This window comes from Capra hircus, chromosome 2 (assembly GCF_001704415.2).
Source record: "Capra hircus breed San Clemente chromosome 2, ASM170441v1, whole genome shotgun sequence".
Lineage (NCBI taxonomy): Eukaryota > Metazoa > Chordata > Mammalia > Artiodactyla > Bovidae > Capra > Capra hircus.
Window position 1 is genome coordinate 109,599,775 of NC_030809.1, and position 134,833 is coordinate 109,734,607.

At 38.4% G+C, this 134,833-nt stretch overlaps 4 protein-coding genes and 1 pseudogene across 25 annotated transcripts; 4 read left to right on the forward strand and 1 right to left on the reverse strand.

Moving 5' to 3' along the window:
• PPIG (peptidylprolyl isomerase G) lies at nt 6,064-49,438 on the forward strand. 12 transcript variants are annotated; one of them, XM_005675997.3, is made up of 15 exons: nt 6,064-6,203; nt 22,440-22,489; nt 23,718-23,765; nt 24,018-24,153; nt 24,255-24,329; nt 24,901-25,008; nt 26,048-26,092; nt 26,782-26,869; nt 31,247-31,276; nt 31,370-31,509; nt 39,426-39,636; nt 40,362-40,529; nt 41,908-41,995; nt 43,466-43,602; nt 43,767-49,438. In XM_005675997.3, the coding sequence occupies exons 4-15, from the start codon at nt 24,093-24,095 to the stop codon at nt 44,872-44,874; spliced, it is 2,259 nt and encodes a 752-aa protein (XP_005676054.2). In that variant the 5' UTR covers nt 6,064-6,203; nt 22,440-22,489; nt 23,718-23,765; nt 24,018-24,092; the 3' UTR covers nt 44,875-49,438. The 12 variants fall into 12 exon arrangements, with proteins under 12 accessions (XP_005676054.2, XP_005676055.2, XP_005676057.2 ...); XM_018064234.1 differs by lacking the exon at nt 6,064-6,203 and adding an exon at nt 6,229-6,614; XM_018064271.1 differs by lacking the exon at nt 6,064-6,203 and adding an exon at nt 6,229-6,614 and having other exon boundaries at nt 24,076-24,153.
• On the forward strand, nt 36,001-36,666 carry LOC102171282 (annotated as a pseudogene). Its single transcript, XR_309781.3, has one exon. The product of XR_309781.3 is annotated as a 60S ribosomal protein L12 pseudogene (transcript).
• CCDC173 (coiled-coil domain containing 173) lies at nt 49,876-76,505 on the reverse strand. Of its 2 annotated transcripts, XM_013969034.2 has the most exons (10): nt 76,307-76,326; nt 74,126-74,352; nt 73,144-73,223; nt 70,839-71,012; nt 70,550-70,743; nt 64,177-64,333; nt 58,976-59,115; nt 56,400-56,592; nt 55,583-55,747; nt 49,876-50,333 (listed from the first exon to the last, which is right to left on the reverse strand). In XM_013969034.2, the coding sequence occupies exons 4-10, from the start codon at nt 71,007-71,009 to the stop codon at nt 49,989-49,991; spliced, it is 1,365 nt and encodes a 454-aa protein (XP_013824488.2). In that variant the 5' UTR covers nt 71,010-71,012; nt 73,144-73,223; nt 74,126-74,352; nt 76,307-76,326; the 3' UTR covers nt 49,876-49,988. The 2 variants fall into 2 exon arrangements, with proteins under 2 accessions (XP_013824488.2, XP_005676051.2); XM_005675994.3 differs by lacking the exon at nt 73,144-73,223 and having other exon boundaries at nt 76,307-76,505.
• PHOSPHO2 (phosphatase, orphan 2) lies at nt 76,509-82,864 on the forward strand. 7 transcript variants are annotated; one of them, XM_018064329.1, is made up of 4 exons: nt 76,509-76,791; nt 77,302-77,332; nt 78,422-78,593; nt 78,981-79,337. In XM_018064329.1, exons 1-3 carry the CDS (start codon nt 76,519-76,521, stop codon nt 78,484-78,486), a joined length of 369 nt encoding a protein of 122 aa, XP_017919818.1. In that variant the 5' UTR covers nt 76,509-76,518; the 3' UTR covers nt 78,487-78,593; nt 78,981-79,337. The 7 variants fall into 7 exon arrangements, 6 of the variants coding, with proteins under 6 accessions (XP_017919818.1, XP_005676048.2, XP_017919801.1 ...); XR_001296470.2 differs by having other exon boundaries at nt 76,513-76,671; XM_005675991.3 differs by lacking the exon at nt 78,981-79,337 and adding an exon at nt 81,311-82,573 and having other exon boundaries at nt 76,522-76,791.
• KLHL23 (kelch like family member 23) lies at nt 103,699-125,461 on the forward strand. Of its 3 annotated transcripts, none has more exons than XM_018064349.1 (4): nt 103,699-103,735; nt 106,583-107,797; nt 111,430-111,582; nt 122,619-125,461. In XM_018064349.1, exons 2-4 carry the CDS (start codon nt 106,585-106,587, stop codon nt 122,927-122,929), a joined length of 1,677 nt encoding a protein of 558 aa, XP_017919838.1. In that variant the 5' UTR covers nt 103,699-103,735; nt 106,583-106,584; the 3' UTR covers nt 122,930-125,461. The 3 variants fall into 3 exon arrangements, with proteins under 3 accessions (XP_017919838.1, XP_017919833.1, XP_013824456.1); XM_018064344.1 differs by lacking the exon at nt 103,699-103,735 and adding an exon at nt 105,252-105,664; XM_013969002.2 differs by lacking the exon at nt 103,699-103,735 and adding an exon at nt 105,960-106,253.

Here is a 134,833-nt window from a genome sequence, read left to right on the forward strand (position 1 = left end):
TGCATGGACTATAATCCACCAGGCTCCTATGGCCATGGGATGGATTTCCCAGGCGAAAATACTGGACTGGGATGCCATTTCCTCAGGGGCTTCTTCTGACCGAGGGATGGAACCCGAGTGTCCTGCATTGGCTGGTGGATTCTTTACCGCTGAGCCACCAGGGAAGCCTTTAGGGTAATTGTTTCTCAACTATAATAGGTTTTCTCCCAGTCCATGAAACACTGATATTTTTATAACATACAACATAAATGAATATTTAGAAAAGTGAAATCTGAAAGCTTAAATGTGGAAAACACATGTGCAGATTTTTATTTCTTATTATATTCAACATGTATGGAATAGCTTCTCCGATGGAATAGCTATGGAATGACTATAAAAGCATCAAAACCTCTCCATTTCTGCACTGTGTCATGGCAGACAGGTCCCAGTTCTAGACCACAATTTTTTTAACAGCTTTATTGAGAAATTATTTACACACCATACAATTCACCCATTCAGAGGGTAAAATTCAGTGACTTTTTGTAATTCAGAGTTGTGGAACATCACCACAATCAATTTTTGCCTTTGTGTTATCTTGTGGAAGTTTAATAGGGATGCTCTAGATTGGCATTTACTGGGCATCTTAATAAATTTTATCTAGAAGGCAGAAAGAATGAAGCTAAGTTAAAGCTGGGATTGGTAAAGAAGCAGCTGTCACTCCTACTAGCCACAATAGGTGGATGTTTGGTCATTTTTCGTGGTTTGGACAATACTGTTTTTTGTCTAAGTTCACGTATGATTATGGTATGGTCTTGTTTTGGTCCTGATGCATCAGTCAGAAAGTGGCCTTGTTTCATGTTGGTATTCTGTGCAATTTTTATGTTCAGCAGAAATACCAAGGCTAAGCTATGAGTGCCAGACCAGCTCCCGGAAACAACAGGCCTGAAGGATAGTGACAGTCTTCTTTATGGTCCAACTCTCACATCCATACATGACTACTGGAAAAACCATAGCTTTGATTATATGAACCTTTGTTGATAAAGTGATGTCTCTGCTTTTTAATACACTGTTTAGGTTTGTCATAGCTTATCTTCCAAGCAGCAAGCATCTTTTAATTTTGTGGCTGTGGTCACCATCTGCAGTGATTTTGGAGTCCAAGGAAATAAAATCTGTCACTGTTTCCACTTCTCAATTTGTCATGAAATGATGGTACTAGATGCCAGGATCTTGGTTTTTGTAATGTTTTCCTGATGGATGAAACTCAAGGCAATACACTCTAATCTAATTGTGCAATGTCAAGGCCCTGGAGTATGTTGGAATTACATATAGGGAACGTAAGGTCCTGACTGACTATATGGAGGAGAGTTGCCCTTTGATCTGGTCCACTCACCAGACCTATTATTTAAGAGAGAAATAAGTCCTTTGTTTCTTAAGCCACCATATTGTTGGAGGTAATACTTCCTTTTACTTGCAAGATGTTCCTTCTTAGAACAACAAATCATGTCAAATTTATTTAGGAAAGTTTTCGATTTCAAAGACCATTGAACTTTCAACAAGTTTGGGACCCAGCAAAGCACACCAGTTTTTCATTCATTCAAATAAGGACATCTGGATAAAGAAAGCAACTACCACAGTCTAAGAAAAGATGCGGCTTATGGGATTTTAGTTCCCTGACCAGGGATTGAACCCAGGGTCCCAGTAGTGACAGCGCTAGAGTCCTAACCACTGGATCACCAGGGAATTTCCCCCCAAAACAACTCTTCTTAAGAAAAGAATAGTGAAAACTTTGTCATAGTTCACCACCAGCCACCAGTCTTTGAATTGACATTTGTAAAGCTGCTTCAAGACTTCTTTCAGGAATCCTCTAAAATGTGACCATTTATAATGGATACTATATCTAAGTACTTATTAATACTTTACTATTAAATAATTCTTCAGTCACTTCATATAAAAGTCTATCTCTCTAAGAAAAAAGTATATCCTGGAACAAACTAGTAATACTACCTTTGTACACCTCAAAATGTTAACTATGGTCTAATCTGTACCATATCCTCAAAGATTGTGTCTAACTAAATGGATGAGAAAGAGGGAAACTATACCAATGTCACAGCAGTGTTACACATTACCTCTACAAGTAGAAATCTAAGAAATGAATCTGTATATCACAGTTAAATAAAAGTATATTCTAAGGAATCTGAATTAGCAAAAATCAAATCAATGCTTACAAAAATCTATCTCAATATGGTGCTCACTATAAATTAGAATTTTAAAGGTACTAAAGAATTGCCCTCCTCACTGATGTGTGAACTCACATAACCTCTAAATCGTTTGAAGATGAGTATGACACTGCTGCTGCTGCTGTTGCTAAGTTGCTTCAGTCGTGTCCGACTCTGTGCGACCCCATAGATGGGGGCCCACCAGGCTCCCCCATCCCTGGGATTCTCCAGGCAAGAACACTGAAGTGGGTTGCCATTTCCTTCTCCAATGCATGAAAGTGAAAAGTGAAAGTGAAGTCTCTCAATCGTGTCCAACTCCTAGCGGCCCCATGGACTGCAGCCCACCAGGTTCCTCCGTCCATGGGATTTTCCAGGCAAGAGTACTGGAGTGGGATGCCATTGCCTTCTCCGGAGTATGACACTACTTTCCTGCAATGAAAGCAATGGCTTAAAGTGGCCAGGATTGTCCTCTCAGTTTTATAGCTAATAAAACCGGTGAAGACCCTTAAGTGTACCTACCACAGGCTCAGCTGTTGTTGATAATTACTAATTTACCAAAGATAAAGGGGTGAAAATTTTAAATAATTGTAACTTTCTTTTCATACAATAATAAAATCTAAGTCCTCTGTTTCCTTTTGTTTGTTTTTACAGAAAAACAGATTTATTGTAAGGAATTGGCTTACAATTGTGGGGGCTGGAAAGTCTGAAATCTGTAGGGTGGGTGAGCAGGCTCTAAGTGCATGTAAGAGTTGATATGGCAGTCTTGAGTTTGAAATCAACACAGCAGGCCAAGCATGTTGGAAACCCAGGCAAAGTTTCTATAATGCCATCTTAAGGCATAACACTTTCTTCCTTAGGAAATCTCAGCCTCTGCTCTCAAGGCCTTAAGCTGATTGGATGAGCCCCACCCAGCTTTACTTTAAGTCTTGGAATTGTAAATGTTTACCACATCTAAAATATACCTTGGGAAACACATCTAGACTATCTGACCAAATAACTGGGCACCATATCCTAGCCAAGTTGATACATAACACTAACCATCACAAGGAGGCTGTTTTCTTTAAAACACATGGCATATCTTCACAATGACTGCCCTCAACTCCCCTGAATATCAGGGGGGATTATTATAATTCTAACAATCTTATTACCAAATTCAGACTCAAATTGAAGAAAATAGGGAAAACCTAGACCATGCAGGTATGACCTAAATCAAATCCCTTATGATTATACACTGGAAGTGAGAAGTAGATTTAAGGGCCTAGATCTGATAGATAGAGTGCCTGATGAACTACGGAATGAGGTTTGTGACATTGTACAGGAGACAGAGATCAAGACCATCCCCATGGAAAAGAAATGCAAAAAAGCAAAATGGCTGTCTGGGGAGGCCTTACAAATAGCTGTGAAAAGAAGACAGGCAAAAAGCAAAGGAGAAAAGGAAAGATATAAGCATCTGAATGCAGAGTTCCAAAGAATAGCAAGAAGAGATAAGAAAGCCTTCTTCAGCGATCAATGCAAAGAAATAGAGGAAAACAACAGAATGGGAAAGACTAGAGATCTCTTCAAGAAAATTAGAGATACCAAGGGAACATTTCATGCAAAGATGGGCTCGATAAAGGAAGGAAATTGTATGGACCTAACAGAAGCAGAAGATATTAAGAAGACTTGGCAAGAATACACAGAAGAACTGTATAAAAAAGATCTTCACGACCCAGATAATCATGATGATGTGATCACTAGTCTAGAGCCAGACATCCTGGAATGTGAAGTCAAGTGGGCCTTAGAAAGCATCACTACGAACAAAGCTAGTGGAGGTGATGGAATTCCTATTGAGCTGATTCAAATCCTGAAAGATGATGCTGTGAAAGTGCTGTACTCAATATGCCAGCAAAGTTGGAAAACTCAGCAGTGGCCACAGGACTGGAAAAGGTCAGTTTTCATTCCAATTCCAAAGAAAGGCAATGCAAAAGAATGCTCAAACTACCACACAATTGCACTCATCTCACATGCTAGTAAAGTAATGCTCAAAATTCTCCAAGCCAGGCTTCAGCAATACGTGAACCATGAACTCCCTGATGTTCAAGCTGGTTTTAGAAAAGGCAGAGGAACCAGAGATCAAATTGCCAACATCCGCTGGATCATCGAAAAAGTAAGAGAGTTCCAGAAAAACATCTATTTCTGCTTTCTTGACTATGCCAAAGCCTTTGACTGTGTGGATCACAAGAAACTGTGGAAAATTCTTTAAGAGATGGGAATACCAGACCACCTGACCTGCCTCTTGAGAAATCTGTATGCAGGTCAGGAAGCAACAGTTAGAACTGGACATGGAACAAGAGACTGGTTCCAAATAGGAAAAGGAATATGTCAAGGCTGTATATTGTCACCTTGCTTATTTTACTTCTATGCAGAGTACATCATGAGAAACGCTGGACTGGAAGAAGCACAAGCTGGAATCAAGATTGCCGGGAGAAATATCAATAACCTCAGATATGCAGATGGCACCACCCTTATGGCAGAAAGTGGAGAGGAACTAAAAAGCCTCTTGATGAAAGTGAAAGGGGAGAGTGAATAAGTTGGCTTAAAGCTCAACATTCAGAAAATGAAGATCATGGCATCTGGTCCCATCACTTCATGGGAAATAGATGGGGAAACAGTGGAAACAGTGTCAGACTTTATTTTTTTGGGCTCCAAAATCACTGCAGATGGTGACTGCAGCCATGAAATTAAAAGACGCTTACTGCTTGGAAGAAAAGTTATGACCAACCTAGATAGTATATTCAAAAGTAGAGACATTACTTTGCCCACTAAGGTCCGTCTAGTCAAGGCTATGGTTTTTCCTGTGGTCATGTATGGATGTAAGAGTTGGACTATGAAGAAAGCTGAGTGCCAAAGAATTGAGGCTTCTGAACTGTGGTGTTGGAGAAGACTCTTGAGAGTCCCTTGGACTGCAAGGAGATCCAACCAGGCCATTCTGAAGGAGATCAGCCCTGGGATTTCTTTGGAAGGAATGATGCTAAAGCTGAAACTCCAGTACTTTGGCCACCTCATGCGAAGAGTTGACTCATTGGAAAAGACTCTGATGCTGGGAGGGATTGGGGGCAGGAGGAGAAGGGGACGACAGAGGATGAGATGGCTGGATGGCATCTCTGACTCGATGGACATGAGTCTGAGTGAACTCAGGGAGATGGTGATGGACAGGGAGGCCTGGCATGCTGCGATTCATGGGGTCGCAAAGATTCGGAGACAACTGAGCGACTGAACTGAACTGAACTGAACAATCTAGGAACACTTAACCTCTTGAAACAATTAAATAGCAACATATGTCCTAAAAAGTTTTCTCCCCAGAAAGCACTGGATTTGGAGTCAAAGCCTTACTTTAGTATTTAGGAACAATGTATTTGGGAACGCACTTATCTTCCTTGAGCCTCAATCTTTATCTTTGAAACAAGGATAATAACATATCATGGGGTTGCTGAGAATATTTTTAAAAGACAACAAAGGGCGTCAATGTCCTCTATAACTTCGTTCTTTCCTCAAATAGCACTTGTTCATTTCTTTTTTTTTTTTTTAATGTGTGTCACAGCATTAACTAGAAGCTGACCTGGGAAGCTCTTTGAAAGTAGGGTCTCCTTCCCAATACCCTGGCAGAAGCTCAATCAATGTTTATTAAGTGAAGCACTTCCATTTCACGAAAGACTTGGCATTCTAACGGTTACATACGCTGTCAATCAACTTACACAGAAACCACTAAGCTACCTATGGGCCAGGCATTTAACTCGCTCCAAAATCCTAAATCTCCAGGGACGGCGAGGTATCGCAAGCAAAGGATCACCAGAAGACGCGGGCCACCGAGCAGTGACGTATTTCCGGCGCGACGTTTCCCCTCCACGCCGGGACTGGGTTGTGGGGGGAGGGAGTCGGTTAGTGGTCTTTAGCGCCTTTTCTGGCGGCGGTAGATTTGAAGCGCTTTAAAGGACCGGACCCCGGGAAGAGGAGACTGGACTGGTGCAAGTAGGTGGCGCAGAGCCTGTGTTGTTTCGGTACCGTCCTTTGCAGCAGTGCCGGGGTGCGAGAGCGGGAAGGGCCCTAGAAGAGGGGCGGAGCCGGCGCGATAGGCCCAGACCGACTTAACCGTCTTCCTCTCAAGATATTGGGGCTGCCCGATCCCAGAGCGGCCCCCGAGGATCGTGGCGCTAGCTTTGCAGCAGGTGCTGCTGGAGAGGGCTTCCAGCCGTGCCTTCCGGACCTGGAAAATGGCCCTCCCCCTCCCAGCCCCCGCCCTCCCTTCTCGGGCGCACACCTCCCTCCCTGACGCATTTTGCCGCACAAGCTGTAATATGGCGGCAGCGACGGTGGCCTGAACTCCAGGGAGCTGGGGTGATTTTGATGCTTCAAAATCGTAAGACCGAGCACGAGTGCGGGGTAGGTGGGAGGATAGGTGGGGAAACGGGACGCGTTACCTGCCATCCTGTCACATTAGGGGTGGAGAGTGGCAGGCAAGGAGCCTGGATCTCAGGGGTTAAGATTAGAACGAAGACAGGCTTTCCCCCTGCTCAGACCTTTTCCTCTCATAGCGACTGTCTTGCGTAGTGTAGTGGCACAGGCCACTTAGTTCTCCCCAAACTCCAATCCAGGCTCTTCCCTTCTTATCCCAGAACTGACTCCAAGTTCTCCCACGTTTCCGAAGAACTGTGAGTAGCGCAGGCCTTTTAGGAGGGATTACTCTTGGAGGAAGGTGATGGCTTCGGAATTCCAAATGCTTTGCGGGAAGTGTGCGAATTTGGCTAGTCTTTAGTCTTTTAAGGCGCTGAATCGAGGTCTGCAGGAATGGGAAACTCTTAGTCGTTTTAAAAATGTTATAAAAGCACCATTTTGTGCATTGATTTTCATTTCTTCCCACAGTAGTACTTTATGCAGGACCAAGTGTTTGCAATAGTGGTCAGAAATGCGTCCAAGGAACAATTAAATGTTGTGGAAATTAGGGGGTACGGCTAATTTTCAGTAGTCAAAACCAGATTTAAAAAAAAGTGAGTCTGTGTTTTACCGTTTGGCAAAGAATGGCCGGTTTGTACAGATGATGGAGAGGGGGTGTGTAAACAGTTTTGAAATCGCGGTATAAAATCCAGAAAAGGCACCGACATCTAGAATGGCTATTTCTCTAATTCATGTTTTTTATGTATGCGAAAATTTACCCGTTTTATCACTCCTCCTTTTTTTTAGTTTAATCATTTAAGGTGGGATCTTTTCTGTAAGGAATTACATACATCTGTTTTAAACGGAGGTCCCTTTACCTTAACATTTTCTTTATGATTCAAGAGTATTGGTGTCCTGAGATCCTAGTGGCGTCTTGTCTTGTAGTAGGATTCTGTGCGTTTTTAAAAATTTTGTTTACTTTTTAAGGTTTTTGCTTTTGCGAACTTTTGTCAGGGTTGCCTTCCCCTGTTGTCAGGAGTGTACAAGTAAGCAAACTTACAAGGTTCGAAATTTTGAGTTCTTTTCTGATCCAACCATCTTTCTGAACCTTTTTTTCATCTATAAAATTATATTCTAATTTCAGGTTATTATCAAGCTGTGGGCTTCAAAAGTAAATATTCAGGTTTGTTAAAATTCTGTGTAAAATTAGCTTTGAGTAAGAGCTCAGTGGTTCCCCTATGAGTGAAAAGCATACGTTACATTTATTGTGACATACTAAAGGCCTTTCATTTTTGGTGCTTGATACTGTGGTCTTGCAATATTGGTGTTCTTTAGGTAAAGTCTTTATTCTTTTGATATTTTGCATATTTTAAATTAGGTTTTTACGTTTTCCTGTCAGGCAGCATCCATTCTCCCATACACCGGGAAATTGGTAATAGTTAGAGTGGGATGAACTAGTTCTACTAGTTGTCAGGACATCATCTACAGTTCTTCAAGTGTTGCTCTTTTGAGAAATATATGTTGATGTTTTCCCTTATTGTTTTATGTATAGGATATTTCAACAGGATTAGAATGTATTATTTATTCTCTATTCTCATGTACTAATGTGTCTTGTTATATGTAGTTGGAATCCATAGATAATTCAAGTTATTTGAAGAGTTTATTGCCAATCTCTCTGCTACACAGTTTTTTTTCTTCTTTTTTGTTTTTAATATTAGTACCAGTTTTTAGTTTTCATTAAATGTCAGTGGTTTTGACTTGGTTTAATGAATATATGGTCTCCATAAGAACTCCATATATTTTTATTTCTGTAAGGCAGTTCTTGCATCTTGAATATACTACAGGCAGTTTTATAAATTCTCTGTATGCTGTAACTGGGACTTTGTATTTTTAGTACCAGACAGGAAATGTTTTATACTTCGTTTTAGTTTGAGTAGTGGCTTAAGATGATTACCAACTTGTTCTTGAAATTTAATTATGTCATACTTATGGGTATCAATTTTTGATATTAAAAGTTATTTTTTAAGCATGAATGATTCCTTAATCTGCTTATTTTAAAACTGCATGAAGCCTGATTGTATGTATTAATAAGCTACTGTTAATTGTGCATAAACTTTAGCTTAAGGTTTATTCATAATTAAATCTTTGCATCTTGGTCACTTGATAAAAAGTAGAATTATGTAGCCATTATCTGGAATACTTATGAATAAGCTACTTTCTTTCTTTAATTGGAGGATAATTACTTTACAATATTGTGATGGTTTTTGCCTTACATCAGTATGAATCAGGCACAGGTTATAAGCTACTTTTAACAGTGAAGCTATAATCTTAACCAGAAAACTCTTGCTTTTTTTTTTCCACTTGTGACTTTGAGCCAGTCACTTCAACTCTCTAGTCTTCTTGTTCCCAAGTCTATACAATTAGAAGATTGGACCAGATTACCTATTTCCTTCAAACTTCAAAAGTCTGTAATTTTTTATTTAGGAGTTACTGGATTAAATAACACCGTGCTAAGATGGTTTGGTTCTCTCTGTTGAGACAGTGGGATAAGTTTATCGTTATAAGAGCTTAGATAATTGCAGGTACAATATTAAGAATATTAGCAGCGACTCCCCAGTTGGTATATGCTTTTTAGTTTGCACTAGCATAGTTGTTGGAGAAGGAAATGGCAACCCACTCCAATGTTCTTGCCAGGAGAATCCCAGGGACGGGGGAGCCTGGTGGGCTGCCGTTGTGGGGTTGCACAGAGTCAGACCTGACTGAAGCAACTTAGCAGCAGCAGCATTGTTGTACTAGATTTTTATGTCTCAGATTGTACGTTCAGTAAGTTATTTAACACCAAACTTGGCGTCACACCAGCTTTTCTCTTTTTAACTTTTCTGAAGGATTTAGGAATTTAGTAAGTGCCTGAAAGTGAAGTGAGTTAGTTGCTCAGTCGAGCCTGGCTGTTTGCGACCCAGGGAGTGCAGCCCATCAGTCTTCTCTGTCCTTGGAATTCTCCAGGCAAGAATACTGGAGTGGATGGCCATTCTCTTCTCCAGGGGATCTTCTTGACTCAGGGCAAACCCAGGTCTACTGCATTGCAGGAAGATTCTTTACCATCTGAGCCACCAGGGAAGCCCTACTAACTGCCTATACGCTTTTAACCATGTTTTTACCAGTGCAGAGGTTTGTGACTATCAGAGACACTAAGGGAAAAGGAACTATATGGAAGATCATAGTTGCCTTTTCTGACACCCCAGAATGTCAACTTATTTGTACTTAGTTCACTAACAACCTGGCATTCATAAATGTATTTAGATATTTTAACCAATCTGTTTTTCTTTCTCATTCGATTTCTGTGAACTACATTAAGGTAGTTCAGTTCAGTCGCTCAGTCATGTCCGACTCTTTGTGACCGCATGAATCGCAGCACTCCAGGCCTCCCTGTCCATCACCAACTCCCGGAGTTCACTCAGACTCACGTCCATCGAGTCAGTGATGCCATCCAGCCATCTCATCCTTGGTCGACCCCTTCTCCTCCTGCCCCCAATCCCTCCCAGCATCAGACTCTTTTCCAATGAGGCAACTCTTCGCATGAGGTGGCCAAAGTACTAGAGTTTCAGCTTCAGCATCTTTCCCTCCAAAGAAATCCCAGGGCTGATCTCCTTCAGAATGGACTGGTTGGATCTCCTTGCAATCCAAGGGACTCTCAAGAGTCTTTTCCAACACCACAGTTCAGAAGCCTCAATTCTTTGGCACTCAGCTTTCTTCACAGTCCAACTCTCACATCCATACATGACCACAGGAAAAACCATAGCCTTGACTAGACGGACCTTTGTTGGCAAAGTAATGTCTGCTTTTCAATATGCTATCTAGGTTGGTCATAACTTTTCTTCCAAGCAGTAAGCATCTTTTAATTTCATGGCTGCAGTCACCATCTGCAGTGATTTTGGAGCCCCCAAAAATAAAGTCTGACACTGTTTCCACTGTTTCCGCATAAGGTAGAGAATAATGTAAAATGTGATGTTAGATTGCTATCTTTGAAAGTCTTCAATATCTGCTATACTTTTAATTAATTTAACTTAATATGATTGCACTTAGAGGTGCAAGCCTTCTATGAAAATTGCTACCTGTTTTATTAAACTTAAACAGATGAGAGCTTCTCATCTTTATTTCTTGCTCTTGAACTGAAAATGCTCTCTTATAGTGGATTCTGTTTAAAGAAAAGAAAATAGACACTTTGTTAACAGAATGCAACCCCAGTAGGCATATCTAAAGAATAAGCTCCTTTCAGTTGTAGAATAGGCTGAGAGGGTTTACTCACTACAGATACATATTAGCAATACTCCCTGTGGGAAGCATGTGGGAGAAGAGGCACTGGGTAAGTCTTCTGCTTAAGCCTTAACTAGCATTCTGTTTGGCAGTGTAGTGCTGGACCAGGCATTGTGCTTGGTGTTGAAGATAGAAAGGTTCTGAGTTCAAGGAGTTTGTTATTGTTTAGTTGTTAAGTTTTGTCTGACTCTTTTGCGACCCTATGGACTTTAACCCGCCAGCATCTCTGTCTATGGGATTCTCCAGGCAAGAATACTGGAGCAGGTTGCCGTTTCCTTCTCCAGACAAATTTATGATAGTGAAAATAAAATTCAACAAACAATCAGTTTAACTTCAGAGAGTCAGGGTGAAGTTCCTAGACTGTACTTTGGCTGTGTTCAATCTTTAAGGACAATTAGGAATTAACCAAGGGAATCAGAAAGGGCAAAGACCTGCTTGTCATCGCAATAGTTAAGAGTATTTACTATCTCCATTTTCAAGACTTAGTACTCTGCAGACTCCCTCACATTGTGTGGAACTTCCAAGTGATTCTTGGGATTATGAATGTAATTCCATGTGTTAAAGAATGTAATAAAGTCACTGCGTTATTTATTGCCTAATTACAAATTTACTCGGGGCTTCCCTGGTGGCTCAGCTGGTAGAGGAAGGCATGGCAACCCACTCCAGTATTCTTGCCTGAAGAATCCCTATGGACAGAGGAGCCTGGTGGGCTACAGTTCACGGGGTTGCAAAGAGTTGGACGTGACTCAGCAACAAAGCACAATTACAAATACCATGTTTTTTTACTGTATGTTTTAATAATTAGTTGCCTATGTCCTTCTGCCCCCCACCTCCAACCTTCATGTTACTTTAGGTGAATATGAAAATTATTTCATGTCTGAAGCTACAAGATAAACTTTTTACTTATAAATTTGTTTCATGTCTGATATTTTTATGAAATATATTTGTTGCAGAAGTTTCAGGTGGAGCAGTGGTAAAGAATCCACCTGCCAGTACAGGACACATAAGAGACACAGATTCGATCCCTCGGTCATGAAAATCCCTTAGGGTAGAAAATGCTAACCCACTCCAGTGTTCTTGCCTGCAAAATTCCAGGGACAGAGGAGCCTGACAGGCTGCAGTCCATGGGGTCACAAAGAGTTGGACACAACTGAGCACAAGAGCACATGGCATATCATACATCCTAGCATTTAATATTTTGAAATTTTATTGCATTATATATTATTGACATTAATGTGACTATGATACTGTTGATAAAATATTTGTAATTCTATCTGCTTAAAAGAAACTTAAAGAATGTACATTAAAATGTTAAAAGTTATGGCTTAATTTTACTCAACTTTTTTCATGAGCTTGTTAGCTTTACTGATTATCTTTAAAAGTATTTTCTTTGTAAATAAAGTAGATGGAAGTAAGTATCAAATACTCAGATTTTGGAGGGAGTCAGGCAGGTAAGGTGAATTCAAGAGCTCAAGTAAATGATAAATGGTAACAGCTAACATGCAGTAGTGGAAACTAGGTCAGACGGGAACATATGTACCTCATCTAATGGGGTATACTATGCTGATTGCTGCACAGGAATGGGGCATGTTGCGCGATACGATGATTTTTTTCTTAAGAAAAAATATAGCTACATTTTACAGGAATAGCTGCAACTCGTTTAGATTAAACAGCTATGCAGTGAACAGTTCACCTGCAGATTATTGCTCTGAAAGCTTTCTTTGTGAACTGTTTTTAGGAAATTCGTGACTTATTTTATTGAAAATTGCATAGGCTTGAAAATTGTGTAGACTTGATTTTTGTCCTGAATTGTGTTTTTGGTATCTATCAGTATTGTTTTCTCTTTGCGTACATGCTGAGTTGCTTCAGGTATGTTTGACTCTGTGCAACCCTAGGGACTGTAGCCCACCAGGCTCCTCTTTCCAGGGGGTTCTCCAGGCAAGAATACTGGAGTGGATTGCCATGCCCTCCTCCAGGGTTCCTCCCAACTCAGGGATCGAACCGCATCTCTTACATATCCTGCATTGGCAGGCAAGTTCTTTACCACTAGCGCCACCTCTGTACTCCTTAAAAAGAAAAAAAATGGACTAGATGTTTGTGTTGCATTTTTTAGATAGTGTAATAACAGGAAATCATAGTTAAAGAGGGAATACTGTATCCTCTTTCTGATTAGATAAAATCTGATATCAGTAATGTTAGAGACATGGCATTGAGCCATCTTTTGTGTCATCATTGTTCTTCATTAGCTATTAATGTTAGAACATTTACATATTAAGGTATTTATATAGTGCTTTTAATAATAATTTCCTATCTTTCATGTTTTTAAATTTAAAGCATATTTGATTTGTTATTTCAAGATACCATTTAAATCTGTTTCTAAGAAAAGTATCTCTGTGTGGTGTTACCTAAATGCGTATTATAACCACACAGAGACATGTACATTATAATCTTGGATTGTATGTACATTTTTTATTATATTATGACTTTTTATTTATAATAGCAGTTATTTTTATTAAAGAAGTAGAAAGTACAGTGAGGCAAAAACACTCTTCAGGTTTTTTTTTTTAATTGGAATATAGTTGGCTTACAATGTTGTGTTAGTTTCTGTGATTCACATATAGTGAATCAGCTATACATATACATACATATATCCCCACCCTCCAGTCTTGAAACCAAATACTGCAGTAATTATTTCCTTTCAGTCTTTTTTTCTCTTTTGTAAATCTCTGAATTTGAAGTAGTTTATGTGATTGTAATACTACTACATTATTGTTTTATATCGAGTATTTTTAACAAATTATGAGCATTTTCAAGTTACTGATCACTGTAAGCATTGCTTCCACTACTGTGATATTTTGTTCAACTATCATTTTTCATAATACTGAAAAGGTTACTTCGAATAGTATAAAAGGAGCACTGACATGGCCAACTTTATACATGAAGGCTTTCTAAGATAGTTCCTTACAGTAGATTCCTAGCACTTGGATTTTTAAGGTATAAACCAGTTTGAGATATAAATAGTTTTTACATACTTTTCCAGTGGATTTGCTTACTGTATTGGGAATTATTCTTTTAAAAGATCTTTTCTATTTTAATAAGCAGAAAATTATCTCATTTTGTTAGTATTTCTTCAAAATATTTTCTTGATTATAAAATTATACCTGTTGAAGAAAATTTGGAAAACAGAAATACATAACAGTTACCCTTGAATTCATGACCCAGATATTATCAGAGTTAATATTTTGTTGTATATCCTTTTGTTTTAAGTGTAATTGACACATAACTTTAAATTTGTTCCAGATGTACGACATGATCACTGTGTCTATGATTATGTGTGCATAGTTCACTGTGTATATGATTGATGGCGGTGATGGTTTAGTCGCTTAGTCATGTCCAACTCTTGCGACCCCGTGGACTGTAGCCTGCCACGCTCCTCTGTCCATGGGATTCTCCAGGCAAGAATACTGGAGTGGGTAGCCATTCCCTCTTCAGGGGGTCTTCCTGACCCAGGAATCAAACCCTGGTCTTCTGCATTGCAGGCAGATCTTTACCTGCTGAGCTATGAGCGAAGCCCACGTGTGTGTGACTATGTGTATCTATTGCAAAATGATCACCATAGTAAGTCTAGTTGCCGTTCACCTCACATACAAATTTTTTTTCATTGTGACAAGATCATCTGTTTAACAGCTTTCAAGTACAGAGCACAGTATAACTCGCCATGCTGTACCCTGTATTCTTGGGGCTTCCCAGGTGGCGCTAGCCATGCAGTGCAGGAGATGTAAGAGACATGGGTTTGATCCCTGGGTTGGGAAGATCCCCTGGAGGAGGGCATGGCAACCCCCTCCAGTATCTTGCCTGGAGAATCCCGTGGACAGAGGAGCCTAGTGGGCTATAGTCCATGGGGTCGCAAAGAGTGAGACCAACTGAAGAGGCTTAGCATGCATGCATGCGCACTGTTTTCTTGGGACTTTATAAGTTCAGATTTGGGGGTTTTTCTTGTTTTATTTTATGATTCCATGTATGAGATTGTACAGTATTTGTTTTTCTCTGCCTGACTGTTTTCACTTAACACAATGTCCCTGAGGCTCATCCATGTTGTCACAAGTGGAAGGATTTTCTTCCTTTTCTGTGACTAAATAATATTCCTCCGTGTGTGTGTGACACATTTTCTTTATCCACTTATCAAGGGACATTTAAGTTGTTTCCATGTCTGTAAGTAATGCTGCATAGTTCACGATTGATATTTTGATGTAAATCCTGTTTTTCCTTTTAGTTTTATTGAGGTATAGCACTGTGCAGGTGTCAAGTGCATAGCATAATGAGTTGACTTACACGTTGAAGAATGATTGCCACAGTAAGTTCAGTTTAACATCCACCATCTCATACAGATACAACGGGGAAAATGATGCTTTTTCCTTGTGGTGAGAACTTTTAGAACTTTATTCTCTTAGCAGCTTTCAAATATACCATACAGCAGTGCTAACTGTGTTAACAATGTTGTATATTGTATCCCTAGGAGTTACTTATCTTATAACTGAAAGTTTGTACCTTGTAACCATTTCATCCAGTTCCCTCAAGCCTAGCCCCTGCCTCTGGTAACCGTAAATCTGGTATCTTTCTCTCTTAGTTCGGTATGTTTGTGCATGTGTGAATATATTTTTTAATTTACTTTCAGATTCCACATACAAGTAAGATCATACAGTATTTCTCTGTCTGACTTAATTTCACTTAGCTTGTCTTTAAGGTCCAACCATGTTGTTGCAAATGGCAGAATTTCCATTTTTTATTGAATGATATCTTTTTTATGTGCATTTGATATGTGTAAAATAGGAATCTTACAGATAATACTGCTTGCTAACTTGCTTTCTTTCACCTAATATATTATGAATATCTCTCATCTGTGAGTGGTCTTTGATAATTTTTCTTTTTCAGTTTTATTTTTAAAGAACTTTTAACAGTAGTATTAGTGTGCTTTAGTATTAGTAGTGGCATAAAATTGAAAAGTTGTACGGTAAAAAAAATCTTACCCATCTTCCCCAGCTACCCATTTTCTCTCCCACCAGATGCATCTGTATTAGACAAAACACATTTTCTTTAGAAGTTCTTTTGAAAAAATACAAAGAAAATATACCATATACGTTTCCGTAGTTTGTTGTTGTTGTTGTTTGTTTTTTGTTTTTTATTTAAAAGGCCTGGGAGATAGCAGATAACCAGCTTCCTCATTCCTTTTTATAGCCAGTAACTTTTATGGAGGTCGTATGATTTATGTAACCTCTTCCTCCTTTATGTACAGTTAGGTTTATGGCCTTTTAACTATTACAAATGATGGTGCCTTGTATGACCTTGTGCATACCTTATTTCGTGAATGATATATAAATTCCTTGGAATAGGGTTGTTGAGTCAAAGGGCCGTTAATGCGTTTGTAATGTGTGTTTCACGTTGGCAAAGGATTATCAGATTTACCCCTTTGCTATCGTCAGTAATACATGAGGTCAGCATTTTTTATTTCCTTCAATCCAGTTGGTGAAAAATGTTACCTCTGTTATTTTAACATGTAAGAATATGATTTCCAATGGCTAGATGAATACCATCCATTTCATGATGAAAGCGTTTATTTAACCAATTTCTATCACTATACAACTTTTTTTACTATTATAAAAAGCACTACAGTGACAGTATATGAATTTTTTTACCATTAAAATCCTTTACACTACATAATTTTGCTGTTTTTTTCACTTAAACATTTTTTCCATGTTATATTAAAAATTATATTTTCATAAGCAGCGTAGCAGTCCATCAAATGAATAGTTCTTAATTTACTTGTCATGTTAGACATTTAGGTTGGTTTTTTGTTTCATTTATTTTTTATAGAAGTAAGGTTAATTTACAGTGTTGTGTTAGTTGCAAGTGCACAGCAGAGTGATTCAGTTGTGTGTGTGTGTGTGTGTGTATTCTTTTTCAGATTCTTTTCCGTTATAGATTATTACAAGATACTGAGTATAGTTCCCTATACTATACAGTAGGTCCTTGTTGATATAAAGTAGGTCCTATTTGATATAAAGACACATTGCCTGGAAAATCCCATGGACAGAGGAACCTGGAAGGCTGCAGTCCATGGGGTCACTGAGAGTTGGACACGACTGAGTGACGTCACTTTCACTTTTCACTTTCACGCATCGGAGATGGAAATGGCACCCCACTCCGGTGTTCTTGCCTGGAGAATCCCAGGGATGGGGGAGCCTGGTGGGCTGCCGTCTATGGGGTCGCACAGAGTCGGACACGACTGAAGTGACTTAGCAGCAGCAGCAGCAGCAGCAGCAGTGTGTCTTTGTGTATATAATTCCCAACTTCTAACTCCCTCCCGCCGCATCCCCTTTAGTAACCATAAGTTTATTTTCTATGAGTTTATTTCTGTTTTGTAAATAAGCTCATTTGTATCATTTTTTAAGATTCCACATATAAGTGATGCCATGATATTTGTCTTTCTCTCACTTACTTCAGTTAATATGATAATCTCTAAGACCATCTATGTGGCAGCACTTGGGATTTCATTCTTTTTATGACCAATAGTCCATCTTGTATGTATACCACATCTTCTTTATCCATTCATCTATCGACCAACATTTAGGTTGCTTCCATGTCTTGACTGTTGTAAACACTGCTGAAATGAGCCTGTATCTTTTTGAACGGTGTTTTTCTCTGATTTTATGCCTGGGAGTGGGATTGCTGGATCATATGGTAATTCAGTTTTTAGTTTTCATAAGGAACCTGTATACTGTTTTCCATAGTAGCTACACCAGTTTACATTCTCATCAGCAGTGTAGGAGGGTTATCTTTTCTCCGCAGCCTCTCCATCATTGGTTGTTTGTAAATGTTTTCAAAATAATTTTATTTATTTTTGGCCATGCTGGGTCTGTGATGCACTGGCTTCTCATTGCAGTGGCTTCTCTTGTTGGAGCTCCTGGGCTCTAGAGCATACTCTCAGTAGCTTAATTGCTACTGGGGCATTTGGGCTTAACTGCTCCAAGGGAGGTGGGATTTTCCCAGATCAGGGATCCAATGCGTGTCTCCTGCATTGGCAGGCAGATTCTTCACCACTGAGCCACCAGGGAAGCCCTGATTTTTTGATTATGGCCATTCTGCCTGGTGTGAAGTGATACCTCGTTGTAGTTTGGATTTGCAGTTCTTTTAATAATTGGTGATATTCAGCGCCTTTTCATGTGTATTTTGGAACATCTGTGTGTCTTCTTTGGAGAAATGTCTATTTAGGTCTTACGTCTGCCTGTTTTTTTTTTAAGCTGTATGAACTGTTAGATTGTTCCTAATTACTATTCCCTGGTGGCTCAGACGGTAAAGCATCTGCCTGCAATGCGGGAGTCCAGGGTTCAATTCCTGGGTTGGGAAGATCCCCAGAAGAAGGAAATGGCAACCCACTCCAGCACTCTTGCCTAGAAATTTCTATGGACGGAGGAGCCTGGTAGGCAACAGTCCATGGGGTCGCAAAGAGTCAGACACAACTGAGCGACTTCACTTTCACTTTCTTTAAAGAAGATTTTATTTTAAATGGCTGCCTTTAGAGACGTTCAACGGAGAAGGCGATGGCACCCCATTCCAGTACTCTTGCCTGGAAAATCCCATGGACGAAGGAGCCCGGTGGGCTGCAGTCCATGGGGTCGCTAAGACTCAGACACGACTGAGCGACTTCACTTTCCCTTTTCACTTTCATGCATTGGAGAAGGAAATGGCAAGCCACTCCAGTGTTCTTTCCTGGAGAATCCCAGGGATGGGGGAGCCTGGTGGGCTGCCGTCTCTGGGGTTGCACAGAGTCGGACATGACTGATGTGACTTAGCAGCAACAGAGACATTCAAAGAGTTTGAGTTACTAAAGTGTTAAAGGTTAGAATGATTATGAATATATTCTTGGTCTACAGTGCCAAGTTGCTTAGCCAAAGTTTTCATACTGTTTATATTTTTTATTTCATTTTTTTATGAATTGTTTGTTTATAGTCCCCTGGGTAGCCTTTGTGCTTTTAATTGTTGCCTGCATGGACCGTACAGTCCTCAAGGAGGGGAAGAGGGACAGTGAGAGGGCTGCTTTTGGTTGTCACATGGACTGATATTTACATATCGGGACCAAAGGTGCTTCATGTTCTTCGGTGAGTAGGATGGGCCTTGCCAGTGTTCTGCAGTAAGGAAACCAGCACATCATGTTTGGAAATATTTCCCCCAATTTTTTACTTTCTAATTTCCCTTTGAAAAATAGAAATAATACATTTTTTCATGAGATCAAATCTGTTTGTCTCCATTATTTATTTATTTATTATTTGTTGTTCGATCACTAAGTCGTGCAATCCCAAGGACTGCAGCATACCAGGCTGCCCTATCGTCCACTATCTCCTGGAGTTTGCTCAAGTTCATGTCCACTGAGTTGGTAATGCTATCTAATTGTCTCATCTTCTGCCCACCTCCTTCTCCTTTTGCCTTCAGTTTTTCCCAGCATCAGATCTTTTCCAGTGAGTCAGCTCTTCACATCAATTGGCCAAAATATTGGAGCTTCAGCTTGAGCAACAGTCCTGCCAATGAATATTCAGGGTTGATTTCTTTTAGGATCGACTGGTTGGATCTCCTTGCAGTCCAAAGGATTCTCAAGTTTGTCTCCATTATTTATTTCATTGTTAGTGAACCTGAAAAGTTACTTAACATCCAAAGTTTATTTAGGTAAATACTCAAGTATTTTTGCTTACTTCCTTTGGAGCAAATGTACCCTTCCTTTGGAGGGGTACACAGTTTTGTGAAAAGAAAAATAATTTCCTGAAATCCTCTAGATTTAAATATGAAACAACAGTAGTAAGCCTGATAGTGAAACATTATAAAAATATGTGAAGTCTTGAATGCTCTTTTGAAGAGTTACTTTTACAGGTCTGTATTTGTCATAGAAAACTTGGAAAATGAGAAAACTAAAACAAAAATCGTCAATGACTCTTTCACTTAGAAATATGCTCTAAATATTTTCACATATTTTCTGCTATTTTATTTTACTTTGGAGATATGTCTTTCTTTAAATTGGAAACTAATACGTGAACATATTCTTGTTGCAAATTCAAACGTTATAGTTAAAGACCCTTATTGACTTCCCATCCTTACTCCTGTACCCCTATAGGGTATTTACTGTTTGAAGTTTTGGTATTTATCTCAAGACCTTTCTCTCTGTGGAAGCAGACTATTATTTCAGGGTATTAAAAAAATACTTGAATGCAACTTTGTTTTTTCTTTTCACCTAAACAGGTGTTTTGGATAGTGTGCGTAAAGACTTTTTAAACTGTTTTGTAGTATTAAATAGCATGTATATACCACAATTTACTCAGATATTATCTCATTTGGGGACATTTTGGGTGTTTCCTTTTAATTATTGTTATTGCAGTGTTGCAGAAAAGCGTTCTCACACATGCCTAGTCTTCCTTGTATGTTTATTGATTTATTAAATATTGGTTTCCTGCCATAATCAAGTACTGTTTGAGGCACTTAGGAATTAAGAGGGGAGCAAAACTGAAGAGGTCTCTCACATCATGAAGCTTATATTCTAGTAAGAGGAAAATATACAAAAACTTAAAATATCAAGTAGCAATAAATGCTAGGAAGAAAAGTAGAGCAGAATAAGGGAATACAAAGTGCTGGAGGATAGGGCCTGCTTCTGTGACTATACTAGCAAAGAATGATTTCCACGAGGAGGTGATCCTTGAGCACTGACTCAAGTGGAGACGTGAACCGTGTGAAGAGCCGGGGTAAGAGCATTCCTCAGAGGGCACAGTAAACGCGAAAGACTTGACGAAGGCTAGGCCTTGGCTGTTGGGTCTTCCCAGGTGGCACAGTGGTAAAGATTCGACCTGCCGATTCAGGAGATGTGGATTTGATCCCTAGGTTGGGAAGATCCCCTGGAGAAGGGAATGGCTACTGGAGTGGCCAGTGTTCTTGCTTGGGAAATCCCCTGGACGGAGGAGCCTGGTGGGCTGCTGTCCATGGGATTGCAAAGAGCATGACTGAACACAGACTTTTGAAGAACAGCAGGATCTCCAGTGTGGCTGAAGCCAACTTGGGAATTTTTCCATAAAGTTGTAGAGATCAACATGAGCTGAAGTATTTAAAACCATGCTGTCCAGTACAGTAGCCACCAGCCACATGAGGTTATAGAACATTTGAAATGTGGCATAAACACTGATTTCTGAAAATTCCCTGGCGGTCCAGTGGTTAGAACCTGACCTCTGCTGCAGTGGCCCAGGTATGATTCCTGGTCAGGGAACAAAGATCCCACAAGCCTCGCAGTAAGGCCAAAAAAAAAAAAAAAAAAAAACCCGCTCAGTTTCCAAGACTTGTAAGACTTGGTAACATGGCAGATAATTCCCTTATTTTTGCCTGGAGAATCCCACAGGCAGAGGAGCCTGGCAGGCTACATACAGTCCATAGCGGGTCTCACAGTCAGATATGACTGAAGCAACTTAGCACAGGATAGTAACAGAAAGAGAATGTGAATCATCATTAATAGCATGTTGTGTTGATTATATGTTGAAATAATATTTTGGACATACTGAGTTCAATAAAATTGATGTTTTCTTCAGTGGTAGCAGCCGGGTTGGATAATAGTGTTTACTGTTTTGAGAGAATCAGGGGTAGAGAAATAAGAATTTCATTTTTAAATAATATTTATTTATTTATTTTTGGCTGGGCTGGGTCTTCCCTGCTGCTCGGGCTTTTCTCTGGTTGTGGCAAATGCGGGGCGACTCTTAGTTGTGGAGCACGGGGTTCTTCTTGCAGTGGCTCCTCTTACTGTGGAGCGCTGGCTCCAGAGCACAGGCTCAGTAGTTGTGGTGTCTGGGCTTAGTGCTCTGCAGCATGGATGAGGGATCGAACCCGTGACTCCTGCTTTGGAGGAGACACCAGGAACCCCAAGAATTTTGTTTTAGATAAAGTTTTAACAAAGTAAATTTAGTGTAACATAACATACCAGAAACTGCACAAATTCTAAGTGGAGTTTAATGTTTTCCCAAAGTAAACTTACCCATATAAGCAGCACTTAAACAACAGCCAAAAAAAAAAAAAAAAAACAGAGCAAACAGCTATCCTAGTAGCTTCTGCTTATAGTCCTAACTCCATAAATTAGTGATACCATTTATTGTGATTGCAAAGTCTCAGAATTATAAGATTGTTTACAGTATGCCTTAGAATTGAGAAACTTGGAAAATCATCAAAAATTTTATCTAGAAGATTAAAGGTATTAGGAAGTACTTTCTAAGCTTTCATAATATTTACCTGTTTTTCAAATAAGGAGTTTTTAAGAATACGGTAAATAGGAGAGCAACTGTAATTGTAAACAGTTTGGTATGTTCTAGGCAGTGCTATCTATACTCTTTTTCTGAGAATGGAAATCTTTGGGATATTGTGGCTAAACAGCTAACTTTAGAAGTTTTTTATGGAGGAAAATAGCTAAGTCTCTAAATTTCCTCTTTTTTCTGCCTCCAAATGTAGAGAATTTAAGAAGGCCTGCACAAGTTATTTAGAAGATAAAAGATAATCAGGTACTAAGTATCAATAATAATTTAATATTTTTCTTTGAGATAAGATAGTTTCCTCAGATTTATGGATCCAGTGTATTCTCAACTTCAGATGTGCATACACTGAAATTTTATACAAATAAAAATGCTCAAACTTAGCAAGCTATTAAAATTAATAAGTTCTGTTTTGTTTTATTGTTTTCAGGAAGTCTATGTCTATAATCTTCCTGGAGGATTGAAAGGCCTCTTTTTGTTTCATATGAAACAAATTTTAGTTTGTTTAGTTAGTATATATATTGTATCTTCTAGAAATAAAAAATGGAGGAGGTTGCAGAAAAAGTAGTTTGTAACCCCCCTTTTCCATACAATAATGAATAAATACATAGGATTTGTATTTTTCAAATTGTTGGTGATTTGGGCAGTCTTCCATGCTTTTATTGTTGACTCTTCTTACCTGTGGTTGTGGTGTGTGTAAAATTGATAAGGAATGGTGGTAGATAATATGTACCTATATATTTAATAAAATTTTTTAGAACTAAATAAATGCACACAAATGAGCACTGCTAGAACTGGGGAAATGTAGATTGTGTCAGCATTGTTTTGCTTTTTACCCTACAGCTGTGCTGTTATGCTATAGTTTTGTAAAATGTTACCGTGGGGGAAACATGCATCTCTGTGTATTATTTCCTATAACTCTGTGAATCTATAAAAATTTCACTCGATTTAAAATATCATTCATTGCTTACTGAGCTTATTGAGCTACTAGCTTTAAGACATAATTTTCACAAAAGCATAAACATTTCATTTAGTCTCTATTTTGAACAGATAGACAGATTTTTATAGTTCATTGTTTTGAATGCTGTTTATACTAAGTACCTTTGTTTCTTCTGCTTTTCACTTTACCCTGTCATTCTCCACCAGGTATTAGAATTTGGAGGAAGTCCTTACATGCTTATGAAAACAATGGCTTAACTAGTAGCTATCTACTCTGTAGATAAAACTTACATAGAGTATCTCACTTATTGATGTTTTTGTCTACATTAGATAGATCAGTATAGGCTGTTGTTCATGATCAAAAAATAACTTCATATGTAAAATGTAATGTATTTTTACTCATAATGTAATCTACCATATATATAACTATTGTTAAAGTAGTCCACTTTCTTTTTTCCTTGGGGAATTATTTTTAGGAATTTGAATGTCTTTCTTTTTAAAACTCCACTATTTTAATCAAAATTTATTTGTTTTCTAGGAGCAAAAAGATTGGATCAGTTTGTCCTTGATTTTTCCCTGTTTAAAGGTAACCTGTCTCTAGTTCACTAACCATACAGACTTGATACAATTTTCTGTTTGAGTTGGCAGTCTATATTTGGTTTTTAAAATAGAAATTGTATTATATAATGGCTAAACCTTTTATGTCTTTTCTACAAGATGCGGTATAATCTTTCACAGAAAATAATCATGTAATTTATGTCATGAAAGTAAATATTAAAATAAATTCAGACTACATTTCTTGTTTATGCTCCACAGTTTTGTTTTGTTTTCTCTTCAGAAATTTATGAAAAAATCTTTGCTGTTTTAATGTGTTTGCCTGAAACCATTTTACTCAGATTGGAGTATTGACGCCATGGGAATAAAGGTTCAGCGTCCTAGATGTTTTTTTGACATCGCCATTAATAATCAACCTGGTAAGGAAATTAATGTCCCTATTTGACATTTATATATGAATATTTAATATTTTAAATTATCTTTACATGAAGAAATATAAACCAGCTACCTTCTTTTTCAGCTGGAAGAGTTGTCTTTGAATTATTTTCTGATGTGTGCCCCAAAACATGCGAGAACTTTCGATGTCTTTGTACAGGTTTGTTGACATTTTCACTCACCCTAATAGTTTCAATTTAACACATTTTAGATTTTTTCATGCTTTGTATTTTTCTTTCTCAGGATGCTGATTTGCAACATTGACTAGACATGAAAGTAATTCTTAGACAAATTAATTGCAATAGGATTATATCAGAGATTGATTTTTCCACTCACTAGAAAAGCATGGGTGCTTTTTAAATTAATTTCTAAAAGAATTCCTGAGATTGAGTGAAAATTCTGTAGCTTAGGAAGTCTTTATAGATCAAGAGAAATAATTTTTTATTTATTCATTTTATTTAAATTTTTCTTTCAGTTTTATTGAGATGTGATTGACATATAGCACTGTATGAGTTCAGGTGTGGAGCATAGTGATTTGATTTACATACATCATAAAGTGGTTATCACAATAAATTTAGTTAACATTCATCATCTCATCATTCATCATACTTCCAAAATTAAAGAAGTATGGAAAAAAATTTTTTCCTGTGATTTCATCATTAATATTGCTCTAATACTATATCCTTAATTTCTTTTCTACTTAATAGCCTACTAATTTTTCTTCTCTTTAGGTGAAAAGGGGACAGGGAAATCAACTCAGAAGCCATTACATTATAAAAGTTGTCTCTTTCATCGAGTTGTCAAAGATTTTATGGTTCAAGGTGGTGACTTCAGTGAAGGTAAGACTTTAATTCTTACTAAACAAAATCAAATATTCTTTTTTTATAAATTTATATTCTTTTATTCTTATGTACATTGATCTGAAAGTTAGACAAGTATCTGGAAGTACTGGTCCAATTTTCTTTTCAGCCCACTTAATCATTTGGTCAAACAAAAAGTACTGGAAATTCCTTGGTGGTCAGTAGTTGGGATACAAAGCTTTCACTGCTGAGGGCCCAGGTTCAGTTCCTGGTTGGGGAACTGAGATTCTGTAAGCTGCCTGACATGGCCAAAAATAAAAATTGGAACAACTCATAGAAATAGACATAAAGGAGGAAAAACATAGGAAAAAAAATTCATCTTTGATGCATGAATTAATTTCAGAAATTTGCTTTTGGATAAAACACAAGACATTGGCTTCCCTGATGGCTCAGTGGTAAAAAATCACCTGCCAAAGAGGGGGATGCAGGTTTGATTCCTAGGTCAGGAAGATCCCCTAGAGAAGGAAGTGGCACCCCACTTCAGTATTCTTGCCTGAAGAATCCCATGGCCAGAGGAGCCTGGCAGACTACAGTCTATGGGGTCACACAAGAGTCAGACACGACTTAGCAACTAAACAACAACAACAAAAAAAACCACTATATATCTCTTAGTAGCCTTTCTGTGTTCATGTTTGATTTTGTCACATCCAATTATCTTTTACTACAGTATAGTTTTTACGGTCTTTCATTTTGTAAAAATACTGAAACTGTGTTTTTAAAGACACTTTGAAAGCTACTAGTAATTTCTGTTAAAAGACCTACACAATCATTAGAATCTGAACAGTCTTTTTTCTACAGATATTAATAGGCTTTGTCACACTCATATTGTTGTATCAGAGAATAGAAAAAGTAATTTGGGAACTTTTCAGTATTATCTTTTATGATTTGCTGTGAACCTTTGAGTATTGTTGGTATAAAGTCATTCAGGTACCTACTTTGTAAGAAGCATTCTGTTTAGGAATACTTCAAGGAAATTACTGACCTAACAGTTCTAAGAGTTCACGCTTTTCATTCTTAGGAAATGGACGAGGAGGGGAATCCATTTATGGAGGATTTTTTGAAGGTAAAAATATTTATGTTTAAATTAAACATTTAATGTTTGCTTGTAAATTAAAAGCTTCATCTTAATCTTTATTAAAAGAGAGATTCAGCTGTATTTCTTAGTGATAATACCAAAATTTTTATGTGTCCATTTTTCTATGAAGATTTTTTTTTAAATCTTTGATATTCTAAATTTGGCTGTAATGTTTTTCCCAAATTTAAGTTTTCTCTGTGGAATTTCTATTAATGTGAAGATCATTTGAAAGAGTAAACATGTGGTTGTGGAATTAATTTCATATTACCCATCTTTAACTTTCGGGAGTCAGTGAAATTTCACATTCTACCTGCTTTTTTCTTGTTCTAATACAATATTGGAAGACAATCCGCTTTCTTTGCAGTAAGCTATTTTCTTTATCAGTAGCAGAAATTAAGTGAATGAGTGCCTCTGTGTGTTAAAAATAATATTGAAGAAAGATTGGTATAGTATTTGGATTTTATAGCAAATGATTGAAAATTAAAAATATTTTAATATGAAAAGATAGGGGAGGGAATTGGTTAATATTAGATTTCTCTTACCTTGACTTTTTAATCTAAATTTTGCTTGGCGCTAAAGATGACATGATAGGAACCCAAGATATATAGAGGAGTGAAAATGAATTTTGAGGGGAAAATTATGCCTGTAATGTAACTGAAAACTTTGCTTCTTTATAGATGAGAGTTTTGCTGTTAAACACAATAAAGAATTTCTCTTGTCAATGGCCAACAGAGGGAAGGATACAAATGGCTCACAGTTCTTCATGTAAGAATTTATGATCTGATTTAAAATATCCCTTTTTTGGTGTGTCATTTTTCTGTATTCCTGCTACTGACCACTAATAAGAGAGGTACCTATAAGGGGGAGAATTTTTAAAGGTGGAAGAACAAAGAATTTAGCAATACATCTGGCCTCCCCTTTTGCTGAAAGGGGAGGTCAGCTGTACTGCTAAAGTTTTCAAATGATGAAAACTTTTGTGAAAAGGACACAGGAGCCAGTTTGAAGGGGTAGAGTTTCCACTGGCCAAATGAGAACAAGTTGAGCATTGATTATTTTGAAAATAAGTAGTGATGATATCATATTATCAAATAAAATAGAAATCTAGGCGTCCATTTGGAAATAAATAGTAAATGAATAAGAAGGGAGAAAGAAAAACTTAGTAGAATGCAACTAATACATGTAAAAGAAATTGTAGAGTTAGAGATGTCCCTATTTTGCAATCATCTCAGTAGTAATTGATCCAGGAAAAAATTATCTATGGAGGATAAATTAAGGAACAGAATATTTGCAGTGAATATCTCTTTATAAATTACTAACTTAAAAGAGAGTAAAAAATGTTCCTCATTTTTCAAAGATTCTGTATTTGTGAATTTGCCAACTCACTAAGTTTATTTGTAATCCAAAGTCAATACTACTACTGTTTTCTAATTCTGACCATTAAAAAATTGTTACTGGGGCTCATGTCAGCAATTCATGTTTTTTATCATGTTCCATGGGTAAAAATTTGCTCTGCTCTTCAGTAACATAAACTCTTTTGGTCTCAGAAGAATTTAATCTGTAAGCACCATATGGATTATTTCTGTGTTTTCTGTTTCATATTTGTAACTCCCTTCTTCAACCATGAGAAATCTCTCTTCCATTATGTTAAAAAAATTCTACTCATTTGTTGACTCCTAGATTTAAAAATTGCCACCCTATAACACTGGGAAAAGTAACGTACTAACTAGAGTTCACTGTTTATAGCAATTTTTGTTTTTAAAGTGAGGATATGTAGTTATCACATTTAAAAGTGACTTTTGTTAGTACTTTCTAGTATAAATTTTGTATGGTTTTATGACTCAAAATATGTTATATCCATTTGTTTCTGATTATATTTCATTTGTTTTTCCTGCCAGATTGATTTGTTTTTTGTCCTCTTTTTTAAGCTTTTAAAACATTAATATGATTCTAAGAGTCAAAGCAGAGAGAATACCATGGAATTATCACTCCCACCTAACTCTTCACTCCATTTCCATTCCCTCATTTTTTCACCCCTTTTTACACCACCTGTCCATATTAGTAACCAACCTCATTAGTTTCTGGCTTATTTTTCTGTATTTCTTTTTACAAACATAAGCACAGATACACAGTTTTTTCTTATTTTTCATTTTTTCTTATACAATAGATAGCATACTGTACATAATGTTTTTTCTCTGTTTACTTGATATATCCTAGAAATCATTTCATATCAGTTCATAGAAATCTTTTTCATTTTTTTCATAAATGCATAGTACTCTATTGTATTTTTATATACTATAATTTATTTAGCCAATTACCTATGTATGGATGTTCCTGATTTTTTAAACAGAAACAGCTTATATCACGTTTGTTGTTTAGAAGACACAGATAAAAAGAAGAAAAACAATCCTCTCCCCAAATGCATCTTTTCATGGAATAAAAATACAGAGTTGCATATACTCTGTAATCAACTTTCGGATGTAATATAAATTTCTTTGTATGTTACTAAATATGAATTAGTAACATTTTAATAGTACATGTTAATCCATTGTTTGAATGTACTATGGTTTTATTTATTTAATCTCAGTTTTGAACATTTAATTGCTTCTTGTTTTCAAACTGCTCCAGTGAACACTGTTGTACCTATTGTTTGATGCATTTTTAAATTCTTCTATGTAAGTGACTGGAGGTTTACTTAGTCAAATATTTATACATGTTTAAGGCTTTACATATATATTGCTGCATTGACTTCCAAAGTGAAAGTGAAGTTGCTCAGTCGTGCCCAACTCTTTGGGACCCCATGGACAGTAGCCTGCACCAAGCTCCTCTGTCCATGGCATTTTCAAGGCAAGAGTACTGGAGTGGGTTGCCATTTCCTTCTCCAAAAGGAAGTGCTAATTTTACCAGATCCTCAGCAACACTGTTACCATTTATTTTCACTTTTTAAAATAAAATCATTCCTGTGCTAACCAAAACCCCTGTGTTAAATTCACATGTATATTCTCAGAATCTCCCTAGTGTTGGTTTCTCCTGTCCTCTTTCCAATTCTGGTTAACTCATCTTTACTTCTTTGTTTTTTTTTTTTTTTTTTTTAACAGAAACAACTTCAGTTTTTTAATCTTTAAAAAAAATATTGTGGTAACATATAAAATTTGCTGTTTTAACCATTTGTAACTAAGTCAGTGATATTATTTATATTCACAGAATTGTGCAGCTACCACCACTATTTCCAAAACTATTTCATCATTCCATAGAGTAGCCATTTCCCCTTCCACGCAGCCACTTGGTAACCTTTATTCTACTTTCTGTCTCTGAGCATTTGCCTATTCTGTATATAGAAGAGGAATCATACAATATTTGTCCTTTTGTGTCTAACGTATTTCACTTAGCATGTTTTGAAGGTTTATCCATGTTTTATAGCATGTATCAGAACTTCCTTCTTTTTTGTGGTTGAGTATCTTTCCAGTATATATGCATACCACATTTTGTTTATCCATATTTATTTGTTAGTGGACATTTGGGTTGTTTCTACTTTTTGTCTGTTGTGAATAATGCCGCAGTGAACATTGGCACATGGACGTATTTGTTTGAGTCCCTGTTTTCAGTTCTTTTGGATATATACCTAGGAGTAGAATTGCTGGATTATATGGTGATTGTATGGTTAGCTACTTAAAGAACCATCAAGCTTTTCCACAACGGCTACGTCATTTCACATTCCTACAAGCATCGTACAAATAATGCTAGTTTTTAGCATTATTTGTTCTAGTTTTGCCATTCTCATCACTTTTTCACCAGTCTGAGAATGACTGTGAAGCACTGCAAGTGTTGATTTAGGGGTTACAAATAAATTATAGTGAGCAAGCCCGTGGGCAAATATGCAGTCTGTGAAGTGAGGATTTACTATATCTTGATGCAAATTGTATATACTGAATGTAACATAAATACATATATAGTGTACACCTAGGTTTTTACATTTCTAGGTGCTTTTATCACGTTGAGGTGATTACAGCTGTTACAGTGAGAAAACAATAACAGGTTATCACTTTTTAAAATAAGGTGAGCTTATTTTAAAGTTCTAACTTGTACATGAAATACATGTATACGTTAGAATTTTTTTAGTAGTATTGTTTGTGTTTTAACCAAAGGTTAGCTTAAATTGTGTTCCTTCTTTCAAATTTCTAATGCTTTTTAAAAGATTTTTTAAAATAATGAATCTTATACAGTACCCATCTTTAGTCCGTTGTATCAGTATTCTTCATAGCTACTCAGATAGCAGCTTTCTTAACTACAAAGTTTTAAGATTGATGTGGAGAAAAAAGGATTTTTTAAAATGACTTTGCTTATTTTAGATTTTGTCTAAATTTTAATGCAGATCTCTTTCTTCAACATGAGATTTACTTTATGTTAGGGATAACAAACTCTAAGACCTATAGGTCTTAGGCAGGTAACATAAGGGAATACAGACTGCTGGGATGAGAAACTTAATTATTAATCTTTATATTAGAAAAGACAGGAATACTCAGCTTGACCAATTATTGCCACATGCCAAGTGCCACATCTTCCAAGTTTTAAAAAAGGTCTGGAATATGGATTTTTATATAGAAGTATCCAAATTTGTAAATCATGGCAGCTAGTTTCAAAAATTTATAATATACAGGATGGACCACTTCTGTTCAGGCCCCATGGAACACATGTGAATGCATCAGAATGTGACCTGGGCTCTAACTGTTTAAAATGCTAAGGCTGAAAAGCACTGTTGTTAAACTGGTCCAATGTTTTGGTAAGTTATGGTATACCCAGATAGTAGATATTGTACAGTTACGGATATTCAGTAAGAACCCAGTTACATGCAAGAAACATGGATGGATAGATGTAACAACAAAGCATCAACTTTAAGTTCATGTATGTTTTCAATAATGTATAGGTGTTTCAGAACAAAATTTTGAAAATGCATTATGTCAAAAGCATCTTGCATTCGATTCTACTTAAGGTTAAGGTAAATAAGATCCTATTATGTTAATGTATGTATGAATTCGTGTTTTCTACATTGTTTCCAATGCAGTTATTTTCTTTTCCTTTTTAGAGATGCTAACTTTGTTTTTCTCTGACTTTGTTTTTATTCTTCTATTTGATGACTTCCAAAAGAACAACAAAACCAACTCCTCATTTAGATGGGTAAAGATAATTTTCATGTATTTTACAACCTATTTTAAATTAACATATTAAAATAAGAAACTTTTATTTAATCATCTTTACTTGACTTTTTAGGCATCATGTGGTTTTTGGGCAAGTGATTTCTGGTCAAGAAGTTGTGAGAGAAATAGAAAACCAGAAAACAGATGCAGCTAGCAAACCATTTGCTGAGGTGCGGATACTCAGTTGTGGAGAACTAGTTCCAAAATCTAAAGGTAAATGCAAGTATATATTTCTGCTAACTTTTATGTGCACAAAACAGTCTTAAATTAGCTGGCATGAACTTTATACTAGAGTGAACATCAGTAGGACATTTTTGTGTATTGTTAATGTATTTTTGTATTTTTTTTAATGTGTTTTACCTTACTCCATATTTTGTTCATTTACTGTGAAACTGATTAACTTTCCTTGTCGTTAATTTATAGTAATTCATCCTTCTGCTTCCACGTTATTTTTTAGATTTTTTGAAAAGTGTAGTTGTCTAAATAGTATGGTAAGTACTCTTCTAGGAAAAGAGTGTGGGGAGGATGACAATTGAAGAGATTAACAGGCTAACAAACTTTATGGGGATAAATAATTTCCCCTTCATGCACTGCTTAGATTCATAAGCATCTGGCACATTTGAGACACTTTTTTTACTTAAACAAGAACACTTCAAGTTAACACGACTGGTAGTTTGCTGTGATACTATCTGAAATGGTAAGAACTTGGTTTTAAGTATTTAAAATCTTTATATTAAATATGTAGTTTCTATTGTTTATTACACATATTCAATCTGACAGTCTCAAAGTAATGAGGTAAGTTTACCTTCAAATCTGTATGGAAAGCAATAAAATATTGAATTGACCTATTCTTAACCGTCTAAGGAATAATAAATAATATCAGTACTTAGTTTTTCATGTTTAACAAATGTGAGCATCATCTATAACCTTTCTTCTCTCAGCTTCATGAGAACTGTATAATACTATTTCTCTCATTTTACAGATACAGTCAAGGAAATTGTTCTTTACCACATCAGGGAACTGGACCCAAGTTTGCTGGCTCCAGATCTAAAGCTTTGTTTCTTAGGTGTTGCTAACTCATTAAAATCTTCAATATTCCTTTCAGAATTCCCCTAAGTAGAACATTCTGTTCTCAAGTTTTAAGCATACTGATGTGCTCTGTAATATGTACATTTCATTTTGCTTTAATATAAAAAGACCCACAATGTTTCTGGAGGAGAATCCACAGACACACAGACAGGGTTTGTGAGATCTTAGTTCCCCAACCAGAGATCAAAGCTAGGTCCATGGCAGTGAAAGTATCAAGTCCTAACCACTGGAGTGCCAGAGAAATCCCTGGAGAAGACTTATTTTTAATAAAAACTAAAAAGCAATCTATATTTAACTTCGAAAATTTTAGACCCTGAATCTTGCCATTTTATTCTTCAAAGTGTTGTTGGTACAATTAGAATATTTTGGTTTACATTTCTTCCCACATCATGTAGAAAAGTCTTCATATTTTATTTTGTACTCAACAGTTGTTTTTTGGCTTTTTTCTTGTGTTTTATAATTTTTAAGGATCTTATGTTAGGATCTATTCTTTGCTTATAACGGTTAAGAATGCTGTGTGGTTACATATTTAGAAAGAGATTGAGGTAATTAAAAAGCTTACATCTTAAAAGTTATCATAGACTCTCTAATACATTTGGTGTAAAAATTCTTTTTGGTATTAACTGGTCAGTGTTTGAATATTTGCTGAATGGATGAGAAGGTGAATGAATGTCACTGTTTATATATTATTATGTTTTTATCATATATTTTCACCTGAAGTGATAAATACTAATTTTGCCCGTGCCATTGTGGCCAGAAAGTTGTGCTGAAAGCTGATGTAGTGTTCTAGTGTGTGTTCCTCAGACTCATGCTAAGGAAGCATATCTTGCCCTTATCAGTTTCATCAGTTGAGGAAAATTTGTCCCTTTGTTAGTGTCTTCGCAGGAGTTATTGAAAAGTTCAGGTTTGTTTCAAGCATACTGTTCATGCCTGCTCTGTTCTGGATCATACTATGGAAGGATCACAGTTTGGCGCTTGTTACCCTGCAGTCCTTCAGTTATCATTCAGAACACTGGTCATAATGAATTTTGTCATGCATATGTATGATCTTTTTTTTTTTTAGGCGTAGCTATGTCTTACATCCAGTTTATGTTTGATGGCCTTCTTACAGTCTTAAACTGGAAATAGTCAAAAAGCTTTGGGTAGCACAGTGGTGTTCATTGTCATCATATTCAAAACCTTGTTTGAGGGATACACATCCCAATTAAAAAAATATATATATAGAATTTTTTTTTCTTTTGTTTTTCTAACTTCCTTAAAGAAAACAAAAAGACTTCTGAAGAAATCTGACTGTCTGGGCCCACCTATATGTGGTCTTGGTGAGTCTGGACAATCATCTTCTGCCTTTGTCCCTTTGCTGTTGTGAGATTGGAAATTCTACTTTTTCTGGCTATTTGAATGTGCCTGAGAAGGTTCAGAGTCAAGGGGAACGTCCTTCCAACAGGTGCAGAGGGGGAACACTTCCAACAGGTGGTAGGGGGAGACTAGCCAAAACTGCATCCATGTAGAGGCTATCAAGGGGCGGGCAGAATGGAGGATAGAACACAGACCACTGCTTTGATAAGAACACTTCCTGGTTTTTTAGAAGTTACCATGATCTCAGATCATGCTGGTCTCTTCAGAGTTCACTGCAGTTAAAGAGATATCTGTACACCTTTACCATGCAGCATGAGATGGGACCAGTGATATATTAACAGAGTACATAGAAACACGAGAGCTGAGTTATGGCAAATGGCAGTAAACAGTTAAATGAGCAGAAATCTTGCATATATGTAATAGAAAACAGATTACCTGGCAATACAAAAAGAAGAGCACAACAGAGGAAGCAGCTGGTAAACCTTGTTCTTAGGGAACAGTGGACAAGATCAGAGACTCATTTGTATGGTGACAGGATCCCATTTCAGTGTCCTTATTCTGGGATTAAGAGCCATGGTGATGGCACTTTTCGTGGAAAATAGTGGGATATTAAACTTAGAAACTGTTTAGAGGGGAGACCCAGTAATTTTTAAATGAAAAGAGGGTTATTTTAGGTATAATTCCATTTTTCAAACCTTATTTTGATGATGGCCTGGAAGTTTTCTTCAATATAAGAGTTTCATGTGAAATTAATTGGTATAAAATTTATAGCTCTCAAAAAACTAGTAAAGCAGCATTTTCTTACCTTACATTTTTATAAGTAAAATGTTCTGGAAACTTGTCTTTTCACCTTAACATCGTACTAGTAAAGTCAGTATCTGGTAATATTACCACACCTACCAAGAGTTTAAAAGTGTTGCTCTTTGTAATTCCTTTTTATCCATTAAATCCATTTATCCAGTTAATGATTCTTAACTTGCATTGTGTTTTGCTTTCAGTACTATTTCATTTTATTTTAAGGATAGTTATATGCTTATAAATGATGCTTTGAAATAGATTTTTTTTTTAAGTGGTTAGACACTAGGTTTGGGGGTTTTTTGGAGAATGTGGTGACAACTGTTACCAGATTTGAGAGTATTAAATTTTCTTCAATTTTAAAAGTTAATACATTTTGTTCAAAATTTAGAAAGCATAAAACAGTAGTCACTGAAAAGCCTTTCCTCATCTCTGTCCATATCTCAGGCAGATTATATTGCCCTAAAAATAGTTATGAATCTCCTTCTGATCTTCTGTACTGTTGTGATATTTTGCTTCTCTCAAATGCTTACATGAAAAGTGATGTGAAAACTAAATAATGGTTTCTTAAATGTATTTACATTTAGAGGGCTTTTTGGTAGCTCAGACAGTGAAGAATCTGCCTGCAATGCAGGAGATCAGGGTTTGATCCGTGGGTCGGGAAGATCCCCTAGAGAAGGGGATGGCAACCCACTCCAATATTCTTGCCTGGAGAACTCTATGGACAGAGGAGACTGGCAGGCTGTAGTCCATGGGGTCGCGAAGAGGTGGATGCGAGTGAGGAACTAACACTTGCATCCTCAATACGTGTAATAGGGAGACTGGGCTTGCTTTTTAAGAAACCAACTGGAAAGAATCACAATGTAAAATAAGTATGAATTGGAGCTGGTGAATAAAGCTTTGTTAATCATGGGGTAAAGCATGACTATGTTTTGTCAGGTAATTTTAACAGCTGTGTTCTGTGCTTCTTGTTGTTGTTGTTTAGTCACTAAGTTGTGTTCAGCTCTTTGAGACCCCATGGACTTTAGCCTGCCAGGCTTCTTTGTCCATTGAGATTTCCCAGGCAAGAATACTATAGTGGGTTGCCATTTCCTTCTCCTGGGGATCCTCCTGAGCCAGAGATTGAACCCATGTCTCCTGCATTGGCAGGCAAGTTCCTTACCACTGAGCACCAGGGAAGCCCCTTCTCTGCTTAGGTGAAATATTTTTATTTTGCCTGCATATTATATAGTCCCAGATATTTTTATTTAGAGTTTCTCATATTCATTATGAATTTATTTCCTTCCTTGGGTTTCTTTAACTTTTATTCTCCCTCCTAATCCCCATACCTCAGGTTTTTAGTGTATACAAGTAGGTTTTCCAGTTCACATACCCACTCTGCCTCACCAGCAACAGTGGTCTTGGGATGAGATGAGCAGTTGGATTCATGAGACGAGATAGGCTTCCCTCAGCACTAAGCGTATTGATCATTATGAAAGGATGCAGGACAAGAAGCAGCACAGCTTTCGGCTTTCGGCTCGGAGGAGGCAAAGGTGCAACTTTCTTCGGTCGTCCCGAATCCGGGTTCATCCGACACCAGCCGCCTCCACCATGCCGCCTAAGTTCGACCCCAACGAGATCAAAGTCGTGTACTTGAGGTGTACCGGTGGGGAAGTCGGTGCCACGTCTGCCCTGGCCCCCAGATCGGCCCTCTGGGTCTGTCTCCAAAAAAGGTCGGTGATGACATTGCCAAGGCAACTGGTGATTGGAAGGGTCTGCAGATTACAGTGAAACTGACCATTCAGAACAGACAAGCCCAGATTGAGGTGGTACCTTCTGCTTCTGCCCTGATCATCAAAGCCCTCAAGGAACCACCAAGGGACAGAAAGAAGCAGAAAAACATTAAGCACAGTGGAAACATCACTTTTGATGAGATCATCAACATTGCCCGGCAGATGCGGCATGGGTCTCTAGCTAGAGAGCTTTCTGGAACCATTAAAGAGATCCTGGGGACCGCCCAGTCTGTGGGCTGCAATGTTGATGGCCGCCACCCTCATGACATCATAGATGATATCAACAGTGGCGCAGTGGAGTGCCCCGCTAGTTAAGAACTCCAAAGGAAAAAGAAAAATAAAGGATCATTTGACAACCCCCCCCCCCCAAAAAAAGAAGCAGCAGCACAGCTTGAACAGCAGTGTCATAGTGGAGATCTCTGGTTCTAGGCAGGGCTTGCATATGTCCCGGGCATCTCATGCTTAGTATTAATAGGTTCATGGTCCTGAGAAGCATGATAAGGTGAGAAAAGACTACCTTAGTTTAGTGAAGCTTTTACCTCTGGTATCCCTTCAGCATTTATATCTAGTTGCCATTCTCCAGTGCAGCAGCATCTCATCATTACTAAATCTTGATAGTGAATCACAAACCCTTGGTCAAGTGTACAGTAACTTAGCCAGATCCTCATTTACCTCTACAAATCAGTGCACTCCTATAAATTCTGAGGTAAGAGTTTCAGGAATCCCCAGCAAGATCAGCAGAGCCCTGGAACTTCCCTGGTGGTGCGGTGGTTAAGACTCCATGCTCCCAGCGCAGGGAGTGCGGCTCTGATCCTGCAGGGAACTAAGATCCCACATGCCACACAAAATGTCAAAAACAACAACAATAAATCAGTAGGTCTCAGGCCTGTTCAGCAAAGCTACTCAGCTGACCTTTAGATTTGTGAGAAATAGTAAATAGTTGTTGTTTTAAGCCACTAAATTCATTTAAAAAAAAAGTTTCAAGAATCATTTGGTCCAGTGCCAAATCCTGAGGTGTTCCTGAGAGGGGAACACAGAAAGGTTACAAACCAACTGTGAACCCTTTCAGTTAAGGTCAGTAAACAGGGAGCCAATAGTCAGTCCCAAAGATAGATTTTTTTGTCCTCTTTGATTTTTTAAATTATGGAAAATATTAACATTTACTAGAGTGGTTGAAATAGTATAACAAATCACCATGTTCATTACCCAGCTTTACCAATTAATTTATGACCAATCTCATGTTTCCTATCCTGGGCCACTTCCATTTCCTGTTTGGAGCAAGTTCTAAGCATAATGTTTTTATTGATAAGTTTTTCACTATTTATCTCTAAAAGGTGACTCTTCTAAAAAAAAGTAAGCATACCGTAAGCATATGCAGGCATATACACATATATTCCTAAATGTAAAAAATCTTCACAGTGTTCACATTTCTAAGTTTATAAATGTTAATTTTTTTGATTTTTGAGTTTGAATCGAAATCAGGTTCAAGCATTTGGATTGGTCTTGTAATTTTTTGGTTTGTTTTTCATAGATTTCCCACCATTTCTTTTTATGTTTTCTTGAGATTTATTTGTTGAGCAAGCTAGGTCATTTTACCTGTAGGGTTTCTTTCCTGTTATTGCACACACTGAATCTTACTACTTGCATTGTTGTATTATGTAATGTGTTCCTTCTGTGCTTCTGGTTCATATAACTTTGTAGTTAGACCTAGAAAATTGATCAGATGCTGTTTTGTTTTCTTTTGGCTGTGTGAGTGTTCATTGCTGCGCAAGGACTTTCTCTCGTTGTGGGTGGGCCTACTCTGTTGTGGTGCGCAGGGTTATCGTCGTTGAAGCTTCTCTTGTTGGGGAGCACAAGCTCTCGGCATGTGGAGATCAGTACTTGCAGCACGCATGCTCAGTAGTTGCGACTCATGGGCCCTGAAGTGCTGGCTCAGCAGTTGTGGCCCACGGGCTTAGTTGCCGCGTCGAATGTAGGATCTTCCCAGAGTAGGGATCAAACCCATGTCCCTGCTTTGGCAGAAGTATTCTCAACCACTGGATCATCAGAGAAACCACCCCCCCCAGCCCCCGCCCCTGTTTTAATTGGATAGTTGAATTCACTTCTTTAAGTCCACCATGGTTTGAATTAGAATAATTTTAGGTGGGCCAGGCTCTATCCAGTCTGTCACGTCTTTCCCCAGTTCCTGATTAACTTCACTTATTTGTGTTAGTTTCCTAGTCCTTAAATCATTTGAGTTTGGTGACCCCCTTTTAAAAATTAAAACTTTCTTTGACCCAAAATAAAATTTCAATTTGAAACTAACTTGTGGGGGGGCTTCCCTGCGTCTTCATTGGGCTTTCTCTATATAATACAGCATGTGGGGCTTCTCTTGTTGGTGAGCACAGGTTCTAATCATTAGAGGGATGCTTAGGCATTGAATAAGCCCATTCCAATGGAATCGTGTTTCTTACCTTTCCACATACATGCAAAGTATTTTTTCTATTACTTCTCCTACAGTTCTGCTTCCAATATTGATAATAAGAGAAAAAGTTGAAAACTAAAAAAATATTAGAATCTGAGATTCTTGAGTGTTACTTCTGTGCTTTAAAAAAATGTTATTCAACTAATTCCTGAAATTGACTTAGTTTAGTGTTTTTATCTGTTAACTTCCCCAGAATTCTTTAGATAGAGATATAACTCAGACCCCTGAATCTGGTGGATGTGTGCGTGTGCACATGTACGTTTTCAGTGATGCCCGACTCTGTGTGACCCCATGGACTGTAGCTCACCAGGCTCCTCTGTCCATGGGATTTTCCTGGCAAGAATACTGGAGTGGGTTGCCATTTCCTTCTCTAGGGGATCTTCCTGACCCAGGGAATGAACCCATGTCTCTGATGTCTCCTGCATTGACAGGTGGGTTCTTTATCACTGAGCCATCTGGGAATCCCATGAATCTGAAGGTCTGGATTCTAATCTTGAGTCTTAACTGCTTTCCTGTACTGTTCAGTTCAAATAGCTGGATGAACTAAGTGTTAAATACTGGACTTGGAGAATCTGCCAAAAAAAAAATCTAAATTTCCTCTTACAAAGTTTGTCTAAAAAGTGTTGACCGAACCATTTTGCTTTTTATTAAAGCTAAGAAAGAAGAAAAGAAAAGGCATAAATCATCTTCTTCCTCCTCATCATCCAGTGACTCAGATAGCTCAAGCGATTCTCAGTCCTCTTCTGATTCTTCTGATTCTGAAAGTGCTTCTGAAGAGAAATCAAAAAAAAGAAAGAAGAAACATAGGAAAAATTCTCGTAAACACAAGAAAGAGAAGAAGAAGAGAAAGAAAAGCAAGAAAAGGTCTTAATTTACTTTTACAGTACTGGCTTTGTATTCTAATTACCTGTTTATATATAAAGCTATTGGGATATTGAATCAATTAAAAAATAGAAATACTTCGTAGCATGACATATAAGACCATTCTGATATTCTGCAGTCTATAGATTAAATTTGGGTACATTTCAATTTTCAACAAAATCATTCAGTTCATTTTGTCTGAACTCAATGACTTTTTTGATTAGATACGTTTGTATTTTATGGAAGGAATTTAAAATTAGTAAGAATTGTAGGAAACCAATGAGTATTTTCCTTTTTTTTCCCTCCTATGATAGCATAAAGCAGATTATGTCAGCATATTTACTTTCTTTTCTGTTGTGTCTGAAAAAAATCTGTCTTTGTACTAAAGCTCACCTTCATAAGCCCGTTGCCTCTAAAGCAGTATCTTTTCCTGTATTTTAAAGTATTTTAAATTTATCAGTGCAGTGCATATGGAATATTTTGGTTCCATTTTAAAGGAAAGTATGTTTTGAAAATGTGATAATAGGTAGATTTGGTTTTGGTTTTGGTTTTAGGTTGGTTTGTCAGAGGAACGAGTATTTTCCCCATGTAACTGCATCTTTGGTCAGCAGTAGGGGGCCAGGTGATAGATGGATAGAATATTTACAAAGGAAAGAAAGACCAACAATTGGAAAATTGAGGTGGGTACATAATAACCAAATGGAACTTGTTTGTGTATTTCTTTTAAGTGCATCTAGTGAAAGTGAGGCTGAAAATCTTGAAGCACAACCCCAGTCTACTGTCCGTCCAGAAGAAATCCCTCCAATACCTGAAAACAGATTCCTAATGAGAAAAAGTCCTCCTAAAGCTGATGAAAAGGAAAGAAAGAACAGGGAGAGAGAGAGAGAGAGAGAATGGTACGTCAATATGTTCATTTTACGAAGAGCCCTTCATTCTCTACCACAGAACCTTTCTTTAAAAAAAAAAAAAAAAGGCAACAGTTTTTAAAATTTTAGAGAAGGTTTAATTGGTGACCTTGTCCTAAGATTGAAATTTTTTAATTGGATAGTGTTAGCAAAGCTCCTTTTTGCCAGTCACACAGCTGAAAAGATAAATTGACTTAATTTAGACAGATTTTTAAAATAAAAGTAACTTTCTAAAAAACCACTACAAATGGCAAAAAGGTATGTTAAGTGGCATTCCAGACAAATTCCATGTAAACAAATGTTTTACTCTGTTACTTATATACCTTAAATTTTTAAGCAAGTGAGAACCTTTATGTTTCAGTTTGTCTGGTGGGAGAAAATGCTTTTTTCCTTGCCTGGTTTACAATATTGTGGTATTGAAAATTGGTAGTATATTCAAGTACTTTGAAAATGTTTCTACATAATTCACATTATTAGAATTAGTAGTTGTGTTGGTTCTTTATGTATCATTTTAATATTATGTCCAAAAATAGGGAAAAAAGATAGATATCTTTCTCATTTTTGATCAGAAATAACATAAAAGTGATAACCTGCTCATTCACCCTGTACTTTCACAATACAGTAAAAATATAAAAATAAATCTTGTTTACTTGAATTGTGTTAATTTTGATGGATTGAATTTTGTTTACTCAACTGTTAGGAAAGGATGTTTCTAAGGACATAAACATTAAGGAGAAAATATTTGAACTACTTTAAAATACATTTTCAAATATAGTGTACATAAATGTTGTTAGTGCTAATATTCATATTATTATTTGAAAATAAGTAGTTTCCCTTTTTTATATAAAGCATGATATTAAATATTTTTCTAATTCAGACCAAGTTATCTCTTTAATTCACATCAGTTGCACTTATCCATAGTTTTATCACCAGTGAATAACTGCTGGTAGGATAATGAGGTACTTAAGAATCAGATAGCTTTAAAATTGTTCTCTTAACAGCATACAGCCTACTCCAAGTTTTCTCATGTTCCTTAGCACTATCAAGTTGACTTTATCTTCGCAAAGATTATGTAACAGTATGTCTCAACAAAACACAGTTGGCATTTGGGAACAGAATAGTTGCTCATCCTCATGCATTACAAGATTCTAGCATTCCTGACTTGTGGTCACTCAGTACCAGTAGCACCCTCTCCTCACTGACAGTTGTTAAAATGCTCCCCTACTTTTCCAAATACCTATTAAAACTGATAATATTCCTCGTTGAGAACCACCATTTTAAGTTTATTAGTTTAGATTAATAGAGCGATGTTCTCCAGATTTATTTTTATTATATAATGTGTTTTAATTTTCCCTTTGCTTCCTTCTAGTAATCTACCTAACTCCCAGCCTCCTTCATACCAGAGACGACTTTTAGTTACTAGGTCTGGCAGGAAAATTAAAGGAAGAGGACCAAGGGTAGGTGATTATTTTCCCAGAAATCCTGATAATATTGCATTTATCTTAAATCTTGGAGTGTTTGATTTTTTTTTTTTTACATAAGTAGTTAAAATTTAGAGTAGATGTGGATATTGAATTGTATGTTCTCTTTTTATAGTACTTCTTTGTGTTGGTTCTTCTATGCTGAAAGTCCATGAGATGTTAATGGATTTTACATGTACATGGTATAAAATGAGATTGAGGTTTTTCTTGTGCCTCTTTGTTACTTCCTGACCACTGTGTGTCTACTCTTATTAAAAATTAATCCTATTCTTACGTTTCATACCCTTTTTCTTCACTGGATTCTCCTCTTCAGAATTTAAATATCTTGTGTTTGCAACCTTTTAACAAACGAGGCTATACTTAGTATATTATTTCTTCACTTCCTACTTGTTCCTTAGTTATTTCAGGTTGTCTTCTGCTGTTCTCCTGAAAACAGCACTTGCTTTATGGTCAGTTCCATGTCACAAAATCCACTGGATCCTTCAGCCTTTGTCTTTGTTTATCTCCCTCCTTGTTACTCTTTCTCCTTTACTTCCATTGTCTTTTCTCGCTGTCTCTGGCTAGGCTGTCTTAAATTTCCAATGCCAGTTCATACTCCTCTGCCTGCTCTTTAAATATTGTAGTACCTTAGAGTGCTAACTCTTCTCACTCTGTATTTGCTTCTTGGGCAATCTCATCAGTCTCATAATTTCACTGGGTACCTGTGCACTGAAAACTCAGTTTTTCATCTGCTTTTATGGCACCAGAGCCTTATTTGATGACTGGTTAGGTGCCTAGTGGACACTTCAAACTCAGCATTTACAGGGTTGAGCATAAGCACTCTTCTTCTTCAGGCCTGACCCTCCTTTAGGTTCCTGGTCTCAGTGATCAACACCTCCACTTGTGCAGTTACTTAAACCTGAAGCCCAAGAATCATTTTATTTCTCATCTTTCTTTTCTACCATTTATAACTTCTCTGTCACCAAATCCTGTTAGTCCAGCCTCTCAGATATGCTGAAATCCATCTACTTCTCTCAAGTTACACTCCTACCATCTGAGTTCAATTCACCATTATATATTCTCTGAACTATAAATGGCTTCCTAACTGGTCTCATGGCAGTTCTTAAACTTTTTTGTTAGGACCTCTTTAGACTCTTAAAAACGATGAAAGATTTAAAAGAGCTTCTGTTGATGTGGGTTATAGCTGTCAATATTTACTCTGTTAGAACTTAAACTCAAGAATTATTTAAAACAAGAATATATAAGGACACATTTCATTAGCAGTGGAAACATATCAAACCATGTCATGCCTCATTGATTTCCTACCTGAAAATTGGGAGAGTTTAGTTATTTTAGAGGGCATGGAAATATCAGACATTTTTTGAAACCTAAAAGTACATACACTTTAGCAACTTGTAAAACTTTCATGTTTTTATATGTTAATTTTTTTTCCCTCTTTTTTTAAAGCGTTATCGAACTCCTTCTAGATCCAGATCAAGGGATCGTTTCAGACGTAGTGAGACTCCTCCACATTGGAGGCAGGAGATGCAGAGAGCTCAAAGAATGAGAGTATCGAGTGGTGAAAGATGGATTAAAGGGGATAAGTAAGATTTAACTCTTATTACAAATGTGGTAATAAGTATTTTTTTAACTATTTTAAATTATTTGATTTAGAGTCATTTCAGTTGTTTCTGAAAATCTTAAGGAAAATAGAATATTATTTCAGCTAATAAAGTCTCCCCAAAACTTTTTTTTCTTCATTTTTTAGGAGTGAGTTAAATGAAATAAAAGAAAATCAAAGAAGTCCAGTTAGAGTAAAAGAGAAAAAAATAACTGATCATAGGCATGTGTCTGAGAGTCCAAACAGGAAAAGTGAAAAGGAAAAGAAAGTTAAAGACCATAAATCTAACAGCAAAGAAAGAGAAATCAGAAGAAATTCAGAAAAAGATGATAAATATAAGAACAAGGTAAAGAAAAGGGCCAAATCAAAAAGTAGGAGTAAGAGCAAAGAGAAATCCAAAAGTAAGGAAAGAGACACAAAGCATAATAGACATGAAGAAAAGAGGATGAAGTCAAGGAGTAAAGAAAGGGATCATGAGAATGTTAAAGAAAAAGAAAAACCCGACTCTAAAGGAAAAGATCAGGAAAGGAGTAGAAGTAAAGAGAAGTCTAAACAGTTAGAATCCAAAAACAATGAGCATGATCATAATAAAAGTAAGGACAAAGACAGACGTGCACAGTCTAGGAGTAGAGAACGTGATGTCACTAAAAGCAAACACAGTCACAACAGTAGAACAAAGGAACGAAGCAGAAGTAGGGACAGGAGCAGAAGAGTGCGCTCCAGAAGCCATGACCGAGACCGCAGCAGAAGCAAGGAGCACCATAGGCACAGGGAGCAGGAGTACAGGAGGAGAGGCAGGTCACGGAGCCGAGAGAGAAGGGCGACGCCAGGAAGGTCAAGAAGTAAAGAGAGGAGGAGGAGGAGGAGAGATTCACGGAGCTCGGAGAGAGAAGAAAGTCAAAGCAGAAGCAAGGAAAAATACAGAAACCAAGAAAGTAGAAGTTCACACAGAAAAGAGAATTCTGAGGGTGAGAAGAGAATGTACTCTAAAAATCGTGATCATAGTAGTTCAAATAGTAATAGGGAAAAAAAGGCAGATAGAGATCAAAGTCCATTCTCAAAAGTGAAACAAAGTAGTCAGGACAATGAATTAAAGTTCTCCACCTTGAAAAATAAGGAGGATGAGAAGACCAGATCCTCAGTGGAAAAAGAAAACCAAAAATCAAAGGGTCAAGAAAACGACCACGCACATGATAAAAATAAAAAATTTGATCATGAATCAAGCCCTGGAACAGATGAAGACAAAAGTGGATGAGTGAGTTATATAAACTTCTTATTTCCATTCTGTCTCAGATTTTAAGTTTTAGAGACTTGCTGATGATCTTCTTTATGTTGTTTTTTTCTTTTCATTGTTTTGGGATTGTCTTTTTTTTTTTTTCAATGTGGACTTTATTGAGTTGATCTTTTGATAATCTGCAGCCTGGATAATTTGTACTGCTAAAGTTTTAATAAACTTGAAATGAGAAAAACACTTTGGTGTAATACTGTGTGCTGTGTTTAACTATTTCATGTATGCATTTTTGTGTTGCAACAATCAGCCAGTAGCAAACATACTCTTCTATTCCCTAATTTGTGTGATCAGCCAATTGGAAAGAAGGATAACTGATTGTTGGAATACATTATTTTAGAAGCTTGTGTTTCTCATGATTAAAGTAACCTTAGAAGCCACTTGGTAGAAGAAATCTTACATAGATTTTTTTATTGCATTTATAATAGAGGCTTGCAACAGCAGCTTTCAATTATACAGAAGTGGGCCCCTAATAACTTGAGATATTAAGTCATCACTTTTGATTTTATAGTAATTTGTGCTTTAAAATATTTATATTGCACTTCATATGTTATTCTTTATAGTGCTACCAGTAGCTTGTTTCTTATTTTTCCTGTTTTATCAACCGTCTATAGATATAGTTGAGTATTTTTTTCAGCTGATGTACTGATTGGGCTTGAGTTGCTGTTATACAGCATCTAACAAGAGCTAAACCTTGAGGATCAGGTTGTAATTCTCAATTCTGTGTTGCTTTTGGTCTGAAGAGATGAAACTTATTTTGGCGAATGTTCTGTAATTGTTGATATTGTCATTGCCCTTCTCTAAAATGAAAAAAAATACTTTGCTCACTAAAACATACCACTCGTGCAGGTCTTTGTTAGACAAATTCTAAAAATTGTTGGTACTGACCCATTAACTTAACGAGAGTTCTCTTTTTGGCCACTAACCTAGAGTTCAGTGTTAACGTTGCATGGTGGTTGGTTTGTTTTTTTTTTTTTTTAACTTTAACTGACCCCTCTAAGTCTCATAACTGAGTTTCAACTGGCAAGAAAACGCATCTCTTTTATATATGTACCACCGGCTGTAGCATGTTTATGACTCTGATTTCCTTCTCTTCAGGTGGCTTTATATTATTACTATTAATCATTATTTTAACTTGGCATGTATAACATTGCCACATAGAGTAGAAAGTGGCAAAATTTGATAGCTTAGAGTTAAACACTAAAGATATCCAAAGTCCATTTAGAAGTTTGTGTGTTGTATATTGCTATTTTAGTGATGTGTGGCCTTTTATTCTGTAATTTCTCTTCTAAATAGAATACTGAACATCCAGTAAACACAAAACCTGCCTCATTTGAAAAGAAATTTCAGAATTCCAATTAGTAGTTGCCTTTAGAGTGTTTCGTACTTTAATATTTGTCAACATAGTATCAAATAGCTACTTACTTATCCCTTATTTGATACTTATAGCTACTTATTACCAGGTAGCTTCTTGGTAAATCCAGTAGCTACTCACGCTATTTGTACTGAGCAAAGCAATGCTTATTAATATAATACTTCCCATTATTGATTAATACAGTAATGATACTTACGTAATAAATAGGGTGATGATTATAAGATTGTTTGGATTTCCTGAAACAAATATCCATATCAGGGTCTTACTGAATCTTTTTCCTAATGATAAAAGTAATAAATGTTTATGATAATCCAGGGTGATTGATTCCTTAGAGATTTTTATCACAAACCTTAGAGATAATTGAGTCCTGAGTCCCCAAGCTGTATAATGTGTTATATATTTTAGTTTTTGCTTGTCTTAAATTCAGTGAACTGCATTTAAAAAGTCTTTGTTATAAACTATTTGAGCTTCAAGAAGGGTGCTGTTTAAGAAAGGATTTCTAATAACAACAACAAAAAAAGAAAATCCATGCTAATTAAAAAATACTTGTATGTTGTCTGATCCCAGAACTTTTATCTACTAAGAATTTACAGATAGGTAACCACAGGGGGGAAAACTAGTAATTGCTTTAAGTAATATTCTATTTTGGTTATCAAAGAAGCAATTCCATGCTAAGCATTATTTCTAGACTTAGAAAAACTGTTAGCTGTTTTTACAGTTAGGTATGGTGAAGGAGTTGAAGTGAAGGATGACAATCAGCTAGATTTTATTTTCAGAATGTAAATAACATTTAGAAAATGATCAAACAGCATTAACCATTACATCTGCCTTTGCATCTGAATACTGCACTGATCAAGTAATTCTTTCATTACCTTTTTAATAGTTGTGCAGCCCTTTTTACTTTGAACAACTCTTTTCCTGAAAGTCAACTATTTGTTTCCTGCCAAGCTGGTATAATTACTTTGAAATAAACTGTAAACTCAAACATGTTTAAGCGGATTTAAATCCATTTAAAGATTTTTAGTTTGCTTTTATTGCCTGGTTGGCAATAACTGAGAAATGAAAATTGTTTATGATTATTTCCTGTGAATTCTTTTTCTTTGTAAATCATCTGCCACAGAATTGACGCTTCAGAGAGATTAATGTTAAAGAGCTTGTAGGGAAGATACCAGGTTGCTTTAAAACATTTAAAAACTATAATAAGAGAGTTCATAGAGCATGATAGTTTCTAAGTTGTCTTAATCAGATCCCTCAGAGAGATTTCAAAGAATTTGTCTTATAGAAATCTTTGCACAAATGTAATATTAACTCATCTGAGCTTTGCCTAATGGCCTTTGATCCTTGTGCCCAGTAGAAAATGAAACTGAAAAGTAAAATTTTCTTTAATATTGGGGATAGCTACGTGTTGGTGTTCTGGTATTTGGAGTAGTAATATTAATTGGCAGTTCTAATTTGTTTTCAAGTTAGTAGAACAAATCAGTATATTTTTTAGTAGTTGATTTTGCTTTACTCTAGGTGGCAGTTTATGTTTTTTTGGTAATCACACTTTGAACTTTTATAGTAGATGTCTATAGAAACTTGTTTGCTTTACCTTCAATAGAAGGTACTTTAAATATACACCATATCATTGTTAAAAAGAAACATGAAATGGGCTGTTTTTCTGTCTCCTTTTGGTTGTATTTACTGTAATCATTCAGTTTGGTATTGCAGCATTTACTGTTGAATAGACTCCCCAAGGGTAGTAGGTTTTAACCTGTTTTATTGTGAAAAGATCTGTTTTGCTACAAATTCTTGTTTGAAAAATAAACTCCAGGAGTGGAACATTGGTTAATAGTGAGTTCCCAACTGCCTTTAAAGGATTGAGGCAAATGCAAATTCTGGCCTGTGTTGTGACGCAAGTAAACATGAAAGAAAAAGAAAAATCACAAATTTTTAAAAATTCCATCAGGAAGGTTGAAGAAGAGAGTTGTCAGGGGATTTGTTTGTTTTTATGTACAGGGAGGTATGGTGGGATTGATTGGTGTGTTTCCCCACCACCACCTTTTTGCAAGCAAATACCTATGTTTACCAAAAGCACATGCTGTATATTTTGTTTCCCCTTTGTGTGTTTATAGTATTTTGAAGGATAAGATAATTGGGTATTTGTATGTGAGGATGTTAAAAGTTGCGGCTGCTCTCTTTGTGGAAGGGAAAAACAAATGAGGTTAAAATGTACTTCTTTTCCTAGCTCAAAAGTCACTGTGATGTATATTTTTTTAATGAAATTTAGGAATAAAACTTGTTGCAGTTGTATAATTAGTTTCAAAATGCTGCTTCTCTTATCATTAGTCTAGTAACTGTTAAACTGTTTTATGCAAACTGCATTTTACAGACTTTAAACTCTGAAACTGTATCAACTTTTATAGTTAAACATTGTATTAAATAAACTATACTATCAAATGGTTTGTTTTGTATTTTTTAAATTATTGATTGTATTAGTTTATTTGGACTTTATTTTTATTAAAAGCTAATAATGAAATAAATCATTTAATACTTTTTATTTTACCCACAAGGATACAGAAATTGTACTGGGAAAAAACTGAGCAGAATTTTAACGGTAGTGAACTTCTTTTAAGAATTTAGCCAGCAGTGACAATTTCCAAGTTTAGGCATAAGTTTTAGTGTAATTGTTTAATCATAATGCTTCATGTTGCAAGGTGTCTTTTGCCTCAGCAAACTTTTAAGGTTATACATGGAATTACTATCTACTGGAATGCTACCATTTGCTTTTTAATTCCTCCAAATTTCTCAGCAGTGGGAACATTGTATTATATTCTGTGCCTGCTAGTTTTAATATAACACTTACCATTATAAAGCCATATAAACGTTAACTAAGTTTTATAAAACATACTGTCTAGTTTTTGTTTTTTTTTTTAATTTAAATGAGACATCTTTAGGGAAAATGAACCTAGTTAACTTGAGAGTCACTGAACATATATATGCTTAAATAAAAACATTTTGACCATTCAGTGATTTATATGTGTTAGTAGGTGAATATTACTAAATTTTCAAATTCTGGAGTGTTTTTAAATGTTTTATTAAGCCAGGAGAATATGTAAAATGTGAGTGTGTCATATGGACTGTACAGATTTATGTATTAAAATACTTTTAGTTTCACTTTGTGTTTTCTATTTTCATTGCTTTCTAGGTTTCTTTCCTAAACATATTTCCTAATGTAATACTGTATTTCTTTTTAAGTAGTGCTGATTCATAATTTTTACACCTCCCCCACCCCAAGACCTCTCAATAACCCGAAATGTTTTAGTTCCAGTTTACATCTTTGCCACAAGTTTTAGCTATGCTTTATCGAATTAGTGGATTAGAACAGTTGTGTGCTAACAGGTATAGATAACAGGGTTTCCGTTTGGAACAATGAAAAACTTCTGGAACTAGATAAATGGTAATGGTTGTACAATATTATGAATATACTTAATGCCACTGAATATTCTTAAATAGCTAAAATTATACATTTTGTTGTATATATCATTTATCAGAATAAAAAAGAATCTGACTTAATCTTGAATGGGGAAGAATCAATTAGGTCAGACATAATTGTACTTAGATGAAAAGCAGCTTTATTAACAAATTACAAGCATATAATTCACTTGAATGTGTAGCTCAGATTAGCTACAAATTAGTCTTCTTAATCTTAAAAATAAACTTTTTTCTACCATGTAAAACCTAGCCTTCCCTTAGACTTTTGAAAATTATTATATTTCGATCCCCGAGAGTTATAAAAAGGGAGCTGGACTCCAGTGGTATCATTCGCCTGATAGCTGGGTCTTAATCCACCTCTGTCCACTAAAACTGGTCCATGTCCACCTCCAGGTCCTTCCTGTACAGCTTTTACAAGAGGATAAATATATTTGTTTGTCGATTCAGACTCAGATTCAATTACTTCTCTGGCATAATCCTGAAATTCCTTCTCCTTTTCAGCCACAAGTGCTTCAGTAAGTCTGCAGTACTCTGATTCTGCTTGTTTTGCTTGCAGTGCATTAAACTTATGTTTGGCCTGTTTGGGAATGATAAAATATAATTACATACTGATACATTTAGAAAATTGACCAATTTTCTAAACACACATAGCATATGAAGTTGTAGATACAGCTTTTAAATTCATTGACATTTGACAAGTCCTGACTTAACTATATAATTTATTTCAGAAATTCTCCCATGCTTTTCCCATTATGTTCAAAGCAGTGGCTCAGTGAAGCTTACCTTACTATGTGATTGTACATCTTCAAACAATATAGCATGAAGTTAAGATTAAAATAACCAAGTTTAAAATCCTGTTTGTACCGATTATAAGGTGTGTTCTTTCACAAGTATAGAAGGCATACCAGTCACTGTCCCAGTCCATCCGCTATTCTGAAAGAATGCACCCAGACCTGCTATCCCAAACCAGCCACATACACCATGTGACCCAGCCACGTAAGATTAAATCTTCAATGAATATCTGAATTAAACTAATTACATTCTCTGTTTCCTAAGAATCTGAAGTTAGACACGTGACATTTATCAATGTAGGCTGATCAGAAGCTAGGTAGAATAAGCAACCTGTCAAAAAACTAGTTTACTAGCATTTCATTTTTTTTTTTTTGTAATTTATAAAAATGTTCTGCTTATATTATATGAAGTGACTAATGGCTTTTTAAAGATTTCTATATTTCGGTTGATAGCTTTTCATTGTATCTGATACATTTTAAGAAGTGCTGAGTTTATAAAAAATTCACTTGTGAATATATTATAATAACATTCATGCAAATATTTTTCAAAATCAGTAACCAAACACTTCAGCATAAAATAGTAGCTTAAAATCAAACTGAAATTTGTGATGAAATAGAACAACTATTTTGTATTCAATACAAAATACCAAATTTTTATTAGAAAGCTATATTTCAACGCTAGGACTTTTATGCTATTTGTTGAATAGGGACAGACACCAGGAGTTTGAAAAAAATAGAAAATGACATTAAATAACATTAAGAACAGAAAAGGCTAAAAACTGTCTCATCAATGGTAAAATGCTAAAATTTGGGATCCTGATAAGGAGCAACTGGGATAAACTGATTTGGTAGCAGTTTTGTAGAAACATTGAGGGAACAGGGATAAACGTTTTTTAAGTACAGAAAGGAAATGAGAGTGGAAGGAAAGGATAACCATAATGGATCATATGACCGGTACCTCAAACTATATATATCAAATACAGATTTGTAAAATATTGATTGGTTTAAAATCCTAAAAATGACCACATGGGAGGTAAAGTAACAAAAACCTTAGGAGATGTTAGAGAGCTAATCATTTGAAAACTCAAAAAAGTGAAAATCAAATATTTATCCTGTCTTAAAATTGTATTTAAGGGAAACCAATTGCTGATCATGAAAATTTATTTGAAAAGCAATCAATGAGAAGGAAGGAGAAAATGCATTTTGCCACCTATGAATTAAATCTAGGTAACAATCACCAAAGTCTGCTTGTGTCACAGAAAGTGAGACAACAGTTATCACATGCCTCCTAGGGGGAATACACAGCACCAATTGTGAGGGATTTTCAGCAAAAAAATTGAGCCTGAATCTGACTTACCTTGGATTTTGCATGAAATATAAGGAACAATACTACCCTGCATGGCTGCCACAAAATCCAGACTGTAATTTGAAAAGACAAACCCAGTTCCTTCAAATTGCAAGATAAACATAATGAAGACAAGGAGACTAAGAACAAGAAGGATGGGGATAAAGGAAGAGTTACAGGTTACAAGAAACTTGAAAGATATATCAATCAACCAAATAGAATATATGGACACTGTTTCATCCTCAAAAACCTTTAAAAAATAATTCATGAGACAATCTGGTGGAAATTGAAACAACACAATGTTAAATGTTACATATTTTTTGAATGTTTTAGGTGTGATAACAGGATTGTGATTATGTCAATTTCTAAAGAGTCCCTGGGTTTTAGAGATAGATACTGATATATACATTGAAATATACTGAAATATACATTGATAAAATGATAATGATATTTGGTATTTGCTTCAAAATAATGTGGCAGATCCTACTTCTGACAATGGCCACATGAGGTTGGGCAAAACTCCACAGAAAAGTTGATTATTAAAGTCAACCATTTCAGAGCATTGGTAAATGACTATGTACAGGCTATAGCTTGAGAAGTTTTTTTTTCCTGAAAAACTAGATCAGAAGGTAAGAAGTACAAGTTCATAACATTCTTGTCTGGAAGGCATTGCTATCCCTCTAGCTCAGGTTGTGAAAACATGCAGATTATTGGACAGTGACGGCAGATTCTATTTGGACCAAGTGACAAAACAGCTAGAAATAGGAGGAGGAGATTCTGGAATGAGAGAAAGCTGTAATGATAAATCTACACACATTCCTGACTGATAAAAATACATCCACACAGGAGAACTTTTGGACTACCAATCTCAACCTGCACACAGCTTTCATAGCAGGCGTAGGAGTAAAAGCTTTACTGGCTAAAGGTGTCTGAACATAAACTCGACTCATTACTGGATGAATATCAAACAAAACCAGTACAGTGAGGAAAGAACCCTAGTGATCCAGGCTTTAAAACGTAAAAGTGAGCAAAGACATCAGAGGTACTATGGTGAAGGCAGATTTCATAGTTTGCATCCAGGGAAAGCAACTGCCTACTAAAAAAGCAACAACCCTCAGAACAAAACAATCTGCAACATATTCTATATAAAGTGTTCGATTTTCAGCCAAAAATCACTGCAAAGAAATAGGAAAATGTTATATTATTTTCAGGAAAGAAAGTTCAACAGAAAATTATATAACTAATAGTTATAAAAGTTACAACTATTAATGAGACTACATATTGACTTTGGCAATTAGATTTAAAAGCAGTTATGAAGATATCCAGTAAATTAAAAGAAATATGCTCAGAACAAGTGAATTGGGAATTACAGAATTAGAAACTATAGACAACTGTAGAGTTGAAAGTTCAATAACAAATGAAAAGCTCACTAGGTGAGCTCAGCATCAGAATCAGTGAATTTGAAAGTAGGTCAATAGAAAGTATCCTATCTGGAGAAAAAATTATTGACTAAATGTGAGATTAACAATGTCAGATTTCTGGCACAATATCAGATGTCTCTCTGCATGTGCAAACTAGGTCCCTGAAGAAAAAAGGGATAAAGAGGTAGGAAAAAATATTTGAAATAGTAAAATACTCCCCACATTTGGTGATATTAACTAGCACGTCCAAGACCCACCACAAATCTCAAATAGGAAAAACTCAAAACACATCACAGTCAATCTGCAGGAAGCCACAATAAAAAAGCTTGTAATCAGCAAGAGAGCAAGAGACAAATGACACATCACATACGGGGACAAACCCTATTAACAGATTTCCAGTCATAAATGGTGAAGGCCAGAAGACACTGGAACAGTCAAAAGGCTGAAAAAACTAATGACATCCAATTAATTTCGTATCCAATAAAAGCAAGATAAAGACTTCTCCATAAAAACATTTGTCACTAGCCTACCTGGGCTATAAAACATGCTAAAGGAAGTCTTGAGCCTGAATGGAAATGGTCAGTAAGTATAAGAAAAGATGCTCAATATCACTAATCATGAGGGAAATGCTTCAAATCCATGATGATAAGCAACAACAGACACAGAAAACGAGTGTTGAGAATTTGGAGAAGGTAGAACTCGAACGTTGCTGGTGGCTCCGTGAAATGCTGCAACTGCTGTAGAAAACAGTATGGTGTTTCTGAAAAACAACTGCACAGAGTTACTATATGATCTCGCAATTCCACTTGTGGGAATATAAGCAAAAGAATGGAAAGCAGGAACTCAAACAGGTATCTATCTACATAGCAGTGTGCACAGTCATTATTTGCAATGGCCAAAATATGGGAACCACCCAAATATCCGCTGATGGATGTGTGGATAAGCAAAATCTGATACATATGTACAATGGAATATTATTCATCATTAAGAAGGAATGAAACTGACATGCTGCAATGTGAGTGAACCCTGAAGACACTATGTTCAGTGAAATAGAAAAAAATACTGTATGATTTCACTAATATGAGGTACTTAGAGTAGCAAATTCACAGAGACAAAAAGTTGAACAGTGGTTACTAGGAACTGGAAGGAAGACAGAACAGACAGTTGCTCTTTAATGTGTACAGAGTTTCAGAGTAGGATGATGAAAAAGTTACGGTGACGGACAGCGTTGACAACTGCATCTCAGTAAAAATGTGCTTAATGCCCTTGGACTGTATGATTAAAAATAGTAAATATTATGTATGTTTCACCACATTAACAACCCAACTAAATAACTGGCAAAAGATTTAAGTAAACACAAAATAAGGCACACAACAACTAAAAAGAACATGAAAAGATGTTCAACATCTTTAGTTGTTAGGAAATGCAAAAACAACACCATGAGATAACACTATGCTGCTGCTGCTAAGTCTCTTCAGTCATGTCCGACTCTGTGTGACCCCCTAGACAGCAGCCCACCAGGATCCCCCATCCCTGGGATTCTCCAGGCAAGAACACTGGAGTGGGTTGCCATTTCCTTCTCCAGTGCATGAAAGTGAAAAGTGAAAGGGAAGTCGCTCAGTCGTGTCCGACTCTTAGCGACCCCATGGACTGCAGCCCACCAGGCTCCTCCGTCCATGGGATTTTCCAGGCAAGAGTACTGGAGTAGGGTGCCACTGCCTTCTCCAAACACTATGCTAGAATTGTTAAAAATTAAAAGATGGCAATAACAAGTGCTGGCAAGGATGTGGAGTGACTTGTCTTTGCATACATTGCTGGGAAGAATGGAAAATGGTAGAGCTATTCTGGAAAACAGTTTTCAGAAACAAATGATTACATGCCCAGTCCTGCATACATGTTCTCAAATCTCTGGGACCCCCACTCACCTCAGAAATGAAACCTATGAGATCCCAATCAACATATTCTCTGGATAATAGTTACAAAAGAGGGGAAAAAGTAAAAAAAGCATCATGGCCTGCCATATGCATTTGTATTTTCTTTCACATTTACTAAAATGCAATTGAAACTGAAGAAAGATAAATATCTGTACAAAAGACATAAACCTAGTACGGAAACTTCAATACTGATAAAAAGTAACTCTTCACATTTTTAGTACATTTTATTGTGTCATAACCATAGCAACTGTCTAATCTTACTTGGTAAAACTGTTTTGGGAACCAAAGCTCATGAAATCTATATTACATATTTATTTATAAGTAGGAATAATTACCATTTGCTGAATATGGGCATCTTGAACTTCTCGACGTTCTTTATCAGCTTTCCGCTTTTTTTCCTTTTCATGCTCCCAGAAAATCTGGTCTGCTTTTAGGATAGCTAGCAATTGTTCTGTAGCCTCTATTTTCCTTTGTCTTTCTTCTTCCTCTTTATTCTTCATCTAGATGATAGAAGGCAAAAGAAAAAACCATTTTTAGCAACCAATGGCCTTGAAGTTAGAAAGTTCCAAGTGGAAAGTCAGCCAGGCGCAATGAAAGCGCCAAAAGTTGGGGTGACTCCCACATAGCCAGTTTACTTTTTGTTCTAGTAATATCAAGAAACAATGAAAACGTAAGTAGAATGACATTGGTTTAAAAAAATATAGGAACAGAAAAGCAAGACCATCTCAAAATAGGGAAACATTTATAGCATTATATAACTGCTATAATGCTTAAAAACTATCTAAATCTTACGAAAGTCAGTCATGTAAGGGATAAATTCTGAAGTATTAAGATACACAGAAACACAATGGGGTAATTTTTACCTGGTTTATCTTAAAAACATTCAAATGAAAGTTAATAACTTTTTTACATTTCAGATGGTTCTGAAACCGGAGACTATTACTTTGCATCTATAAAGATCTTATTTGTAATTATCATATCATCTTCTATTAGAAAGTAAACATGGTCTGATTTCAAGAATATTGGAAGATAATTTTATGCAACGTTTTTCAAATCTCTTAGTTTTCTGTCAGAGAAGCAGAGGGAGTAAGTTAGGAGAAACTGCAGCAAAGGGCTCCATTTTGTTTGATTTTTACTTAGTGAATTGCTTACCACAAGAGCTCTATGTTCTGCGATTGCTTTTAATTCTGCTTTGTTTTTTTCATACTTTTCTCTTTCTCTTTTTTCCCACTCAGCCTCAGCTTCTGCAATATCTCTGGCAATAATCAAATCTTCATTGTCAAATTTCTCTTTCATCAGTTTACTCAGGAAGTTATTTATTCTTTCTCTCCATTCCTCCATTAGCCTGTAACAAAATAACCATTTACTAGTCAAGTCTTCAAGAATGGTTTTGTTATGGAGCCAACATACTTTAAATGAAGATAGATAACTTTCCTTTTGCACCGGGTGAAGTCCTCTCTCTAGTTCAGGGCCAAGCATAGTGCCTGGCACATCATCAACAATAACTGCCTATCTGTTAAAGGAATGGGGGCATTTTGGTTTAGGAAATTGGGCAAAAACTTTTAACTTGAGTTGTGACATATTCACTGATCAGAGTGAGTCTGCAAAGCCACACTGGAGAAGCGAAGAGAAAGGACACAGTGCATGCCCCAAGGAAGTGACACCCTAACGTGGGAAAAGGGCTGCCCTGCTGTCTCAGTGGTGAAGGATCTGCCTGCCTGTGCAGGAGACACAGGTTTGATCCTAGTTCGGGAAAATCCCACAGGCCACGGAGCAACTAAGCCCAGTCCACAACTGCTGAAATCCACATGCCCTAAAGCCTGTGCTCCGCAAGAGAAGCCACTGTGATGAGAAGCCACGCTCTATGACTAGAGAGCAGCCTCTGCTCCCTGCAACTAGAGAAAGGCCACACAGCGCCAAAGACCCAGAACAGCCAAAAAGTAACGAATAAAAAAATAAAGTGCAGAAAAGGCAGTTACGGAAATAACTATGCAGGCAAAAGGCCACAATAAACCTAGAAAGTGATGTGGGCAAATGGAAAAGGAAGCCTTCGTGGAAAAAGTCACATTTCACCTGGGCTTTCAAAAACAAAGTGTTTTTCTAAACACTTTTATTGATTATCTACTATGTGCCAGGGACTATTGCAGCTATTGGGACATAGAAGTAAACAAAAACATTAAAAAGTCTCTGCCTTTGTGGAGCTTTCACAATAGTTGGGGTAGAGACACAGCAAACTAAATAATTAAAATAGTACTGGATCACCAATGAAAAAAAGCCATTAAAGTGATAAGCAATGTGGGGTATGGGGTTATAATTTTAAATAACACAGGGATGTCCTGAATGAGAAGGCAATATTTGAGTGAAGATCTGAAAGAGTCAAGGGAGGTGAAAATTTCCCAAAGAGGGTACAGGAGAAACTCAGTGTAAGTGAGGAAGAGGGAAAGAAAGAGAACAGTAAGAGATGAGGTTTGGGAGAGGGAGTTAGGGTCACTGGGAATTAGGATGGGTACAGAGCCTTATGGGTCATAATCAACACTCTAAGTGTGGTGTGAAGCCACCAGAGGGTTTTGCACAAGTGAAAAGCATAATCTAGGCAAAAACACAATGTACTGTATCTTCACTCATCTCATCCCAAATTGCTCACTAAGGTAAGCAATGACCTCTACATCTGATGAGTGCTGTACTTTAAAACTCTCTCCCTCTAGTCACCTAACACTGATGACTGCTCTCTGCTTAGTAAATTCTCTCTCTCTCACACACACACACCCTTTGCAGTTTCTTTGCTTTTCCTCCATTCTCTGGAAACTATTCCTTGGTCTTCATAGTATCTTTGTTCTCCATTTGACCTTTAACTATGGATTTCCACAGGGACTATGTCACCTTCATTTCTTACCTACTCCCCCTAGGTGAGTTCACCTGTACCCACAGTTCCAGCTGCCACTTGTATATCAATGGCTCATAAAGCCATCTCCAGCTTTTATACAGCTCTCATACCCATCTCCTAAAGCAGAGATATTCAGTATTTCCAGTCATCTACCACATAGATGCAGAGACATTACTTTGCCAAAAAAGGTCCGTCTAGTCAAGGCTATGGTTTTTCTACCAGTCATGTATGGATGTGAGAGTTGGACTGTGAAGAAAGCTGAGCGCCAAAGAATTGATGCTTCTGAACTGTGGTGTTGGAGAAGACTTGAGAGTCCCTTGGACTGCAAGGAGATCCAACCAGTCCATTCTGAAGATCAGTCCTGGGTGTCCTTTGGAAGGACTGATGCTAAAGCTGAAACTCCAGTACTTTGGCCACCTCATGCGAAGAGTTGACTCATTGGAAAAGAGTCTGATGCTGGGAGGGATTGGGGGCAGGAGGAGAAGGGGACGACAGAGGATGAGATGGCTGGATGGCATCACCAACTCGATGGACCTGAGTTTGGGTGAACTCTGGGAGTTGGTGATGGACAGGGAGGCCTGGTGTGCTGCGATTCATGGGGTCGCAAAGAGTCGGACATGACTGAGCGACTGAACTGAACTGAACCACATAGATGACATCAATATTCCATTGGAACCCCAATTCACATGCTCCAAGCTGAAATCACAAAGTCACTAAATACCCTGATATACATAAAATAATAAGACCTTTATTCCTAAAGACTGCACTTTCATATGACAACTTCTGATTTAAAATAATTTCAGATAGTACTTTATTAAGCACAAAAATTATTTTAGACACTGACCTGTGTTTTTCAGCTTCCTTCTCTTTCCCCATTTGTGTAAGACGCTTTTTTGCTTTGATGAATTTTCTAATCTTTTCATCTTCTTCCTCTTGCTGCTGCTGTTCTACAGCTTTGATGATATGTTTATCATTCAAATGTTCCTGGGGCAGGGGGGAAATTGTGTTATCACAAAGAAAAGTCTCAACATATAGATATCTAATAGGAACCTGTCAAATGGTCAGCTTCTAATATAATTATTTCTCTCTTGGAAATTTATCTCAAGGATATAATCATAGCTGGGCATTAAATTTCATGTACCATGTATTTCATCTCAGAGTTATTTATAATATTGAAAAATTGAAAACAACTTCTAAATATTCAATGATGGAGAAACAGTTAAACTATGCTCTCAAGGACATTGGAAGATCGAAATAACAATCAGTAACTAGGAGGAAAAAGCAGAATATAAAGCATTACCATAGTGTATTTTAGTTTTCCATGCACATATAAGTTTATACTGAATATATAACTGGAAGAAATGCATCAAATGTTAACAGTAGTTGTCTAGGGTATGAGATTATAGATGACTTTTACATCTTCTTAATTTTCTGTATTTCTTTTCAAATATCTCATTTCTTTACAACTATGTAATCTAAAACAATACTATTAATATAATTTTAAAATACAGTAAATATATATAATCTCATTTAATGTTTGAATAGTTAATATATGCTATACAAATTTATTTTTGTTGTTGGTTTTTTTTTTTTTTACAAATTTAAAATATTTTAAAAACACACAGTGTAAAATTTTTCCTGCCACATCTACTCTCTTCCTATGCCTAATTCCACCCAACAGGCTCGATTACTCTGAAACGAATTTCTTGTCTAGGCTTTCTTTTTACACATATACAAAAAATTATACAGATGTATATTCTGATAAAAATTTTTAAACTAGATCATTTTTTAAACAAAAATAAAAATCTGTTCATATCAGCACATATTCTACTACCTGACCTCAGTTAGCCATCACAATAATAGGTGCCTGTAAACACAACAGCCGGGATATACAGGCAGATCAATGCTTCTGTTACCATGGGAGGGGGGTTCAGGGTTGGGAACTCATGAACACCTGTGGTGGATTCATGTCAATGTATGGCAAAACCAATACAGTATTGTAAAGTAAAAAAATAAAATTTAATTTAAAAAAAAAAAGGAAAAGGGGAAAAGGAAAAAAAAAAGTAGAACTGAATTCAAGGTAAAAGTTACTAGGTGCAATTATTTATTATTCCAACATATTTATAACTCAAGGTTACTATGCTTAAGTACTCTTCTATTTTATGGGATATTACTTTTAAAAGCCTGTAATCTGGCTAGGAGATAGATTAGTTGACATGAAAAGGTAATGAAAATATCAAACTCTTAAAAGTGATTGTTTTGAATTATTTCTTAAAAGCTTTATGTTACTGTTCTTTCTAAGTTATTGTAATGTTCATAAGGATTTTTATAATAAGAAAAGACTAGAATTTAAAAGTTAATTCTAATTTTTTAAAAGTTGAAAGCCTCAGCTCAAGGTCACATAGCTAGTAAGAAGCCAAGTTAGCATTCAAAACAGGTCTGTCCTACTCCAAAGTGACTTGGAGAGATAAAAATATTATATTCATGAACCAAGAATAAGATTTCATGCAAAAGGAATAATGATATTACTGGTATTCTATAATACTTTGAAATTAAAACTTTCATCACTAAAATTAAAAATTCAATAGAAGATTTAGAAGACAAAGTTGGGGATAACTCTTAAAGTAAAAAAAAAAAACGAAAATGGCAGGAATAATTAACTGCCTACTGAAGAGTCTCTCTTCCCTTCTGCATAAGTAGCAGAACCCAGATTTTGTTCCGAGTGGCAACAGTCTCAGCTAGAAGACTGTATTTCCAAGCATTCTTTTCAGCGAGGTGTCACTAAATTACAACCAATGAGATTTTAATGGAAATTGTTAAGTGGGAGTTCTGAAAAAGTTCCTTAAAAGGAGAAAAGTTAGAACCCTCTTTTCTGTCCTTCATCCTTTCTTCTTCTTGCTGCCTGGAGTCTGGTTGGGACAGGGGGAGCTCCAGCAGTTATTCAAGGCCATGAGGCAATCCCGAGAACAGAAGCCACCTCTGTTCTGAGAATAGGAAGGCAAAAAGAGAAAAGCTGTCTCATTCCTTGTTGATTCTGGAGGAATCATATCAGCCTTGAAAAGATTAGCTCTGCTCTTCAAATAAAGGACTAATTTTTAAGGTACTGTTGCAATTTATTTTGTAATTTTTTACATTTTTCATTTTGAGTTTTCTGTTATATGCTTGTACCCTAACTAATAATATGAGAAACTATTTTTTTTAAATTACAGCATCACTTCAGAAAGTCCAGAGGGGTTTTAGAACAGAGAAAACAAAATAGAAAGGGACAAAATTATAGAAGAAATAACAAAACTTGACACATTTATGGGTTAAAGCACCAACTGAGTGCTTAGCAAAATGAAAAAGACCTACACAAGGTATGTCCCTGTGAAATCTTAGAGACTGAGAGCTTTCAGAGAAACCGAGAGAAGGAAAGAAAAAGCCAAACACAGTAGCTTACACACATAAGATGAAGACCATAAATGGGATATAACTTCTCAATAGCAACACTGAAAGCTAGATGATTAAGAAACTGTAAATACACAACTCTGAATTCTGAACCTGGAATTCTACATCCAAACCATAAAGCAAGCACTGCCTTAGATGATAACCTTTCCAGATAAGAAGTCAAAAATTTCACCTCCACTATAGCCTTTCTTCAGAAGCTACTCAAAGATGTATTTCAGCAAGATGAAGGAATAAACCAAGAAAGAGGAAGGCTTAAGGTTGAGGAAATAGGAGCTGTGACCCAGGAAACTGGCACAGGGAAGGCCCAGAATGGCAGCTGAGCAGCAGGCCTAGAGAGCAAACAGTCCAGAAGGCAGAGAACGGGGGACTCTGGATGTGGGAGCACCAACAAAACCAATAACATAGATAATTTAATATTACTTAGTTGAACACTTGAAAACTAGTATCATCCATTTGACAGAACATGGAACATATGGAAAAAATTGAGGTGTACAACTTTAAAGCAAATGAAAACAATGACAGTTATTTTAATCACAGAAGCATATTTATGGAAGCAAAAAATACAGTCATAGTATATTAACTCTTTGATGAACAATATTCATTTAATCATAATAACGATTAAAATTATAGAGAAGAGGAGAATGAGAAGAGGGTAGTATCAGAAAAGAGCTAAATCCTCTTTAGGACAGAGAGACAGAAAACATCTAAAATTGATAAATCAAGATACATATCTTAAAAGCTTAATATATTTTTAAAAATATGTGGATTATTTAGAATATAATTTTCCAAGAAGCAGATGGAGTGGAGCAAGGACTGCCACTCTAAGCGATTTGTGATGTTTGATGTTTTAAATCTGTATGTATGTAACTTCGTGAAAGTCAGACACAACTTAGCGACTAAACAACAACAACGAATATGTTACTTAAGAATAAAAACTAACTTTATAAAGAAAAGGATGTTAAAAATTACAAAATAAATTACAACAACCCTAAAACAATTATTAAACTACTGCACAATTACACTCATCTCACATGCTAGTAAAGTCATGCTCAAAATTCTCCAAGCCAGGCTTCAGCAATACATGAACCGTGAACTTCCTGATGTTCAAGCTGGATTTAGAAAAGGCAGAGGAACCAGAGATCAAATTGCCAACATCCGCTGGATCATGGAAAAAGTGAGAGAGTGCCAGAAAAACATCTATTTCTGCTTTATTGACTATGCCAAAGCCTTTGACTGTGTGGATCACAAGAAACTGTGGAAAATTCTTCAAGAGATGGGAATACCAGACCACCTAACATGCCTCTTGAGAAATCTGTATGCAGGTCAGGAAGCAACCGTTAGAACTAGACATGGAACAACAGACTGTTTCCAAATAGGAAAAGGAGTACGTCAAGGCTGTATATTGTCACCCTGCTTATTTAACTTCTATGCAGAGTACATCATGAGAAACGCTGGGCTGGAAGAAACACAAGCTGGAGTCAAGATTGCTGGGAGAAATATCAATAACCTCAGTTATGCAGATGACACCACCCTTATGGCAGAAAGTGAAGAGGAACTAAAAAGCCTCTTGATGAAAGTGAAAGAGGAGAGTGAAAAAGTTGGCTTAAAGCTCAACATTCAGAAAATGAAGATCATGGCATCCGGTCCCATCAGTTCATGGGAAATAGATGGGGAAACAGTGTCAGACTTTATTTTTTTGGGCTCCAAAATCACTGCAGATGGTGATTGCAGCCATGAAATTAAAAGATGCTTATTCCTTGGAAGAAAAGTTATGACCAACCTAGACAGCATATTCAAAAGCAGAGATATTACTTTGCCCACTAAGGTCCGTCTAGTCAAGGCTATGGTTTTTCCTGTGGTCATGTATGGATGTGAGAGTTGGACTGTGAAGAAGGCTGAGCGCTGAAGAATTGATGCTTTTGAACTGTGGGGTTGGAGAAGACTCTTGAGAGTCCCTTGGACTGCAAGGAGATCCAACCAGTCCATTCTAAAGGAGATCAGTCCTGGGTGTTCTTTGGAAGGAATGATGCTAAAGCTGAAACTCCAGTACTTTGGCCAACTCATGTGAAGAGTTGACTCACTGGAAAAGACTCTGATACTGGGAGGGATTGGGGGCAGGAGGAGAAGGGGACGACAGAGGATGAGATGGCTGGATGGCATCACAGACTCGATGGATGTGAGTCTGAGTGAACTCCGGGAGATGGTGATGGACAGGGAGGCCTGGCGTGCTGCGATTCATGGGGTCGCAAAGAGTTGGACACAACTGAGCGACCGAACTGAACTGATGGAGCACAAGTTAATAGTGCGGCAGATACTGAACACATATCACCCCATTCATTGCTTGTAACAGCTCTCATTTTAAAGATAAGAAAATTCACTGGACAAAACGTCTCCTTCTCTTAATTCTTGTTCATAAGTAATAGTACATACATGTGAAACAACAGCAAATATAGTTCCCCTCAAACTATACCTAGAAACCCAACTTAATAGTAAACTTGTTTTCTACTCCACTATTGTTTATAAAAAATATACTGAAAATTAGTCATTGGACTTTGTACATTTCTTGAAGAGATACATTTCTGAGTAATATCTACTTACAAAAAATAGCCTCCTGCTTTCATTGATCTCTTCTTTTTTCTTTCCTTGTTTTTTTTTCATTTCTATTTCATATAATGAGTTCTGCCGTTTTATTTCCTCAGCATCCTTTTCTTCCTCTTTCCTCCTTTTTTCTTCTTCCTCTTCATGTTCTTTTATTCTAAAGAAAAAAAACAACAACTAAAACTGAGAGTGAAGCAGAAAAATAGGATATATTTTAAAGAAATGAATTAGATTCTTACTGGGATGATTTGAAGCTGTAAAAGAAAACTTCTGGATTTCTTTGGGGACAAGAACAGATAGGTAAAGAGCAGTGATAAAAACCAAATCCAAACTTGGTTATCCCAGGATTACCAATTATTTTTCTTTCTTCAAATTTGCTTCATTACTCACCAAAATTAAGCCCTAGACCAGATTCAAATGTTTCTTTCCTTTAGAAAGAACCAGCCTACTGAACAACAGACAGTATGCTGAGATGGTGACACTGTGTTACAGAGAAGTCCCTAATCCCTTCTGCATTTCCACTTCAGCACTACAAGACACTATCTAAGCTATGGACCTTGCCCCTTAGAAAATGGAATTTGATAGAAGGCAACGATTTCCTTACCCTGCTGGCCATTTTGGTTGTTATCCTCGCCCTAGCTAACACTATTGATGCCTTCAGACTGATGAGTCATCAAGTGCTGGTTCTCTCACAGGCTTGCCTGTGAGTTCTTCAGAGATCCCTGAGCAGCCTCCTCACTGCAGAGCTCCGATCTGGATTTAGCACCAGCTCTGTACAATCCACAACAAAGCTGACTGTGGCTCAGATCATGAACTCCTTATTGCCAAATTCAGACTTAAAGAAAGTAGGGAAAACCACTAGACCATTCAGGTATGACCTAAATCAAATCTCTTATGATTATACAGTGGAAGTGAGAAATAGATTTAAGGGCCTAGATCTTGATAGATAGAGTGCCTGATGAACTATGGAATGAGGTTTGTGACATTGTACAGGAGATAGGGATCAAGACCATCCCCATGGAAAAGAAATGCAAAAGAGCAAAATGGCTGTCTGGTGAGGCCTTACAAATAGCTGTGAAAAGAAGAGAAGCAAAAAGCAAAGGAGAAAAGGAAAGATATAAGCATCTGAATGCAGAGTTCCAAAGAATAGCAAGAAGAGATAAGAAAGCCTTCCTCAGCGATCAGTGCAAAGAAATAGAGGAAAGGAATAGAATGGGAAAGACTAGAGATCTCTTCAAGAAAATTAGAGATACCAAGGGAACATTTTATGCAAAGATGGGCTCGATAAAGGACAGAAATGGTATGGACCTAACAGAAGCAGAAGATATTAAGAAGAGGTGGCAAGAACACACGGAAGAACTGTACAAAAAAGATCTTCATGACCCAGATAATCATGATGGTGTGATCATTCACCTAGAGCCAGACATCCTGGAACGTGAAGTCAAGTGGGCCTTAGAAAGCAGCACTACGAACAAAGCTAGTGGAGGTGATGGAATTCCAGTTGAGCTATTTCAAATCCTGAAAGATGATGCTGTGAAAGTGCTGCCCTAAATATGCCAGCAAATTTGGAAAACTCAGCAGTGGCCACAGGACTGGAAAAGGTCAGTTTTCATTCCAATCCCAAAGAAAGGCAATGACAAAGAATGCTCAAACTACCACACAATTGCACTCATCTCACACGCTAGTCAAGTAATGCTCAAAATTCTCCAAGCCAGGCTCAGCAATATGTGAACTGTGAACTTCCAGATGTTCAAGCTGGTTTTAGAAAAGGCAGAGGAACCAGAGATCAAATTGCCAACATCCGCTGGATCATGGAAAAAGTGAGAGAGTGCCAGAAAAACATCTATTTCTGCTTTATTGACTATGCCAAAGCCTTTGACTGTGTGGATCACAAGAAACTGTGGAAAATTCTTCAAGAGATGGGAATGCCAGACCCCTGACCTGCATCTTGAGAAACCTATATGTAGGTCAGGAAGCAACCGTTAGAACTAGACATGGAACAACAGACTGGTTCCAAATAGGAAAAAGAGTACGTCAAGGCTGTATATTGTCACCCTGCTTATTTAACTTCTATGCAGAGTACATCAGGAGAAATGCTGGGCTGGAAGAAACACAAGCTGGAGTCAAGATTGCTGGGAGAAATATCAATAACCTCAGATATGCAGATGACACCACCCTTATGGCCGAAAGTGAAGAGGAACTAAAAAGCCTCTTGATGAAAGTCAAAGAAGAGAGTGAAAAAGTTGGCTTAAAGTTCAACATTCAGAAAACGGAGATCATGGCACCCGATCCCATCAGTTCATGGGAAATAGATGGGGAAACAGTGGAAACAGTGTCAGACTTTATTTTTTTGGGCTCCAAAATCACTGCAGATGGTGACTGCAGCCATGAAATTAAAAGACGCTTACTCCTTGGAAGAAAAGTTATTACCAACCTAGATAGCATATTGAAAAGCAGAGACATTACTTTGCCAACAAAGGTCCGTCTAGTCAAGGCTATGGTTTTTCCTGTGGTCATGTATGGATGTGAGAGTTGGACTGTGAAGAAGGCTGAGCGCTGAAGAATTGATGCTTTTGAACTGTGGGGTTGGAGAAGACTCTTGAGAGTCCCTTGGACTGCAAGGAGATCCAACCAGTCCATTCTGAAGGAGATCAGTCCTGGGTGTTCTTTGGAAGGACTGATGCTAAAGCTGAAACTCCAATGCTTTGGCCACCTCATGTGAAGAGTTGACTCATTGGAAAAGACTCTGATGCTGGGAGGGATTGGGGGCAGGAGGAGAAGGGGATGACAGAGGATGAGATGGCTGGATGGCATCACGGACTCGATGGACGTGAGTTTGGGTGAACTCTGGGAGCTGGTGATAGACAGGGAGGCCTGGAGTGCTGCAATTCATGGGGTCGCAGAGAGTCAGACACGACTGAGCAACTGAACTGAACTGTACAACCCACAGCCTCAGTCCCCCTACCATCACCACCAGGAGCATGTACCATCAGTGGTTTATCACAGATTCTGACTGCCCACATTTGGTAGTTGATCCTCAGCATACTTGCAAGATAGCTCCAGCCTGATGTGTCTGTGTCTAGGCATCCACACATCCCGTCCAGCCAATCAACACATGTTCCTGCCCTCAAGCAGCTTACATTTGGGACTTCCCTGATGTAATCAACCTTATCTATATTTTTTAAGTGTCTTTACAATAGTTTTTTTAAGGGTGTTGATCAAAAATCCTCTTTGGGTGGATTTTGGCATCACAGAGTTCCTTATTTGCCCTGTCCTCATCATGCTGACTGTGAGTCACAGGCAGACTGTCATACTAATCAAAGACAAACAATAAAATAGGCCATATTTTCCAAATACTGATGACAAAAATCTGCAATATGTCTAATAAATTAATATCTGCTGCTGCTGCTGCTAAGTCACTTCAGTCGTGTCCGAGTCTGCGCAACCCCAGGGACAGCACACCACCAGGCTCCCCCATCCCTCGGATTCTCCAGGCAAGAACACTGGGGTGGTTTGCCATTTCCTTCTCCAATGCATGAAAGTGAAAATGAAAGTGAAGTCGCTCAGTTGTGTCTGACTCTTCGCGACCCCATGGACTGAAGCCTACCAGGCTCTTCCGTCCATGGGATTTTTTTTTTTTTAAACAATTTATTTATTTATTTGGCTGTGCTGGGTCCTAGCTGCGGCAGGTGGGATCTTTAGTTGCGGTGAGTGAACTCCTAGTTGCGGCATGTGGGGTCTAGTTCCCTGTACAAAGAGTCAGACAAGGCTGAGCACAGAGACTACTGGTGTGTGAAGAAAACATTCCGTAAAACAATAGTGTGGATCCAGTGTTATTTTATAGAATGTGAGCATACATGCTCAGAAAAAAAGTCTGTATCAGTGGGTCAGTGATTACCAAGGGCCAAGGGTAGGGGACCAAACTTAATGCAAAGGGGCATGAGGGAATTTTGGGGGGCAGTCAAGTGTTCTACATCTTGATTTGGAGGTGATTATACAGCAGTATGCTTTGCGGGGGCATAGGGCATGACTTACGGGATCTTAGTTCCCCAACCGGGGATTGAACCCTAGTCCCTTGGCAGTGAAAGTACAGAGTCCTAATTAATGGACCACCAGGGAATTCCCAGCAATATGCTTTTTAAAAAGTGGATTTTATTAAATATAAATTATACTTCAGTGAATGAGACCCTGTCTACCACTAACATCAAAAAAATCTATATGGCTACATACCAAGACAATAACAAATTACTGTGTTGGATTAAATTATTCGCCGGGGGCCAGCATGAGGAATCCCGCCCGTGACAAGGTCATGTGGAAGGAAGCCTGACAAAATGCAAGGACGTGATCAGGCTTCAGGGGATCCCCCTGGAATTTCCTGAGCATCCACCCCCCCCAAGACCAGAGTCTGCCTGCTTTTCCACTCTTCTAATATTCGCTGGAAAAAGTCAACTCAGGGCTTTAGTCTTCTGCATTTGAAAGGGATGTTTCAGTTAAACCCCTCTGATAGCTCTCTAGCTTGCCTAACAGGTTCCCCCGGACCTCTTACAGCTTGTGAAAGCCCCCCAACTGCGAGAGGCACAAAGCTTAAAAGCATCTTAAAGATACAGAGCCTTTTCTAAAGAGCTAAAAATCATATTGGTGACAGGATTTCACTGTTGACTCAATGATTGCTGCCAGGCCTCCATATTCTTTATCTTTTAGGCACCTGGGAGAATGTTAATCAATGTAAACGGGATATGGAAAAAGATATGTAGTAGTTCTGATGTTAGCAACACTAGACTTTTGAGTTAATTATTTTTCTTTTGTTATAAATCACTGTACTCCTTTCACTTGTTATAAATTGCTGTATCTTTGCTGTGTAAGAATGTAACTTTATTTAGTGTTTTTCTGGGAGTGGCACCAGACTTTGGGAAGATCAACACAAATAAGCCTTCTGGTTGACAAACCTTATCAGAAAAGGACTGTAAAATGTTAATTGGCCCTTTTGGCCGGAAAATGATGTAAACTACCTAAGATTTGTGTATACAACTAGGTATGCAGAGAGAAAAGCCTGGTTTTGATAAGAATCTGGGCTGCTAACGCTGCATAACTTTGTGTTACCCATTGGTCTCCATGTATTATCAAAAGTACAAAAAGCCTTCTGAACAATAAAGGATGGACCAGTTTCTCAGACTAGTCTCTCGGCCTAGTTTCTTGGGAATCTGGCTCCCCCCGTGTCTCTCTCTCTCTTTTTCTCCCTCTCCCTCCCTCTCCTCTTTACTCTAATTTCAGGCTGAATTCCCATCTGGAGCGGGGCGGCTCACCAAGTCTACTTACTTGTCCTGGCTTCTAAGACCCGCGCGAAAGGGAGCCTAAGGCAGGGCACCCTTCAATATTCAAGTGGGCGCCAGTGGCCCAATGTAGATGGTGCAAATCTCTTGCCTGAGATTTTATTGGTCTTCCCCGTAAGCCAAGTTATTCAGCCTCCTTTCTCCACTTAATTTTCCTACTACACTATTTCTTCTTAATGTCTTTTATATTTCTATATAAATAAGTTTTTCCCTCGCCTATCCGTCTCTCCTTTGAATCGCTCTGGTTCCACCGGGGCTGGACCCCGGCAATTATTGTTCAAAAAGATGGACTCCCTCACGCCTCACTTCCATTCTAAGTCTATGGCTCTGTCCCACTGAAGTCAGCACAGTGACATGACTAGAGACTCATGGTAGGCCAAGTGTATTTCCTTACCCTTTGACTCTCTTTGGGTTTAGCCATGTGCTTGCCAGCTAATTCTTTAGCATCTGTCAATACCATAAAAGCAATTTTCCCCTGGTGCTTGCTGTCCCTCCATCCTGGACCTCAAAATGAGATCCACATGGAATAGGATCAGAGCCTTTCCTGCAGTAACAAGCAAACCCAGCTGTCCTACAGTTTGAGGAGAAGCTGCCCAGCCAAGCCCAAACCACCATACACACGTGAGAAATAAATGTTTACTGTTGAATGCCACTAGATTGTGTGGCATTATTATAACAATTGTAACTAATATATTATCTTTGGATAAAGGAATAATCCACCTGCAATGCAGGAGACCAAAGTTCGATCCCTGGGTTGGGATGATCCCTTGGAGAAGGAAATGGCAACCCACTCCAGTATTCTTGCCTGGAAAACCCTATGGACAGAGGAGCCTGGGAGGCTAAAGTAAATGGGGTCGCAGAGTCAGACACGACTTAGCGACTAAGCCACCAAAGGAGTAATAGTGATTCTTAACCTCTTTCTTGTTATTTTTTTTCTACTTACTAAGTATATCAGCATATGTTACTTTTATAATCAGAAAAAAAGCTATATCTTTATGAGAAAAAGAAAAAGGTACAAAAAAAGGTAATTTATATATACATACTGTTTTAAATGATCTTTAGCAAGAGCCACTCTTTCTCTGCGTTGTTTTTCTGCTTTTTCTCGTTCTTCTTTAAAAGCTTTTTCAACATTGAGTTTCAGTTGTTCTTCCCATTTTTTATCTGATTTTATTTTACTCTTTTGGAATTCAATCTGTGCATCCCGTTCTTTCATAACTCTACTAAGAAGAAGTCCTGACTACAAAAAAAAATTGCAATATTTTAAGAAAATGAAGTCTAGTTATATACAGATGTGTTAAATATACATAAAATGTAAGAAAACCCAAGTAGTACATGAAAGTTTTTCACTCGTTCTGTCTGGTAAAATTGGTATTGCTTTGCAAGTTCAATGGCCTTTTTCCTTTCTCCTTGTTTGTATATTGCTTCTTCTATATCAAGAATTTGTCTTTCTGCTTCTATTTCTTCATCACGCTTCTTTTTGGCTTCAAGTTTCTGTTCTTTCATCCCCTACAAAAAGATAAAAGCAGTAGTCTGTTTTCATTTTGTAATTTAACCTTACAAAATTAAACATTATAATTAGAGCTTTCCCTGAGTATTGTATTTGCACATACCATTAATATATATGAGGTTATACTTATGAGCTAATCTTTAATTCAATTTTTTAGGTAATACATTTACATGGTTCAAAATCTAAAATATTACAAAATATATAATGGAACTCTCCCTCCAATCCTGGAATCTCTAAGATAAACACCTTAGTTTCTCACATTTACTTCCGTAATTCCGTTCTATATTTAATAAATAATATTGCTACTTTTGTCCCTTTATTTATCTATTTATTCCTGGCTGTGCTCGGTCTTCGTTGCAGTGAGGGCTCTTCTCTGCAGTGAGCTGGGACTACTCTCGCGTGACGTGTGAGCTTCTCATTGGTGGCTTCTGTCGCTGGGGAGCACGGGCTCCAGGGCGTGCGGGCTTCCGCGGCTGTGGCTCCCGGGCTCTAGGGCAGAGGCTCAATAATACTTGTGGAGCACAGGCTCCATTGCTCCACAGTACGTGGGATCCTCCCGGGTCAGGGATGGAACCCTGTCTCCTGCATGGGCAGGCGGATTCTTTACCACTGAGCCACCAGGGAAGCCCTTAAAAAAATCAACAGCAGCATACTTCACACGTTCTTCTACACCCCTGAGGAGGTAGCCAATGTCTCGTGTCCATGAAGTCATTTTCTCCTTTATGGGCCATATTTTCTACATCTTAAGAAAATCTTGAAAGTGAAGTGAAGTCGCTCAGTCGTGTCCGACTCTTTCCGACCCCATGGTCTGTAGCCTACCAGGCTTCTCCATCCATGGGATTTTCCAGGCAAGAATACTGGAGTGGGTTACCATTTCCTTCTCCAGATCTTCCCGACCCAGGGATTGAACCCAGGTCTCTCACACTGTAGGCAGTCGCTTTACCGTTTGAGCCCAGAAACCTTGAAGCTATCCTATGATTTATTTTTAAATGTTCCATTTTCCACATTTAGGTCTTAAATCCAGCTGAAATTCATTTTTGTATATTCTGTACCACTGGGATATAACTTCATCTTTTCCATATGCCAGTTATTTCAGTATCTGTTATGGAATTTCCATCTTTTTCCATCTAACGTGCAATGACATTTCTAGCACTTGGCAGGCTCCCAGGTATAACACAGGATTGCTTCCAGGCTCTCTCTACTGATGAATCATTTTGCCTATACTGCAGTTTTTATTATTATGTTTCTACTACACTTACTACATATTTTTTCCCTTTAACACCCATGAAAGTGTGAAGTATTAGGTGTAGTGTGGTACTTCTGGAAAAAAAAAAAAACCAAACAGGGAGTATATTTCACACTTCCATCTATTTATGGACCAAGGGCTTTTCTAAAATCAAATATTTTACAGTATATGTTATATACGCTCTTTTAGCATACAGTTTTACAAATGCATAGTCACTTATAGAACAGTTCCATCCTCCCCTCATGTCCTGTTAGAGTCAACTATTCCCCCCAACCTGTACCCTTTGGCAATCACTGATCTGTTTTCTTTCCCTGTAGGTTTTGCCTTTTTCAGAATGTCACATATTATATTACACATATGATATCAGTCATGATGTAACTCTTCCCTCTTTTAGAAAAAAGAGAATTCACAAATTATGAACACTGTTCCTAAAGCAAGGAAAGACAAACTTTCTGTGTCCCCTCCCAAAGACAGACAATGTACCTTGCAACACAGTGAGGAAATATGCAAAGTTGGGGGGGTAGGGAAAAGTGAGAACTCTCTAAGCAGATATTATGCTGGCACAGAGTTTTAAAAATTTAAAACAGGAAAAAATTCTGCCTCTCAGTTCCTCAATGATCCAGGCGAGTGCTGTAGGGGGATGAGAATACCTTTTCCCAGGTGAATTCTCCCCAGGTGAGATAATAAAAGGAGTCAGAGGACATCTCCCCACTTTGAAGTAGATTCCCACTCATGTACATGGCACTAAAATTCAGGTTACGTACCTCTTAGGTAGAGAATCTTACAGATGCACAGAGAAGGGCACAGCAAAGACATATATCATTCTAGAAAAAGATGGAATGACAGACAAATCAGAGACAGATGAAAAGAAGCTGCCTGGATACCTCAAGAAGCTCCTTGGTTCCTCAGTTTCAAGGCCTGTGTTTCTGCACAATCCTCCATCATAACAATAACCAGCATCACCCTGATATCCAAACCAGACAAAGACATTTCAAGAAAACCAATATCATTTCAAGACCACCAACATCATTTCAAGAAGACCAATATCCCTCATGAACACATATGCAAAAATTAACATTTTAACAAACTGAAACCATCAAAAAGATAACATATGACCAGCAAACATTTATCCCAGGAATACAATCTTGCTTCAGTGTTTGAATACTGATCAATTCACCATATAACAAAATTAAGAATGAAAACTTCATGATTATGTCAACAGAGACAAGTAAAAAAAAAAAAAAGCACTTTAAAAATCAAACATCCATTCCTGTACAATAAGGCAAAAAGAAAAGAAAGAGAAAGAAAGAACTAAAAGACACCCAGAATGGAAAAGAAGTAAAATTCATAAAACTGTCTTTATTTTCTGTTGCAGCTCAAATGTCAATATCTCCTTGATGTCTATCCATCAACAACTGAGCATAATAACAAACTGTGTTATAGCCATACAATGGAATACCGCTCAGCAATAAAATGAATAATTGATACAAAACATGAAAGAATTTCCAAATAATTGTCTGAAATTTATAATAGACAGCAGATCAGTGGTTGCCTGGAGACACTGGAGGAAGCATGGGGAAGAATGAGAGGAAGTAAAATGGGGGTTCAGGAAAACTTTCTAGGGGGCAATTATATGTTCATTCTCGATTATAATAATGGTTTCAGGGGTAAATAAACACGTCCAATCTTAAATTGTACACTTTAAATATATCCAGTTTACTATATGCCACTTATACCTAAATAAAGCTGTTGAAAATGTGTTTCAATGCACTGTAATGCTATTTTACATCTTAGAAATATTTATAAAAGAGTACTAAGAAGAGTCAGTCTTCAGCGCACATGCACTCTCAGGTGGTTAATACTTACTGCGTATGTATTAGTCCAGTGTTTTACCACTTCTTGGGATCGTAAATGCATTTCTTTCTTTGCTTTTCTTTCTGCACGAAGGCATGCTGCTTCTCTGGTCAAACTGTCTAGGCTATCTCGAATCCTTTCCCACTCATTGTGTGGAATTATGGTGACCTGCCGGAGATCTACTTTGCTAGGCAGAAGAGGTGGATAGAGAACTGGATCTTCTTCACAGTGCTTCATTTCTAATAAATTTTTAAAAATGAGTTAAAAACTTTCAAGAGAAGTTTAACTGATTTTTCACAGACATTTCTATATTGGCATACTATCTGGAAGTTGTTTCAAAGAATAATTTTATTCTTGTTAACTTAAGAACAGCTGGGATTAAGTGGAAAGTATTTTGGGGCTCCAAAATCACTGCAGATGGTGATTGCAGCCATGAAATTAAAAGATGCTTACTTCTTGGGAGAAAAGTTATGACCAACCTAGACAGCATATTGAAAAACAGAGACATTACTTTGCCAACAAAGGTCTGTCTGGTCAAGGCTATGGTTTTTCCAGCGGTCATGTATGGATGTGAGAGTTGGACTGTGAAGAAGGCTGAGTGCCAAAGAATTGATGCTTTTGAACTGTGGTGTTGGAGAAGACTCTTGAGAGTCCCTTGGACTGTAAGGAGATCCAACCAGTCCATTCTAAAGGAGATTAGCCCTGGGTGTTCTTTGGAAGGACTGATGCTAAAGCTGAAACTCCAATGCTTTGGCCACCTCATGTGAAGAGTTGACTCATTGGAAAAGACTCTGATGCTGGGAGGGATTGGGGGCAGGAGGAGAAGGGGACGACAGAAGATGAGATGGCTGGATGGCATCACTGACTCGATGGACGTGAGTCTGAGTGAACTTCGGGAGTTGGTGATGGACAGGGAGGCCTGGTGTGCTGCAATTCATGGGGTTGCAAAGAGTCGGACACGACTGAGCGACTGAACCGAACTGAACTGATACAAGATTTAAAAATCAGAAGACATAAATTTGAGTCCTTGCTCAGTCAATTCCTTACTATGTAAACTTGGGCAAGTTATTTAACTTCTTGGAATCTCAGTATCAAATGAAGATATAATGTAGCAGTGAGGCTCAGATGCAAACTTCTGGACCAACTGCCAGAGTTAATCTATCAGGTAAATATTTTCACATGGCACTTTTTCTTTCCTTTTTGCTCCCTGAGGTTTGTGGGATCTTAGTTCCTCTACCAGGGATTGCAAACAGTCCAGGCAGTGAAAGCATCCAGTCCTAACCACTGCACCACCAGGGAACTCCCAGTGCAGTACTTCATATACAAGCAAGTGAATATGTGAGAACAATTGTGTTTTTCAGTACATGCCCCTTGAGTACTGTCTGCTACATTTCGTGATCCTCTGCTGGTACTTAAGTTTTCCACAGCATAAATATGCACTAGTGCCCACTGGGTGGGAGAATGGCTGGCTCTCACTTGGCACAAGGGACTCGATTGCTACTGAAGCAATGACATAAAGATAATCTAAGTTCCCAGGGTTCTAATGTCACCATGAGAACATTAATTGGGAATTTACAGACTTAAGAAACCAAAATCACTGAAATTAATAGAGTTCTTTAAGTGTTCTAAGCTACTTCTATTACAAAATCAAATTTTTATAAAAGGTCATGTGAGTTAATGCATCTTAAACAGCATTATTTTTACACTCTGATATATCAGAGTATATGCCGTTAGGTGAGACATTACTTTCATTCTAGATTTGAAGAAAATGAGGCTTTCCTTCAGACACTTTCCTAAAAGCACTCAGTAGGTTCACAGTAGAGCTAAGACTCTAATGAGGTCACTTATATATCCAAAATACATTCCAAGTCACTCAACGAATAACAAAGCCAAAGTGCGAGAGAATGCAGCAAACACCAGACTTTTGGAGCTGCAACTGCGCAGCTTGAGACCCAGACCAGCTAGTCAACTGTTAAGTTTCTGACTTCTTTTCTCTACCCTTATTTCTGTAAACTTCCCACCTACCCAACCATCCATGGTCAAAACTGTCTAATTCACACGGAGACCGACGATGCCCACAGTGCTGTTTTTATATGGTGGAGCCCGTTTCAGAAGGTAATGTACCCTCGCCTCTCCCCCCGTGCTTGGGAACCAGAAACAATCCCTCTGCCGGGATGGGCTAGTTCAGCTCACCCGTGCTTTCCTTCGCCTGTCCACTGCGCCTTCCGAATCGCACCAGCATCCCTAAGGTGCCCGCGGCGTGCTCAAGCTTGGAAAGGCGATTTGAAGCGAAAGCTCCGCGGCCTCCAGGCGGCAGTTTTCGCCAAACCACGCAGTTGCTTAGCAACGCCACAGGAAGTGACGGTAATCGTCTCCGAGGAACGAAGAACGCGCCGCAGTAGGCTATGGGGCTGGAGAAGGGAGATTGCGCCTGCGCGGAAAGTCGAGGCCGGGTGTGCGAGTCGAGGGCCCTCTTTTTCCGGCACCCGGAGGAGGCTGGAGGACAGAGTACGCGGGAGCCGCGCCGAGTCCAGCATGGCTGCGGATCCCTGGCCTGGGTCAGTGAAGAGTCCGGGGGACCCGGCCGCGCTTGGCCTGGTGCTCCCCTCGTCATCCTACCCCGCGGGAAACGACACCAAACTAGGTTCCAGCCCCTATTTTCGGGATGTACCGGGCAGGTGTGTGGGAGAACGAGGCCTGAGCTTGGCGTGTGTGGCCCCCGGACCTTCTCGCGGGAGTAAGGGCAAAGCCCGCTCCCTTAACTGTGGATACTCAAGAATTAATTGACAGAAAATCTATTTTTAAATACTTTGGTTTCTAAGGCATGGTCCGGGCTAGATGGGGCGTAATTGCTTTTGTTTTTTTTAATCAGAATGTTAAAACTTGGATTGAAATATTCATGTTAGGACCTTTAAGAAATCTTTAATCGCTCGGTAAATGCAGTATACTAAATTGAATGTATTTGGAGAACCAGTCAGACCTCTAAGGACACAAAAACCTGTTAAGAGTGGATACAGACTTGATTTCAAAAGATCCTTTCCTAACAAATCGAGGTATAAATGATTACAAGCTAGTTGGGTAGGACACTTACACATTAGGCATCAAATTGGAGTTGCTCAATTTGGTAAGGGAGGTAGGATTTTTTAGTCACTAAAGTTCTAACACATAGTTGTACTATTTTTATTCAGGTTTTCTATCAGATGATCCATGGTAATGCTGGTAAGTATGAAAGGATTAATAAAAATACTTGTCGACAGAAATACAGTTTTGCACATATAACATTGGTGGGTTTTTGGAAGCATAGTTTTTAAAAAGTCAGAAACTGGCAAGAGAGAGGTTTTACTCCTCTTGCATGCTAACAGCTTAGCCTGCCACAGTTTTGTAGAAGATGCAGCCCCCTAGATAGGTGATGAATTACCAGCAGTAGCCAGAAGAGCAGTAACTTTGCCTCAGTTGCCATAGGATGCATGCCTTTCAAAGCGGTTCGCTGTACATAACATTTTTGAGACAACAGTCCAGAGCAAAGGGCAGTGAGTACCTTGCTTACAAGGTATGCAGAACCGCTAGAGACCCAAGGAGATTACCTCTCAACAAAAATTCTGTGGAATTTTAACTAAATTGGTTACAAAAAGTATTGAATCTTACAAGATTTGGTGTCAGTAATTTGCCAGTTTGACATAATGTTCAGTTATGATTTGACTTAACAGCACTTGTTAAGTGTTGTTAAGCACTTGTTAGCACTAATTAGCACTTGTTAGCACTTGTTAGCACTAATTCTAACTGGTCCATGGATCTTTACAGCCAAGTGTATCTAAAATTACACCTCCACTCCTTTTTTTCCCCCCCTTTGTTGTGAAATTAAGAAGGTAGCATATGCACTTTGAAACAGAACTTAAATTATTCTGGGGGGTGGGGGAGCACCTTTATTACAAAATAAGTGTAGAAACTGCATTTGAGGCTACCACTGTACATAGATATTTCTTTTTTAAAAACAAAAATGAGATTATACTGTAAACACTCTTTTGTGACTTGTTTAATTTGAACGTTTTAACCTTTTACTGCTGAAATAAATGTTCTTTTATGTGACTGTCATGTGCATATCTCATTTAAGCAGTTTGCTATTCTTGTATGTAGCTTCTAGTTTTCCTTATTGGAACTTATATTCACATAACACTCCCTGTTTTGTATTTCAACTTTTTGTTTAAACAAAATTTTATTTCTCCCATTGCCAGTAGGTACTTTTCTGATGTAAAAGAAAGCATATTAGAAAACATAAATTTGAAAATGTCTTAAATACTTTTATTTTAGAATTTAAGAAGTCTCCATTCCCTTGCTCCAAACCAGAAGACTCTTTTCCCCTGCATATAGCATAGGAGTAATGTTGGTTAGAAACTGGCCGGTGTTTAAAGCTGAAGATAGTCATGACTCTTTAACCTAAGCTGTATGCTGAAGGAAGATTGTCTTGGAAATACTAAATTGGGTAAGTATTTTTTTTTGTTGTTTTTTTGAAGGTTTGTGTTGAGTGGTGGGGAAAAAAGATAATAGAAAAAGATCTGAAATTAGGAAAAGTACAGTTGATAAAAATTAATACTTAGCAGTGAAACTGAGTTAACACAGTTGGAACTTTGTTAACTTCAGGTTTGTGATACATCTTACTTGGAGGTTAATATTGCAGGGATTTTAGTAACTTGTGGCTGATTAAGTCTAGGCTTGAAACACTTTTCAACCCGGTTACATTTGCAAAAATTTTTTAAATTATGTATAAATTCAGAATGCCTAAAAAGCATTTTAATTTAAAATGTGCTTAGGTGCAGTTCTAATGGGATTGTCAACTGTGCTTTATTGTTATTTATTATATTGTTTCTAGGGAAAGTGAATTCTGCACTTAAACCTCTGAAAGCCAGAGACCCCTGGATAGACATTTAGAGATTCAAGGATCCAGACTATCAGAATATTTTATGCCATCTAAATGCGTACAACAGGAGATACAACCTCTAGGTTATTCTCCAGATACTCTAAATTGAGAGACCAAAAATGCTTACTTGTATATGAGTCATAAGCTCTAGTTTCAGTTTCTACTAATGGATATCTATCATTATAAGCCAGAGAATACATATAGATGTGATCATGTGTGGCTCAGATGGTAAAGAATGTGCCTACAGTATGGGAGACCAGGGTTTGATCCCTGAGTTGCGAAGATCCCCTGGAGAAGGAAATGGCAACCCACTCCAGTGTCTTGCCTGGAAAATCCCTTGGACTGAGGAGCCTGGACACAACTGAGCAACTTCACTTCACTCACATATAGATAAATATCATGTTTTCTATTTTTAATTGATCTCTTCTTTTTTCATTTTGGAACTTCTTACTAAAACCTCATAAAGGTTGTAAAGTAGATCACAGATACAATATCATGGTTAGTGTGTACATTGAAATTAATCAGTGTTTTTATATTTAACATCTTTTCATCAAATTGGCTTACTTAGTATTTTATTTTTAAACTGATGAATAGTCTTTATTCATTTCTTAGGCGCTAGAATGTGTTACTAAGCATGAACTTCGGAATCAGGCAGACTTGAATCCAAATTCTAGTTCTGCCATTTAACTAACACCTAACCAACTTAATACTTGAGCTCCTGTTTACATATCTTTAGGTGTGCTTAGAAGCTCAGTTGCGTCTGACTCTTTGTGACCCCATAGACTACAGCCCACCAGGCTCTTCTGTCCATGGGAATTCTCGAGGCAAGAATACTGGAGTGGGTTGCCATGCCCTCCTCCAAGGGTTCTTCCCAACCTAGGAATTGAACCCAGGTCTCCCACATTGCAGGCTGATTCTTTACTGTCTTTGAGCCACTGGAGAAACCCTTACATATCTTTAAGATGAAGATAATAATAATTCCTACTAAATGAGCTTCTGACAGTTAAATGAGGTGGTGAGATTGTGAGGTTTTTAGTCCAATGTCTTAGTCCAGATATCTCAAAAAATACAACTTACGCTTAAAAATTTTTTTTTTTTTTTTTAGTTTACAGACATTAATTTCAGCTTTTCCTGGGAATTCTGTATAATTACCTTTTTTACATGATGATATTCATTCACACCATCTATGACCAGTTTATTCTTTCCTTTTCTCTTGAAATTTACAGCTAATGACCTTTATTATCTTTTAATGAAAACAGAGACTCGAGTAATTGTCAAATCAAAAGCAATGTGATTGCTCATGTATATCCAGATTATTTGGCACTCCAGAGTTAAACTATCTAGAGGAAATATAAATAAATGTGGTTTTGTTAACACTTGTTATTTCTAGTCTGGGAGAATTTAATCCACTTCCAGTTCAAGTAATTTGAGAATTTCAGGTACAGCATCAAGCAACCATTTGACTAACATTGACAATGATTTCAAGCTAAAAACCTTTTTAGAAAAGTTATTTAAGGTTTACAAGATTTCACATTATGTTAAATGTGGTCAGAATTTTGGTTAGTTCACAGAGAATCTGTATTGTACATGACCTGTTATTTAGTATGAAGATTATTGTAAATATTTTAAACTAATAAGTTTGTGATCAGTAATTTAAAGACAATAAGAATGATTGGCCTGCATTTTTCCTGTCTTATTTTACAACTTTTCTGAATTAAACTTTAAGGGAACAATTGTTTAATTTCTTCTCTCGTTGAATTGCTCTGTGGTTTAATTCTGAGTGCTCAAAGAAGCACTTCCTCAGGAACACAATAATATCATGAGTATCCTTTTTAGATATTCTGTTTTCCATTCATTTAACATACTCAGATATAAACTTTGTTTCTTAGGAAAAAGTGCTTAAATAGTGGGTCTTCTAGTGCTTGGTCATTTTAACTTGTTTATATTCGTCCTTTGTTTTTTAGCAGATTAAGAGTTGTTAAATAGATAACTATAGCTAGGTTGGGCTTCCCTGGTGGCTCAGATGGTAAAGAATCTGCCTGCGATGTGAGAGACCCAGGTTCCATCCCAGGGCAGGAATCACCTGGAGGAGGGAATGGCTACCCACTCCAGGGTTCTTGCCTGGAGAATTCCATGGACAAAAGAGCCTGGGGGGCTACATTACAGTCCATGAAGTTGCAAAGAGTGAGACATGACTGAGTGACTAATACTTTCACACTTCACCTCATAGCTAGATACATAAAACAACATATGTTTAGGAAATAATATTTCTTCTTTTCCAGGGTAACCCAAATCTGTTTCTGGAACCATGAAAATTTTGTTGGTTTTTGACTTTGACAATACAATCATAGATGATAATAGTGACACCTGGATTGTACAATGTGCTCCAGAGAAAAAGCTTCCTATTGAACTGCAAGATTCTTACAAAAAGGGATTTTGGACAGAATTTATGGGCAGAGTCTTTAAGTATTTGGGAGATGAAGGTGTAAGAGAAGATGAAATGAAGAGGGCAATGATATCAATGCCTTTCAGTCCAGGGATGGTGGAACTTTTAAACTTCATAAAAAAGAACAAGAATAAATTTGACTGCATTATTATTTCAGATTCAAATTCAGTCTTCATAGATTGGGTTTTAGAAGCTACCAATTTTCATGATGTGTTTGATAAAGTGTTTACAAATCCAGCAGCATTTGATAGCAATGGTCATCTCACTGTGGAAAAACATCACACTCATTCTTGTACTCGGTGCCCCCAAAATCTTTGCAAAAATGTAGTTTTGGTAGAATTTGTAGGTGAGCAGTTACAACAAGGAGTGAATTATACACGAATTGTTTATATAGGTGATGGAGGAAACGATGTCTGTCCGGTAACTTTTTTAAAGAAGGACGATATTGCTATGCCACGGAAGGGATATGCTTTACAGAAAACTCTTTATAGGATGTGTCAAAATCTTGAGCCTATGGAATCTTCAGTTGTATCTTGGTCCTCAGGTGTTGAAATAATTTCTTATTTACAACTTCTAATAAAGGAATAATATGCCAACAATTGAAATGTGTATCAGTTAAGATTAGATACAGCAGCATAAAACTCCAAATAAGGCTTTAAAAAAGAAAAAAGTTTTTCCTCTCACTTAAAAGAATTTCAGAATTTAGTATCTGAAAGTCTGTTTGTTCCACCAACCTCAGCACTTGGCTTCCAACTCATGATCCAAGATTGTTGTTCAGACTCCATCTGTCACATCAGCATTCTGGGCAGCAAGGAGGGTAGTGAGAGAGAAGGTTGCAACCTCATTTAAATTTCATTGGCCAAAACTCACAATACCTAACTACAAGGAAGGATGAAAAATAGCTTTTATTCCAGATGGTCATATGCCTAGGAAAAATTGGGGGGAGATGGAGTACAAAATTGAGGTAAGTGCAACTAGTGGTTTCTACCAAAGATGGTTAATAAATAGATTGTATTTTTTAATTTATTCCCAGAGAGAATAGTCTTGAGTTTCACTTAGGTATTTATTTCCAAAGTATATCTTAGCAGTTACAGCTCTTAAAAATATAACCAAATTCTTAATTCGCATAAGAATTCACTAATTCCAAATCAATTAATTTTAGAGATAAGAATACAGTATCTTGCCCAAGATCAGTTTCATAATTTTCTTTTGAAGTGAAATACAAATTAATGTTCTTCAAATATTTTATTTTTTTTACTTGAGCTTCATATATTTGGAATACAAATGAACAAGGGAAACTCACACAATTGATAAATGATAAGTAATATGCTTTGGGTGTAGGAGATAACTGCAAATTCCATTTCTCAGAAAACTTTGAACAATGCATTTTATAAAAAGAAAAAAATTACTACAAATAAAATGATTACCAAAACGGAGAACGAACAGTTTATGTAAAGGATAAGCCCTCTGAAACAAAGTCACTCCTGCTAAAACTGTTGCTGAACATTATAAGTTCAAATGATACTAACTTTCTAAATCTTTGAAAGGTCAGATATTTTAAATTTATATCATCATCACAGACTATAACTCTAGAATGCTCATTTAATCAGTATGTTATTACTGTTTGGCAGTTAAGTATTGAGTGATGTAATATACAATTTGTAGGAATATTCAGTATTTAAGAAACTGTTTCATATAGGGATATTAGCAAAATGTTAATTTCTAGGTTCACATGTTATAGGCATAAATATTTGTTATATAATAGGATTTTCTTTTCCATATGGAAAGCTCCAGAAATAAAAATGTTCAATGTACTTTTATGGCAAAAAATCAGTACTCTTATTTTTTTCCAAGTTGAAAAAGTAAACTTTGTCTTGCTTTAAATTAATAGGTTAGATTATGTTGAAACACTGTTATAAATTGGGATTTCTCTACAAGTTGAAGCCAGTAACAAATGATAAATTATAGATGTTTAAAAAAAAAAAAAAGACTTCTATAGTTGTTGTAGATCAAGTAATTTGGACCAGATCTTCTACAGATTGCATCTGGAAAGCTGATAGCGGAACAAATTTTTTAAATATCTGCTTAAAGACATGAGAGAGCTGATGATAAACAATTACTAAGGAACCCCAAAAACTTAGGTAGTGAGCTGCTTTTACCTGAAAGGGCTGGGCATTCTCTGAATGGCATCTGAGATACTGAGTGGCTATCTGGACAATCTTAATGGGACCTGGGGGAAGAGGTATTTAAGTATGAGGCCTGCACTCATAAACCCTTGCTTTTTGAATAATGATCCCCAAAGGCTGCCCATGATGTGTAACAGTGACCTGCTTGCTTCTTACTTAACAGAAGTAAGCAGGGCTTCAAAGGGTAGGCAGCTCACTTCTGAATACTCTCAATCCCTGAAATTGGACTGAAGTTATCTACAGTTTTTAGAGTTCCCAGATGCTTGGCTAAAGCACATCTGAACTGTTACGAGGAAGTTACTATCCCTAATGTGTTGAGTAGTCTGTCAAGTAATCCCCCATAATCTCTATAAGCTGGTCTTGGCTCTGTGTGTGTGGAGAGTGTCTGTCACCTTCTAATCAATACACTGCCACAAAGATGATGGGATATATTATTAATGTGTCTATGATTATATTGTATCAGATTCTTACACTGATCTTGAGATCTTAAGATCTTAATCTCCCTTGGTGATTTTGAAGAAGCAAGCTGCCATGTTGTGAACTGGCCTTCCGAGAGGGCCACATGGCAAACAACTGAGGGTGGCCTCTAGCTAATAACAAGAAGTAGGTCCTGGGTGCAAAAGTCTGCAGAGAACTGAGTACTGCAACCAGGTGAGTTTGGATAGCAGAACCTCAGCTGAGATCACAGCTCAGGCTAACAGCTTGATTTAGCCTTGTAAGACCCTGAAACAGGCCCTTTTGAGCTATGCTTGGACTCCTGATCTACAGAATATTGTTCAGTCACTAAGTTGTGTCTGACTCTTTGTGACCCCGTGGACTGCAGCATGTCAGACTTCCCTGTCCACTATCTTCCAGAGTTTGCTTTGGCTTGTGTCTGTTGAGTTGGTGATGCCATCCAACCATCTTATCCTCTGTTGTCCCCATCTCCTGCCTTCGATTTTTCCCAGCATCAGGGTCTTTTCCAGTGAGTCAGCTCTTTGCATCAGGTGGCCAAAGTATTGAAGCTTCAGTTTCAGCATCAGTCCTTCCAATGAATCTTCAGGGTTAACTTCCTTTAGGATTGACTGGTTTGATCTCCTTGCTGTCCAAGGGACTCTCAAGAGTCTTCTCTTGACACCACAGTTCGAAGGCATCAATTCTTCACCACTAAGTATTATTTATTGTTCAACTCTCAAATCTGTACATGACTACTGGAAAAATCATAGCTTTGGCTATATGGACCTTTGTTGGTTAAATGATGTCTTTGCTTTTTAATAGATGGTCTAGGTTTGTCATAGCTTTCCTTTCAAGGAGCAGGCGTCTTTTATTTCATGGCTGCATTCACCATCTGCAATGACTTTGGAGTTCAAGAAAATAAAATCTGTCACTGCTTCTTCTTTTTCGCCTTCTGCTTGCCGTGAAGTGATGAGATTAGGTGCCAGGATCTTAGTTTTTTGAATGTTTAAGCCAGCTTTTTCACTCTTCTTTCACCAACATCAGGAGGCTCTCTAGTTCCTCTTCACTTTCTGCCATTAGAGTGGTGTCATCTGCATAGCTGAGGTTATTGATATTTCTCCTGGCAATTTTGATTCCAGCTTGTGATTTATCCAGCCTGGTATTTTGCATGATGTACTCTGCATATGAGTTCAATAAGCAGGGTGACAATATACAGCCTTGTACTTCTTTCCCAATTTTGAACCAATCAAATTGTCAGGTTGTTCCATGTAGCATTCTAACTGTTGCTTGACCCACATACAGGTTTCTCAGGAGACAGAAGGTGATTTGGAATTCCCATCTCTGATAATTTCCCACAGTTTGTTGTGATCCACACAGTCAAAGGCTTTAGTGTAGTCAATGAAGCAGAAGTAGATGTTTATCTGGAATTCCCTTGCTTTCTTTATGATCCAGCGGATGTTGGCAGTTTGGCATCTGGTACCTTTGCCTTTTCTAAACCCAGCTTGTACATCTGGAATTTTTCAGTTCACATACTGCCAAAACCTAGCTTGAAGGATTTTCTGCGTAACCTTGCTAGCATGTGAAGTGAGTGCAGTTGCCCAGTAGTTTGAACATTCTTTGGCACTGCCCTTCTTTGGAATTGGAATGAAAACTGACCTTTTCCAGTCCTGTGGCCACTGCTGAGTTTTCCAAATTTGCTGACATGTTGAGTGCAGCACTTTAACAGCATCATCTTTTGGGATTTGAAATAGCTTAACTAGAATTCCATCACCTCCTCTAGCTTTGTTTGTAGTAAGACCCACTTGACTTCACACTCTAGGATGTCTCACTCCCTAGGTGAGTGACCACACCTTTGTGTTTATCCCAGTCATTATAGAATATATGAGAAAATGTATGTTGTTTGAATATGCTAAGTTTGTGGTAATACTGTTTGTAGCAATGCCAGATTAACGCAGTAGGTTGCAAAATCTAAACCATTTGGTAAGTATATTGTAGGACACTTGGTAAAAAGTAGCCACACCAAGAGATAAAAATGAACACCAGCAGAAGCTTGTACTTAAACATATCTGCATGAGCTTCAGGAATTGGAGTTTTCAGACACAAACTAAACTTATGAGGATTTTGGCAGAGCTGAAAATTACATAATTTGGAAATACTAGAACTAAAATTACCATGACTAAAATTAGAATCTTAATAGATGGATTTGATAATAGAACAGGCATAGCTCAAGAGAGGACTAGTGAATAAACACAAGTTAGAAGAAAATACACAAATACAGCAGAGAAAAAACAATGAAAATGCAGAAGAGAAATTAAGAGGTAGAAGATATAGCGAGATCTAACGTAGGAAATTGGTGTCTCGGAAAGAAGAGAAAATGAAACAAGCAATATATTTGAAGATAATGACTGAGAACCTTATAAAGCTGATGAAAGACATCAAACCACACATTCAAGAGTTCTTATGAATCCCAAACAGGAAAATAAAACCACATGAAACCACATCCTTTTAAAACTACCAATAATCTATGATGGAAAAAGCATAAAGCAGCTAGAGAGGGGAAAAAGATGACTTTGAAAGGAGTAATTTATAACAGCCGATATTTTCTTTTTTTTCTTAAATGTTTGATAAAGTTGAAGAGTGAAGACATCTAGACCTGGAGTTCTCTTTGTTGGTAGATTTTTAACTACTCATTCAGTTTCAGTTGTTTATAGATTCAGGTTATATAGTATTTCTTGAGTAAGCTTTGGCAGTGTGTGACAGTGTTATCTTTTGCTGCATAGTAAATTACCTCAGAATTTGACAGGTTACAACTCAGCATTAGTTATCTCACAGTTTCTTTGGCTCAAGGGCACTTAACTGGATTATTCTGGCTCAGGATCGCTGGTCAGGATGTCACCTCCAGCTCTAGTCATATGAAAGCTTGACTAGAGCTGAAGGATCTGCTTGCAAGGTAGCTGGCTTACATGGTTTTTGGCAGGAGGCCTCAGTTTCTCACTGATTGTTTCTGGGAATCTCAACTTTTTGCTGACTGTTGGCAGAACGGTCTCAATGTTCAACCACATGGGTGTCTTCAGTGTTGCTTGAATGTCCTAAAGACATAGTTTCCTGCCAAGTGACCAATCCAAGAAAGAGGACAAAGAGGAAACCACAATGCCTTTGTGATGTAGTCTCAGAAATCAGACATCATCAATTCCACCATATTTTAGTTGTTAAACCAATACAAAGTCAAGCTCACTGTCAAAGGGAGGGGAATTAAACTCTACCTTTGAGGGAGAAGTTGAAGGATGTTGTATATGCTTTTAAGCCAGTAAAGTGTCTCTCAAGGACTTCGTCCATTTCATGTGAAATTTATGGGCATAAAGTTTTTCGTAATACTGCCCTACCAGTCCTCTAATTTTACAGTGAACGCATGGATACCTGCTGTCTAGATTTTACATTAACATTTTACTCTGCTTATTTTATCACATACCTGTCCATTCCTCTATCTAGCCATCTTTTTAATTTTTTTTTCTTCTTTCTCTTTTAACATAAGCCTTTTTTTGTCCCCTTTCCTTCTTTGTTTCCCAGTGTGAAAAAACCATGTACTTCTCTGGCTTCAATTGGAACTTAGATCTTTTCCAGCTCTGTGTGAACTCTGGGAATAACTTAATTTGTGATGGTCTTGGGATCATTCTTTGCCAGACTTACAGTGTTTCGCCCTATGCATGTGTGTCTTAGTATCTAACCATAGAGTCAAGGGGACAGTTCCTCTTACAGACTTCTGAAACTCTTTCTCCATTTAGCTCCTTCCTATCTGGTACCCTGTCCTACAAATTGCAGCCAGTTCTCCTCCCCAAACTTACCTCCAGCTCCTCGACTCAGTGAGACTACTGTGGTCTGGTTGGGATTCCCCTTGCCTGCACCTCAGGCTGGAAAACGTCTCCAGGCAGAAATGCAGGCAATTATAGGACTGACTTCATTTGTTTTCTCTTCTCTTATGGATCACATTCCTGTGCTGCCTGTTGTTCAGTGCCTGGAAACTCCTGTTTCATATATTTTGTCAAATTTTCTTATTGTTTATAGTGGGATGTTTAGACCAGTCCCAGTTCCTCCAGAAACAGAAATTGTAGTATCTCATTTTTAATTCCTAATTTTACATGGTGATTAAAAGCTCTGCTGTAGGTTAGACCTGAATTTGAATTCCAGCCCTGGATTGGGTTAATTCCTGGCTTCCAAACATCTCAATTTTCTTATCCTTTATGTGGAGATGATAATGGAACTTACCACCCCTAAGAGTGCTGTAAAGATATACTGAACTGGACATGCTATTAGCTTATTATGGCTGCTCTAACAAAGTAACACAACCTGGGTAGCTTAAAACACTCATAGTTCCAGAGGCTAAAAACGCGAACAGTTCTGCTGGGCTGAAACCTGGTGTCAGCCCGGCAACCCTCCTGGAGACCTGAGGGGAGAGTCTATTGTCTCCTCCAGCTTCTAGCGGCTGCCTGCCCTCCTTGGCTTATGGCTGCATCGTCTTCCCAGCCTTTCCCTTCGTGACCACACTGCTCTCTCCTCTGTGTCAAGTCTCCCTCTGCCCTGTTCCTATAAGGACACTTGTAATTGCATTCCGAGCCTAACTAGATAATCCAGGACAATCTCCCCAAGTCAGGATCCCTAACTTCCATCTCTAAAGACCCATTTTCCCTATGTTCACTTGCTCAGTCACGTCCAACTCTTTGCGACCATTTATGGGTTCCAGGGATTAGGACGTGATATCTTTTGGTGGCCGTTATTCAGCCTACTGCAGGTAATGAAGCGTTTTGCACACAATCGGTGGTAATGGTCAATGTATTTAGCAACCACTGCAGCACAGGAGCCAGCTAATAAAAGCAGAAGTACCAGACAAGAACGGATGCTGGCCACAGCCACAACAGTGTCCGGATCTGAACAGAAACGCTGCCCTTGTCATTTATGCCAGCACCTCACGCACATAGTATACACTCAGTGTTCACGGAGGTCCAACTTTATTAAGTTAGTTCTATTTCCTCTTTTTTAAATGTCTGGACATGTCCTTTGCTCATTTATCTATAAGATCTGTGTTCTGCTTATTTGCTTTTCTGAGTACTTTGTATATGGAAGATACTAATATTGTTATATCTGTGATAAATATTTTTTGTATTATATTAATGTTGTGTTCATCTTTTCTAAACTTTGTTTTATTATTTCTAGATAATTTGTTCTTAATCTTTATTTTTAAGTATAAACATCTAAATTTAGTATGTACCTTATTATCTCATTAGATTATGTTAGATTTAATGAAACAAATATATTGATACACACTAATTAGGATTTGTAAAAGGTAAGATTCTTGTTCTCTAAAAATTTTCCTTTGAAAGCAAAAGAATCTCTGTTTCCGTCAAAGCTAAGTGGATTTTCCATGGCCAATTTTATTATGCTAAACTGTGAGCTTATGGAGATGCTAGAATTAAAAATAGAAATTAAGAAAGACTATTAATATCATAATAGGATTGGACAGAGAAGTAGAGGAACTTCCTGTTCTTCACAGGAGACCCTAGGATAGCCGTGGTAGGCAGAATTCTAAAATGGTCCCTGAGATTTCCCATGCCCTAAACATAATCCTTAGTACTGTGAATTTGATGTATTTTACTACTATGATTAGGTTATGGTTTATGGCACAATTGACTTCAAAATAGATTGTCTGGGTTGGACCTGATCTAAACACACGAGCCCTTTAAAAGCAGAGCGTTTTCCTGGCTGGTAGCGGAAAAGGAAGTCAGTGATTCAAACCACAAGAAAGATTCAACATGCCATGGCTGGTTTAAAGATGGAAGAAGGCATATAATGAGGAATGTGGACAGCCTGTAGAGCTGAGAGCAGCCTCTGGCTGACAGCCAACAAAGAAACAGGGACTACAATCCTACAATAAACTGCAAGGAAATAAATTCTGCCACCAGTCATGTGAGCCTGAAAGAGGACTGTGAGCCCCAGATGAGAAACACAGCCCCGGCTGGCACCTTGATTTCAGCCTGGTGAGACCCTGAGCTGAGAACCCAGCTACACTGTGCCCAGATTTTTGACCTACAGATACTTGTGTCAATGTTTTTGTGTTGTTTTAAACTGCTAAATTTGTGTTAATTTGTTACATAGCAGTAAAAACTAACACAATAGCTAATCTCAAGGAAAAGTCTGATTTTCATACAAATAGCTCTTTTGTAATTATGTGTTTGGCAATTTATACAGTAACAAATTATTTTTTATTCTTCTGACCAGACACTTAACATCATTGTGACCTATGGAGAGATGCTCCTAAAAATGTCTCTGCCTTTGAGAGTTTAACAGGGACTTTACTTTTCCTGCTAATATCTTTTCTAATTTTTTATAATATGACTGTACTTCTTTAAAAAGAAAAATAAATTCAAAGAAATCAAGACCTCCTGAGACAGAGCACACCCTATAACCCTAAGCTGCTCACACACGACTGACTACACGTAATTTGTGAGACCCGGAACACACTGAAAATATGAAACCTCTTGTTCAAAGATTATTAAGGATTCCAAGACAGCAAAGCATTAAACCAAGAGTGGGATCCTTCTGACTACACAGGTCACACATGCAGCCAAATCTGTGCCCAGACCTTCTCCAGCAACTTCCAGATAAAAACTTTGCCAAGCACTGCTTGCTACTGTCCAGACACCCCAGTGCTGCTTCACTGCTTGGGTGACATTTGCAAAGTCGCTGCTTACAATGTCACCATGCACCAGATTCTTTCAGAATTTCCCCCAAATGTGTTTGTATATAGGTATGTGTGTGTGTATCTATTATATATGTGTGTGTGCGTATATAAATATATATAGTGCTCATTGACATAGATGGATTATTATTATAATTGTTATATTGCTTTTATCACTTAAAATTATAGCCTAAGTATTTACCTGTATTAATATTCTTCAAGGTTAAATTTTTAAATTTACATTTTTGTGCTTTAAATGGAATGAAGAGATTAAAAAATTAAGAAAGAATGGTAAAGAGAAAGGAAGGAAGAGAGGGAGGGAGGGAAGTTGGGAGGAAGGAAAACAGGAAAGATCCTTGTCCTTTAAAGAATCCATATAGTAAAATAAAAAAACACTATTGAAGTCTGACATGGTTACTGTATTATGAAGGTATAAGCTACAAGCTATTATTAGGAAGCTACAAGCTATTAGGAAAGTATACGCTATAAGCTACTGTATTAGGAAGGTATATAACAGGGCTTCCCTGTTAGCTCAGTTGGTAAAGAATCTGCCTGCAATGCAGGAGACCCTCGTTTGATTCCTGGGTGGGAAAGATCCACTGGAGAAGTGATAGGCTACCCACTCCAGTGTCCTTGGGCTTCCCATGTGTCTCAGCTGGTAAAGAATCTGCCTGCAATACAGGAGACCTGGGTTCAATCCCTGGGTTGGAAAGATCCCCTGGAGAAGAGAACAGCTCCATTATTCTGGCCTGGAGAATTCCATGGACTAGAGTTGGACACGACCGAGCAACTTCCACTTCACCGGCAAGTTGTGACAACCAAAAGCATCTCTAGACATTGCCAATAATCCCTGTTTGAGAACTACTTAATGACTAAAAGTCTGTATGCTTTATCTCTGGATGAAGTGAAGATACAGCAATTGTACGTACAGAATACTGCTACTCTTACAGCGATGGATCCAAAATATTTTCCCTTGTGTAATAACTTCCTTACGACCAAGTCCACAGCCTTGTCACATCATAGCAATCACCACCTGTGTGTTTAATATTCCTGATGCCTAACTCAGTCACCTCCTTCATGCATTAGATGCATGTGCGGCTCCTTTTCCTACCCATGTACTGTATGTGCTGTGCGTCTAAGTTGTTTCAGTCCTGTCTGGCTCTGTGTGATCCTATGGAGTAGCCCACCAGGCTCCTCTGTGCATGGGATTCTCCAGGCAAGAATACTGGGGTGGGTTGCCATCGAAGATCCTCCAGGGGATCTTCCCAACCCAGGGATCAAACCTGTGTATCTCACATCTCCTGCATTGGCAGGAGGGTTCTTTACCACTAGCACCACCTGGAAATTCCTATATATTGTATGTACTGTGGCACAACAAATCTATTAGTTTCAATCTGCTTTTGTAGTTCAAGCACAGTCTTTTATAATATGAGTTATAATTACATCTTTATTCTACTTTTTTAGAAATGTTATCTCTGATATGCCCACATATTCATTTACTGTCATGGCATTTCCGTTTTTTTTTTAAGCTCCTAGTTTGTACTAGTCCTGAAGGAGAGTTAGAAATGATCATCACTTATAGTCTCATAAGCTCCTTCCAGGGGATAGCTGGTAAATCACAGCCAGGCCCCAGACCGAGCTCTGCTAATAGTGTGATGATGGGACTGGAATTCACCACCACTTCCTACCCCTATTATGAGATACGCTTTTTTCTTTCAAAAGATGAGAGGGAGAGCCCTTTACTGACGTAACAACACCACAGCACATCTTTAGATGAGACCAGCTATAGGGAATACATTAATAGTAATTAATTGCCTCAACTCTTTTACCTAAAACCCTATCATTTTTGTACCTTCTGATGGGTTTCTTTTTCAGGTGGACAGTGTGACGGTTCTGTTGAAGAGAGATTTTCTGATGTGCTCTACTAAGGCTTATGGAATAATATATTTCTGGCCAAAAGCTAAATCTGTCTTGCTTGTTTATGTCATACAAAGTGATATCTATGTGATGATGGTTGATATTGAAACAAAACATTAACATAAATGTTTCCTAACACAGACATTCTTAGAAACACTCATTGTTTATGGAAGACATTATTTAGTAAAAAATTAGTTTGTCTTTTATATTCAAATAATAAAATTTCAGATTTAGGTTTAAACTTGCAAATACTGTAATATTTACTTGCAAGTATACTTGTATAGTACTGGTAAAATATGGTTACAATTAAACTAACATTTGTCACACAGGATTTTAAAACTGCAAACTGGAAAACTTGCTCATTCACATTTTTTTCTACCACTCTACAGTCATATTCTGGATTTTGTTACATACCAAAAGTCTTAACCCTTTTCACAACTTGGTCTATGCAATGTTCTACTTCCCTCAGTTCAATATAAGAATATGTTCTTTTAGGGATTTATTAACAAGTTAACCTTTTTCAGATTTAAATCCAGAAAAAATCCTATTGCACAATTTTTGAGGGGATAAAAATGCTACAGTAAGCAAATATTTTGAGGGTCTACTATGTGCAAGAAAGCAAACCTAAACAAAAACCTGTGGACGTTTAAGAAGTATAGGACTATGTCTTACAAAGAATGATGTCCTTCAAAGCGTTTACAGTTTGATTGAAGAGGTGAGATACATATATGTGTAATTCATAATTCCCAAGTATGCATCATAAAGCATCTTAGTAATCAGCATAGAAAGTGTTTAAGTCAAGGAAGGACTAGATGACCATACAGTATTGTGTTTTGTATTCGCTCAATTGATTAACTGTGATAGAAGCTTTATGAAAGAAGTAGACTGTGTCTATACCTTAAGCATGGAAAGGACCTGGAAAAATGGAAAGGACTTGATAGAGCTTCCCAGATGAAGGGAATAATGTGAGCCACTATAGGGGTGGGTACAGCATATTCTTTAGGTAGTGATGATGTATTAATATCTGGCCTGATGAAGTTAAATGTTTACACTGAGGAGTAGTGGAATAAAGCTTTGTAAGTAGGATTTGGCCAATTTATGGACAGATTTGTAAGCTAATCAGTGGAGTCTGAATTTCTTCCAGGTACCTCTTAGGAGCAAGTAAAGGGAAGTGATGTCAAGAAAGTTGTGTTCAGGTGGTATGAAAGGTAATGTACAGCTTGGGAGGAAAAGGAAGAGAAGACACAGAAAAGTCTTGCAGTAAGTCATGGTAGAAGTGATAAAGACCTCCTAAGCATGCTGTGAGTAAGAAGGAAAATGAAGAGATATACAAACCAAATGCAGCCTTCCCTGATGGCTCAGTGGTAGAGAATCTGCCTGCCAAGGCAGTAGACATGGGTTTAACCCCTGATCTGTGAAGAGCCCACATGCTGCGAAACAACTAAGCCCACACACCACAGCTACCGAGCTGTAGAGCCCAGAAGGCACAGCTATTGAAACCCGTATGCTTTCAACAAGGGAAGCCCTTGTAATGAGAAGCCGGAGCACTGCAGCTAGGGAGTAGCCTCTGCTCTCCATAACTAGAGAGAAGCCCGTGTGCAGCGATGAAGACCCAGCACAGCCAAACACAAATTCATGCATTAATTAAAACATAAGCCGGATGCTTTGAATTTGAAAATTAAAAAAAGAACAAAACTTTTAGATCATGTTCTGCAGGAAGGCAGTGTCTGTGGATTGTCATTTATATAATTTCTTGAAGAACTCTGAGCCCTGAGCAAGTTTTTAAAGCAAATTCTGAAAGTCTGTCTTATAATCTGCTCATATTTTCACTCCTTTAAAAAATCTTTATTGAGTGCCTGTTATGTGGCAGACACTGTTTTAGGAATACTAGAATGAATGGGGGATATACAATGAGCAAAACATAAAATCACTGCTTTCATGGAGTTTATGTTCTAGTGGGAGAAATCTCACAACGAACTAAAAAATATGCAAAATATATAATATCATCGATGGTAATAAGGATTATGAATTAAAGCTAGGAAGGGGAATAGGAAATAACAGGTAGGATGTGGAGATAATTTTAAATAGGTTGGTAAAAAAAAAGGCCTTGTTGGGAAGTTGATATTTGAGCAAAAAATCCAGTAGAGGTGAGTGACCAGGCCATATCGTATTTTTGGGGAAAAAGCTGCGCAGGGAAAAGGAATAGCTAGCAGTGAGACCCTGAGGCAACCCATTCCTGGTGAGGGGAGAAGCTGGGCTGGGTAAGGGGGTGCTGGAGATCCTTGTAAGTACTTCGATTTTTACTAAATGAAGTAGAGAATCACTGGACAGTTTTAATCTGTGACTTAGGAGAGTATCAGTCTATTTGGGTTGATTTGAGCCAGTGCTCTTACTTTTTCTGGGTCCCTGCTGGCTCAGATGGCAAAGAATCTGCTGCAGTGTGGGAGACCTGGGTTTGATCCCTGGGTAGGGAAGATCCCCTGGATAAGGGAAAGGCTACCCACTCCAGTATTCTTGCCTGGAGAATTCTAAAGACAGAGGAGCCTGACGGGCTATGTAGTCAACGGGGTCCCAGAGAGACAGACATGACTGTGTGACTAACACTTTCAGAGAGAAGAATGGCTTCCCCAGTGGCTCAGACTGTAAAGTTTCACCTGTGGTAGGAGACCTGAGTTCAGTCTCTGCATCAAGAAGTTCCCCTGGAGAAGGGAATGGCAACCCACTCGAGTATTCTTGCCTGGAGAATCCCAGAAGATTTCAGTTTCTATTGTTTTTCCTGATTGAAAAAGATCCTAGTTTATTATCTTCTGCCATGTATTAATTTTATCTGAAATTTAGCTTTACCTGTGGCACTGGGACTACATATGATAGACAGAGTGCCTGATGAACTATGGTTGGAGGTTCGTGACATTGTACAGGAGACAGGGATCAAGACCATCCCCATGGAAAAGAAATGAAAAAACGCAAAATGGCTGTCTGGGAAGGCCTTACAAATAGCTGTGAAAAGAAGAGAAGCAAAAAGCAAAGGAGAAAAGGAAAGATATAAGCATCTGAATGCCGAGTTCCAAAGAATAGCAAGAAGAGATAAGAATGCCTTCCTCAGCAATCAATGCAGAGAAATAGAGGAAAACAACAGAATGGGAAAGACTAGAGATCTCTTCAAGAAAATTAGAGATACCAAGGGAATATTTCATGCCAAGATGGGCTCGATAAAGGACAGAAATGATATGGACCTAACAGAAGCAGAAGATATTAAGAAGACGTGGCAAGAATACACAGAAGAACTGTATAAAAAAGATCTTCACGACCAAGATAATCATGATGGTGTGATCACTCACCTAGAGCCAGACATCTTGGAACGTGAAGTCAACTGGGCCTTAGAAAGCATCACTACGAACAAAGCTAGTGGAGGTGATGGAATTCCATTTGAGCTATTTCAAATCCTGGCAGATGATGCTGTGAAAGTGCTGCACTCAATATGCCAGCAAAGTTGGAAAACTCAGCAGTGGCCACAGGACTGGAAAAGGTCAGTTTTCATTCCAATCCCAAAGAAAGGCAATGCCAAAGAATGCTCAAACTACTGCGCAATGGCACTCATCTCACATGCTAGTAAAGTAATGCTCAAAATTCTCCAAGCCAGGCTTCAGCAATACGTGAACGTGAACTTCCAGATGTTCAAGCTGGTTTTAGAAAAGGCAGAGGAACCAGAGATCAAATTGCCAACATCCGCTGGATCATCGAAAAAGCAAGAGAGTTCCAGAAAAACATCTATTTCTGCTTTATTGACTATGCCAAAGCCTTTGACTGTGTGGATCACAAGAAACTGTGGAAAATTCTGAAAGAGATGGGAATACCAGACCACCTAACCTGCCTCTTGAGAAATCTATATGCAGCTCAGGAAGCAACCGTTAGAACTGGACATGGAACAACAGACTGTTTCCAAATAGGAAAAGGAGTACGTCAAGGCTGTATATTGTCACCCTGCTTATTTAACTTCTATGCAGAGTACATCATGAGAAACGCTGGACTGGAAGAAACACAAGCTGGAATCAAGATTGCTGGGAGAAATATCAATAACCTCAGATATGCAGATGGCACCACCCTTATGGCAGAAAGTGAAGAGGAACCAAAGAAGCTCTTGGTGAAAGTGAAAGAGGAGAGTGAAAAAGTTGGCTTAAAGCTCAATATTCAGAAAACTTAAGATCATGGAATCTGGTCCCATCGCTTCACAGGAAATAGATGGGGAAACAGTGGAAACAGTGTCAGACTTTATTTTTGGGGGCTCCAAAATCACTGCAGATGGTGACTGCAGCCATGAAATTAAAAGACGCTAACTCCTTGGAAGGAAAGTTATGACCAGCCTAGATAACGTATTGAAAAGCAGAGACATACCTTTGCCAACAAAGGTCTGTCTAGTCAAGGCTATGGTTTTTCCAGTGGTCATGTATGGATGTGAGAGTTTGACTGTGAAGAAAGCTGAGCACCGAAGAATTGATGCTTTTGAACTGTGGTGTTGGAGAAGACTCTTGAGAGTCCCTTGGACTGCAAGGAGATCCAACTAGTCCGTTCTAAAGGAGATCAGTCCTGGGTGTTCTTTGGAAGGACTGATGCTAAAGCTGAAACTCCAATACTTTGGCCACCTCATGTGTTGACTCACTGGAAAAGACTCTGATGCTGGGAGGGATTGGGGGCAGGAGCAGAAAGGGACGACAGAGGATGAGGTGGCTGGATGGCATCACCGACTCAATGGACATGAGTTTGAGTGAATTCCAGAAGTTGGTGATGGACAGGGAAGCCTGGCATGCTGCATTTCATGGGGTTGCAAAGAGTCAGATACAACAGAGCGACTGAACTGAACTGAACTGTGGCACCCAAAAACATTTCCTCAGTGAACGACTATCTCTTAAATGACCCTTCTTCAAAGAGTAGTAAGCTAGTTCCTATTTTGAGAATGAACCAGTGGTCTTTCATATGTTTTTTGAACAAGTACCCCAAAAGTAACATATGGACTCACTTCCACATTTTAAGATAGATATTGAAAACTTTTCATTAAAAGTTGAAACATTTTCCAAGGTTATAATTTCTAGAATATTATAAATAATGACTTTTTAGTAGGCTTTAAAATAACACTTTAAAATCTATTTAGTGAAAGCTAACTATAATTATTTGAAACTTACCTTAATTCCTTTAAAAATACGTAAACAAGTTGTTCTTTAACAGTGGGAAATTTTTATCTTATTCTTTTTTAAAGATTTATTGTTTATTTTTGGCTGTGGTGGGCCTTGGTTGCTGCATGCAGGCTCGCTCTCGTTGTGCCAAGGGGGGCTATTTTTCATTGTGGTGTGTGGGCTTTTCACTGCAGTAGCTTCTCTTTTGGGGGGGCAGTCTTCAATAGTTGCAGCTTGCAGGCTCTCGAGTGCTAAGTAATCATGGTGCACAGGCTTAGTGGCTCCAAGGCATGTGGGGTCTTCCCAGACCAGAAATCGAACTGGTATCCCTTGCATTGCCAGGTGGATTCTTATCCAATGGACCATCAGAGAAGCCCTCTTTTTTTTTTTTTCTCGAGCTCATATTTCCATTCCACTTCTCCAAGAGAATGTTGTCCTACTGAAAATATAGGCAGTCCTCATATGAAAATTTGCAAAGTTATCATCCAAAATAATCTTTATAGTCAGTAACAACAACTGTGATTGTCCTGTGACCTCTAGGTTTTTTTGTCAGAATATTAAAAACTGACTTGTATAGGAAGACAGTTTCTATACATTTCCTATAAATGTATAGGAAAATGAAAAACAGTGAGACCAGTATTTACTTGGTACACTTCCCTGGTATCTCAGACAGTAAAGAGTCAGCCTGCAATGCAGGAGACCCAGTTCAATTCCTTCTCCTGGAAAGATCCCCTGGAGAAAAAATGGCAACCCACTCCAGTATTCTTGCCTGGAGAATTCCATGGACAGAGAAGCCTAGTGGGCTACAATCCATGGGGTAGAAAGAATCGGACACTGACTGAGCAACTGACACATACACACTGCAATTAGAAACATTGGAAATAAAAGTATGATTATTTTTGGTAAAACATTTATTAAGAATAGAGTTTTCACCACCTTCTTTTTGTCTTATAACTTACAATAGAGAGTGATCATGTTTCTATGCCTTAATGAATTGTCATACTTCTAAATTTGGATCAGCTTCCAACATTTTTTTTTAATTACCAAAACATAAAAAGTTTATTCTAGTTCAATGAAAAAAGCAGTTAACTAAAGTTTTTACTTATTTATTTATTTTTAGAGATTGGCTTTTTAATTTATTTTTTATTTTACTTTACAATGCTGTATTGGTTTTGCCATACATTGACATGAATCTGCCACGGGTGTACATGAGTTCCCAATCCTGAACCCCCCTCCCACCTCCCTCCCCATATCATCTCTCTGGGTCATCCCAGTGCACCATCCCCCAGCATCCTGTATCCTGTATCAAACCTAGACAGGTGATTCATTTCTTACGTGATAGTATACATGTTTCAATGCCATTCTCCCATATCATCCCACCCTCTCCCTCTCCCACAGTGTCCAAAAGTCTGTTCTATACATCTGTGTCTCTTTTGCTGTCTCGCATACAGGGTTATCATTACCATCTTTCTAAATTCCATATATATGTGTTAGTATACTGTATTGGTGTTTTTCTTTCTGGCTTACTTCACTCTGTATAATCAGCTACACTTTCATCCACCTCATTAGAACGGATTCAAATGTATTCTTTTTAATGGCTGAGTAATACTCCATTGTGTATATGGACCACAGCTTTCTTATCCATTCATCTGCTGACATTTTATTCTTTGCACTTGTAATGTTGTGACATGTCTCCAAGAGTTCTTTTGAAAGTGGAAATTTTTACCAGCGTTACTTCTTCTAGGACACTGTTACCCTTTTTGTCAACAACAACCACTTTCCTCTTTAAGTCAAAAGGTTCACCTGCACCAAGTTCAGCTGGCTGCCATCTAGTCTTCACTGGTGGCACTGTCAACAGTCCCATGCTCAGCTCTCTCTCCTAGAACTTCATTCTGCTAAATTCAAGCTCTACTTTTGGCAATATCACTTTTAGTTCTTTGCTACATTTTCATTTTCGTTGTCCAGTGCCCTCTTTCAATCATCTATTTTTGTAAAATACTGTACAGACTTATCACAGACAGGAGGCAAGACAACTAGAAGTTTTGTCGTCTGTCTGTGAACTGAATAACAGATGCACAGTGACCAATCACCATGGATTTTGAAAGAAGAGACGTGATTGGTCATCAACCATGGTGCTCATCTGTTATTTAGGCAGTGATTTGTGGACTGAAGAGCTAGAGGACAAAATTTCTATTTTATCCAGTTAAAGTTCTTAAAAATACACAAGAGTAATTAAAATTTGAACCCTGTTTGATGGATTGGTGTTATTTAATAAAATGGTGGTAACTGAAATTCATGCATATTGGAAACATTCAAAGAAAGGATCATCTATATATTTTTATACTTGAAAATCTTAGTACCTTTTAAGCTTCTCTGAAACAAAAATTAGAATTTTAAAAATTAGAATTTAGTACATAAATTAGAATTTTAACTATTTTAACTATTTTATGTTCTTGATTCTCAAGTAGTAAAAAAGTTTCTAGGCTGATTAAAAGTCGGACACGACTGAGCGACTGAACTGAACTGAACTGAACTGAACTGATTATTATAATTAACCAAACAACATAAATATGCTTAAATTAAATCAAAAGTAAAAATTTATCAAAAATTATTTCAGTCTGATGAGTTGGGCTATTTTCCTTTCATTTAGACCATGTATCTTGGCTAAGTATTGCTTCCTGCTGGCATGAGACAGACTTTAGGATCAGTGATATTCCTGTTTTTCATTTCTATAGATATAGTCCCTGAGAAAATGTGTTCACACAGACAACTAGATAGGAATGAGAGGAATTTTATTATAGCAGTGCTATTCATTTCATGGATTCTTTCCAAGTTATTTGTCAAAAATGCTCTTTGACTTTTGTTGAAAACAAGGAACTGGAAACCTTCTGACTTGTGAAAGCACTTGTTGCCCAGTCATCAGAATGTTTATTTTCCAGGAAGCATACCAAAAAGGCTTTGCCAAGACATAGCAACTCCAGGGCAGCCCCATGTACCTGTGCTGGTTTTATACCGTACAATTCCTGAGACTGTTTACATAGCAATCTGAGTGGAATGAGTGGGAATTGTGCAGTGCACAACTTATACAGCTGTATTCAGTGGCTTTATAAATTATACCTTTTTTTTTACGCTTAACATCAACTCATCTTAACGAGTAGCTTAAATGAAGTACACAAAATTTTCTGTATATACTGGCACATTTATATGTATTGATAATGCTATCACAATTAGCATACCAAACATTTAATGATGTAGCAACATTTAGTGGAAAGATGTATTAATAAGGTAAAAACAAGAAACAAAATTGTTATTTTTAGAAACTAAGTGTCTTTTGAAAAGTACAGTGTGATGTCCAAAGGATTCCAAGTCCATGCCAATCTCAGGATCTGCCACGAGTCTTTCATGTCTCATCTTATGGCGGCTCTTTATTTCCCTGAGACTTGGATTCACAGAAGGCATGGTTGTTTTCTTGAAGAGTGTCATTAATTTATTTGATTTATGAACGCTAATTATATATTTCTGAGTGCATCGCATCTATTAGCATTTGCAGTGGATTTCTGATAAAGCATGTAGTAAAGAGGAACTGCTCCCGCCCATACCCTTCTGCTGGCAGGTTGCTCTTCGTCTGGCAGGTTGAAGCAGTCTACTCTATACTGATATGCACTTTTTTGGGTCTTTTCTTTTAGTTATAGTAGACATGTAGCTGATATATACTTTAAGCAATAATTCAAAACCAATGAATGTCAGGCAATGAAAGCAAAAGTATTAACTGGGCTCTGCAGCAATCTGAAATAACTACACAAATGACAATATAGTAGTGAATTCTGTTATTCAAGAATCATTTGTTACATGTTTACAAGCTATTATGATTCTAGAAGCCCTTCTTTGAGTTAGATAGAGCCTATACTTACTGTACAACAAACAGCATCATGCCACAAACAGCCACACTTCCATCTTCAATCAATTACAATTGTGTCCTCGAATGACAACACCAACAATGACATCACTTCTCATTATGAAGGACAAACTGTAATTACAATTAACTACAAAGTTTGTAATTTTGGAAGAAATGTTAATAAGATACTAATTTTCAAATTGAGGTTGTGATAGAGGAATGTAAATATCCTTTCATTATGAGCTTCTCTGGCAGCTCAGATGGTAAAAAATCTGCCTGCAATGCAGGAGACCCAAGTTTGATCACTGGATTGGGAAGATCCTCTGGAGAAGGGAATGGCAACCCACTCCAGTATTCTTGGCTGGAGAATTCTATGGTCAGAGGAGTCTGGCGGGCTATAGTTAATGGAGTTGTAAAGAGTTGGACACAACTGAGCGACTAACACACATACTCACAGTCTTTCATTATAATAGTTAATATTTATATACCATATCCTAAGTACTTTCACGGTCATTTGATTAGTTGCTAAGTCATGTCTGATGCTTTGCACCCTGTAGACTGCAGCGCTCCAGACTTCCCTGTCTTTCACCATTTCCCGTAGTTTACTCAACTCATGTTTGAGTCGGTCATGCTATTCAACCATCTCATCCTTGGTCTTACCCTTTTCCTCCTGCCCTCAATCTTTCCCAGCATCAGGGTTTTTTCCAATCAGTTGGCTCTTCGCATTCGGCAGCCAAAGTATTGGAGCTTCGGTTTTAGCATCAGTCATAATTTTGCTTTATCTTTCCAGTAACTTTATGTTAGTTGAGAAAGTACTGATATTTTCTTTTACAAGTCAGAAAATTAAGGATCGGAGAAGCTCAGTTAAGCTACATGATGGATAAGTGACACAGGAGAATACTAAGCCTGAAAAAGATCTCATGTACTTTTCTTCTCTACTAAACTGTTTACCAAATGTTGAGATAGTAAATCTTTCATTTTTCTCCCATTTTAGGTCCGAGATTCTAATTGTGCAAAAGAATCATCTGATGCCCTTGATTAAAATGCAGATTCTAGCATCCCACATAATTCAATTGAGATGGTCTGACATGTGGAATTAAACTAAAATCACTCAAATGAGAACAGGGGCCATTTATTCAGATCTTGCTATAGCCAGAGAGTCAGAGGATCATTTGCCTTTGATAGAAGCTCAAAGGCAGGTAGGGGAGTGGACAAGCTTTGTAAAGGAGGAAGAAGAGGAAGGTCTCCAGTATGCTTTATTGGAGGTTGTTGGCCTGGCAAATAAAGCTCCTGGCCAACTACTAGAATCAAGGAATATTTTATGCGATTGGTATGAGGAACAAATTGGCTTTCTCTGGTTGGTCCTGAGTTGGAAGTAGGGGTAAAAATCAGTAAGCTGGCTGTCACTGACCACTTCCTGGGTCAGAAAGATCCCCTGGAGAAGGAAATGGCAACCCACTCCAGTAATCTGGGCTAATTGCTGGTCTAATTGTTCTAGTCTAATTGCTGCAGAAGTTGTGGTTTGGCTTCTTGGGCTTTTTGGGTGGTTCAGAGTTCTGTTGTCATATACAGTCTGGTCATTGTCTGTTTGTATATTGTCTCTCAGACCATATTCTGAGAAACACACTGGGCTCTGGTGTTCTTTCATCCTGGTCTCCTTCCTCCCTTAAGGTGGCTACACTGTTGTTGCTGCTCCTGCTGCTGCTAAGTCGCTTCAATCATGTCCAACTCTGTGCAACCCCATAGATGGCAGCCCACTAGGTCCCTTTGTCCCTGCGATTCTCCAGGCAAGAATACTGGCGTGGGTTGCCATTTCCTTCTCCAATGCATGGAAGCGACAAGTGAAAGTGAAATCGCTCAGTCGTGCCTGACTCCTAGCGACCCCATGGACTGCAGCCTACCAGGCTCCTCTGTCCATGGGAGTCTCCAGGTAAGAGTACTGGAGTAGGTCGCCATTGCCTTCTCCGCCTGAGCCACTAGGGAAGCCCATTAAGTATACTAGAGGGCTTTAGCTTCAGAATCCTCAAGGCTAGTGGGAAATTAACAGTGCTTAGGCATTTACCCATCACTATAGTCAAAATTCTCCAAGCCAGGCTTCAACAGTATATGAACCGTGAAATTCCAGATATTCAAGCTGGATTTAGAAAAAGCAAAGGAACCAGAGACCAAATTGCCAACATCTGTTGGATCATCGAAAAAGCAACAGAGTTCCAGAAAAACATATACTTCACTGTTGTTATTGTTGTTCAATTGCTAAGTCATATCCCATTCTTTGCGACCCCACGGACCACAGCACGCCAGGCTTCTCTGTCCTTCACCATCTCCCAGAGTTTGTTCAAGCTTGTGTCCATTGAGTTGGTGATGCTATCGAGCCATCTCACCCTCCGTCATCCCCTTTTCCTCCTGTCTTCAATCTTTCCAAGCATCAGAGTCTTTTCCCAATGAGTTGGCTGCTTGCATCAGGTGGCTGGAGCTTCAGCTCCCGCAGCAGTCCTTCCAATGAATATTCAGGACTGATTTCCTTTAGGACTGACTGATTTGATCTCCTCGAAGTCCAAGGGACTCTCAAGAGTCTTCTCCAGCACCACAGTTCAAAGGCATCAGTTCTGCACTCAACCTTCTTTATGGTCCAACTCTCACATCTGTACATGACTACTGGAAAAACCATAGCTTTGACTAGATGGACCTTTGTTGGCAAAGTGATGTCTCTGCTTTTTAACACAGTCTAGGTTTGTTATAGCTCTTCTTCCAAGAAGCAACTGTCTTAATTTCATGGCTGCAGTCACCGTCCACAGTGATTTTGGAGCCCGAGAAAATGGTCTGTCACTGTTTCCATTGTTTCTCCATCTATTTGCCTTGAAGCAATGGACTACACTGTAAATTCCATGAAAGTTATAGACCATCTTTCACTACATCGTTAACCAGTGCCTATGCCTAAGCAGGCACTCAATACAGTCTTGCAAATGAATGAATAAATGGAAATATTTGATATTAGGTTTTGTTGGAACAAGAAAATGAACTTTCTGGTATAGCATATAAACACCTTTACGTGACTGGACTGGCTGCCACCAGAAGAAAGACTGGAGGCTGCTCCTTCCAGCTACTCTAAATACTGGAAACGGAATCTTTGGCCCTGGCTGCTTTCAGTGTTTCTCAAAGCTCCAAGTTAACCCACACTGAACACATTAGTCCCCGGGGCTCCAGAGTACTCTCCTAAGGGTGGGATGGAGTACATGGGAAAACAGCCCCTACTTCTGGCATTTGGAAGGTAACCTCAAAATGAACCCCAGACCTTCAGCTTTGTTGCTTCTCTCCAACATGCACCCGCAATTCCACTCCACAATTAGGTCCTGGGCTGGGGAGAGCTACTGAAGGAGGGAGAAAGGAGGTCCCCAATCCCTATATCTGGTTCTAATTCGGGACTTAGAGAGTTTGTCTAGAGAGAATACTCTCGGGAGTGTCTGCGTGGGGGTGGGGCTAGGGAGACAGGTCTAAGGAAAGAGGGAAAAGTGGCCTGGGCGGTCTCCTCGGAGAAGCCTCCCCACCTGCGGCAGGGGGAGCCTCGGGTAGGAGTGCAGCCGCGCGCCCGCGCGCCCACCCCGCTCCCGCCCGCAGCGCGGCCCCGCCACCCGTGAGTTCCCGCGAGTGGCCCCGCGCCCCAGCCGCGTGGGGGGCTGTTCGGTTGGAGGCGGGGAGCAGCCGGGGCACCAAAATAGGAGCCGCTTGTGGGCTGGAGCTGCGCTAGCAGGCAGCCGCCGCCGCGCCTCTTCCAAAGATGGTCAGAGGGTCCGGAGGCGCCCCCGCCCCCGCTCGCCGCTAGCCCGCAGGTCCGCACCGCGTCCCGGAGCCACTGCCGGAGGTAGGTGCGGAACGGACCCGCCGCCCGAGGCCAGCCGGCGGGGAGCGAGCGGGGCCGGACGCGGGGAGCGAGGCCACGCCGCCTTCCGAGCCCGCCTGCGGCAGCGGCGCGGAGACAATGGCCGCGCGGGCGGTGGGCCGGGCCGGGCGCGGGGCCGTCCGCGACGGCCTCCCCACACCTGTGCCGCGGCCCGGGACAGAGGGACGCGGCACCCGGCCCAGTGGACGGCACGCGGCGCCCTCGAAGCGAGTCCCCGCGCCGGCCCCCGGGCGGGGCGGTCCCCGGGCGGGAACGCCGGCTCCGGGCCCAGGCGCGCGGCGCGCGGAAACCCCTGCGGCAGTCCGCGGAGCTGGCGCGGGGATAGAGGGGCCGCCGTCCGGCCGCTTTCCTTTCTGTCCTTCCTTGAGCAGAAAGGCACAGGGTTTCCCTTTTCCGAGATTTCTTCTAATCAGTTACAGTTCTATCATCCCTTTACTGGCAATCGATGCGACTTGAAAAGGAAGACGGAGCTCGGGGAAAAGGTTGAATTGGGGCCGGCCAAGGTCCAGCCTCGAGTGAGGTGATCTCTTGGACGCTTGGATCGTCAAATGTGAGCTCTCTCTAGGACCGCTAACTGGGGGCAGATTGAAGAGATTGGGTGAATGGGGTAGCAAATCAGTATCTCTTCTTGAGAGGACCACTGAACGATCTGGGGGCCTCATATCAGACTACGAGCTACCCTGAAATTAAATTGACCGTCATATAAATTATGAAATAGTCTATCCACGTTTTGCATTTGTGACTTAGACTCCTAAACTCAGTCTACCTAGTTTTGTATATTCGATGTTAATCAATCATTGTAATGACAGGAATATTGGGCACTGATTACCTGGGATAATATACAAAATTGAAAACACGTTTGTTTCATGTTTATTGCAGCCATGGCGCTAAAAGGACAAGAAGATTATATTTACCTTTTCAAGGATACCACGCATCCAGTGGATTTTCTGGATGCATTCAGAACATTTTACTTGGATGGATTATTTACTGATATTACCCTTCAGTGTCCTTCGGGCATAATCTTCCGTTGTCACCGAGCTGTTTTAGCTGCTTGCAGCAATTATTTTAAGGCAATGTTCACAGCTGACATGAAAGAAAAATTTAAAAATAAAATAAAGATCTCTGGCATCCACCATGATATCTTGGAAGGCCTTGTAAATTATGCGTACACTTCCCAAATTGAGATAACTAAAAGAAATGTTCAAAGCCTGCTTGAAGCAGCTGATCTGCTACAGTTCCTTTCAGTGAAGAAAGCATGTGAGCAGTTTTTGGTAAGGCACTTGGATATTGATAATTGTATTGGAATGCACTCCTTTGCAGAATTTCATGTGTGTCCGGAACTAGAGAAAGAATCTCGAAGAATTCTGTGCTCAAGGTTTAAGGAAGTATGGCAACAAGAAGAATTTCTGGAAATCAGCCTTGAAAAGTTTCTCTTTATCTTGTCCAGAAAGAATCTCAGTGTTTGGAAAGAAGAAGCTGTCATAGAGCCAGTTATTAAGTGGACTGCTCATGATGTAGAGAATCGAATTGAATGCCTATATAATCTATTAAGCTATATCAACATAGATATAGATCCAGTGTATTTAAAAACAGCTTTAGGCCTTCAAAGAAGCTGCCTATTAACTGAAAATAAGATCCGATCTCTAATATACAATGCTTTGAATCCCATGCATAAAGAGATTTCTCAGCGATCCACAGCCACAATGTATATCATTGGAGGCTATTACTGGCACCCTTTATCAGAGGTACACATATGGGATCCTTTGACAAATGTTTGGATCCAAGGGGCAGAAATACCAGATTATACTAGGGAGAGTTATGGTGTTACATGTTTGGGACCCAATATTTATGTAACCGGGGGTTACAGAACTGATAACATTGAAGCTCTTGATACAGTGTGGATCTATAACAGTGAAGGTGATGAATGGACAGAAGGTTTGCCAATGCTCAATGCCAGGTATTACCACTGTGCAGTCACCTTGGGTGGCTGTGTCTATGCTTTAGGTGGTTACAGAAAAGGGGCTCCAGCAGAAGAGGCTGAGTTCTATGATCCATTGAAAGAGAAGTGGATTCCTATTGCAAATATGATTAAAGGTAAGTGCAGACTGTTTATTCTGTATTTTTTAGGTGTTTGAGATTAGACAAAGGGTCTTTCACAGATAACATTATAAAAAATTTATCACTTTGGAATGCTACTGTGGAGCTATAGTTGGATTATACAAATCAAGTAATGCTACGTAGAATGTTCTAAGTAAAAATATAATATAGCAGTCCTCAACTTGACTGAGAGTTATTTGGTCAGAGTATGCTACCCAGGCTGGAAAAGAAATGTTATTTATATAAGAAAACAATCTAATTCATTGTACCTACTCTAGAGCCTCTTTTGAATCTCCATCTTGCTTTCAGTCAAGAATTTATATTTAAATCAAAGGCTAAATGAAGAGAAAAGCTGGGTAGTTTTATTCATGTTTATTTATTATTATTATTTGCTCTTGAAATCAAAGCTTTTTGAGTCTTGCTTTTAAATATTCACTTTTTTTTTTTTTTTCTCATTTGATCGTCTGTCTTTTAAAAGGTCTTTCATTAAAACCTTGAAAGGTTTGGTCCCTGTAGGGTATAATAAATTACATTCTTTCAAAAACTAGAGGACACATAGCCTCTGCCCTTTGTGATTCCAGGCATATCTTAGAGGGTAGAGGAGAGGGGCAGATCCCCTGTCTCCTGCACACGGCCCACACAGCCATGCACACAATTGGGTCTCAGTATTTGTCTGATAGGCACTGTATTTTTCGCTGTGTTTGGTACCAGATTAGCCTTGTTGTTGTTCCCTCCTACTGGAAGAAAAGTTAAGCTGTAATCTCATTTGTTTCATTACATATATTCATCGGTGCTGGGGAGTTGCACACAAACTGGTAGGTTGTAACTAAATTTGAGTCATTTTATCCCAGATGTTTCTTCCCAGGCCTTTCTGTTTCTTTTTTAATGCTAGCGAGGGTGTGGGAATCTGACCTGGCCTGGGAATCTGACCCGGTGTGATCCTTGGATGAGAACAGGAAGCCTGAGACACAAAATGGTCTTGTGACCAGGCACACTGCTTCTGAGGCCAAGCTGCCTGGGTCTAAATCTTAACCTCTAACTTACTTGCTGGTGAGCTTAGGCAAATGGTTTAATCTCCCTGTGCCCCAGTTTTGCCATCTGTACAATGGGGGTAACAACATTACATGGTTTAGGGTTTGAGAGGATTAGTTTAATTTATGCATGTGAATCACTTAGAGCAGTGACAGGCATAGAGTAAGCACTCAGTAAGGGTTAGGCATGATGGTCATGAACACTTTAAGATGCTTATTTATTTGGCGTGCTGGGTCGTAGTTGTGGCACGTGGAATCTTTGACCTTTATTGCAGCATTGGGATCTAGTTGCCTGACCAAGGACTGAACCTGTGTCCCTGCACTGGGAACGCAGAGTCTTAACCACTGGACCACTAGGGAAGTCCTATCATGACCATCCTTATAGAAGAACGTGTCAGCTTTGATAGGGCAGAAATATCTTTCATATTCAATTACAGCCTCTCTCCTGCATGCCCAAAGTTTCTGCAGTAGTTGGCAGCATGGGAGACGTGGCTTCAAGCTCAGTGCTGTTGCTGCTCTGGTTTTCACTCTGCCTGAGCTTGACTCCCCCATTTACTAATTCTCCTCCCTAGAGTGGCTCTAAATATCCTAACTCCTTTCCTATGAAAGAAACAAAGAAAGTTCAGATATTTTAGCAGCTGTTGTAAACCTAGCTATATTTCTGCTTCTGCTTCTTAATGATAAGATCACAGATTCAGTGGTTTTGTAGTTTAGAGTATATTTCTTTGAGGGTTGAAATGTATTACTTTATGAAATGTTGTTAAACCGTATTTGAAACCATGTTTCTGGAAAGAAAAATGCAGCAAGGGTGTCTACACCGTAAAGAAAGCCGCAAGTGTTCTCACCTTAGCCTTGAGTGGAATGGAAGACCCTCTTACACTGAAGTCCTCCCCTACCTCCTAGCTGGGTCTGAAATTTCAGAGTTTTATATATACATTTAAAAAAATTTTTCTTTTTACTTTATTTTACTTTACTTTACTTTTTATTTTTACTTTACTGTACTTTATTTTACTTAATATTTTTTCACTTAAATTTCGATTCTTGATTATATCTGACCATCCCCGGGAAGGGTAACACTTTTGTCAGTCAGTTATGTGCACTTTTCGCAAGTGCTGGTTCTGATGGGGGGACTCATGCTGAACTCTAAGTTTCCCATTTGTCTCTAGGAAGAATAGCACTATGTTCCCCAACTTGTTTTATTTTGTAGTCATGAAGTGAACTAGCAGCTTTCCCCAGTCAGGAGCACCGAAATTGGGCAGAGTCAAGTTTCAAATTCATTTCCTTTTTTAGTTTAGTCATGTACAGAGAAGAAATAAATACTTGACTGTTTAGGACTTCCCTGGCGGTCCAGCGGTTAAGACTCCAAGCTTCCAGTGCACGGGAGGTGGGTTCAGTACCTGGTGGGGGAAGTAAGATCCCATGTGGGACTCGGTACAGCCAAAAAGATTCATTAAAAACAAATACTTGGCTGTTTAGAAAATCCTAACTTTTTTCTCCTTCATCATAACTGCACTGCTTACAAACTCGCTTTTGTTTTGGAGTAGAAATGTACACAGAGATTGAACTGCACCTTGCACAGAATGGGCTACGTAAAATGTTGCTTAAAAGACTAACCTGGCGTTTTCAACTAAAATGAGCCTCCTCATCTTTCTCCCTTGGAGAAGGAAATGGCAACCCACGGCAGCACTTTTGCCTGGAGAATCCCATGGACGGAGGAGCCTGGTAGGCTGCAGTCCCTGGGGTCGCAAAGAGTTGGACACGACTGAGCACTTTCTTTTCACTTTTTTCTTCCTCGTGTCTTCTTCCCCTGATTCCTCTTTATTTTTCTGTGGCATCGGTGTTCCCCAGTTTTCCGCGCTCAGGACCTCAGAATGAGCCTTAGACGCAGTCAGTCTTTGAGGCCCATCTGTTCCTCTGTGTCTCTTACCTCGGTATCCTTCCCCCATAATCAAGGCCCAGTCTAAGTCAGACCCTCGGTACTTTGCAGCTGGGCCAATACCTCTCTCTTTCTGACTCTTGCCCTTCTATTTCTGTAGTCCCTCTCTTCCTGTGTTTAAAATGTCCTGCCGAATTAATTGTATGTTTCTTAGTCAGGCATGAGGATCTTTTGCCGTGTCAGCTTCAATTTACCACGTCAGCTTTAATTCCCACATGACAGCCCCAGAGTGCCACCTACGTGCTCAAGTGCTGGGAATCAATCCGGTCTACATGACATTGCCCAATGAATCTTTATGTTCCCCTTTCCCTCCTCTTCGGATGGCTTTCTCTTACCTCTACCTGCCAAAGGCTACCTACCAAGGCCCAGGTCAAATTCTGCCGTGATTCCCCTAGACAAAGCAATGTCTCCTTGCTCTGAACACTCACAGGAGTTCTCTACCCTGCATTCTAATTATTTGTATTAATGTCTCACCTCTCCCTTAAAAAAAAAAAAAAAAACTGAGGAAGCCTTAAAAAAATTTTTTTTCTATCCTTCATACCTCCTAGGATAATGCCTTGTGTCTAATGTCCATATTAACAAAAGCAATAATAAACTTAGTCCAATATTCATTGCAAAACCAAAAGACCAATCTGAAGATGTGATTTTAATTTAACACACAGGCGTGGGAAATGCTACTGCTTGTGTCTTACATGAAGTTATCTACGTCATTGGCGGCCACTGCGGATACAGAGGCAGCTGCACCTATGACAAGGTCCAGAGCTACAATTCAGATATCAATGAATGGAGCCTCATCACCTCCAGCCCACATCCAGGTAACAAATTACTGTCTCAAATAGCACATGTTGTGATGCCGCTTATCAGCATAAAAGATGGCTAAGAATATACTGGAAGTAGACGGGGGAGCCTGGTGGGCTGCAGTCCATGGGGTCGCCGGGAGTCGGACCCGACTGAGTGACTTCGCTTTCACTTTTCACTTTCATGCATTGGAGAAGGAAATGGCAACCCACTCTGGTGTTCTTGCCTGGAGAATCCCAGGGACTGGGGAGCCTGGTGGGCTGCTGTCTATGGGGTCGCACAGAGTTGGACACGACTGAAGTGACTTAGCAGCAGCAGCAGCAGCAGACAGTGCTAAATTTATAGTAGACTACACTTGGGTATAATTAAAAGGCCCCAAATAGTCACATGTTATCTGACAACAATCACAATTAACTTATTCCAATTCGAGGACATCTACAGACACTTTCCCTGATGTCTTTACATGACAAATATTTTAAGCCTGTGTGGTTAAAAGTATTAGTTCTTTAAAAAAATTTTTAACAAAGCTTCTTTTCTTCCGTTTCCTATTCCTTAGTTGCATGCTTTTTTTCATTTACTACATGTGTTACAGAAAACAGAATTTTTATGGACAGGTAAAAACACTAGTCTGTCAAATAGTTGGAAAGGATATCTGTTAATTCCTTTTAGGAGATGATTTTTTTTTTTTTAAAGAAGCATGTCCTTTCTGGGTTTCAATAGGTGTGAAGCACTTACTCCTGTGATGTGCAGGGCTCTCTGTTGGCCTTAACAGTCATCCCAGGATCTTGTCTGCCCACAAAGAATGGCCTGCCTTCTGTGGTGTCCTTTGTTCTTTGGCTTGTCTCTTTGGGTAAGGCTCAGGGGAAAGCATAAACTTGTTACCGTTATACCATCTGGTTAAGATTCTTTTCATTAGGAAAGTTTCATGTCACCGTATCACTATACTACTTTGAATCATTTTCCATATGGCATCAGGCTGCTATGTCAGTCACTGGAGAGCATAATCAAAATTCACAAGCTTGACCCATCTGAGAATAATAGTAATAGCTAACGTTCTTGAGCACTTTCCATAGGTCAAGTACTGCCTAAGCACTTGGCATGAAATACTACCTTAAATTCTAACTACAACCCTGTGAGTTGGTATTGTTTACCTGTTTTACATATTTGAAAATGGAGGCTTAGAAGGGGTAAGTAACTTTGCCAAGGTCACGGTTTGGAAGTTGTGGGTCAGGATTCAAAGTCAGGAGGTTTGAGCGCATTAACCTGTGGCATAGCCAGTAAGTGGTCTGCCTCTCTGGAAGGGAGCAAGCTCTCCTGCTCTTAACCTGTGCAGCTAGTTCAACCGTGCATCACGTGCGCCACCTCACAGTTCAGGGCGAGCACACCTGAATCTGGGGCTGTGTCTCCATGTACAGGAGGACTTTCGCAACAATCAGCCAGATGCTGTCCTGGCTCTTGAAGACATCATGGAGGTGGTGATCATCTCCTAGTAGTTCATATATATTATCCTAGAATCCCCACAACTTTCTGTGATAACTAGTGAAATTATAGTAGAGAATAACATCATATTGAATACAGGCATGCCTTGTTTTTGTGTGCTTGGTAGATATTGCATTTTGTACACATTGAAGGTCTGTGGCAGCCCTGCCTTGGGAATTCTGTCAGTGGCATTTTCCCAGCAGCCTCTGCTCACTGTGTCCTGTCACATTTTGGTAATTCTCGCCATGTTTTCAAACTTTTTTGTAATTATTATATTTGTTCTGGTGATCTTTGATATTCTATTCTAATTGAATTGGAATTTTTAGCAATAAAATATTTAAAAATTAACATATATTTATTGTTTTTCTAGACATAAAACATTATGCTATTGCACGCTTAATAGACTACAGTATAGTGTAACCATAACTTTTTATGCCCTGGGAAACCAAAAAATACATGTGGACCCTTTATTGCAATGCTCACTTTATTACTATGTTCTGACTGAACTTCAGTTTCAAGGTATGCCTGTAATAGCTAAGTTTAGATGCTTTACCCTCTGAGCCACCAGGGAAGCCCAAGGATGTGCCAGGCACTAACTTTTCTGGTACTTTCACATGTATTAATCCAGTGAAAGTGTTAATCACTGAGTCATGTCCAACTCTTTGCAAACCCGCGGACTGTAGCCCATCAAGCTCCTCTGTCCATGGGAGTCTCCAGGCAAGAATACTGGAGTGGGTTGCCATGCCCTCTCCAGGGGATCTTCCCAACCCAGGGCTCAAACCGAGGTCTCGTGCATTGCAGGCAGATTCCTCACCATCTGAGCCACAGCAGTCCTATGAACTAGATACTACTACTGTTTTATAGGTCACTGAGGCACACAGACAGTGAATAGGTTGCCCATGGTCAGCTAGCTCAGGCTGTTGTGAGTTTCAGATCCAGGCAGCCTGGCTGGGAGCCCATGCTCTCCACAGCTACACTGTTACTTCATTTGATCCTCATGTTAACCTTATAAGTTAGATATTATTCTGACTTACCTTTACAAAGAAAATCCAACATATGAAAAGTCAGATCAACAAATCAGAGGGCAGTTGTCTAAATTAGAAGCTTAATTTATAATTCATAAAGGGATTCCTTTAAAAATAAATCTTCCATAACACACTTAAACTGGATATGGCTTATTCACTGATGGAGAGCCACTCCAGGTGGCTTAGTAAGACTTAAGCTAAAGGATGTAAAGCCATGGCAAAGTGAAAAATCAGTCAGAAATGAATATTAAATTACAGTATCAATCCCTGGGAACATAGAATTCCACATGGAGCATTTTAATTCACGTTGAACATAAAACACATTTTAATTCACGTTGAACATAAAATGAGAAATGAAGATATCATATTATCACCCATGTTGTATATCTTCTGTTTGGCTCTCACAGTGTTCAAAATATTTTTTAACTGGCTTGTTATCAATATTTAAAATTTAGGAGATTTCAAATAAAAATCATTATTTCTGGCCTTTAGGAAAATTGCAAGATCTGTCAACCTTGGATCTTATTCCTTCCTGGCAGCAATCACTGGGGCCAGGTAGTGGCTATTCCCTTCAGATGAGGCTTCCATTTCACCACAGTCTATTCCATGCTTATCACATCATAGACCTTGCGAGGGTTGGAGGGGGGGCTGCTGTATTTCTTACCCCTAGCCTGCTTCATTCGGCTAACCTGTTATCTCCTTGGCCCTGGGAAGCGTTTGGATCTACATCCTCTGAATTATAGCAACTCATGCTTCCTATGGGGCTTCCCAGGTGGCTCAGTGGTAAAGAATCTGCCTGCCAATGTAGGAGACGCAGTTCCATCCCTGGGTTGTGAAGATCTCCAGGAAAAGGAAATGGCAACCCACCCCAGTATTCTTGACTGGGAAATCTCATGGATAGAGGAGGACTATGGGGTCACAAAATAGTCAGATGTTGATTTAGTAACTGAACAACAACAACATGCTTCCTATACATTTTAGGAGTACCTCCTGAGGACTGTAAAATGCCAGTCATGAGTCTACCTAATAGATATGTAGCTTAGACTGCAACTAAATGACTGTTATTATTTTTAAAAGGTAATATAAATTTTATCTTTTTTCTTAATGCTTTTAAGTGTGATTGCTTTGTATAGTTGAAAGACAGGGGAGTATAATTCCATCAAATTCAAGATGACATTCCCTGGTGGCTCAGAGGATAAAGCGTCCGCCTGCAATGCAGGAGACCCAGGTTCGATCCCTGGGTTGGGAAGATCCCCTGGAGAAGGAAATGGCAACCCACTCCAGTATTCTTGCCTGGAGAATCCCATGGGCAGAGGAGCCTGAGCAGGCTACAGTCCATGGGGTCGCAAAGAGTCGGACACGACTGAGTGACTTCACTTCACTTCACTTCACTACCTTGGGAAAGATACCATTCTATTGATAGTTATTACATGAGCTATGAAAGATGATTAATTTTACTGCCACAGAAAGTCAGAATATAGTAGTAAATACACATACGTAACGGGAACACAAGACAATCTTACAAATAGGTGCTGTTGAGATTGAGGGTAGAGAGAGCGTCAGTCTGGTTAAGGGGAATCTGACAATCTTAGAAGGCTTCCAGGAGTAGGTTGTTATGAGTTAGGCTTTCTGGCAGAAAGTTAGCCAATGAAGGAATGCTGATGGGAAAATTCCGGGTTTACTCTGGTTCTTGGGAGTAGAGGTGTGCGTGAGGTGCAAGAGGGAAGAGTGAGAGACTGAGTGACAAAGTTCATTTGAAAATCCTGTCACGGAGGGCTTTGAGTGGCCTCCGTAAACTTTATTTATTTATTTTTTTAACATTTCCAAAGATTTATTTATTTTTTTTTACTATAGTAACATTTCCTTCTAAAACAAACTGCATTTATATCTCTACAAGTGATCTTTTTTTTTTTTAATTTTTATTTTTACTTTATTTTACTTTACAATACTGTATTGGTTTTGCCATACATTGACACGAATCCACCACGGGTGTACATGCGATCCCAAACATGAACCCCCCTCCCACCTCCCTCCCCCACAACATCCCTCTGGGTCATCCCTGTGCACCAGCCCCAAGCATGCTGTATCCTGCATCAGACATAGACTGGTGATTCGATTCTTACATGATAGTATACATGTTTCAATGCCATTCTCCCAAATCATCCCACCCTCTCCCTCTCCCTCTGAGTCCAAAAGTCCGCTATACACATCTGTGTCTTTTTGGCTGTCTTGCATACAGGGTCATTATTGCCATCTTTCTAAATTCCATATATATGTGTTAGTATACTGTATTGGTGTTTTTCTTTCTGGCTTACTTCACTCTGTATAATCGGCTCCAGTTTCATCCATCTCAACAAAACTGATTCAAATGTATTCTTTTTAACGGCTGAGTAATACTCCATCGTGTATATGTACCACAGCTTTCTTATCCATTCATCTGCTGATGGACATCTAGGTTGTTTCCATGTCCTGGCTATTATAAACAGTGCTGCGATGAACATTGGGGCATAAACTTTAAAAATAGAGAACTGCCAAAGTTTCAGAGCAAGAGAAGGCTGCACTGTCAGTTTTAGTTTTAAGAAAAGAGTTCCTTTGAGAGTAGACTGGGAGAAAGATGGCAGGGAGGCATACTAAAGCTATAATAGGCCAGGGGAGAAATACTGAGAGCCTGCAGTGGAGTAGAAAGTAGGAGTGGAAAACAGGCAGGTGTGAGGAGTAGTACAGGTTCACCACTGATTGAATGGTAGTGATCACCCCCCTTGGGTGATTGGACATTGGAGACAAGGGCAAGACTGTCTGCCTCATTGACTGGCGGCATTGAAGTAGCAACCAATGGGAGGGGAGAAGTGGAGGGATGACAAGCTCAGTTTTGAGTGAAATGTCAAGAACTAGTTACTCAGACAGTAAAGAATCTGCCTGCAGTGCAGATCAAGGTTCAATCCCTGGGTTGGGAAGATCCCCTGGAGAAGGGAATGGCAACCCGCTCCAGCACTCTTGCCTGAAGAACTCCATGGACAGAGGAGCCTGCTGGGCTAGAGTCCATGGGGTTGCAAAGAGCTGGGCACGACTGGACAACTAACACAACTTAGAAGAGCTGTCCAGAAAGCAATGAGAAGTGTGGTTCTGCAGGAGGAGGAAGAATGTGGGTAAATACAGAGACCTGGGCATTGTTTGCTTAGAGATGATGGCCAGGTGTGGAGGTGAATAAGATGCCTTGGGAGGTTGGGACTAACAACACATAAATGAGCAGAATCTTGAGAAACAGCGTTAGTTAAAGGGTGAGCTGAGAAAGAAAGAAGAATGTGTGAAGAACCCAGGAGAAGCAGTAAGAGATAGGGAAGAAAAATCCGTGGAGAGCTGTGTCCAGTGGGGAGAATGTTCTCTCTTGGCTCTGCCGGTTATTTACTTGTCTAATCTTGGGCAGCAGCTTAAGCTCTTGGGTCTTACTTTCCAGCAAAATAAGGAAGTTAGATTAGATAAGCTTTACAGTTCTTTTCAGTGAGAAAAAAATCTTAAGTAAAATTTTTAAAGCATTTTTTTTAAAGTGGATATTGAATACCTGAAAATATTATGGTTGTTTCCGAATGCCTGCGTGGCTTTGTTCCGATCACTCTTGTAAAACTGAATATCGACTGCCATGTTTTTATAGTGAACATTTGTGTGTAAACTCTGAGCTATTTTCATACTGGGTTTGAAATTGCTCATTCATTCGTTTGTCCAACAGATATTTGCTGAGTGCTTTCTAATGCTGTGTATAGTGCTAGGAGCTCGATAAACAAGATACAGTACCTTAGCCTCAGTAGCTTCATAGAGTAACCAATAAGAAAAAAGTCAGTTACAGCTGAGCAGGTTTCCACCAACTATAATAGAACATTATGTTGCATTTGGGTAATGGGAATAAATACCAGGAATCACTTTATTTTTATACTTTTTTAAAAACTGAGATGTAGTTTATGTACAATATAAGTTCTAGATGTACAACAGTGATTTATAATTTAAAATTTTTTATACTCTATAGTTATTATAAAATATTGGCTGTATCCCGTGTTTTACAATATATCCTTCTAGTTATTTATTTTATACATAATAGTTGGCACCTTCTTAGTCTCCCGCCCCATCTTGCTCCTCCCCCATTCCCTTTCCCCACTGGTAGCCACCAGTTTGTTCTCTAGTCTGTGAGTCTAGCTCTTTCTTGTAGTCACTAGTTTGTTTTATAGTTTAGACTCCACATGTAAGTGATTCGTGCAATGTTTGTCTTTCTCTGTCTGCCCTGTTTCACTTAGCATAATATTCTCCATGTGTGCTAAGTTGCTTCGGTCCTATCTGACTCTTTGGGACCCTATGGACCATAGCCCACCAGGCTCCTCTGTCCAAGGGATTCTCCAGGCAAGAATACTGGTGTGAGTTGCCATACCCGCCTCCAGGGGATCTTCCCAACTCAGGGATCGAACCTGCGTCTCTTATATTTACCTGCATTGGCAGGAGAGTTCTTTACTGTTAGTGCTACCTGGGAAACCCTAATACTTTCCAAATCCATCCATTGTTGCCAATGGCAAAATTTAATTCTTTTTTATTGTGGAATAGTATTCCTTTATATATATATATATATATATATATATATATATATATATATATACACACACACACACCATATCTTTTTTATCTGTTCATCATTGTATTTTTTGCTTTGTCATTTAAAAAATGTTTATTTGTTCATGTTTATTGAAGTTTAATTGATTTACAATATTCTGTTAGTTTCAGGTATACAGCACAGTGAACCAGTTATATACCTGTATGTCTCCACTCTCATTTAGATTCTTTCCCCACGTAGACCATTCACAGAGTATTGAGTAGAGTTACCTGTGCTATCCAATAAGTTCCTGTTGTTCACCTGTTTTATATATGGTAGTATGTATATGTTCATCCCCAAACTCCTACTTATCTCCCCACCACACTACCCACTTTGGTAACCATAGCGTGTTTTCTATGTCTGTGAGTCTATTTCTATTTTGTAAATGAGTTCATTTGTATCATTTTTTTAGATTCTACGTGTAAGTGATATCACATGGTATTTGTCTTTGTCTACTTTCCTTCACTTAATATGATTATCTCTAGATCTACCTATATTCCATTATTTTATTCCTTTTTATGGCTGAGTAATATTCGATTGTATAAATATATCACATCTTTATTCATTCATGTCTCCATAAACATTAAGTTGCTTCTATGTCTTGGCTATTGTAAACAGTGCTACAATGAACATTGGGGTGCATGTATCTTTTCAAATCATGGTTTTCTCCAAATGTATGCTTAGGAATGGGATTTCTGGAAGATATGGTAGTTCTATGATTAGTTTTTTAAGGACCCTCCCCATACTGTTTTCCCTAGTGGCTATACCAATTTGCATTCCCACCAACAATATAGGAAGGTTCTATTTTTTCCACATCTTCTTCAGCATTTATTGTTTATAGATTTTTTGATGATAGCTATTTTGACCAGTGTGAGATAATACTGCATTGTGGTTTTGATTTGCATGTCTCTAATAACTGGTGATAATGAACATCTTTTCATATGCTTTTTAGCCATATGTCTTCTTTGGAGAAATGTCTGTTTAGCTCTTCTGCCCATTTTTTGATTGGGTTGTTTGTTTGATATTGAGTCACATGAGCTCTTTGTATATTTTGGAGATTAATCTTTTGTTAGTTGCTTCATTTGCATATAATTTCTCCCATTCTGAGGGTTGTCTTTTCATTTTGTTTATGCTTCCTTTGCTGTGCAAAAGCTTTTAAGTTTAGTTAGGTCCCATTTGCTTATTTTTGTTTTTATTTTCATTACTCAAAGTGGTTGCAAAGAGTTGGACATGACTGAGCGACTGAACTGAACTCTTTAAGTGGTGGATTGAAAAAGATCTTGATGCAATTTATGTTAAAGAGTGTTCTGCTTATGTTTTAAGAGTTTTATAGTAAATAGCCTTACATTTAAGTCTTTACTGTATTTTGAGTTTATTTTTGTATATGGTGTGAGCCAACCTTCTGATTTCATTCTTTTCCATGTAGCTGTCCAGTTTTCCCAGCACACCACTTATTGAAGACTTTTTTTTTCTCCATTGTATATTCTTGCCTCCTTTGATGTAGAGTAATTGCTCATAAGGATACAGGATTAACATATAGAAATCTATTGCATTTCTATACACTAACAATGAAAGAGAAATTAAATAAACAATCTCATTTACCATTGCATCAAAAAATAAAATAAAATGGCTGGGAATAAACCTGCCTAAGGAGGTAAAGACCTGTGCTCAGAAAACAGAAACACTGATGAAAACAATTGAAGATGATGCAAACAGATGGAAAGATATACTGTGTTCATGGATTGGAAGAATTAATATTGTTAAGATGACCACATTTATCCTGAGGCAATCTACAGATTCAGTACAATCCCTATCAAAACACCAAGGGTATTTTTCATAGAACTAGAATAAATAATGTTAAAATTTGTACGGAAAGACAGAAGACCCTAAATAGCCAAAACACTCTTGAAAAAGAACAGAGTTGGAGGAATCAGTGACTTCAGTCTATACTACAAAACTGCATTAATCAAAAGAGTATGGTACTGGCACAAAAACAGATACATACATCAATGACTCAGAATAGAGAGCCCAGGAGTCACTTTATTTTGGACATTTTTGTTGCTATGGAAAGATTGAGAGTCTTCTTTAACCTGAGTAACAAAATGATTATTTTTTTTGGCAAGATCTGAATAATTTAAAAATAGCCTACTAAGCTCACTGTTGAATCATTTATACCAACTGATAAAATTTTTGTATCATCATTAATTTTCACAGTAACCATTTAACAGAATGACTCATAATTTATATAAATAATATGTCACAAGTACTCAAAAACTAATGAAATCCTATAAAAATTCTACATTTATTTAACTGAAAAGGAATAAATGGGTTTTCAGAGGTGGGAGAATTCTTGGATGTCAGACACTGGAGAACACCAGCATGTGGACTCAAAGCAGAAAGACCAATCTTCTCAGACTTTTCCTTATGCTTTGAAGCCTAAATAGCAACAGCTTTACTGATAAGAACCTGTCTTCCCTACTTACAGGGGAAATCAAAGAATGATTGTGCATTCTTTCTTTCTAAAGAAGGCCTTATAAGTTTTTTTTCCATGAAGTATTGGGAGTGCATATTTGGGCACAGAGGGTACAAGGTACAATTCATTCATTGATCCAACAACCATTTACTGAGTCCTTACAAGGTGCCAGACATTTGCCATCCTCCAAATAGGATGGAGCACTGGGCAGGACACAGTTCCTGCACTGCTGGAAGGAAGAGAGAGACTGTAAACAGGAACCACATCAGATCGTGGGACATACTACAGAGAGAATTAGAGTAGGGTGATGTGGTAGAGACAGCTGACGGTTCCTGCAGGTTGGATGACAGGAGAAAGCCCAGTGAGGAGTTGACAGTAAGATGAGAACTGAATGACGAGAAGCAGGCAGCTATGCAAAGAAAAGACTTCCAGACAGAAGAAACAGCTCAGCAGTGGAAAGCTAACTCTTCATTTGTTTGCTATAATATTCATCCCATTGACAACTCCTGCTCTTCCTTCAGGTCTGTAGTTGACATTCCACAGAATGAACTCCCAGGCTGGGAGAGATGTGAGCACTAAGGGCTGGGATGTTAGAAACAGGGCTGGGACTAGCATCAGGCAAGCGAGACACCTGAGGCCCAAAACGGAAGGAGTCACTCAGAGAGGAAGCACCTCGTCATGGTTTGTGCTCTAGGCACATCACTTGCCTCATCCTAGACACAGCCCTGGAAGAAGGGAGAGGAAGTGAGGTTGCCAGAGATCCCAGGGCCTTGAACAGCCGGCAGGTTTGAATATGGAGGGGGAGATAAAATGGAAGAAATTAAAACAGCCTGGAAGGCTCAGCCCCAAGAAGTGGACTCCCAGCTCCAGGAGACAGACTTCACACAGCAGCCCTCTGCCTTTGAGGACCTTCCGCAGCTTCTCAAGGTCACAGAGTGTAGTTCCCCTAGCAAACTGGCTTGTGTTTCTCTAACTTCTTGTGGCCTTAACTTAACCAGCAGTATGAGAGAGGCAAGCATCTGTGGCAGCACGTACCAGCTGAGGGTTAGCTGCTAAGGCCCGAAGGATCCTACACCAGTTACCTAGGACATGTTCATGGCAGAGGGACTCTGCTGCTACGCCTTTTACACACAGGCATAGAGAAAAGGTGCCTGTGCTGGGAAGTTCCCAGAAGGGTAGTGGTCTGAGGATGAGTTTTTCCCAGCACCCTGAGAAGCCAGTTTAAGGATAATCTGAAAGACAGTGGCAGGAACTAGTTATCTGAACCTGATGACTGGGAGTGGATTTTAAGGGTCCATGTTGCCGTAGTGTGTGCTGGAATCAAAATGTCACAACTACTCTATTTTTGTAAGCCAAATTGTAAAGCATTATTACATCACTACCCTGAGGTATCTCTTCTGTTTGTTTACCCTAATAAAAATGTGCTTTCTTTTTTCTTTTTAATAGAATATGGATTGTGTTCAGTTCCATTTGAAAATAAGCTCTATCTAGTTGGTGGACAAACTACAATCGCAGAATGCTATGACCCTGAACAGAATGAGTGGAGAGAGATCGCGCCCATGATGGAAAGGAGGATGGAGTGTGGTGCCGTCATCATGAATGGATGCATTTACGTCACTGGGGGCTATTCCTACTCAAAGGGGACGTATCTTCAGAGCATTGAGAAATATGATCCAGATCTTAATAAGTGGGAAATTGTGGGTAATCTTCCAAGTGCCATGAGGTCCCATGGGTGTGTGTGTGTGTATAATGTCTGATCAAGTCCAAAGAAATGACCAAGTAGTCACTGTTTCATGGGGTAGTAAGAAAAGAATGTAGGGTTTGGAGTCTCTTACTTGTTACTGTGGCCTGGCACATAATAGGTAAATTCTTATTCCTAACCCCCACTCTACACCTCAACCTAGTGATTAATGGTCAAGAAAAATCTTTTGTATATTTACAGTTGAATAAATCAATGGAGTCAACACCTATAATCTTTGCTCATCAAAGGTGATTTGGAATGCTGGACACTTGGTCAAAGGTGAAAATGCCTTTGTAGCAAATTTTTTCTCCTGGTAGCAGCAACACTGGGTGTAGGTCAAAATCATTCTGTGGAATGAGGTGTCTCTTACGATCCTGTAATGTAACAGTGTACATTGTTTCCACTTAGCTAGCAAGGAATTTGAAATACAAGGAGGAATATTCTCTACCTCTACAAAATCAACACTTAAGCTTTTTTTTCACCTTTAGAATTATTAGAATGGACTTTAGTGTTTTTCTTTCATAGTATGTATTATTTATTGTTATGATTATTTACTGACAACAGAGATATACAAGATACTGTGCAGAAGATTATTACTATTCATAGAGTTTATAAACTAAAAGAATGGAAAATACGAAAAACTGCAGAGAAAGTAGTTGAATATCTGCTGATCCTAAGAACTATTTTTAATTTTCAGCTTTGATGTAAATTGCTAGTCTAGGTATCTTTAATTTAAGCATGTTAGAAAATGCTCTTTGTTCATAAGTATAGATATGTGTCTGCATATGAAATTGAACTTTGAGCTGGAAAGCTTGTAGAACATTGTAATATAGTAGAAAATACATTAATGAAAAGAAATTTGAATTCATTTTCCACTAACTAGATTTTGTGAACTGGATTGAGTCACTTAACCCACTGTCAGTTAGAGCTTCCCTTCCCAGGCACACTGGTACACTTGGGTGACAGAGGTGCCTAGACATGGATCCCACATCTCTTGGGGTTGCCTGAGGTGGTCTGGGTGGCTGCAGCTTCTGGGCTAGAAGCATCTTTGTCCATTTTCTCCATCGCACCCACCATATCACTTTCCCAGTGTGCCATAACTTGAGAAAAGTTTGGAAGGAAGCATTGCTTAACTCATCTAAACTTAGTAAAATCTGTTAGATCATCTACCCACACTCATCATTTTTTAAGAGGCAATAATTATTTTCAACCTTAAATATGTAACTGTAAAACTACCTAATTCTTCTGACTTATTTTTAAATTTTAGAAGGAACCTGTTTAATGTATTCATTTCAAAAGGCATTTTAAAAAGATATAACCCTTTGGGAATAAATATGGTACTACATAGAAAGAGCCATAATAATGACCATATCTTTTCCTCATAAATTTTACTCCTTGATATTGTAACCTAAAGCATAACAATCAAACAGAAAGATAAATACATGAGGTTGCTTATGTCTCCATTATTTTCAATAACAAAAAATTGGAAATAATCTAAATGTCAAAGAAGAAAGTTGGGTTAATAAAAAGAGTGAAGTCTTATACTGCCATTAAAATAATTGTTCAGAATACTGTGTAGAAACATGGACATGTCTGTGATATGATAAGTAAAGTAAACACAATATAAAATGATATGTACACTATCATTATGACTATAAAATCTTCATGCATGTGGAAAGTAATATGCAGAACTGAAATTCACTGTGTTAGTGTAGGGGATATGGAATGATTTTTAAATTATTTAAATACTTTTCTTTAATATTACTTTGTATTTTCAATAAAAAATAAATAAATCACTGTATGTATGGTAAAGCTGCTTGAATTGGGGCCAGTTGAATTGAAGAACAGTTAAGCTTCTGAATTAATGAAACAACTAAATTATAGACTATTTCATCCTATAACTGAATTATAGACAATTTTATTGCCTTTAAGAATATCTGCATTTAATGCTGAACCAATATTTTTTTTATCCAGTAGTACTTTAGAGAGCTCTTTTATGAACAGATGAGAACAGTTAGGATCATCTTTAACTCCTTTTCAGCTTGTCCAGATCTTATAAAATCCTGACTTAAGCCTAACCACTGGAAATTCTTTCCTAACTGTTTCAGCCACAGTACAACTCCCATTGTCACATTTAAAGAATTTAACATTTATATGTGCATATTATGTCTCTCGGCTAATTTTGAGATCATGAATCCCATCTTAGTCTTCTCAGGGTCTAACATTTCTGAAGGATGATGGTATCAGTTTTACAGAAAAGTATCTGGAGGTGTGTGAAGGATCTTGAAAAATAGTTTGTGATCTGAGATGTTTTATTTCCAGCTCCTGTTTTCTGCAAAATTTCTTTTCTTTTCTTTTTTTTTGCTCTTGATATATGTACCAAGAACGGATTAAGAACGATAAACATTTCAGCTGGAATGGTTCCAAGTTCCAAATCACTGTTGTATGACTGAGAAATATTTTATTGTAATTAAATGTAAGCCATTACTTTTGAGGGGGCGGCAAACAGTATTTTACAAAATAATTAAAGTTGTGGACATGATTTTAAGTATGACTTAATTAAGACTCTAAATATCAAAATTTTGAAAGTTGCTATTTCTCACAAATCTTATTTTTAAACTGCAAGTGAAATAGGATCAAGATCTAGGCTACTTGCTTAAGGGCACATTAACCTTTATTTTCACATGCATGAAAAACTTTTTAAGGTCTCTTCATCTATAAGTTCCCCAGCTAGCTCTTCTTTCTTTCTTTATTTTTTTAAACTTTTTATTTTTACTTTATTTTACTTTATAATACTGTATTGGTTTTGCCATACATTGACATGAATCTACCACGGGTGTACATGCGATCCCAAACATGAACCCCCCTCCCACTTCCCTCCCCACAACATCGCTCTGGGTCATCCCCGTGCACCAGCCCCAAGCATGCTGTATCCTGTGTCGGACATAGACTGGTGATTCGATTCTTACATGATAGTATACATGTTTCAATGCCATTCTCCCAAATCATCCCACCCTCTCCCTCTCCCTCTGAGTCCAAAAGTCCGCTATACACATCTGTGTCTTTTTGGCTGTCTTGCATACAGGGTCATCATTGCCATCTTTCTAAATTCCATATATATGTGTTAGTATACTGTATTGGTGTTTTTCTTTCTGGCTTACTTCACTCTGTATAATCGACTCCAGTTTCATCCATCTCATCAGAACTGATTCAAATGTATTCTTTTTAATGGCTGAGTAATACTCCATTGTGTATATGTACCACAGCTTTCTTATCCATTCATCTGCTGATGGACATCTAGGTTGTTTCCATGTCCTGGCTATTATAAACAGTGCTGCGATGAACATTGGGGTACATGTGTCTCTCTCAATTCTGGTTTCCTCTGTGTGTATGCCCAGCAGTGGGATTGCTGGGTCATATGGCAGTTCTATTTGCAATTTTTGAAGGTATCTCCACACTGTTTTCCATAGTGGTTGTACTAGTTTGCATTCCCACCAACAGTGTAGGAGGGTTCCCTTTTCTCCACACCCTCTCCAGCATTTATTGCTTGCAGATTTTTGGATCGCAGCCATTCTGACTGGTGTGAAGTGGTACCTCATTGTGGTTTTGATTTGCATTTCTCTGATAATGAGTGACGTTGAGCATCTTTTCATGTGTTTGTTAGCCATCCATATGTCTTCTTTGGAGAAATGTCTATTTAGTTCTTTGGCCCATTTTTTGATTGTGTCGTTTATTTTTCTGGAATTGAGTTGCATAAGTTGCTTGTATATTTTTGAGATTAATTGTTTGTCAGTTGTTTCATTTGCTATTATTTTCTCCCATTCAGAAGGCTGTCTTTTCACCTTGCTTATATTTTCCTTTGTTGTGCAGAAGCTTCTAATTTTAATTAGATCCCATTTGTTTATTTTTGCTTTTATTTCCAGAATTCTGGGAGGTGGATCATAGAGGATCCTGCTGTGGTCTATGTCGGAGAGTGTTTTGCCTATGTTCTCCTCTAGGAGTTTTATAGTTTCTGGTCTTACATTTAGATCTTTAATCCATTTTGAGTTTATTTTTGTGTGCGGTGTTAGGAAGTGATCTAGTTTCATTCTTTTACAAGTGGTTGACCAGTTTTCCCAGCACCACTTGTTAAAGAGATTGTCTTTACTCCATTGTATATTCTTACCTCCTTTGTCAAAGATAAGGTGTCCATATGTGTGTGGATTTATCTCTGGGCTTTCTATTTTGTTCCGTTGATCTATATTTCTGTCTTTGTGCCAGTACCATACTGTCTTGATGACTGTGGCTTTGTAGTAGAGCCTGAAGTCAGGCAAGTTGATTCCTCCAGTTCCATTCTTCTTTCTCAAGATTGCTTTGGAAAACCTGACAAAGATACTACAAAGAAAGAAAACTACAGGCCAATATCACTGATGAACATAGATGCAAAAATACTCAATAAAATTCTAGCAATCAGAATCCAACAACACATTAAAAAGATCATACACCATGACCAAGTGGGCTTTATCCCAGGGATGCAAGGATTCTTCAATATCTGCAAATCAATCAATGTAATTCACCACATTAACAAATTGAAAAATAAAAGCCATATGATTATCTCAATAGATGCAGAGAAGGCCTTTGACAAAATTCAATATCCATTTATGATAAAAACTCTCCAGAAAGCAGGAATAGAAGGAACATGCCTCAACATAATAAAAGCTATATATGACAAACCCACAGCAAACATTATCTTCAATGGTGAAAAATTGAAAGCATTTCCCCTAAAGTCAGAAACAAGACAAGGGTGCCCACTTTCACCGCTACTATTCAACATAGTTCTGGAAGTTTTGGCCACAGCAATCAGAGAAGAAAAAGAAATAAAAGGAATCCAAATTGGAAAAGAAGAAGTAAAACTCTCACTGTTTGCAGATGACATGATCCTCTACATAGAAAACCCTAAAGACTCCACCAGAAAATTACTAGAGCTGATCAATGAATATAGTAAAGTTGCAGGATATAAAATCAACACACAGAAATCTCTTGCATTCCTATACACGAATAATGAGAAAGTAGAAAAAGAAATTAAGGAAACAATTCCATTCACCATTGCAACGAAAAGAATAAAATACTTAGGAATATATCTACCTAAAGAAACTAAAGACCTATATATAGAAAACTATAAAACACTGATGAAAGAAATCAAAGAGGACACTAATAGATGGAGAAATATACCATGTTCATGGATTGGAAGAATCAATATAGTGAAAATGAGTACACTACCCAAAGCAATTTACAAATTCAATGCAATCCCTATCAAGCTACCAGCGATATTTTTCACAGAACTAGAACAGATAATTTCTTTCTTTAACTCCTTGCAATTTATTTGTTGAAGAAGCTAGATCATTTATTCTGTTTTTCCAGGGTTGAGATTGTACTGATTGTGTTCCTATTGTGTAGTTTAGCATATTCCTCTGTCCTCCATGTTTCCTGTAAGTTTGTAGTTAAATCCAAAAGCTTAATCAGATTCAGATTTCATTTTTCTATTGTTTTGGTCAAAACTGCTTCACAGGTGGTGGTGTGTTCCTTCATCAAAAGACATCATTGTCTCTTTCAGATGTTAGCAGCCACAGATGCTCAATATGCAATCCTTAATTCATTAGGGGTTGCAAAATGGTGATTTCCAGTGCTCTTTCTTCTTGGTGTATTTGTTGAAATATTTCTATAAAGAGAAATCTTCCTTCACTTACTAGTTGTTTATCTGGAGGTATAGTTTGTATAGGAAAGGTAGAAGAAATGGCTTGATTCCTAACTTTATGTATCTGTTTGCAAAATGAATAGTTGTTAGCATCCTTCAAAGGTGATTTATTAGATTTATTGGTTTTTTAAATCATTATGAACTCATGGATTTAAATACACTTAGCATCTTTCAGTCCATTGCAGTTACTCTTATTGATGCTCCATTTGTCATCATGGGCCAGTGAAAGGCTCTGAAGATAGCTTCCCAGTTCCTTTTGGCACAACTCCAGTAGCTTTTGATGATTCCTTTGCTGTCTGGTGTGACAAGATTCTCCTGATTCATCTTGAACATTTCCCTCCTCAAACCTTTAATCAGCCATTTCTCCAAGCAGCCCTGATTTCTTGCAGTGAAAACTGGTATTTCAAGACCATAGTCTGGATACTACAGATGCTTATTGCTACTAGATTGTCCCATGTTTCTAGGCCTAAAATTAAAATGCATAATAATAAAAATACTAAATACAGGAGAGAAATAATTACAGTTAAAAATTTCTAAGGTCCCAGCATTGTCAGGAAGTGGTAAAAGCTCCACAGGGTATTTGCCTAGTCTTTTTAGCCCAATATCTATATCCCTTTTTTTCACAGAAAGTATCCTGGTTCTCAAAGTCACCTGGCATAATAGGATTAAAAAAATCACTTTATAATTCGTTTTATTCCACTTCTTTCTCTCTCTCTCTCACAGACACACACACACCCCATTCTCAGAATAATAATACTAACAAGCATTTTGGGTATAAATTTTCAATAATTTTGGACCTCTTTAAAATTCCAAATAGTAAATGGGGAGGTGAGGTTGAAACTGACTAACTACCACCTGAGACTTTACATCAGACAGAAGAAAAGAATGGTAAATAATCCCAGTCGGGAATTCTAAACATACATTGAAAGTGAAGTTTTAGAGCACTTTGTTCTTCATAATTTTTAAAAGTTTCTGAAATACAGTCCTTATTAGAGCTTCTTTCTGCTTTTATATCCTCTAATTTCTAGTAAAAGACATTTATTTTTGGAGGCTCAGCCAAGAGCTTATAAGACTTTTTCGGATAACATGTCCCACTCAGCCTAACAGCAGGTCCAGAAAACACAGAGTTCAGTTCAGTCGCTCAGTCGTGTCCAACTCTCTGTGACCCCATGGACTGCAGCACGCCAGGCCTCCCTGTCCATCACCAACTCCCGGAGCTTGAGTAAGCTCATGTCCATTAAGCTGGTGACGTCATCCAACCATCTCGTCCTCTGTCATCCCCTTCTCCTCCCACCTTCAATCTTTCCCAGCATCAGGGCCTTTTCCAGTGAGTCACTTCTTTGCATCAGGTGGCCAAAGTGTTGGAGCTTCAGCTTCAGCGTCAGTCCTTCCCATGAATATTCAGGACTGATTTCCTTTAGAATTGACCGGTTGGATCTCCTTGCAGTCAAAGGCACTCTCAAGAGTCTTCTCCAACACCACAAAGGACACATACAATTATTTTCCAGTGGTCGTTAAGTAGGAATGGAAACCCAAAGTTACTGGTTTAACAATGTATCCGTTTTTTTTTTTTAATCTTTGCTTTTAAAAGAAGTTAGGAAGGCAACAGGATAGTGTCCATAACCTCGGGCTCTTAAACAAGAAGGAAGCTCTCTTAGAAGGTTTGGGGCTGAAATTGCCCACTGTTTAGAAGCCCCACTGTGTCCAAACGTTTCCTCAACTCCACCAAAATCACAGCACACACTTAGTTCACAGAATTGTTAGAAAGTTTAAATCAAAATTGTGCCCAATATAAATTACCATTATTCTCTTGGCTGGACACAACTTCAGTCTTTCAGTGCATTTGTGGCTTTGTATTTCCTATTTGTGTTTTTCATCAGTGCACCTGTAATGTTTTAAAAAGTAGTTCTGACTGGGCATCTTTCCATCATGACATCCGCCTTCTGTGAACCTACGTTTTTAAAACTGTATTTATTTTTGAACCTGTGTTTTTACTCATAAGTTATAAATAAAGATGTTCCTGGCCATTGCAATGGATGAGCTGAAGCTTTGAAATCTTTTTCAATGAGGAAGCTCAAAGTTTTATGAGAAAACAACTGCCAGAAAGTAAAACAACATCTCTGGAAGCAGCTTAGCATCCTGTCTCATAAATCTAAGATCCAAAACTCTCATCAGGCTCCTTCCCTTTCCATTCCCCTTCCCTTTCTGTAAAACCCAAACATTTAGAAGAACCGGAGTGAAGCGAAGGGAGAGCCACCCACTCAGTTCTCTGTCATCCGAGTCTCAACCTGTAGAGCAGTTTTAGTTCTGATCTATTTGAGAAATGCCTTGCGTTGTACTCAACAGGTTTTGCTGATGAGCAAATAAATCCCTGCTGACAACAGAAATAGCCCGATCATGTCACTCCTCTGAGCAAATCCCTGTGATGACTCTCCATTTTATTTGGAATAGAGTCTATGTCCTTCCAGTAGTACACACGTGTGCTGTTGTAGGTGGACACAAAGATGAAGAGGCACATGCTCAGGTAGAAGCTTAGAGTCTTGTTATAGACGGAAAGAAGGGGATAACAGATACTGGAACCATTAACAGTCTCTGCCAGATACTAAAATGCTATAAAGCTATTGTAAGCTACTATAATTAAAATCTGGTGTGCTATATTTCAAGATAAAGAAGCAAGGTTAAAACCTCAGGTACTGAAACGTGAGTAGAAAACCAGATAATTGGAAAACTTTTATAGTACATTTTCATGTGTGTCTGGGCCTATACTGGTGCTCACCCGGATGGAGTTTTGTCGTTGTTCAGTCTCTCAGTCGTGTCCAGCTCTGCAATGCCATGGACTGCAGCACACCAGGATTCTTGGTCCTTCACTATTTCCAGGAGTTTGCTCAAACCCATGTCCATTGAGTCAGTGATGCCATCCAACCATCTTGTCCTCTTTTGTCCCCTTCTCCTGCCTTCAGTTTTTCCCAGCATCGGGGGGTCTTTTCCAGTGAGTCATCTCTTCACATCAGGTGGCCAAAGTATTGGAGCTTCAGCTTCAGCGTCAGTCCTTCCAGTGAATATTCAGGGTTGATTTCCTTTAGGATTGACTGTTTGGATCTCCTTGTAGTCCAAGGGACTCTCAAGAGTCTTCTCCAACACCACAGTTCGAAGCCATCAATTCTTTGGCACTCAGCCTTTTTTATGGTCCACCTCTCACATTGGTACCTGACTACTGGGAAAACCATAGCTTTGACTATATGGACAGCAAAGTCAGCAAAGTAATGTCTCTGCTTTTTTAATGTGCTGTCTAGGTTTGTCACAGCTTCCAACAAGCAAGCGCCTTTTAATTTCCTGGCTGCAGTCACCATCCACATTGATTGTGGGTGAGGCAAAAATAAAGCCTGTCACTGTCATTGCTTCCCCATCTATTTGCCATGAAGTGATGGACCTGGATGCCACGATGTTTGTTTTTTGAATGTTGAGTTTTAAGCCAGCTTTTGCATTGTCTTCTTTCACCTTCATCAAGAGGCTCTTTCTCTTCTCTTTCTGCCATTAGAGTGGTATCATCTCCATATCTGAGGTTATTGATATTTCCCCCGGCAATCTTTTTTTAAAATTTATTTATTTTTAATTGAAGGATAATTGCTTTACAGAATTTTGTTGTTTCCTGTCAAACATCAAAAATATGGAATGCTTTATGAATTTGCATTCTTGGGCAGGGGCCTTGCTAATCTTCCCTGTATCCCTCCAATTTTAGTATATGTGCTTGGAAGCAAGCACTCAGCAATCTTGATTCAGGCTTGTGCTTCATCCAGCCTGGCATTTTGCATGATATTCTCTGTATATAAGTTAAATAAACATGATGACAATATACAGCCTTGATGTATTCCTTTCCCAAGTTTGAACCAGGCCATTTAACCTTTCTTAAAAAGCAGAGACATTACTTTGTCTACAAAGGTCCGTCCAGTCAAGGCTATGGTTTTTCCAGTAGTCATTTATGGATGTGAGAGTTGAACTATAAAGAAAGCTGAGTGCCAAAGAATTAATGCTTTTGAACTGTGGTGTTGGAGAAGACTCTTGAGAGTCCCTTGGGCTGTAAAGAGATCCAACCAGTCCATCCTAAAGGAGATCAGTCCTGGGTGTTCATTGGAAGAACTGATGTTGAAGCTGAAGCTCCAATACTTTGGCCACCTGATGCGAAGAGCTGACTCATTTGAAAAGACACTGATGCTGGGAAAGATTGAGAGGAGGAGGAGAAGGGGACGACAGAGGATGAGATGGTTGGATGACATCACCGACTCAATGGACATGGGTTTGGGTAGACTCTGGCAGTTGGTGATGGACAGGGAGGCCTGGCGTGCTGTGGTTCATGGGGTCGCAAAGAGACACGACTGAGTGACTGAACTGAACTGAACTGAACCTGAAGTATATTTAATTTACTATGTGCTATTATCAAGTGTACTGCAAAGTGATTTAGGATTCCCTGGTGGCTTAGATGGTAAAGAGTCTGCCCGCGATGCGGGAAACCTGAGTTCGATCCCTGGGTCTGGAAGATCCTATGGAGAAGGAAATGGCAACCCACTCTAGTATTCTTGCCTGGAAAATCCCGTGGACAGAGGAACCTGGGAGGCTATAGCACCAAGAGTCAGACACGACTGAGCAACTTCACTCACTCACTCATCCTGTGCTATACAGTAGGGGCTTCCCAGGTGGGGCTAGTGGTAAAGAACCCACCTGCCAGCTGAGAAGTCATAAGAGACTTGGGTTTGATCCCTGGGTCGGGAAGAGCCCCTGGAGGAGGGCATGGCAACCCACTCCAGTATTCTTGTCTGGAGAATTCCATGGACAGAGGAGCCTGGCAGGCTACAGTCCCTGGGGTTGCAAAGATTTGGACACAACTAAAATGACAGTACGCAGGCACGCTATATAGTAGACCCTTGTTCATCTATTTTATATATAATAATGTATATATGTCAATCCCAGACTCCTAATTTGTCTCTACTCCTGCCTCCCCACTATCCTATTTGGAAGCCATAAGTTTGTTTTTTATGTCTGAGTCTATTTCAGTTTTGTAAATAAGTTCATTTGTATCATTTTTTTTAGATTTCACATGTAGTTGGGGTCACAAGATATTTGTCTTTCTCTATCTACTTACTTCATTTAATATGACTGTCTGTAGGTCCATCTTATGTTACTACAAATGTCATTAGTTCATTCTTTTTTGTGGCTGAGTAATATTCTATTGTATATATATCATGCCTTCTTTATCCATTCATCTGTAGATGGACATTTAAGTTGTTTCCATGTCTTGGCAGTTGCAAATAGTACTGCTAAGAACACTGGGGTGCGTGTGTGTTTTTGAATTGGAGTTTTCTCCAGATTCAGGCCAGCAGTGGGATTGCAGGGTCACATGATAACTCTCTGTAGTTGTTCAAGAAACCTCCATACTGTTTTCCATAGTGGCTGTACCAATTTACATTCCCACCAACAGTGTAGGAGGGTTCCTTTTCCTCCATACCCTCTTCAGCGTTTATTATCTGTAGACTTTTAAAAAATAATTTTATTCATTTATCTATGGCTGAGCTGGGTCTTTGTTGCTGTGCAGGCTTTTCTCTGGTTACAGTGCACAGGCTTCACATTGTGGTGGCTTCTCATGCTGCTGAGCACGGGTTGTAGGGTGCACAGGCTTCAGCGGTTGCAGCACGTGGGCTCAGTTGTGGCTTCCAGGTTCTAGAGCACATTCTCAATAGCTGTGGCACGTGGGCTTATTTGCTCTGCAGCATGTGGGATCTCCCCAGATCAGAGATCAAACCAGTGTCTCCTGCATAGGCAGGTGGATTCTTTACCCCATGACCCACTAGGGAAGCCCTGTAGACTTTTCAATGATGGCCAGTCTGACTGGTGTGAAGTGATATCTCATCGTAGTTTTAATTTGCGTTTCTCTAATAATTAGCAACATTGAGCATCTTTTCATATGCCAGTGACTATCTGTATGTCTCCTTTGGAGAAATGTCCATTTAAGTCTTGTTTTTTTTTATTGGGTTATTTGTTTTTTAATATTTTGTATATTTTGGAAATAATCCCTTGTCAGTAGCATCTTTCAAATATTTTCTCACAGTCTGTAAGTTGTGTTTTCATTTTTTTATGGTTTCCTTTGCTGTACAGAAGCTTTTAAGTTTAATTAGGTTCCATTTGCTTATTTTT

Excerpts from the sequence above, each read along its gene's own strand:
- PPIG (XM_005675995.3), top strand. Across the intron at positions 26,093-26,781 it reads TTATGGAGGATTTTTTGAAG|ATGAGAGTTTTGCTGTTAAA; the intron begins GTAAAAATATTT and ends GCTTCTTTATAG. Across the intron at positions 31,510-39,425 it reads ACTAGTTCCAAAATCTAAAG|CTAAGAAAGAAGAAAAGAAA; the intron begins GTAAATGCAAGT and ends TTTTTATTAAAG.
- CCDC173 (XM_005675994.3), bottom strand. The coding sequence starts at position 76,355 with ATGCTGGTGCGATTCGGAAGGCGCAGTGGACAGGCGAAGGAAAGCACG. Across the intron at positions 74,353-76,306 it reads ACAGGCGAAGGAAAGCACGG|AAATGAAGCACTGTGAAGAA; the intron begins GTGAGCTGAACT and ends AAAATTTATTAG. Across the intron at positions 70,744-70,838 it reads AACGAGTGAAAAACTTTCAT|TCAGGACTTCTTCTTAGTAG; the intron begins GTACTACTTGGG and ends TTTTTTTTGTAG.
- PHOSPHO2 (XM_005675993.3), top strand. The coding sequence starts at position 81,337 with ATGAAAATTTTGTTGGTTTTTGACTTTGACAATACAATCATAGATGAT.
- KLHL23 (XM_018064349.1), top strand. The coding sequence starts at position 106,585 with ATGGCGCTAAAAGGACAAGAAGATTATATTTACCTTTTCAAGGATACC. Across the intron at positions 107,798-111,429 it reads TATTGCAAATATGATTAAAG|GCGTGGGAAATGCTACTGCT; the intron begins GTAAGTGCAGAC and ends TTTAACACACAG. Across the intron at positions 111,583-122,618 it reads CACCTCCAGCCCACATCCAG|AATATGGATTGTGTTCAGTT; the intron begins GTAACAAATTAC and ends TCTTTTTAATAG.